Source organism: Impatiens glandulifera, chromosome 2, assembly GCF_907164915.1.
Source record: "Impatiens glandulifera chromosome 2, dImpGla2.1, whole genome shotgun sequence".
NCBI classification, from domain to species: Eukaryota; Viridiplantae; Streptophyta; class Magnoliopsida; order Ericales; family Balsaminaceae; genus Impatiens; species Impatiens glandulifera.
Genome location: NC_061863.1, coordinates 16,520,417 through 16,664,595, shown reverse-complemented (window position 1 = coordinate 16,664,595; position 144,179 = coordinate 16,520,417). Strand labels below are relative to the sequence as shown.

Below are 144,179 nucleotides of genomic sequence, written 5' to 3'. Positions count from 1 at the left end.
CTAGCAGAGCAATAATGCAAAAAAGTCATAAGATCATGTATATAAAGGGAAAATATACTTGTGCAATACACAGACAAAAGTGGAGGTACTAAATTCTCCATTTGAATTTAAATTGTCTAGAAAACTGTATAAAGGAATGGGAAAATGTAATTATGAGAAACTACATAGGGAAAAACAGAGTATCCTTCCCAATTAATAAAGATGCACTGTTGAAACAATGGAAAGGAAAAGGACTGGAGAAGATTTCAGCAAATGTTCATTATTTATATTTCCTTAAATTCAAGAATGAATCTAATCTAAAGGAAATTCTAGAAAATGGGCATACATATATAGGATTCAACTATATGAAGTTAGAAAAATGGTCCGAAGACTTGAACCTATTGAGTAAGCCAAAAGAAACTGCACAGATATGGTTCAAGCTCTGGAATATACCTGCACATATGTACAATTCTGAAGCCCTTATTCATTTTGCAGGGTTATTGGGTATATCATTATACATGGACTCAATTACTGACGGAGGAGAGTATCTATCATTTGCTAGAATTCGCATTGAGGTGTATCCTAGAAGCACACTACCTGAAAAGTATGACAATAGTAGACATAAAAAGAAAACCTACTGTCATGGAAATCACTTATGAGTGGAGGTCAGATAGATGCTCTTTCTGCAATATCTTCCAACATTCAAGCTCAAAATGTGATTTGGCTAAGAAAGAAGATCAAAAAATTCATAAAGGTCAAAAAGTAAAGATGCAGGAAAACAAAATTAGGGTGCCTATTTTCAAAGAGCAAAATGTGGTAAAAAACATTAAACAGAAGATAAAGAAAATGTGTACAAGAAGAAAGTAGTATGAAGAAGGAGGTGGAACCTCAACCTAATCATGTTGAAGAGATAATTGAGGATTCTCAATCAAATCAAGTTAAAGTAGTTGCTAATGAAAGCAAAGAGGAAAATACTCAGGCTAATCAAGATGAAGAAGAGAATTCTAAGGTTGATATGGAGGAACCAAAGTTGTTGAGGATTCCAAAGCTGAAGCTGGAGGAAATAAAGATAAAGATCTCGAAATTCAAGTTCAGAACAACAAGGTGAAGAGCCCGGAAATCCTGAACAATAATTTTTTATATCAAATCAGAACGGGTTCATATAAAGAAAGAAATCAAAATGAGAATAGACAATATTCATAAAATCTCTTCAATTCATACCCTTTCATTGCAAGAGGAAAGGGAAGGGGAAGGGGAAAGGATTAATAAGGGGAAGAGGAAGACAACTTGTTAAAACATAAGGTTAGTATGGAAATAAAAATTCTGATTGGGATAATTAGAATTTGATACAATTTATAATCTTTGTTTGAAATCTCCATTTCTTGTATGTTTAATTACTACTAATCATATTCTTTTAATCATAACTAAATTTTGTCTATCTTTGATTCTTGATTCTATCTTTGATTCTTGATTCTTCCACTTTTAAGATTTTAATGAAATGTTTTTTAATATATATATATATATATATAAATATTTTTTTTTTATTATATTCTAATTAATCTAATAATGAAACTAATATAATAATATTATTATAATATTTTATAAATATTTTATATTATATTGTTATCCCAATCAAACAGGATCCGCCTATCTCGAAAATAATATTTTATTTATTTATTTTTATTTTTTACGGTTAAAATTTGATAATACCTTCTAATGTTTTAATTTTTTTTAATATAATTCACTTTTTATTTATATAATTATTAAAAAAATAGTAAAACTTACTTTTATTCGATCGTTTTATTCAAAAAATTATCGTTATTTTTTTTTGGCTCATCATAAATTTATTTCAAGCACATCCTAACTCTAAATCTCTAAATGATTAATTCCTCCTTACAATCAAATAATATAGTATGTATATACTTTTATTTAATAAAATTTAATATATATTCAGAAAAATAGGAAAATTAATTCATAACCGAGAATGACAAATTATATAATGGAACTCTAGGGAAAAACCTTTTTCTTGAACCCCGGTCACGTTTTGCTACCTTCTTGGTTGCGTAAGCTAGCCTTAATCTGGAGAAGAAGATGAAGAATATATATGTCGTTTTCTTTTTTATTTATGTTTTGTTTCAAACTGGCCATTTATTTTTCTAATGTTAACTTATTTCCCAAATATTTCATTTGCCCATTAATTGTCCCAAATCCAAATTTGACCAGCTTTCTGCAATGGGTATTAATATTTTTGTTTCGGTAAACGTATGGAAACAGTTTATAAACATAATAAACGTACTAAAATTACAGCATAAAGTTGTTTCCAAAATAGATAAATTTGTGAATTATTGTTCTTAGGGCTTAGGGTTCATGATTTAGGGTTTATGGTTTTTGTCCCGAAATGGCCATTTCGAAACCTGAAATAAGCGTTTAGGGACATTTTGAAAACTTTTACTCTCCTACCCACCTGTCATGTCATGTCACGTTGATTCGTGAATGAGACGGAATTTGTCCAAACTTTTTATATATTATATATATTGAAATTTTATATTATTATAAATTAATAAATATAAAACTTTTTAAAATATAAATAAATATATATTTAATTGTGTTTAATAGCATTAATTAAGAAATTGAGACGAGATCCGTCAAATCGGAACGAGGACACAAATATAATTACGCCTCATCGAAAAACTATAAAAAAAAGGCATTTCAGATAGGAATCCACGAGAAAAATTATAACGATAAATCTTAAACATGAATTAGTGTGCTTACCATTTAGATATGAGTAAAATTTATATAATTAATCATTACAATCCTTTGTTCAGTTAAAAAAAATCATAATTTAGAAGTCTTATGTCTTCAATATTTCGAAGTGTATTGGTGCACGTTTTGAATTTCTTCTCAAATAGTTGCCTCAATTAATTTTTCTCAAATTCTTTTAAAGGAAACATTTCATATTTTTCATTTCACAGACATTAATATTTTATTACTATATTATTATAATTATATTTTATACTAACATTACGAGTAGGGTATGTCGGTACAGTATACCTTAATTTTTCATTCATACATTATATCTTACCAAAAGTTCAGTATAAAAAAATTCATACATTACCTTACCTTGATTTCGGTATACCTTAGTATGGTAACTATATTATAACTTTCATACCTACAAAACTTAATAACTTAAAAAAAATAAATCAATTTAATATAGTTATTACATAAACATTACAAAAATTAAAAGTAAAAATATTTATTATAAATAAAATATTCTTTTTAAATCTAATATTTTTAAAAACTAGCCAATGTTAAAAAATTAAATTTAGTTACAAAATTAAAATTATCAAAAATAAACATAAATATAGTTTTAAGTTAGACCATGGATATAAGAGACGGAGATTCAGAATGATCTTCAATCGTATTTGTAATTTTTTTTTTTTTATAAATTGATAATACAATTCATGTTAGAATAACAATAATAAATAGTTAATTTAGACTTAATTAATAAATATTTAACCCTCTTTTTAATTTATTCATTTTTATTAAACAATTCAAGTTCTCACAGTTATGATCTTTTCATAAGTTGAATTTATCTCTTTTTATAGCCAAGCATTTTAACACACCAAAACCTCCACCATTTTAAGACTCAAATTACTTTTAAAAATATCATATATCTTTTTATCTTAGCTAAAAGTAGACTTACTAGTAACGGTTGAGGATGAGATTACAAAAATATCCTGACAATAATTAAAATAATTATGTATTTAGCTTTACTCATTTCCATCATTCGAAGAGACTTAATGTTTGGTTGTATCTTTTTACAATCTTATCATGTAGATATGACATATATTGGACAATATTATATAATTAGATTTTTATTAGATTTTTAAAAACTATATTTTTATAATTAAATATATATTAAATTTATTTATTTCCTTATAAGTATATATAATATATATATTTTAATTTATATTTCGGTATTTCAGTATATCTCGATATATCAAAAATTTTAAAATATCATATCTTTACCGTACAAATAATTTCAGTATCGGTACCATACCTTACCATTTTTTCGATTACCTTAAAAATCAATATTTTCGATATATTGCGGTTCGATATTTTTGATATACCTATAATTTCGGTAAATTTTCACACCTTAATTACGAGTAATCTCTCATTATATCTCTATTAAATATATATTTTTAAAATTATATTTTATTTTAACTAACAATATAAGAATACTAATCTCAAATTTTGTTATATACATAAATTATAATATCTTTATTAATTCTATTAAATGTGCATAATTTTAGCCTAGCCTATACGTAGGATGAGTCAATGCGGGTTAGCTTATTTTTTTTATTTATACCTTATTCTTTATCGAAAGTTTCTGCATACAAAAATTCATCTTTTTACCTTACATTTATTTCGGTATATCTTGATTTCAGTATACCTTAATTTCGATACAATATATGTATTATATTAATTTCAGTATACCTTTCATACCTAAAAATATATTAATTTACACAAAAACAACCCTATTTAATATAGTTATAACATAATAGTTATAGAAAACTAAAATTTAAAAATATATATCATAAAATAAAATATTCTTTTTAAAATTCAATATTTTTAAAAACTAACAAATTTTAAAAATTAAATTTAGCTACGAAATTAGAGTTTACAAGAATAAACATAAGTATAGTTTTCAAGTTAGACTAAAGTGGAGACGAGAGATGGAGATTCAGATAACAGCCTTCAATTACATTTGTATGTAAACAAATTGATTATAAAATTCATTTTAAATAATAATAATAATAAATATTACATAATTTAGACTTAATTAATAAAAACAATTCTCATTCTCTTCAATTTGTTCATTTTCCTTGAAAAGTTCAAGTTTACTATTTGTACAATCTTTTTATTAGTTGAATTATTCTTATTTTAGTGAATCATTTGTGCACACTAATAACTTCCTCCATTTTTAGACTTAAATTGCTCCTAAAATGAATCACTATCCTTTTATCCAAATTGAAAATATACTCACTAGCGACCGCTGATGACGAGAATATAAACTATTATTGACAATAATTGAAAAGATTGGGTACCTAGTTTCACTTCATTTCCGCCACTCCAAGAAATTGAAAGTTTAATTGGATTTTTTTTAATCTTATCGACTAGGTAGAGACCAAAATGACATATATTAAATAATATTACAATATAATTATATTTTTATTTAATTTTCAAAAAATTATATTTTTATAATTAAATCTATTTATTTTCTTATATATATATATATATATATATTAATTTATATATATTATTTCTATATTTCTGTATATTCCGATATATCATAATTTTTAAAATATCATATCCTTACATAGTGTTTGGTATGTGGTATTAGTTATATAAATATAAGTTTTAAATTATAGAAAGGTATTAGAAGGACATATTATATAAGTTATTATATTTTGTTGGAAATATAATATATATAAATTATATAGGTTTTATTATTTTGTATTTGGTTGGTGGTATAAAAAAGTAATAATCGTAAAAGATTATTTTATATTTATATTTAGATATAGATATAAATATAAATATAAATATAAATATAAATATAGATAAATATCTATATAAATATAGATATATAGATATAAATATCTATATAAATATAGATATACATATAGATTATAGATATAGATATGTTTTACTTTCTCACTTTCTTTGATTTTTGTTTAATATATATATATATATATATATATATATATATATATATATATATATATATATATATATATATATATATATATATATATGTTTTTTACATTGAGTTATACTATCTCAAATATAAATAATTTATTCTTTAAAGATTGATCACTTAAAGATTGATCACATTTTAAGAGTACTATTTGAATTTATTTGAATTTATGTTGTTTATCTAATTTATATTAGGAAAATGGATTAAAATAAGTTTTTATTTTGGTTAATTTCAGGTATATTTACAAGACTGAAAACTTGTTGAAGAAGTATAATGAAAAACAAAAAATTAACCTTGGGCTTCATTTTTATCTTATTTTCTCTAATATCAGGTTGGTTAATTGTTATATATTTCTTCAAAACTCTAAAATTTTCAATAAATTGAAAAAAATATGCTAGTTTTTATTATTTAAAAATGCTTAACTATAACATATATACTTGTAGGGCGATCAATTGATGTTGATGATACTCTATATGATTATAAATTCCCATCGGAGGTAAGATTTCTCTATTCAGATTTTAGGAGTAAAATTTATTTACATTGGTCCTGTACAAATGATTTATTGTAATTTTATTTTAAAATAGATAACTTATTAAACAAATTATTGTATTTAAATATGGAAAACCTTAGCAAGTTTCGGATTTATTCAAATGAAAAATGATTTATAATGTTTAAGTCTATGTCTATAATTGGTTATTATTAATTTTATTTTCCAGTGTCTTGCAAAACCTCTAAAACCACAATATAGAGGTGGGATTGCAACAAACCCAGAACTGGATCGTGGTTTAGAAGGTTGGAACGGCTTTGGAGATTCTAAAATCGAATGCAGAGAATCCGATGACCACAACAACAAATTCATTGTAGCACATGAAAGAGTCCATGTTTTTCATAGTCCTTCACAAGCATTCTTTTTAGAAAAGGATAAAATCTACACCTTTTCTGGTATTAGTTAATTGGTGTTATACATCCCTTTTTTCAAAACCAAAATTCAAAATTCATAATGTTGCAACTTTAATTTGAATTTGAAAACAATTACCCAATCAAATCATGATAATATAATTGTGTTTTGGCATGGAATTAACATAATACTTCTAATGAGAATTGTCTTTGTTTTTAAAATGCAGCCTGGCTACAAGTAAGCAATGGGAATGAAAGCATATTTGCCATATTTAAATCACAATCTGCATTGCATAAAGCTGGTATTGTAGTGGCACATTCAGGGTGTTGGTCTATGCTTAAAGGCGGTATATCTGTTCATAAATCCGAGCGATTTGAACTATATTTTGAGGTAATAAACATGTTTTAGCGAATTTATGAATTCGATAATTTGTTGAGCTGGTGGGGTGTGTATTTGAATTTTTGTTCTTCTTTTTTTGTGATTTTTTTATCATTATGATTATGTAATGTATAAACTAACCTAATCATTTCTTTTATTATACATTAATTCCATTTAGCAATGTTTTTTAAATTTTATTATTTCATTAATATCATATACAATGAACTCATTTTAAATATATATTTTAAAGAAACTCCAAACATATCAATATCAAAACTCACTTATAATCATTTTCAAGCTAATTATGATTTTTTTTTTTAAATTGTTTTTTTTTTTAAGTTAAGCAATTATATATGGATCCTTTGTTTTGGTCAAATTCTTTCTCTAATCTTATACAAACTCAAACAAGAATTAATAAATTTATGTTCAATCAATATTTGTTAAGATTTTAACGATTGTAAACTTGTGCAGAGTAATAATACAAATATTGAGATATGGGTAGATAACATCTCGTTACAACCATTTACTTTACAACAATGGAGATCTCACATTGATCAAAGTGTTGAGAAGGTATTTATTCCACTAATTTCTCAAAAATAATTGTGACACTAAATCAAGTTCTAACAATTGACAATTATGATAGGTTCGTAAAAGCCATGTAAAATTGCAGTTGGTAGATGTTAATGGAAAACCTTTGGTGAATACACCCTTTAAGATAAGCCAAAGAAGTAACGGTTTCCAATTCGGATGCGCCTCAAATAGTAACATCCTATCAAACCTTGGTTATCAGAATTGGTTTACCTCTAGTCGATTCATAGTAACCACGTTTGAGAATGAGATGAAATGGTATAGCACAGAAGCGAAAAGAGGGGTAGAGGATTACTCGGTTGCTGATGGCATGCTCAAATGGGCCAAGGACCATAGTATCTCGGTACGTGGTCACAATATCCTATGGGATGATCCCAAGTACCAAGTTGGGTGGCTCAATTCCCTATCGAACAATGATTTCCAGCAAGCCGTCGATAGAAGGATAAACTCAATTGTGAGTAGATATGCGGGTCAACTGATTGCATGGGATGTCGTGAACGAGAACCTACACTTCAATTATTTTGAGAGTAGGCTTGGAAGTAATGTCAATTTTTATAGCATGACAAGTGAAAAGGACTCTAGGACAACATTGTTCTTGAATGATTATAATACAATTGAAGAGCCAAGTGATATGGTTAGCTCACCAGATAAATACATACAAAAGATTAATCAGATAAAGGCTACAGGATATAATGGGCCATTAGGGATTGGGCTTGAGGGTCATTTTAATACACCAAATTTAGCTTACATGAGAGCGTCTATTGATAAACTTGCCACTACAGGATTACCCATTTGGCTCACAGAAGTGGATGTTGGTGGCTCTGGACCTATTCAGGTAAAATCTATTATTATATTTTTAATGTGAAAGTGTGTTATTTTGTTAATTAAATATTATGATTTTTGAGTGGAGAACAGGCAACATATTTAGATCAAGTATTAAGAGAAGGGCATGGACACCCTGCGGTCCAAGGAATAGTGTTATGGGCGGCATGGTCGCCAAAGGGATGCAATAGGATGTGTTTGACCGACAATAATTTCAAAAATCTTCCAACAGGAGATGTCGTAGACAAGTTTCTCAGTGAGTCAAGGCTCATAGAGGACCTTTCTGTTATGACAGATGACATGGGTTATTTTGAGACAAAACTTTTTCACGGAGATTATACTTTGAGAATTAATTTTTCAAGTTTGAGAGTAAATCAGTTCGAAGGAGCTAAGGAATTTGGTTTTCAAGTAACAAATGTGTTGGATATAACCCAGCCAGTTCAAGTTATTACTATTTGATACCAATTGTAGACAATGAAAATCCAATAATATCTACAATAAAACACCTGCGACCTATTTTGATAGTATGGATCTTCTATTATAACGTACAAGTATTAATTGATTTCTTTTCATTATAACAAAAAAAAAAATACATGAATTTGGATGTCTTTCTCTTATTGACTGATATATGTATACATTGTCACATTTTAAAAACAATACTAAAAATAAGGAAATTTAGAGAGTCACATAGATACACGGGAGATTAATCAAATGGTACAAGGAGGGTAAACACGAACAAGACTGGTTGTAAACCATCCCAAATCATTGTCGAGTGATACATAGGGAAGATCTACAAAAGATTTTTTTTTCAACAAAGATGTGAATTAGGTTAGATTGACTTTCTGTTGCTACACAAAAAGGTAGAAATATTCATCTATCAGTATATTGTAGAAAAGGTAAATCCTTGATCATCCTTAAGAGAAGATACTTTATAATTAGCTTTAGACAACGACTTTCCTTTCCATGACCCGAATGGAAAGTGGATGCTCCGAATCTCGGAATGGAACCATGCTTCGAATGGAAAGTGGATGCTCTGGATCTCCATATGTTGTTATAAGAAAGAATATGACCGAACAAAAGACAAAGAAAAGAAAGAATAATAAACAAAAAAGAAGGTGTTACACCAAACACGAGTGATTCTTTCTCGTAAGAAGTGAATGCAACGAAAAAACATAGAAATAACGAATAATGAAACAATTCATATATTGACAGATTTTTGAATGAGAAATACATTTGTGGTGTTTATCATTTTTAAGAAATTTTTTTAGGTAGGAAAGTTCCTCATTCCAATCCTTACCCGCAAGATGGATAATCGTTTGCTCAACCAAAATGAAAACCTAGTATTTCATGGTTCAGAAATGTTACAATTATTTTTTTTGTAGCGTCAACCATGCTCCCTCATTTAGTCGAAGTTCTCTAAGAGAAATGGATCAAATCTTTAGTTGTAGTTTATATACGTTCATTACGCCCTCACCCGCAAGGAGATGGATTTAGCTAACATTACCGAAATGGGCGTTAACCCACATCCAATTTCCAAAAAATAATCATTGTTTCGACCTTTCTATTTTTTGAATGGAATATTTCTAAAATTTCCATGAACATCTCGTTGCAATTTATTCCCCATTCAATGGCATCAGTTTTGTCATATGCTCGTAGCGTAATGTCACGTCCCATTTGTATGGGGTGCAAACACCAAACCACGAGGTACATTTCCAGAACATTCCAGGATGCAAGTCTATGCATTCTGTGCTCAAGGGGCTTGTGCACAGATACGAGGGACCGTGTGGGGAATGTTTCAAGGAAGAGGTTGAAGAGTATCAGACCAAGGTCGAACCGAGGACGACCACGACTAAGGTGGGGGAGTATGTCACGGCCCATTAGAGTCACGACCCAAACCTGGGGATGTCGAGGCTCAGTAAAGTCTTGGCCTGATAGTGCACTAATCTTCTTAGCCCAAGGGGAGGCCCAATTGCCTACGTGGGCCCAGTGGATCTTCTAATCAAGGAAGAGATTGGAAGATATTCTAATTAAGGAAGGGATTGGAAGATATATTCTAATCAAGGAAGGGATTAGAATATATATTATAATTAAGGAAGAGATTACAAGAGATATTCTAAATTAGGTAGGGATATTCTTGCTATAGAACGAATATCCTAAATTAGTGTAATTAAATTGTAATTAGACGTAATTTCTAATTTAATACGTGTAAGTCCTATAAATACCCTGAAGGTATTCCATTGTAATTATCAAGCATTCTTTCAATACATTCTTATTCTCAAGCTTGTTTCTCTCTCTAAACTCCGTTGTTTTCTTCTTGCATCGTTTAGAAAGGCTTTCTAAGCTAGAATCAGGGTCAATTTAGCTTAGTGCCGCACGGGTCGAATTTTAGCCCGTGACAAGTGGTATCAGAGCAAGGTTGTACTTCCGCATTCAAGTTGCAAGAAATGGACTCACGTACCACCGTCACTAAGGTTCCGACCGGCCAACATAAGGACAAGGGATCCAAGAGGGATAAGTCCGTCGAGAGAGGTGCTGCCATGGAAGCGCGGATGACCCGCTTGAAGAAGGCATGAGTGATCACCAAGAAGCTCTCGAAGTGTTTATCACGGTGGCCGATAGAGTAACAACGATGGATGAGAAAGGTGAACAATTAGAGAATTAGTTAATGGGGATCATTAACGTTTCGAATCGTAGCATTCGTGACGAAGTGTTGGGATCGGTTCAAGGGGAGGTTAATGACATCTGCCAGAAGGTGCTTGATACAATCTGGGGAGAAGTCCATGCGATGGTCGAGACCCTCAAGAGGGAGATCTTTGGGAGGCTAGAATCGATGGAAAGGCGGATTGCAAGGAATGGAGGGGAACATAGGGGTGCGACACCTCAACGGATGAATGTTCCTAAACCAACTTCATTCAAAGGCTCTAGGAGTGCAAGGGAAGTGGAGGACTTCCTTTGGAACATGGAGATGTACTTTCGGGCATCAAGCATACTTGATGATCATGACAAGTTGGAGACGGCACATTTCTTCCTACAAGAGATGGCGTTGCTGTGGTGGAGGAGGAGAGAAGGAGATATTGAACGAGGGACCTTGAGGATGGAAATATGGGAAGACTTCAAGACCGAGTTCAAGCGCCAATTCTTCCTAGAGAATGCCGAGTACGAGGCAAGGAAAAGGTTAAGTCAACTTGTGCACAAAGGGACCATCAAGGAGTATGTGAAGGAATTCCAGGAGTTGATGCTCGAGTTACCCAGTCTAACGGAACAGGAGGCACTATTCGCGTTTATTAACGGCCTAAAGACTTGGGCACAGTTGGAGCTGCAAAGGGCCAAGGTGCGGGACGATTCTGAGGCAATAGCGGTTGTAGAAAGACTGATAGAGGTCAAAGTGTCTGTGGACATGCCGAAGTTCATTAGGGATGATGAGGAAAAAGGTGGGGGAGACCGCCCACAAGACCAGGAGAAAGGTGGGGGAGACCGTCCATCTAAGAAAGGGAATGCACATAAAAACTCAGGGAGGCAAGCCGACGACTCGAGTAAGCCAAGAACCTGTTATATTTGTGGTGCTCATAATCACATAAAGTTTATGTGCCCGTTTAAGGGGGAAAAAGTTGCAGTAGTTAAAGGAACTGAGTCCTCTGATGAGGAAGAAAAGACTCAAATAGGATCCTTAAGACTGCTCAATGTTGTGATGGCTAGTATTGCGAAGCCGAACAAGGGAACAATGAGGGGCTCTTTGTTTGTGGAAGCTTGGATCGGGGGAAAACGCATCAAGACACTAGTGGACACAGGGGCTACGCATAACTTCATGCGAGAAGGAGTATCCATGGCGTTGGGTCTGCGGATCAGCCCGACAAGAGGGAGGGTGAAGTCCTTCGATGTAGCCAAGCCGGTGAATGGGTAGACTAGGAGAGTGCACACCAGGATCGGAGGCTGGAATGGGACAGTCTCATTTACCTTGGTCCCAATGGAAGACTATGACGTAGTGTTGGGACTAGAATGGTGCGATCAGGTACGCACTTGCATAATGCCTTATTCCGATTCTTTAATCATTTTGGATCACGGGAAGACAAGCGTGATTCCAACAAGGGGAGAATTAGAGGGAATAAGCAGGTTCTCGGCGATGTGATTCGTTCGAGGTCGCAAACGTGATAAAGAGACATTTGCCACTTTTGCCAAGTTAGATGATGGGGACGGGTCCAAGGGAAAAGAAGAAGTACTCGAGGAAGTCCAAATAGCGTGTGTCAAAGCCTTCGAGGGGCTCAAGGCCAAAGACAACACAGAACCATCAGATCCACAAGGTTTGGCCACAGGCAACGTGGGCCAAAGTCATTATTCCTTCACTCGCACCAAGTCCGTGGGAAAGGAAGTAGGTCGTACTCGGGCATATTCAGAGGGAGACACAGAGAATATGAAGAGAGGGGCAGATCTAAGAGGGTGTGTAGTCATGAAAGAGGACGATGGAAAGGGGGAAGTTGCCCCGCAACTGTTGAAGTCTATGCGGTCTATGCTCAAGGGGCTTGTGCGCAGATTCAAGGGACCGTGTTCAATCGAGAGATGTGTGAGAAACGTCTTATATCGGTTAAGGCTGGCGACCATAAGTGCACCCGATGCCGTGACGTGCAAAGGGGGAGGAAGAGCGCTCAGGGGTCGCTAGAAAGAAGATCACCATGCACCGGTCTAGGGTCGTGCTGAGGACGGCCACGACTTAGGTGGGGGAGTATGTCATGTCCCATTTGTATGGGGTGAAAACACCAAGCCACGAGGTGCATTTCCAGAACATTCCAGGATGCAAGTCTATGTAATCTGTGCTCAAGGGGCTTGTGCACAGATACGGGGGACCGTGTGGGGAATGTTTCAAGGAAGAGGTTGAAGAGTATCAGGCCAAGGTCGAACCGAGGACGGCCACGGCTAAGGTGGGGGAGTATGTCATTGCCCATTAGAGTCACGACCCAAACCTGGGGATGTCGAGGTTCAGTAAAGTCTTGGCCTGATAGTGCACCAATCTTCTTAGCCCAAGGGGAGGCCCAGTTGCCTACGTGGGCCCAGTGGATCTCCTAATCAAGTAAGAGATTGGAAGATATTCTAATTAAGGAAGGGATTAGAAGATATATTCTAATCAAGGAAGGGATTAAAATATATATTCTAATTAAGGAAGAGATTACAAGAGATATTCTAAATTAGGTAGGGATATTCTTGTTATGGAAGGAATATCCTAAATTAGTGTAATTAAATTGTAATTAGATGTAATTCCTAATTTAATACGTGTAAGTTCTATAAATACCCTGAAAGTATTCCATTGTAATTATCAAACATTCTTTCAATACATTCTTATTCTCAAGCTTGTTTCTCTCTCTAAAGTCCGTTGTTTTCTTCCTGCATCGTTTAGAAAGGCTTTCTAAGCTAGAATCAGGGTCGATTTAGCTTAGTGTCGCACGGGTCGAATTTTAGCCCATGACAGTAAGGACACTTGCCACCAAAGGCCTCTCCCGCCTTCTATAAGAAGACAGAAAAATGCATTCATTTGCAAATTTCATCCAAAAAAAATGTATTTTTGATTGCGCTTCACCTATATCAATTGTACTTGAACACGTAAAAGAACTAAAACAACAACTCTTTCCATATGTCTCTACTAAAGCACTCGAGGAAGAAGTGTTATAAATTGACCTAACTTTGTACAATTCAGTAAGGTGTAATTTTTTTCAACAAGGACATCATTTTTTATATATTTCAAAAAAAGTTGATAAACTTGGTTAGTCTAAAAGTAGCTCAGTTATAGATGGGACATTTATTTCGTTTAGAGAAGCAGATTAACTAGACATAAAAAGGTCGCTCCATTAGGGGATTTCTTTTTTCTTTTTAAGGATTAGGAAAATGTTAAAAATATTGATCTAAATCACATCATTAATTAACCTAGTTAATATAATATAAAGTTAATCTAAATAAAACATATATTTATTGAGGTTCGCAAACAATCGTCCTTGAGAATATGATTTTAAGTAGTCAAAATCAAGATTTTGTTTAAATTAGTTCATCATTTATAAATTTGTAAAATGAAGATTTTATTGAAAATAGTAAGATTTATTTTATAAAATATTAATTATATATTTTTATTAATTATTTATATAAAGTTAAATATAAAATTAATTTTAAAAATAATAATAAACAAATGACCATAAAATAAGTTATAATTACAAAATTATATAGTTCATTAGCTCGAATAATTAATAAAACAAAATTGAATTTATAATGTCAAATTATAAAATTGAAATAATTTATAAACTCGTAAAATATTATAATTATAATTTAAAACACTAAAATTTTAACTAATTTAAGAGTTTATCTAAAAGCAGAATAGTTATGTTCATTTAGAATTATAAAATTGTAAAATTTTAATAGTTTAATCGAGATTTTATTAATGTAGAATATTAAAATTTATAACCACTTAAACAAAAATCTAACATAAATAATATTTGCAATCAACTAATTATTTTATTAAGAAGAAATTTTAATTCCGTTCCATGCATACATATATAAATAAAATAACAATGAAATGAATAGATTAGTCAGTTTCCCAATTGGCAATGTTTGTAAAATTGGACTTGCATATCCTAGAAACAACCCATCACCACTGGGAAATTTGATGGAATAACCCTCATAAGAGGGTTATTACCACTTTTAGCATGTCATTTATAATTTTATCATTTTTGACCTTTTGCCAAGGCAAAAGGTCAGTTTTACCCTTTATTAAAAAAAAAAAAAAAAATTTGATTTTCATTCTCCCCCGTCGTTTCCCTTTCCCCAGTTCTCCTTTCACTCCCTCTCTCTCGTTTCCAACTTCCCGAAGACGACTGATAAACCCCGAAGACGACGACGACGACGAAAATCCCCCGAAACATCGACGACGTCCTCTCCCTCGAACCCTCCCTCGAACCCCGACGAGCTCCGACGACAAACAAGAGCCCCCGACGAGAATCTCAACTCCAGAACGTCGAAGGTGAGTTTATCTTCCCCGTTTCTATCCGTTTCTATCTGTTTCTATCCTAGTTCTCCGTTTTATATCCATGCATGCTATAATGGAGGAATGGTTTAGGGTATTGTTTAGGTTTAGGTATGTGTTTAGGTTTAGGTAGTGTTTATTGTTTAGGTTTATTGTTTAGGTTTAGTTTTGGGTTTAAAATGCTTCTGTCGAAGGCTGTTGCAGGGTTTTGGGTTTATTGTCGATGGCGACGATGCATTTTCGCAGACGACAGTGCATCTGTCGCAGACGACGGTGCATCTGTCGCAGACGACGATGCATCTGTCGCAGGCAGAATATACTATTGCATAATATCTGTTGTAGGGTTTTGGGTTTATTGTTGATGAATAGGCTGTTGATGGTTTGGAGATCAACAAAGAAGAAGAGGAAGGTGGTTTTGGCCAAAAATAGGTTGCAGCAGTTGGGTAAGAAAATGAAGATGAATGAAGAGGCTGACATGGGAAAGATGAATGATGAAGAGGCTGACATGGGAAAGAAGAATGATGAAGAGGCTGACTTGGGAAAGAAGAATGATGAAGAGGCTGAGTTGGGAAAGAAGAATGATGATGTATTGGTATTGACTCCAACAAGATTTCAGGGACAGAGTTTTCGGAGAAAGAAGAGGTCCACACAATTGGGGAACTATACAGATCCTAATGGAAAATCCTTTAAACTCATTGATCCAGTAACTGTAAATCCTCTTTTAGATTATGATAGTGAACTGTTTGATGATTTGAAACAATGGCTGAAGCTGGAGGATGAAGACAAGATAATAATATAAAATAATTAAAATAAATTAATTTAAATATCTTACAAATGTAAATATTAAGTGAAGTTTGCTTCACTTCTATCAGCGCTGTAAATATTGAGCGAAGCAATCTTCACCTGTGGTAGTGCTTGTTTCACTCATTTGAGTGCTGTAAATCCTCAGGTGAAGCTTGCTTCACCTGGTAGTGCTTGTTTTTTTTTTTGCTGACTTACATGAAGGTATAAATGCTCTTACATTAACATATAAATGTTTTTACATAAATGTGTTAATGATTTTACATGAACATTTATATATATTTAATATATAATTATAGAAAATATAAAATAATTTAAATAATTTTTTTAAAATATCTTAAAAATAAATTTAAAAATATTTTGTTTTACAAATTTATTTAAATATATTGAAATTTTTTTTTAACATGTTGTTATATATATATTTAATATATAATAATATAAAATAATTAAAATAAATTAATTTAAATATCTTACAAATGTAAATATTAAGTGAAGTTTGCTTCACTTCTATCAGCGCGGTAAATATTGAGCGAAGCAATCTTCACCTGGTAGTGCTTGTTTCACTCATTTGAGTGCTGTAAATCCTCAGGTGAAGCTTGCTTCACCTGGTAGTGCTTGTTTTTTTTTTGCTTCACATTGTCTTGTCTCGTCAAAATTGAGCATGTGTGTTCTTTTACAAATTTTCTGATCTCAAACATCTCCGAGAATTTTTCTTTCATAGCACGCAATTTCCACTTGCAGTTCTCAGCCATGCATTTTACAAACCAAAGATTTTTTGTTGACTTCACCACTTTAAGGACAAAGTGATTAGACATCGCATGTCTATGCAACCTCAATTGTATTTCTTTTTTGTTATCAAAGAACGTACCCACTTCCAATGAATTTTCAATTAATGGAGCAGGAGTTTCGATCTCGAGTGGTTCATATGAGAAGTAGTGCTTGGTTCCCTCAGTATGGCTGAATGTATTCCTAACATGGGAAGTGCTTGGTTGACTTGGGAAGACATTTTCCGGCTGAAAAACATTTTGCTCCTCACATACATCTCTCTGCTCAAAAACATCTTGCTGCTCAAATATATCTCGCTGCTCAAACACATGCTTAGATACATCTTGTTGCCTTAGGAATACATCTTGTTGACTTGGGAATACATCTTACTGCTCAAACACATCCTGCTGCTCAGATACATCTTGTTGCCTTGGGAATACATCTTGTTGACTTGGGAATACATCTTGCTGCTCAAACACATCTCGATGCCTTGGTAAGATATCTTGCTGCTCAAATATGTCATTTTCTGGTCTTTCACTTTGTTCAGTTGAAGGTATTGACTTCTCTACTAAGGAGACACATAGCGGGGCGCGATGATTGGGCAGTGAAGACGAGAGTTCTTGTAAATAGAACGCCACATCGCTATCTCCAATGATTGTTGCAGGAGGAGAATTGATCATTAGCATATTATACTTTACCTTGAACACTAAGTCATATCTTAGTTTGTCCACACCAATAGAATTATAGACAATTGAAGCTAACTCTTCATATGTAGCATTTCGGGGTACATTCACACCACGACACGAACTTGAGACAAAAGAACTAACCCCACAATCATCAGTTTTCCAGTCTCCATCAAAGAGTAGAAAAACACCAACATTCATGTGATCTGCAATTGAAAAAAATTCAAAGAAGTCAGTGACAGTGACCAGTCAGTGTTAATTGCAAGGAGGAAAATGCAAGGAGGAAAATGCAAGGAGGAAAATGCATCTGTCGCAGACGACAGTGCATCTGTCGCAGGCGGGAAATGCATATGTCGTATGCGACAGATGCACTGTCGCCTGCGACAGATGCATTTCCCGCCTGCGATAGATGCACTGTCGTCTGCGACAGATGCACTGTCGTCTGCGACAGATGCACTGTCGCCTGCGACAGATGCACTGTCGCCTTCGTCACCTTCGTCGGATGTATATTTCACTGTAAAACAAATCAGCCAAGCTCTAAAACCATTATCCCATGACCTAACCTACATCCTAGACTCTAAACGACAAAACCCTAAAACGATGAAGGTCTAACCTGAATGTTGAAGACGTTCCAGTTTTGTTGATGATGAAGGAAGGATCCGTTGATGATGAAGGAAGCTTGATGATGAAGAACCTTGATGATGATGAAGGAAGGACGGGGAAAGGACGGTTGGTGGAGAGGAGGGAAAGGGGAGAAGAAAGTGACATTTCAGTAACTGAAAGACGCACTACTGATTTTATTTTTTTTTTATTTATTTTTTTTAAATAAAGGGTAAAACTGACCTTTTGCCTCGGCAAAAGGTCAAAAATGATAAAATTATAAATGACATGTTAAAAGTGGTAATAACCCTCTTATGAGGGTTATTCCATCAAATTTCCCTCACCACTCGCCTTTAGAAAAATGGAATTGTTTTTAGCATCCCTCTTGGGGTCATAAGCCTTCACGTCCCATTTGAACTTTTGGCCAACCATAAGTGAATGTCTATCCGCCACAACAAGACCCTCAAGGGTCTGGCAGTTTAGGATAACTGAGTTTTAGTCTACTTGAGCCGAGCTCGAGCTCGACTCGATTTAGTATTTATTAACTCGACTTGAACTCGAGCTTTTGCGAGTTTATAAATTTGAGTTTGAACTCAATTTGACTATTTACCTACAAACTCGATTTGACTCGAAAAGTTTGAACAAAAATTAAATTTTCAAACATAAGCTCGATCTCGAACGAGCTCGAAACAAATTTATTTACAAAATTAAAATATCAAACTTTCATACTTATTAAATATTTAAAACATGATATTTCAAAATTAAAATATGAAACAATCATAACTATTCAAAATTCCAAAACATGATAATACAAAATATTAAATCATCATTACTAATCAAAATTCTAAAACATAAAATTCAAAACTCAAAGTACAAAACTATATAAATTGTTTGAACATTCAATATATTAATATTTTAAACTCATGTTCTTCAATCATAGCACACATACAACACCTACATTCAATAATATGAAATGTTTAATCTTAAAAATAATAAATATAAAAAATAAATGTTAAACTAAAATTTAACTTATTTTAAAAGGTAGATACTGGTAACAAAATTTCTAAATTTCATAGTATGTCTATTAATTATATATATATATATATATATATTATAATATATATTATTAATCTTATAAATAATTATTTTCTCTCAACATATTATATACAATATATATACTTTTTTTCTCTCCATAATATATATAATAAATATATTAACATTTTTTTTATGTATTTTCTACAATTCAAAAAGGGAACGAACTTGAATGATATTCTGAAAATTGGGCATACTTATATTGGATCCAACTGTATGATGTTGGAGAGATGGTATAAAGAATTGAGCCTTCTAAGCAAGCCAAAGGAAATAGCCCAAATATGGTTCAAACTTAGGAATATCCCAACACACATGTATAATGCAGAAGCTATAAGTCACTTTGCTAGTCTATTGGGGAAACCATTATATATGGACCCAATTATAGAAGAAGGAGAGCACCTTACTTTTGCTAGAATAAGCATTGATTTGCATCCTCAAAGTACGCTGCCAAAAAACATGACAGTTGTTGATAGGAATGAAAATACCACAGTCATGGAAATCTCTTATGAATGGAGGCCAAATAGGTGTGCTTTCTGTAATACTTTCCAACATGTTTGTACTAAATGTGCAAAATCAATTGAGGAAGAACAGAAAATCATGAAAGCTTGGGAAGCAAAAAAGCAGGAAAATGAAACAGAAGAATCAAGAATGGGAGAGCATATTGTGGAAGTTAAGGATAGTGATAAAAAAGAAAAAAATAAGGAAAATATAGAGGAAGAAAGCAAGAAAGATTCTGAGAAAAAGGAAAACAACGAAAGAAAGAAAGTAAAGGGAATCAAGATGAAGAGGAAAAGAAAGTTTTCTGTAATGCGAAGGATCATGATGAAAAGGGAAGATGAACCTCAAGTTGTTGTTGAGGAAACTCAAGAGAAAACACCTAGAATTTTAAAGCTGAAATAGAGAATTCTAAAGCCGATGAAGAAGATTCCAAAACCGATGTGGAGTCTGAAGTCGAAGCTGAAGATAATGAAGATAAGAATACAAAAATTTAAGTTGAAGATAACAAAGGTAAAAGCCCTGAAATTCTCAGAAATAATTCTTTCTATCAAATCAAAACGGGCTCGTACAAAGAGATAATTCAAACTGAGAATCAACAATACTCATTATCCTCTTCAATACAATCTCCTTTTATCATTAGAGGAAGAGGAAGAGGAAGGGGAAGGGGAAGGGAAAGGGGAAGGGAAAGGGGAAGGGAAAGAGGAAGAATGCATCTCAATGAAAATAGATGGCATGCGAAAATCCCAGGCTGGGATGGTTAGGTTTGAATGTAGTCTTTTCTGTTTGTAATCTCTGTTTTTTAGAATGTATGAATACTGCTAATCAGTTTTTTTAGGGTCTTTTGATTGTTATCCTTATTAATAACTAGAGTTTGTCTAGTTTTGATTTCTGACCCTCCCACTTTTGGGATTTTAATGAAATGGTTTAACCGTTTTCCAAAAAAAATAATAATACTTTTATTATATAAAATATATTAATTTTTTTTATATTTTTCAATATTATATATAATAAAATTTTAATATATACAATAATTAACCATTTTTATTCGTAATATATTATATATTATAATATACTAATTATTATATCAATAATATTTATTTTTATTATATATAATATATTAACCTTTTTTTTATATCTTTCAATATTATATATAATATACTTTTATTATAAATAATATATTAACTATTTTTATTTCTTTCTATAATAAAACTAATTATTATATCCTTAATATTTACTTTTATTATATAAAATATATTAACCATTTTATTAATCTCTTTTAATAATATATATAATATACTTTTATTATATATATATTAAATTTGTTTTTTTATCTCTTTCGTCTTTTCTATAATAAATTAGTGTTATTATATATATTATATTTATTCTATATATTATATCCAACCCTATGTATATAATAAGTTTATCCTAATGCATGAAAAATGATATATAAACATTAGTTTCTCTTAATACATGAAAAAAGATGAACAAGACTTACCTTACCAATGTTAACCAATAAAATAATTTTTTTCTTTCTTTTTTGCTAGATTTTCCTTAAAATAAAAAGAAATCAACATTATCTAAAAGCAAAATTAATAATTATTATAAAAGTGAAAATAAATTTTAATTACCTGTAAGCTTCTTGTGAATAAATGAGATCGATGTGAAGACTGTAAAAGAAGAAAAGGAATAGATGAAGAACGAAAGAAATTGTAAAGACTAAAGAAGAAGAGATGAAGAGCTAAAGAAATGATATATAATGAGTGAATACAAGATGAAGAGTGAAAGAAATGGTGAAGAATGAGTGAAAGAAATAGTGAAGAATTGAGAGAAAATGAAGGAAAAATAAAGGAATTGAAAAAGAATCATGGGGGCACGTAGATTAAATTAGATTAAGATTATGTTAGATGAAGAATCACGTAGATATGTTGGGAATTAAGGTTTTACTTTAGGGATTGTGGGCCTTCATATGGACTTTGAAGAGAAAGAGAGGGAAGAAAAAAATTATTATTTGAATTTTGAGTTTTAATATTAAATAAAAAAAAATTATTATATATTATGAGGCTTGAATAAGCTCGACAAACCATCGAGCAAGAATTATATGAGCTCGAGCTCGACTCGAATATTTAACGAGTCGGCTCGAGCTCGGTCAAAGTCAAGCTCAAACCGAGCTTTTTCCGAACAACTTGCAAGTGGCTCACGATTAACTTCACTCAGTCATGATAATTAGAGAGAGTAGGGCAACCGAAGGGAGAAAAAACTAGTGAGGAAAGCATCTCGAGAAGAATTAATTTAATATTTTTGTGGTACTAATACTAGTATAAATACAAAGGGTTGAGGATTGAGTAGAGATAATTTATAATAGTTCAAAATGTTTAGCTTCATTCACTTTTGATAGTTGAAAAGGAAAAGATTTTATTGTGGTATGCCTATTTATACAAGTTTTATTGACTATACATTTTCTTAATCTAATTATGATTTGCTACTCTAGTTATTTTAATTAATATAAATTGCTTTATATTTTATTAAAACTTTTTAAAAATCTTATAAATGAAATTAAATTTAATTAAGAGTTACGTATATAAAATTAATTAGTAAATAATACAAAATAAAATTTATAAATTTAAAACAAATAATTGATGATTTAGATTTCAAAATTCATGAACAATTTACAAAAATATACTTCATAATGGAAAAGATTCAATAATCACGCCATTTTTTTAATGGTCACTACAAAGAGGAACTCATGTAAGTTTCTAAAAAATATGTGTTGAAGTAGAGCAAGTCAAATTAATTAATGAGAAAATGTCGAAATAATCTTTAGCAAATATTATAAACGGAATTTCAAACTATCTTTAGTTGATGGTTGATAAATAACATTGAAAAGTTTTTGCCAAATGATAATTAACCATCTACATATATATGATCGCAAATATGAAAAACGGAAACAAATCATGAGAGGATACATGTATGATTAGTTCAAATAATTTTTTATTGAAAAAAAAATAAAAAATAACTCCTCATTTGTTGAGAATTAACGAATACAAACTCGAGAAGAATCACAAACACAATTTGAGAGTATGAACAACAAATAGCGATCCACCAACAACATATATTATTAATAAGATTACAACTTTTAGAAGAAAATTTTGTTTTTACTAAACAGAATATTAAACTGAGCGAAACACAACACCAACTCATATCTGAGTGGTGAAAAGAGAAACAAGACACCCCTCTGATCAAAAAAAGTCGTTGGAAAACTAAGAGAAAATGAAGTTTTATCTTCTCTAAAAACCGTTGTTCGCTGACTTTCTAAGGTCTAGCCTTTCTTTCGCTCCCTTAATGAAAATGGGCAAAGATGCTTTGCACCATTAATAGTCAGACTACTTTTTATTCATATCGGATCAGATAGATATCCCTTCAACACAACATAGGTCATCGAAAGGATCTCAGAGACCTATCAAAGCACGAAAGCTAAATTCTTTCAAAAAATAAATTCCTATTCGAAGAGGAAGGAAAGGGAAAAGGGTGGTCTCAAGGAGTAGTTCGCTCTAAGACCCCACCCCTTCGACTATAGGATGCTGGACGAGATAAAGTTGAGAGCCTATACTTTCCCGGAGCCTACCTTGCCCCAACATTTAAATAAAGGGCGTGCGCCGAAAAGGAAGCAACTCAACCTATGAAAGAAAGCTTTGCTTGGTAGACCATGTCTACTCACTTGGACATGGCACGTACTGATTCATAAGGAAGTAGCACGACCCGATGATCTAATTCTTGGAGTTGGCTACTATCACAATAGAGTAGTGCCTTACCGCACCGTCGACGGACTCGCGGTAGCGTTCGTGGTGGTGCTTCAGGATTCCAATATGTTAGGATTGGTGTCAACTATAGAGAGGGGGTTCTTAGTATAGTTAACAACTTTCAACTTTTAATTCGATGTTAGTCATGTGAGGGATAAATATCTGTTTCTATTCTTCATAAATTTTCGCAAGCTCTTGAACGGATTCAAGTGCGGAACTGCTTGCTAGATTTAAAGCGTCAGGAATACGAATGCAAGGAGCGGAAAGGAAATAACACACGGAGTTTTATGGATGTTCGGAGATAAAACTCCTACATCATCCCTTATTCTATTTTTAGAAGGTTTTTCACTAGAAGCTTTGATTAATATAGAACACTACACAAATTCGATCAAATACACATGACTTAACTTTTAGCTAACTCTTTGTTGAACAAAACAACCTCTATTTAACTTACAATACTGAGATTTCACACGAAATGACAGTAGATTAATTACAGAATGATCACAAAGAAAGTAAGCAATTCGCGCTTGAGCTTAAGTTGGAGAATTCGAGAACCGAGCCAGAGAGAGATAGGAGATTCGTCGTTGTCCTTGGATCACCTTTTATTCTAGAGACTCAAAAACGGTCGAATCTACTTCTTTGATACATGTCAGCTATTCGTTGGATGTACGCCTTTTATTCTATGGGAAGGTACACAAGAATATATTTGTTGGATCGTGGCGTACCGAATTGTAAAGGAGAATATTCACTGGAACGTGATGTAAGGGAAGGTACAAAACAGACTGGAGTAGTATAGAGTACGTGGCACTTGAAAGGTTAAAACTTGATAAGAAGACAAGGCAGACGACTAATAGCAGACGCTGCTTATGGGCTAAGTAGAAAGGCGGATTGTTGGGTCAAATTATTTTGACTAAGTGTTGAAAATAGTTTGACTATTGGGATTTTGATAATGAAATGATTTATGCGTTTTGATGCAGGTGTATCGAAATTATATTTCATTAGACCAATTTGGCATTAGATGCACAGAGTTAGACGTGTAGTCTAACTAGCGAAATTAGACGTGCAGTCTAATGAATTCTGAATTAGACGTGCAGTCTAACTCGTGGAATTAGACGTGTAGTCTAATTAATTCGGAATTAGACGTGCAATCTAATGAATTCGGAATTAGACGTGCAGTCTAACTCGTGGAGTTAGACGTACAGTCTAATGAATTCGGAATTAAACGTGCAGTCTAACTCGTGGAGTTAGACGTGTAGTGTAATGAATTCGGAATTAGACGTGCAGTCTAACTCGTGGAGTTAAACGTGAAGTCTAATGAATTCGTAATTAGATATGCAGTCTAATATACTCGGTATTAGACGTGTAGTCTAATATATTGCGAAAGTTAGACGTCTAGTCTAACTCCTTCAGACAAGTCTAAAGTAGAAAACCGGAATTAGACGTGCAGTCTAACTCATGGGGTTAAACGTGCAGTCTAATAGTTTGTGAAAGATTAGATGTGAAGTCTAATTGGTGAAAGTTAGACGTGTAGTTTAACTCCTTCAGATTAGTCTAAAGTGATTGTAATAAGATGTAAGTCTAATCCCATTAGACAAGGCGGTCTAATGGATTCTGCTCTTAGATGGGGATGTTTGATTTAATTAGACGAGACCGTCTAACTGAAATACGTCTAATGCTATGCTTAAGCAGTATGTTTGAAGCTAGCACCCGCCTACCCACGTGCTATAGCTGTACTCTACTTCTGCTCCACTTTCCAGTGAAGATTAGTACGATAGCTATATGCAACCAACCAACGAATGCCAAGTAAGAGAATTTCCCTCATACTACTTATTTTGCAGGTAAATCTCTGATGGAATATTCGGCGCACTACCAGTTGGATTACGACCACGATCCTTATGCTCAGAACCTGCTGTGTACTAAGGAGGATTTCCAATGGAAGAGTGCCACGTATCATTCTAAAGTTTCGACCGTTAGTCTCTGTCTAGTATTTATCAAATCTCAAGGACAACGGACGAACTGACATTCGATCAACTAAGAAATACTATCTGAGAAGAACTACTGAGAAAAACTACTGAGAAATCAACCCTTTGAATATTCAAGCCGCAAGCTACTTTCCTGATTGTAATGTGTGTGAATCAAGAGAGAGCTAAAATCAAAAACACCGTTAGCTGAGTGATATTATTCATCTTGTAAATTGAACAGAGTGTGTTCTGTTCAATAGTGAGCTAAGTGTGTGCAAACTGTATTTGATTCGAATCATATTATAGAGAATCCTTCCGGTGGTTGGAAGAAGGGGTGACGTAGGAGAGTTTGCTCCGAACATCCATAAACAAACTACTGTGTCTTTTCATTTCTGTCATCTTCTCATTCTTCATCTTGAGCTTCAAACCTAAGTAAATAATTCTGCATTGATTCTGTTTCAAGTGTTTACAAGGGTTTGAGTAGAATAGAAAGTGAATTAAATCCCTAACAAGATTTCTTTCACACTTCGTCTACTCGCGCACTATTTCAGACTAACATGTCTGATGTAGTTCTGACTACGTTTGCTCGCGTACTACTTCAGACTAACACGTCTGATGTAGTTCAGACTTCGTCTTCTCGTGTACTACTTTATGATAGGATCGGCTTTATCAATAGAGACAAGGATCTGGCTATTGATGAAGACTTATGAAAAACGGTTTGAAAGAAATTCTGTTAGGGATTTAATTTGCTTTCTATTCTACGCAAACCCTTGTAAACACTTGAAACAGAATCAAGGCGGAATTGTTTACTTGGGTTTGAAGCTCAAGATGAAGAATGAAAAGATGACAGAAATGAAAGAACATAGCAATTTGTTTATGGATGTTCGGAGAAACTCTCTTACGTCACCCCTTCTTCCAACCACCAGAAAGATTCACTATAATATGATTAGAAACAAATACAGTTTACACACACTTAGCTCACTATTGAACATAACACACTCTGTTCAATTTACAAGATGAAGAATATCACTCAGCTAATGGTGTTTTTGATTTTAGCTATCTTTTGATTCACACACAGTACAATCAGGAAAGCAACTTCACGGTATGAATGTTCAAAGGCTTGATTTCTCAGAAGTTCTTCTCAGATAGAATTTCTCTAAGTTGATCGAATTGCTGGCTAGCAAGATGATCGAGTAAATTGTCAATCAGTAGTTTGTCCGTTGTCCTTGAGATTTGATAAATACAGGACAGAGACTAACGGTCGAATCTTTAGAATGATACGCGACACTCTCCCATTGGAAAGCCTCCATAGTACACAGAAGGTTCTGAGCACAAGGATTGTGGCCGTACAATAACTGGTAGTGCGCCGAATATTCCATCAGGGATGTACCTGCAAAACAAGTAATATAAGGAAAATTCTCTTACGTGGAATTCGTTGGTTGGTTGCATATAGCTATCGTATTAATCTTTACTAGAAAGTGGAGTAGGAGTAAAATACAGCTATAGCACGTGGGTAGGCGGATGCTAGCTTCAAGCATACTGATTGAACAAAGAATTAGACGTATTTCAGTTAAACGACCTCGTCTAATGAAATCAAACATCCCCGTTTAAGAGCAGAATCCATTAGACCGCCTGGTCTAATGGGATTAGACTTACGTCTAATTACAATCACTTTAGACTAATTTGAAGGAGTTAGACTAACTTCTAACTTTCACTAATTAGACTTCACGTCTAATCATTCACAAACCATTAGAGTGCACGTCTAACTCCACTGAGTTAGACTGCACGTCTAATTCTGGTTCTACTTCAGACTTGTCTGAAAAAGTTAGACTACACGTCTAACTTTCTCTTTCTATTAGACTGCACGTCTAACTCCACGAGTTAGACTGCACGTCTAATTACGGTTCAACTTCAGACTTGTCTAAAGGAGTTAGACGACCTTGTCTAACTTTTACAATCCAATAGACTGCACGTCTAAATCCACTGAGTTAGACTGCACGTCTAATTCTGAATACATTAGATTGCACGTCTAATTCTGTATATATTAGAATGCATGTCTAACTCCTCTGAGTTAGATTGCACGTCTAATTTCGTATACATTAGACCGTATGTCTAATTCCGTATACATTAGACTGCATGTCTAACTCCACTGAGTTAGACTGTACGTCTAATTTCGTATACATTAGACTGCACATCTAATTCCGTATACATTAGACTGCACGTCTAATTTCGTATACATTATACTGCACGTCTAACTCCACTGACTTAGACTGCACGTCTAATTCCGTATACATTAGACTGCACATCTAACTCCGCTGAGTTAGACTGCACGTCTAATTTCGTATACATTAGACTGCACGTCTAACTCCACTAAGTTAGACTGCACGTCTAATTTCGTATACATTAGACTGCACGTCTAATTCCGTATACATTAGACTACACGTCTAACTCCACTGAGTTAGAATGCACGTCTAATTCCGTATACATTAGACTGCACGTCTAACTCCACTAAGTTAGAATGCACGTCTAATTACGTATACATTAGACTGCACGTTTAATTCCGTATACAGTAGACTGCACGTCTAACTCTGCTGAGTTAGACTGCACGTCTAATTTCATATACATTGGACTGCACGTCTAATTCCGTATACATTAGACTGCACGTCTAACTCCACAAAGGTAGACTGCACATCTAATTCCGTATACATTAGACTGCACGTCTAACTCCGCATAGTTAGACTACACGTCTAATTCCGTATACATTAGACTGCACGTCTAACTCCGCTGAGTTAGACTGCACATCTAATTTCGTATACATTAAATTGCACGTCTAATTCCGTATACATTAGACTGCACATCTAACTCCATTGAGTTAGACTACACGTCTAATTCCATATACATTAGACTGCTTTTCTAACTCCGCTGAGTTAGACTGCACGTCTAATTCCGTATACATTAGATTGCACGTCTAATTCCGTATATATTAGAATGCATGTCTAACTCTACTGAGTTAGACTGCACGTCTAATTCCGTATACATTAGACTGCACGTCTAACTCCACTGAGTTAGACTGCACGTCTAATTCCGTATACATTAGACTGCACGTCTAACTACACTAAGTTAGACTGTACGTCTAATTCTGTGCATCTAATGCCAAATCGGTCTAATGAGTCTCATTAGAGCCAATTGTCATGAAATATGATTTCGATACACCTGCATCAAAGCGTATAAATCATTTCATCATCAAAATCCCAATAGTCAAACTATTTCAACACTTAGTCAAAATAATTTGACCGAACAATTTCCCCCTTTTTGATGATGAAATTGAAAACCTGCATATATATCCCAAAATACGCATTCATCATATAAATAAGCAAAACCCTGTTCACTTACAGCACACTTCACAAACTTCCAACACCAATATTCAATACATCATCAAAGAAACATTGTTTTTAGAAACTTAAACAGAGTAGGAGAAAACAATTTATTGTTCTTCCCTTTTACTCGAAGATCGGCTGGGCTCATGTCTTGACCGGTTAACATATTTAGAAAAGGAGGAAGACTGCGACCACCACGACCGCTTCCACTTGGTCTACCACCACGATCACTGCCACTGGAACTCCCTCTTTGATCAACGCCAGATTGCCTACCACGACCACCACCACTGCTTCGGCCTCCAAGATCACCACCGCTTCGACCTCCGCCCCTTTTAGTTGGCCTAGGATTTTCATCGTTGATTGTTTGCTTTGAAGGACCAATGAGACAAGTTTGATTATTTGCTTTGAAAAATCGAAAATAGAGACGGGAGGTTTGTGTGGCTATCATTTCTATCGGGTGTAGGGTAGAGTATTCATAAGGTGTTGTAAGAAAATAGGCCAAAAACCTAGCCGTTCACACATAATTGCAGTTTTATTCATTTTTTACCCAAACACATTTATTCCTTGATGGCGAATTATGGAGTGTTGATTTATTGAATGTGTTGGCAAATTTAAATTCTACACTATCATATGTTTCCACAACACTTGACCATGTCGAATTTAGAGTTAAAGCGAGTGAGAAAAATGTATTTGAAGAAATGAAAGATCTCACAACCCGGTTTGACCAAGTCTTTCGTGGTTTCAGTTGAAGAACTCTGTGTACATCCAAGAGAGTGCCTGGCTCCTTTTCCTGGTCGGACACTCAGTCTGGCTCTTGGTGGGGCACTTTGTTGGGGCGCTTTTTTTTCTTTCAATTCTCCATTTTCAAAAAAAATACTTACAAAACAAAAATAAATATATTAATAATAAACAAATTAATTTAATTAATTTATTTCTTAACATAACATTTATTTTATATATTTTAACCTATTATACTGGAAATTAATTTTTTTGGGTCTGATCATACCAAAATTTCTCCGAAACAAATTACTTGTTTAATAGACTCAAAATATATTAATAATAGATCAAATTTTCACAACACCTAGAATTAATTATTTCTAGAGTCCGATTGACACAATAATGATTTCAAAAATATTTATTTATTTAATAATGTATGCAATGAGTCCGTATATGGATTTTATATAATAATAAACTCAAGATTTATTAAAATATATAAACTATATAATTGAGGTTGAAAAATGAGTGTCTATGTGTAGCTATATATATATTAACATTTTTTACTATGAATAGGAAATATGTTATTTATTCCTAAACTAACATTAACATATGAATTTGATGCATGGTGGGTATATATTGAAGAAGACATAGTGTCCCATCATCATCACCGATTTCGATTGGATACTTTTTTCTCCCATGTCTGATTCTAAAGCTGATTTTAAATATTCGAACCGAGCAATAGGTATTTACGAATATCGAATATATGAATATTTATTGTCATTCTCAGTGCGACTAAACAACTATCAAAGAATCTTATATAATTTGATTAAGACTAATAAATAAAATTAACATTGACTACTAAGGCAACAAGTAAAAAAGAAATTCATAATATATGATATTAAAAAAATAAAATATAAAAAGTATTTAGAATAAAAGAATAAACAATAAAAATAATGAAAAATATAATAATAAATTTATTAGAGTAATTTACATGATTACATCTATGACTAAAGTATCTAAAAACAGTGGAAGACTAAAATTTTTTCTTCTTATCATGTTTTGAATATAAAGAAATTATATTAAATAATATTTACTTATAATTACATTATTTATGTTTAATATATACACATTATATTAATCTAATATAAAATAAGATATTATTAAAATATTAAAATATTATTATATTATATTAATTCTTTATAAGATAAATATAATATCTATATATTGCATCTAATCTATATTATTCAATATATAACCATTAAATATAATTTTTATTTTTATTCTAACAATCATAGTTTTTCATTACCTCTAATCATTGTTTAATATACTGATGGATGGAGGGCTCTTATAATTTTATTACTATATTTTTTTTCTTTCAATAATATCTATTTTTATCATTTCTTTTAGATTTTTTTTTATATATGTTCTTATTTTCTTCGATTATCATATTCTTGAGATTTTTTTTTCGGTTGTTGTTTTATCATAGTAGCCAATGTCCATATTTTGTTAGTCTTAATCCAATCATATGTGATTTTTCGCTGATGATTTAGTCAACATACTACAATCCCTTCATTTGATCGATCTCAACACTCATGAGTAACAACGGAGTTTTTCAGTTATTGTTTCACCCATCATGATATGTTCATAGGATTCTATCTTTTTTTTCTAGTTTATTAAGTCAACACAATGTCATCTTATTGTTGAATAGATCTCAACACACACGAAAATTTAAGAGTTCTTTCGGTTGTTGGTTCACTTAACATTTAATGCATATGAAATTCTATCTCTTCGCTGGTTTATCAGTTAACACACTGTCATCATGTTATTTGATAGATTTTAACACTCGCATGTTTATTAAGCTTGGAAACATATAATCAATATTTCATATTCTCGTCTTCAACTTCAAATTTTTTAAATCTTTTTCATTTTGAGTTTGAAAATATATGTTATAATATAATTAAATATATATTAAATCTATTTATTTCCTTATAAGTATTATATTATATATATATTTAATTTATAAATACTATTTCGGTATTTCAGTATATCTCGATATACCAAACATTTGAAAATCTAATATCTTTACTGTACAAATAATTCCAGTATCCGTATACCTTAAAAATCGATATTTTCGATATATTACGGTATAATATTTTTAATATACCTATAATATCAATAATTTTTCGCACCCTAATTATGAGTAATCTCTCATTATATCTCTATTAAATATATATTTTTAAAATTTTTATTTTATTTTAACTAAAAATATAAGAATACTAATCTCAAATTTGTTATATACATAAATTATAATATCTTTATTAATATATATATATAATAATACTTAATTTTTAAAGTGTCCGGATTGCCGGGTCGAGATCTGTGGTTAATTTGGATATATGTGAGAGTAAATGGATACTTGGGTCGGATTGTGGGTTGACCCTCCCATTAATTTAAAACGGTTAAAAATAAAATTTAAAATGCTATAGGTATGGTTCGAACTTGCAACCTAACAAAACAAGTAAAACCTTTTAACCAACTAGGCTAATAACACTTTATATTATAAATTCAATCCAAAATTTGATAAACGCGTGACATTTTAACAATATAAGTTCAACTTTTTAACTAACTAATATATATATATATATATATATATAATGAGGCTTAATTTTTAAAGTGTCCGGATTGCTGGGTCGAGAGATGTGGTTAATTTGGATATATGTGAGAGTAAATGGATACTTGGGTCGGATTGTGGGTTGACCCGCCCATAAATTTAAAACGATTAAAAATAAAATTAAAAATGCTATAGGTATTGTTCGAACTTGCAACCTAAAAAAACAAGTACAACTTTTTAAACAACTAGGCTAATAACACCTTTATATTTTAAATTCAACCCAAAATTTGATAAACGCGTGACATTTAAACAATATAAGTTCAGCTTTTTAACTAACTAATCTATATATATATATATATATAATAATGCTTAATTTTTAAAGTGTCCGGATTGCCGGGTCGAGAGCTGTGGTTAATTTGGATATATGTGAGAGTAAATGGATACTCTGGTCGGATTGTGGGTTGACCCGCCCATAAATTTAAAACGGTCAAAAATAAAATTAAAAATGCTATAAGTATGGTTCGAACTTGCAACCTAACAAAATAAGTACAACCTTTTAACCAACTAGGCTAACAACACTTTAAATTTTAAATTCAACCCAAAATTTGATAAACGCGTGACATTTTAACAATATAAATTCAACTTTTTAACTAACTAATCTATATATATGTATATATAATGATGTTTAATTTTTAAAGTGTCCGGATTGCCGGGTCGGGAGCTGTGGTTAATTTGGATATATGTGAGAGTAATGGATACTTGGGTCGGATTTTGGGTTGACCCGCCCATAAATTTAAAAAGGTTAAAAATTAAATTAAAAATGCTATAGGTATGGTTCGAACTTGCAAACCCTACAAAACAAATACAACCTTTTAACCAACTAGGCTAATAATATTTTATATTTTAAATTCAACCCAAAATTTGATAAACGCGTGACATATTAACAATATAAATTCAACTTTTTAACTAACTAATCTATATATATATATAATGATGTTTAATTTTTAAAGTGTCCGGATTGCCCGGTCGAGAGCTGTTGTTAATTTGGATATATGTGAGAGTAAATGGATACTTGGGTCAAATTGTGGGTTGAACCGCCCATAAATTTAAAACGGTTAAAAATAAAATTAAAAATGCTATAGGTATGGTTCGAACTTGCAAACCCTACAAAACAAATACAACCTTTTAACGATCTAGGCTAATAACACTTTATATTTTAAATACAACCTAAAATTTGATAAACGCGTGACATTTTAACAATATAAATTCAACTTTTTAACTAACTAATATATATATATAATGATGCTTAATTTTTAAAGTGTCTGGATTGCCGGGTTGAGAGTTGTGGTTAATTTGGATATATGTGAGAGTAAATGGATACTTGGGTCGGATTGTGGGTTGACCAACCCATAAATTTAAAACGGTTAAAAATAAAATTAAAAATGCTATAAATATGATTCGAACTTTCAACCTAATAAAACAAGTACAACCTTTAACCAACTAGGCTGATAACACTTTATATTTTAAATTCAACCCAAAATTTGATAAACGCGTGACATTTTAACAATATAAATTCAACTTTTTAACTAACTAATATATATATATATATATATATAATGATGCTTAATTTTTAAAGTGTCCGGATTGCCGGGTCGAGAGTTGTAGTTAATTTGGATATATGTGAGAGTAATTGGATACTTGGGTCGGATTGTGGGTTGACCCGCCCATAAATTTAAAACGGTTAAAAATAAAATTTAAAATGCTATAGGTATGGTTCGAACTTGCAACCTAACAAAACAAGTAAAACCTTTTAACCAACTAGACTAATAACACATTATATTTTAAATTCAATCCAAAATTTGATAAACGCGTGACATTTTAACAATATAAGTTCAACTTTTTAACTAACTAATATATATATATATATAATGATGCTTAATTGTTAAAGTGTCCAGATTGCCGGGTCGAGAGCTGTGGTTAATTTGGATATATGTGAGATTAAATGGATACTTGGGTCGGATTGTGGGTTGACCCGTCCATAAATTTAAAACGGTCAAAAATAAAATTAAAAATGCTATAAGTATGGTTCGAACTTGCAACCTAACAAAATAAGTATAACCTTTTAACCAACTAGGCTTATAACACTTTAAATTTTAAATTCAACACAAAATTTGATAAACGCGTGACATTTTAACAATATAAATTCAACTTTTTAACTAACTAATATATATATATATATATAATAATGTTTAATTTTTAAAGTGTCTGGATTGCCGTGTCGAGAGCTGTGGTTAATTTGGATATATGCGAGAGTAAATGGATACTTGGATCAGATTTTGGGTTGACCCGCCAATAAATTTAAAAAGGTTAAAAATTAAATTAAAAATGCTATAGGTATGGTTCGAACTTGCAAACCCTACAAAACAAATACAACCTTTTAACCAACTAGGCTAATAATATTTTATATTTTAAATTCAACCCAAAATTTGATAAACGCGTGACATATTAACAATATAAATTCAACTTTTTAACTAACTAATCTATATATATATAATGATGCTTAATTTTTAAAGTGTCCGGATAGCCGGGTCGAGAGTTGTGGTTAATTTGGATATATGTGAGAGTAAATGGATACTTGGGTCGGATTTTGGGTTGACCCGCCCATAAATTTTAAACGGTTAAAAATTAAATTAAAAATGTTATAGGTATAGTTCGAACTTGCAAACCCTAGAAAACAAAAACAACCTTTTAACCAACTAGGCTAATAACACTTTATATTTTAAATTCAACCCAAAATTTGATAAACGCGTGACATATTAACAATATAAATTCAACTTTTTAACTAACTAATCTATATATATATAATGATGATTAATTTTTAAAGTGTCCGGATTGCCGGATCGAGAGCTGTGGTTAATTTGGATATATATGTGAGAGTAAATGGATACTTGGGTCGGATTATGGGTTGACCCGCCCATAAATTTAAAACATTTAAAAATAAAATTAAAAATACTATAAGTATGGTTCGAACTTACAACTTAATAAAACAAGTACAACCTTTTAAACAACTAGGCTAATAACACTTTATATTTTAAATTCAACCCAAAATTTGATAAACGCGTGACATTTTAACAATATAAATTCAATTTTTTAACTAACTAATATATATATATATAATGATGCTTAATTTTTAAAGTGTCCGGATTGCCGGGTCGAGAGTTGAAGTTAATTTGGATATATGTGAAAGTAATTGGATACTTGGGTCGGATTTTGGGTTGACTCGCCCATAAATTTAAAACGGTTAAAAATAAAATTTAAAATGCTGTAGGTATGGTTCGAACTTACAACCTAACAAAACAAGTAAAACCATTTAACCAACTAGGCTAATAACACATTATATTTCAAATTCAATCCAAAATTTGATAAACACGTGACATTTTAACAATATAAGTTCAACTTTTTAACTAACTAATATATATATATATATATATATATATAATGATGCTTAATTTTTAAAGTGTCCGGATTGTCGGGTCGAGAGTTGTGGTTAATTTGGATATATGTGAGATTAAATGGATACTTGGGTCGGATTGTGGGTTGACCTGCCCATAAATTTAAAACGGTTAAAAATAAAATTAAAAATGCTATAGGTAAGGTTTGAACTTGCAACCTAAAAAAACAAGTACAATTTTTAACCAACTAGGCTAATAACACTTTATATTTTAAATTCAACCCAAAATTTGATAAACGCGTGACATTTTAACAATATAAGTTCTGTTTTTTAACTAACTAATCTATATATATATAATGGTGCTTAATTTTTAAAGAGTCCGGATTGTCGGGTCGAGAGTTGTGGTTAATTTAGATATATGTGAGAGAAAATGGATACTTGGGTCGGATTGTGGGTTGACCCGCCCATAATTTTAAAACGGTTAAAAATAAATTAAAAATGCTATAAGTATGGTTCGAACTTGCAACCTAACAAAACAAATACAACCTTTTAACCAACTAGGCTAATAACACTTTATATTTTAAATTCAACCCAAAATTTACTAAACGCATGACATTTAAACAATATAAATTCAACTTTTTAACTAACTAATATATATATATATATATATATATATATATATATATATATATTGATGTTTAATTTTTAAAGTGTCCGGATTGCCGGGTCGAGAGCTGTGGTTAATTTGGATATATGTGAGAGTAAATGGATACTATGGTTGGATTTTGGGTTGACCCGCCCATAAATTTAAAACGGTTAAAAATTAAATAAAAAAAGCTATAGGTATGGTTCGAACATGCAAACCCTAAAAAACAAGAACAACCTTTTAACCAACTAGGCTAATAACACTTTATATTTTAAATTTAACCCAAAATTTGATAAACGCGTGACATATTAACAATATAAATTCAAATTTTTAACTAACTAATCTATATATATATATAATGATGCTTAATTTTTAAAGTGTCCGGATAGCCGGGTCGAGAGTTGTGGTTAATTTGGATATATGTGAGAGTAAATGGATACTTGGGTCGGATTTTGGGTTGACCCGCCCATAAATTTAAATCGGTTAAAAATAAAATAAAAAATGCTATAGGTGTGGTTCGAACTTGCAAACCCTACAAAACAAGTATAACTTTTTAACCAACTAGGCTAATAACACTCTATATTTTAAATACAACCCAAAATTTGATAAACGCGTGACATTTTAACAATATAAATTCAGCTTTTTAACTAACTAATCTCTATATATATATATATAAAGATGTTTAAATTTTAAAGTGTCCGGATTGCCGGGTCGAGAGTTGTGGTTAATTTGGATATATGTGAGAGTAAATGGATACTTGGGTTGGATTTTGGGTTGACCCGCCCATAAATTTAAAACGGTTAAAAATTAAATAAAAAAGCTATAGGTATGGTTCGAACATGCAAACCCTAGAAAACAAGAACAACCTTTTAACCAACTAGGCTAATAATATTTTATATTTTAAATTCAACCCAAAATTTGATAAACACGTGACATATTAACAATATAAATTCAACTTTTTAACTAACTAATCTATAAATATATATATAATGATGCTTAATTTTTAAAGTGTCCGGATTGCCGGGTCGAGAGCTGTGGTTAATTTAGATATATGTGAGAGTAAATGGATATTTGGGTTGGATTGTGGGTTGACCCGCCCATAAATTTGAAACGGTTAAAAATTAAATTAAAAATGCTATAAGTATGGTTCGAACTTGCAAACCCTAGAAAACAAGTACAACCTTTTAACGATCTAGGATAATAACACTTTATATTTTAAATACAACCCAAAATTTAATAAACGCGTGACATTTAACAATATAAATTCAACTTTTTAACTAACTAATCTATATATATATATAATGATGATTAATTTTTAAAGTGTCCGGTTTGCCGGGTCGAGAGCTGTGGTTAATTTGGATATATATGTGAGAGTAAATGGATACTTGGGTCGGATTATGGGTTGACCCGCCCATAAATTTAAAACGGTTAAAAATAAAATTAAAAATGCTATAAGTATGGTTCGAACTTGCAACCTAATAAAACAAGTACAACCTTTAACCAACTAGGCTAATAACACTTTATATTTTAAATTCAACCCAAAATTTGATAAACGCGTGACATTTTAACAATATAAATTCAACTTTTTAACTAACTAATCTATATATATATAATGATGCTTAATTTTTAAAGTTTCCGGATTGTCGGGTCGAGAGCTGTGGTTAATTTGGATATATGTGAGAGTAAATGGATACTTGGGTCGGATTGTGGGTTGACCCGCCCATAAATTTAAAACGGTTAAAAATAAAATTAAAAATGTTATAAGTATGGTTCTAACTTGCAACCTAACAAAACAAGTACAACCTTTTAACCAACTAGGCTAATAACACTTTATACTTTAAATTCAACCCAAATTTTGATAAACACGTGACATTTTAACAATATAAATTCAACTTTTTAACTAACTAATCTATATATATAATGATGCTTAATTTTTAAAGTGTCCGGATAGCCGGGTCGAGAGTTGTGGTTAATTTGGATATATGTGAGAGTAAATGGATACTTGGGTCGAATTGTTGGTTGACCCGCCCATAAATTTAAAACGGTTAAAAATAAAAATAAAAATGCTATAGGTATGGTTCGAACTTGCAAACCCTACAAAAACAAGTACAACCTTTTAACGAACTAGGATAATAACACTTTATATTTTAAATACAACCCAAAATTTGATAAACGCGTGACATTTTAACAATATAAATTCAACTTTTTAACTAACTAATCTATATATATATATAATGATGCTTAATTTTTAAAGTGTCCGGATTGTCGGATCGAGAGCTGTGATTAATTTGGATATATGTGAGAGTAAATGAATACTTGGGTCGGATTGTGGGTTGACCCGCCCATAAATTTAAAACGGTTAAAAATAAAATTAAAAACGCTATAGGTATGGTTCGAACTTGCAACCTAACAAAACAAGTACAACCTTTTAACCAACTAGGCTAATAACACTTTATATTTTAAATTCAACCCAAAATTTGATAAACGCGTGACATTTTAATAATATAACTTCAACTTTTTAACTAACTAATCTATATATATAATGATGCTTAATTTTTAAAGTGTCCGGATTGTCGGATCGAGAGCTGTGGTTAATTTGGATATATGTGAGAGTGAATGGATACTTTGGTCGGATTGTGGGTTGACCCGCCCATAAAAATTTTACCGTAATATTTTTTCACGATTTTTTATATTATTATTACTCGTGCAAATGCACGGGATACATGCTAGTTCTATTAAATGTGCATAATTTTAGCCTAGTCTATAAGTAGGGTGAGTCAATGCGGTTTAACTTTTTTTTCTATACCTTATTCTTTTCCAAAAGTTCCGGTATAAAAATTCATATTTTTACCTTACCTCTATTTCGGTATACATTGATTTCAGTATACCTTAATTTTGGTACAATATAAGTATTATATCTTTTATACTTAAAAACATATTAACTTACACAAAAAAAAACTAATTTAATATAGTTATTACATAATAGTTATAAAAAATTAAAATTTAAAAATATTTATCATAAAATAAATATTCTTTTTAAAATCCAATACTTTTAAAAACTAGACAATGTTAAAAATTAAATTAAGTTAAAAAAACTGGAGTTCACAAGAATAAACATAAGTATAGTTTTTAAGTTACACTGAAGTGGAGATAGAATGAAGTGGAGACAGGAGAAAGAGATTCATATCCGCCTTCAATTACATTTGTATGTAAACAAATTTATTAAAAATTAATGTTAAATAATAATAATAATAAATATTAGTTAATTTAAACTTAATTAATAAAAACAATTCTCACTCTTTTTATTTTGTTCATTTTCCTGGAAAAATTCAAATTTATTATTTGCAGAATCTTTTTATAAGTTGAATTATTCTCATTTTAGTCAATCATTTGTGCACACTAATGAATTCTCCTTTTAGGATTTAAATTGCTCCTAAAACTAGCAACCTTTGATGATGTGAATATAAACTATCATTAAGAATAATTGAAAAGATTGGGTACCTAGTTTCACTTCATTTCCGCCGCTCCAAGAAATTAAAAGTTTAATTGGATTATTTAATCTTATCGACAAGGTCGAGACCAAAGATGACATATATTAAATAATATTACAATATAATTATATTTTGATTTGATTTTCAAAATTATGTTTTAATAATTAATTCTATTTATTTTCTTATAAGTAAATATTATATATATTTTTTTTAATTTATAAATATTATTTCGATATTTTGGTATATTCCGATATACCATAATTTTTTTAAAATCTCATATCTTTTAGAGGGGTATAAATTGTAGAAAGATAATAGGAGACAAATTATATAAGTTATTAGTGTTTTATTGGAAATATAAATTATGTATAAATTATATAGGTTTTATTATTTTGTATTTGGTTGGTGGTATAAAAAGGTAGTAAGTATAAAATATTATTTTATCCTTATATTTATATTTAGATATAGATATATAGATATATATAAAAATATATATAGATATAAATATATATATAGATATAGATATAAATATAAATATATTTTACTTTCTCACTTTCTTTGGTTTTTATTTAATATATATATATATAGATAAATGTTTTACATTGAGTTACACTATCTCAAATAAATAATTTGTTTTTTTAAAAGATTGATCACATTTTAAGAGTACTATTTGAATTGATGTTGTTTATCTAATTTATATTAAGAAAATGGAATAAATAAGTTTTTTATTTTGGTTAGTTTCAGGTATATTTACAAGACTGAAAACTTGTTGAAGTATAATGAAAAACAAAAAATTAACCTTGAGCTTCATTTTTATCTTATTTTCTCTAATATCAGGTTGGTTAATTGTTATACATTTCTTCAAAACTCTAAAATTTTCAGTAAATTGAAAAAAAAAATGCTAGTTTTTATTATTTAAAAATGCTTAACTATAACGTATATACTTGCAGGGCAATCAATTGATGATACTCTATATGATTATAATTTCACATCGGAGGTAAGACTTCTCTATTCGGATTTTAGGAGTAAAATTTATTTACATTGGTCATGTACAAATGATTTATTGTAATTTTATTTTAAAATAGAAAACTTATTAAACAAGTTATTGTATTTAAATATGGAAAAGCTTAGCAAGTTTGGGATTTATTCAAATGAAAAATTATTTATAAAGTTTAAGACTATGTCTAAAATTGGATATTATTATTTTTATTTTCCAGTGTCTTGCAAAACCTCTAAAACCACAATATAGAGGTGGGATTGCAACAAACCCAGAACTGGATCGTGGTTTAGAAGGTTGGAACGGCTTTGGAGATTCTAAAATCGAATGCAGAGAATCCGATGACCACAACAACAAATTCATTGTAGCACATGAAAGAGTCCATGTTTTTCATAGTCCTTCACAAGAATTCTTTTTAGAAAAGGATAAAATCTACACTTTTTCTGGTATTAATTAATTGGTGTTACATCCCTTTTGTTCAAAACCATTTTTTTTTACAACTGAGTAAATCCAAAATCCATAATGTTGCAACTTTAATTTGAATTTGAAAATAATTACCTAAACAGATCATGATAATATAATTGTTTTTTGGCATGAAATTAACATAATACTTCTAATGAGAATTGTCTTTGTTTTTAAAATGCAGCCTGGCTACAAGTAAGCAATGGGAATGAAAGCATATTTGCCATATTTAAATCACAGTCTGCATTGCATAAAGCTGGTATTGTAGTGGCACATTCAGGGTGTTGGTCTATGCTTAAAGGTGGTATATCTGTTCATAAATCCGAGCGATTTGAACTATATTTTGAGGTAATAAACATGTTTTAGCGAATTTATGAATTCGATAATTTGTTGAGCTGGTGTGGTGTGTATTTGAATTTTTGTTCTTCTTTTATTGTGATTTTTTTATCATCATGATTATGTAATGTATAAACTAACCTAATCATTTCTTTTATTATACATTAACCATTTAACAATGTTTTTTTAATTTTATTCTTTCATTAATATCTTATACAATGAACTCATTTTAAATATACATTTTAAAGAAATTCCAAACATATCAATATCAAAACACACTTATAATCATTTTCAAGCTAATTATGATTTTTTTTTTAAATTGTTTTTTTTAAGTTAAGCAATTATATATGGTTCCTTTGTTTTGGTCAAATTCTTTCTCTAATCTTATACAAACTCAAACAAGAATTAATAAATTTATGTTCAATCAATATTTGTTAAGATTTTAACCATTGTAAACTTTTGCAGAGTAATAATACAAATATTGAGATATGGGTAGATAACATCTCGTTACAACCATTTACTTTACAACAATGGAGATCTCACATTGATCAAAGTGTTGAGAAGGTATTTATTCCACTAATTTCTCAAAACTAATTGTGACACTAAATCAAGTTCTAACAATTGACAATTATGATAGGTTCGTAAGAAACATGTAAAATTGCAGTTGGTAGATGTTAATGGAAAACCTTTGGTGAATACACCCTTTAAGATAAGCCAAAGAAGTAACGGTTTCCAATTCGGATGCTCCTCAGATAGTAGCATCCTATCAAACCTTGGTTATCAGAATTGGTTTACCTCTCGTCGATTCACAGTAACCACATTTGAGAATGAGATGAAATGGTATTTCACAGAACCGAAAAGAGGGGTAGAGGACTACTCGGTTGCTGATGACATGCTCAAATGGGCCAAGGAACATAGGATCTCGGTACGTGGTCACAATATCCTATGGGATAATCCCAAGTACCAAGTTGAGTGGCTCAATTCCCTATCGAACAATGATTTCGAGCAAGCCGTCGATAAACGGATAAACTCAATTGTGAGTAGATATGCGGGTCAACTGATTGCATGGGATGTCGTGAACGAGAACCTACACTTCAATTATTTTGAGAGTAGGCTTGGAAGTAATGTCAATTTGTATAGCATGACAAGTGAAAAGGACCCTAGGACACCATTGTTCTTGAATGAATTTAATACAATTGAAGAGCCAACTGATATGGTTAGCTCACCAGATAAATACATACAAAAGATTCATCAGATAAGGGCTACAGGATATAATGGGCCATTAGGGATTGGACTTCAGGGTCATTTTAATACACCAAATTTAGCTTACATGAGAGCGTCTATTGATAAACTTGCCACTACAGGATTACCCATTTGGCTCACAGAAGTGGATGTTGGTGGCTCTGGACCTATTCAGGTAAAATCTATTTTTTTATTTTTAATGTGAAAGTGTGTTATTTTGTTAATTAAATATTATGATTTTTGAATGGAGAACAGGCAACATATTTAGATCAAGTATTAAAAGAAGGGCATGGACACCCTGCGGTCCAAGGAATAGTGATATGGGCGGGATGGTCGCCAAAGGGATGCAGTAGGATGTGTTTGACCGACAATAGTTTCAAAAATCTTCCAACAGGAGATGTGGTAGACAAGTTTTTCAGTGAGTCAAGGCTCATAGAGGACCTTTCTGTTATGACAGATGACATGGGTTATTTTGAGACCAAACTTTTTCACGGAGATTATACGTTGAGAATCAATTTTTCAAATTTGTCGTTAAATCATTTCAGTGGAGCTAAGGAATCTGATTTTCAAGTAACAAATGTGTTTGATATAACACAATCAGTTCAAGTTATTACTATTTGATACCAAGGTAGACAATGACAAGCCAATAATATCTACAATAAAACACCTGCTTGACCTATTTTGATAATTGATTTCTTTTCATTATAACAAAAAATACTTGAACTTGGATGTCTTTCTCTTATTGACTGACATATGTGTCTTGTATAACTAAGAGTATCACTATTTATCTTATATATATATATTTAAAATATCAATTAAAATATTATTTATTTTATAATAAAATTTATAAATATATACATTGTCACATTTTAAAACCAATAAAAGTAAGTAGACTTAAAGAGTCACATAAATAGACCGTAGAATAATCAAATGGTATAAGGAGGGTAAACACTAACGAGGTTGGTTGTAAACCATCCTAAATGAGCGTCGAGTAATACATAGGGTAAAGCTACAAAATAAATTTTTTAATAAAAATGTGGGCTGGATTGGTCGACGAAATATGAACCTAACATTTTAATTCATTTGAATTTACGTCAGGTCCCTCTCTATGACTTTCCGTTGTAGACAAGGTAAGGCCTTGATATTCATAAGAGAAGATACTTTATAATTAGCTATAGACAGCAACTTTCCTTTCCATGTCTTGAATGAAAATTGGATGCTCTGGATCTAGAAATAGAACCATGACTCAAATGGAAATTGGATGCTCTGGATCTCGAAATGGAAGGTATGCTGCTATACAAAGAATATGACCGAACAAAAGACCAAGGAAAGAAAGAAGAATAAACCAAAAAGAAGGTGTTGCACCAAACAAGGGTAGTTTTTTCTTTTTATAAGTGAATTCAATGAAAAGATTCGAAAATAACGAATAATGAAACGACGAATTTACAAATTATTGAAAGAGAAATACAATCTTTCAGTTCTAATTGTTAAAACACTAGTAACAGATACATTGTGGTCATTTCTATTTTTAAGAAATTGTTGAGGATAGTAAAGTTCCTCATTCCAATTATTACGCCGCAAGATGGATAATCATTTACTCAACTGAAATGGAAACCTAGTGTTTCATGTTCAAAAATTGTTGAATTGCTTTATTTTTGTAACGACAACCTTGCTCCCTCATCTAGTAAAGATTCTCTAAGAGAAACAGATCAAATCTTTAATTGTAGTTTATATAAGTTCCTTACGCCTTCACCCACAAAGGGATGGATTTAGCTAACATGCCCAAAAGGGGCGCTAACCTACGTCCAATTTCCAAAAAAAATCAATTATTTCGACCTTTCTATTTTTTGAATGGAATATTACAAAATCTCCATGAACTGCCCATTGCTACTCATTTCCCATTCAAGGAAATCAGTTATGTCATATTCTCGTGGTGCAAGGACATTTATCACCAAAAGCCTCCCGTACTATGTAAGAAGACTGAAAAGTGCATCCCATCACAAATTCCATCCCAAAAAACTATATTTTGATTGCGCTTCAACCATATCAATTGTACTTGAATAGAAGTGCACTAAAACAACACCTCTTTCCATATGCCCCTACTAAAGCACGGCACTCGAGGTAGAAGTGCTATAAATTGACCTAATCTTGTACACTTTTAGTAAGGGGTAATTTTTTTCGACAAGGACATCCTCTTTTCTATCATATCAAAAAATATCAATAAGTTTGGTGAGTCTAAAAGTAACTCGGTTATAGATGGAACATTTATTTCGTTTAGGAAAACGGATTAACAATACATAAAAAAATCGCTCTATTGGGAGATTTTTTTATTTCTAAGGATTGGGAAAATGTTAAAAAAATATTAATATGTGAAATAATTGCGGGAGGGAATTTAAGGGAGCGAATAGGAGAGAAAATAATGTTGTCCAAAAAAATAAAATAATTTATTTATCTTCTCTCTTTTTTCACACTTTTTTTCTAATCAATGAGGTGATGTCATTTCATTTCCTCTCTCAAATTCATCCCCAATTATTCCTTTATTATTATAAATCACATCATCAACTAACCTAGTTAATTAAATAAATAATATAAAGTTTATCTAAATAAAACTTAAATTTATTGAGGTTTGCAAAGCATTGTCCTTGAGAATATGGTTTTAAGCAGTCAACATCAAAATTTTGTTTTAAATTGTTGATCGTTTATGAATTCGTAAAATCGAGAGTTTATTTTATAAAATATTAATAATATATTTATATTATTTATATATATAATAAGATATAAAATTAATTTAAAAGGCAATAATAAACAAATGATCCTAAAATAAGTTATAATTACAAAATTATGAGTTCATCTATTTGAATAATTAATTAAAAAAATTGAATTTATAAATATAAATTCACTTTATTTTGTAAAATCATATAGAATTATAAAATTGAAATAATTTATAAACTCATAAAATCCTAAAATATTAAGATTATAAATTTAAAATTGTAAGATTATAACTAATTTAAGAGTTCATATGGTTATGTTCATTAACAATTAAAAAAACGTAAAATTATATTAGTTTAATCGAGATTTTAATAGTCTTGATTTTGAAAAATTACTCATTAAAGTAGAATATTAAAATTTTGAGATGAATTAATTTAATATTTTTGTGGTAATGACACAAGTATAAATACAAAAGGTTGAGGATTGAGTCGATCACTTCTAATAGTTAAAAAGGAAAAGCTTCATTCACTTTTGATAGTTGAAAAAGAAAAGCTTTTATTGTTGTATGTCTAATTTATACATTTTTATTGACCATACTTTTTCTGAATCTAATTCGGATTTGATCTATGTGGTTTAATTGATTTTACTTATAAGAGTAATTTATCAAATAGACTCTATTAGTTATTTGAATTGATATAAATTGCTTTATATTTTATTAAAACATTTTAGAAATGTTTCAAAAGAAATTAAATTTAATTAAGGGTTACATATATAAAAATGATTACTAAATAAGAAAAAAAACATTTATAAAAATAAAATAAACAATTAAAGATTTAGATGTCAAATTTAATGAAAAATTTACAAAAATATAAATTCATAATGAAAAAGATTTAATGATCACGCCATTTTTTTATTAATCACCATGTGGAGGAACATGTCATGAGTTTTTAAACGATGAGGTCGAAGGATATCAAGTTGAATAAATCAATGAAAAATGGTCGAAAAATTTTCTCACAAATATTCTAAACGACATTTCAAATTATATTTAGTCGATGGTTTGTAAATAATATCGGAAAATATTTTTTCAAATGATAATTAAACATTTACAAATATGATCGAAAATGTGAGAAACTCAAACAAATCAAATATACCAGTAAGATCAGTTCAAATAACTCTTTACTGAAAAAATGAAAAATAACTTAAATCTAATAATAAAGTCACATTTGTTGCTAAGAAGTGAAAGGACACAAAATCGAGAATGAATCACAAACAAATTTGGAGGGTATAAACAACCAATAACGATCCACCAAACGACACAAAATATTATTAAAATTACAAAAATTTGAGAAGAAAAATATGATCTAGCTAAAACAGAACAAAATAAAATATCATCTTATATCTTAATGGTGGAAAGAGAAATGAGATACCCTCTGATACTAAAAGAATCACTGAAAAAAATAAGAGAAAATGATTTTTTAACATCTCTCAAAAATATTATAGAGAGACAAAAATATTGAAATTATCTTGTTTCTAATATACCTGAGTTCGAGCCCGTCAGGCGGCAAGTTCTACGCTTGGTTAAATAATTAAGTGTGTTTACAGGCTATATACGTAATCCGTTATCCCATTTTATCCCCTCTTCTAGCCTAGCGGCAATAAGAGGTGGATACTATCCTTAAGTTCCTATGTTCGAGCCCGTCAGACGGAAAATTCCGTGCCTAGTTAAATGGTTAAGTGTGTTTGTGGACTACATAATTAATTTGTTGTCCCATTTTATCATCACGAATAACACAATCGACACGATATGCACGGTATCAAGGCAGTGGTTCGCTTATTGTGATCAAGTTGTTAGTTGCTTAGTGTTGCTTGTCAAATGTGCGCACGATCGACACAAACGACACGATATTGGCTCTAATTGCTAGGTTGGTCATTCATCTACAAAAATTGGTTGTTCTGTATAGTTAGGGTTTCTGGTGATTTTCATTAAAATGGGAAGAAAGAAAAGCAATAAGTATAAGGAAGTCAAAAAATTTGTGATGGAAAGTTTAAGAGAGGTAGCTAAAAAGAAAATTGATAGGATTGCTGAAAAATAATTCAGAAAAAATAGGAATACAGCAAAGGTAAGAAACCATTTGCTATTAAAAATTCTGAAAAAATGCAATAGGAAAATAGGAGAAGAAAAAAAGAATTTGAAAGGTTGGTTATAATGAAAGATCCAACATGTTTGGTCTTAAAAATCAGATTACCAAACTCCTAATGCATGCTAAGAAGGGAGAAATCACAATCAGTAAAGAGAAAACTCAGTATATAACAGTTCAATTCAATATTCATTATCTCTAGGACTGAAATTTACTAAATAAAATAGAATATGAGGAGGTAGTTAAATGGTCAGTTGATGCAATGAAGGAGCTGATGAAGGCTCCAAAAACCAAGACCTACACTATCAAGAGTAATTCAACATGGAAAGTTAACGAGGTATGGAAAAATATAAAGTAGAAAAGAAATTTGAAGATCATTCCCACAAAGAAAAAATCTATTTGGGATATCCAAATAAAAGTAAAGGTACTCAACTCTCTTTTTGAATTCAAATTGACTTCTAAAGTAGAGGAGAAATGTATTGAAGACTGTGAGTTTGTGGTGGTTGGAAAACTTCATTAGGAAAAATAGAGTATCATTCTCAACTATCAAAGAAGTTTTAATTAAATAATAGGGAGAAAAGGGGCTTGAAAAAGTTTCTACAAACATACATGACCTCTACCTCCTGTAGTTTAAAAAGGGCTCAAATCTGAAAGAAATCTTGGAGAATGGACATACTTACATAGGATCAAATTGCATGAAGCTGAAAAATGGATAGAAGAGATGAATATACATAACAGAACAAAGGAAACTTCCCATATTTGGTTCAAGATCTAGAACATTTCAGTCCACATTTACAATGCTGAAGCGATTAGTCACTTTGCATATACAATTGGAAAACCATTATATATGGACCAAATAACTGAAGGAGGAGAGCACTTGTCATTTGCTATAATTAGAATTGAAGTGTATCTAGGAGTGTTCTGCCAATGAAAATGACAGTTGTTGACAGAAAAGGAAATCACAATGTCATGGAGATCTTATGAATGGAAACCAAAAAGGTGTGCTTTCTATAACATTTTTCTGTACAATAAATGTGATAAAGCTAAAGAAAAAGATCAGAAAATAAGGAAACTGAACAGAAAAAGAAGGAAATAGAGGAGGCTAAACTCAAAGATCAAACATTTGTAAAAGAAAGTAAGAAGGATTATGAGAAAAAGGAAAGCAGTGAAAGAAAGAAAATAAAGGGAATCAAGGTGAAGAGGAAAAGAAAATTTACTATAATGCAAAGGATTAGGATGAAAATGGACGATGAACTTTAAGTTGTTGTTGAGGAAATTCAAGATGAAAACTTCCAGAATTTCAAAGCTAAAATAGAGAATTCTAAAGCCGATAAAGAAGATTACTAAACCGATGTGAAGTCTGAAGCTGAAGTTGAAGATAAGGAAGACAAGAATACATAAATTCAAGTTAAAGATAACAAAGGTAAAAGTCCTGAAATTCTCAAAAACAATTTTTTCTATCAAATCAGAACGGGCTCGTACAAAGAAAGAATTCAAAATAAGAAACAACAATACTCATCATCCTCTTCAATACAATCTCCTTTTATCGTTAGAGGAAGAGGAAAAGGAAGTGGAAGTGGAAGTGGAAGAAGGTTTCTCAATGAAAATAGATGGCATGCGAAAATACCAGGCTAGGATGGTTATGTTTGAATGTAGTCTTTTCTATTTGTAATCTTTGTTTTTTAGAATTTATGAATGCTACTAATTAGTTTTTTAGGGACTTTTGATTGTCATCCTTAATCATAGCTAGGATTTGTCTAGTTTTGATTTCTGACCCTCCCGCTTTGGGGATTTTTATGAAATGGTTTTAACCGTTTTCCCAAAAAAAACATAAAGATTAAAATTTTAAGTGAAATAATCCAACAATTATACAAATTCTTAGGATGACTCTAAAGATGAACTCATTTGAGTTCCATAATAATAAGCATTAAAGGAGATCAAGTCGGGAGAACTAATAAAGTAGTGTGAAAAAATTTTAACCAAAATTTATTTTTACCTGAAGAATGATAAGAAATACCGAAAAAATTAAACCGAATAATTATTGATCATCTACAAATATGATTAAAATATTGAAAAACTCATATAAATTATTAAATGATACATCTAAAAGGGCCTTCAAATAAAAGATGAATTCCAAAATATTCTTTTAGAAAAAAAATAAAAAAAAATTTAGATCTAGTAGTATTATCTCTTTTGTTATAAAGAAGAAACCAATATAGACTCAATAAAATGGTCACCAACATGATTTGAGGTTTTCAGCAACACAATTCACAAAAAAATTGAGAATATTATTCGAATTACAAAAATTTAAAACAAAAAATCTGATCCGACTAAAAAGAATATACATCGAACAACATCAACTAAAATCCGAATCCACATCCTCCAATACTCAAAAAAATCAGATTGAACAATTAACGTAATTAATTATATATATATATATAATTACGTTAAATCATCATCAAATAATATATGATTGATAGAAAGAAAAATAAGACATCCTCCGATATTAAAAAAATCAGAATAAACAATTAACATGTAATTATATATATATATATATATAATTTAAATCATCATATATATTTATTTTTCCCTCGTATCATTAATATTTATATATATAAAAAAATTACATATATTTTTTTTCCTTTCTAAATTATTTCTATAAAAATGTATATTATATATATAAATATAATAATTTCAAAATGTTTATTAATTGATTTTATTTATAAATTCTTTATTAACTCACTATATACATAAATATATAACTTATCTTCTTATTTATTTATTATATATATTATCATATATATATATATATATATATATATATATATATATATATAATAATTTAAAGAAATGTAATATTTATATATATAATATAGAAAAAAAATTTTAAAAAAATATTATTCATATTAAATTATTTATATATATATAAATGAATTATATGAGAATTAATATAACCTATCTTTTTTTATTTTTTTATTAGTAAAATAAGATAAAATATGAAATAATTTATAAAAATATGAGAATAATGATGTGAGAATTTTTCTTTTTTTATATTTTTTATTATCATTATGTCCTCTTGAAGAATTTTATAACTAGTTGAACAAGAGGGGCAATTAGAAATTTAACCATACAACGATAAAGAAATGTATTCAGTAGTATAAAAGGTAAATAACGACCATCTCTAGCGATTAGTTATAATACCAATCGGTATTATTAGCTTAATATCGATAGGTTATAATATCAATCGATTTTAGCCTAGGAAAAATATCGATTGATATTATAACCAATATGTATAGACCCTAAACATATCTAAGAAAAATGGGCGGGCATCTTACCGATAGGTAGAAATACCAATCGATATTGCTCAATTAATTAAAAAAACCCGAGAGCTCCTCTTCTTTTCCCATTTACGAAATTCCTTTATGAAACCTCTTGCAACTGTCGACCCCTACTGCTGCGACAATTGTCGTCCCTACTATTGTGACTAAGTTTTTCGATCACTCGTCGTCATCGTCGTCTGACTTTATTTCGTTCATTCTAGCGATCTTCCTCTAGGTAAGATCATACAACCTCTTTCGTTGATGTAGTAGAGCCCTAAATTGATATATATGTTTAGGTTTATGTTTAGGTTTTGATATTGCTTTTTGATATGGATTAGGTTTATGTTTTGATATGGATTTTTTTATATGAATTAGGTTTAGGTTTTTATAGGGATTAGGTTTAGGTTTATGTTTTAATATAGATTTTGATTATAGAAGTGAACCTAGATATTGTATTAGATTGTCATTATAGATCTTGTATTTTTTTCAATAGATATAATTGATATCCCTGATAAAAAAAAATGATGATCTATACTGAAAAATATTGACATCTTTCGGAATATATTCAAGGTGTCGATTATTTTCTTAGTTTTGCTGTGAGTTCTGGCCGAATTTTAAACATTGCATTTTCATGTGTTAAATGTGGTAACAGAGAATATTTTGACAAAAAATGCGAAAGAAAATTTTAATTTTGTGTGGAATAAGGAAAAGTTATACATTTTAGATTTGTCATGGGGAAAAATGATGACGCAATGATAGTATTGATGTACAAATTGAAACTAGTACTATATACAAACTGAAGAAGATAATTGGGACAACTGAATACTGATGCTATAGTGGATATAAAGTCGTAGCGCAATGATTTTGATGAGGATGATTGTATGAGAAATATCATAAATTATTTATATCTACATTGTGTTGATGCATCAAATGTGGGTCTTACGGGTAATATTGATTCGAATGAGGATGAGGCAAATGAGGATGCTAAAAAATTATATAGGCTATTAAATGAATCTAATGAAGCGTTATATGAAGGCTCTAAATTTCAAAGGCATCAACATTATTAAAATTACTCCACTTCGATAATATTGGGCAGTGGAGAACCTAAGAAGAAATCAAATGGAAAACTATCACCAATAAGGTGCTACATTACTTTCCACTAATACCGAGATTGCAAAGATTATATATGTGTTCTAAAACTGATCATTTAATGATGTGACACAAAGATACAAGGGTTGACGATGAAGACGAGAAAGCAACAAGAACTTTGAATTGTCCAAATTCACGTCTAGTGGAGAAAAGGTGCGGGACACATTTGATCCAATTGAATGGAAGTTGTGCTGCAAGAATAGGGATTTATGGAGTTGGCATTTGGGGGACACTATTCGAGAGAATATTATTATTCTCTATTGCACAGTCCATTGCCACCACCTCACCCCACCACCTTAAATCATTTATGGCAGTCCATAATCATAAGTTAATCATTTTTAATATAAATTTCCGTTTGAAATTAATCATTTGTTTCTTATAAATCGTTTATATTTCAGGATAAATTTGATTAAGAGTATATTGAGAGTTATCAAGAAGATACTTTTAAACACATGAAGACAAGGTGGAAGGATTAGATATATGAAATAAATGCCAACAAGATAAGGCCTCATAAAAGAAATGTGGACGCAATTAGGGCGGATAGGCCGATTAAAATGACCTAACAAGTTTGGCTTAAGAACCATTATTTTACCGATAAATTTTAGGTTCCTTCTTTCAAATTTTGTAATTAATATAAAATTTTTAATCTAACATTATATTAATTGTAGAAACGAAGCACTACCAAAATAAATAAAAAAATATGTACCTCGGTCTGGTAGCAAAGCATTCACACAGCTGTAACGAAAAAGATAAGACTTATTTTTTGACTTTGTTTTCAAATAAATTAAAATTGAACTTTCAATCTTAAAAAGTGAAAGAAGGAGCAGCTCCAAGGGATGAAGATTTCTGTTTGGCGACTAAGACCAAAGAGGATAAAATTGTTTATTAGGACGTATGGGAGAATTTGGTAAGTATAAAATATGTTTACTTTATTTTTATCTATTATTGACATTAACATGTTTTGTTGTACGATGAGCTGAAATATATGCGAGTTGAATGTCTCGGCATTTCTAAAGTGGATTTGGTTTAAGGAGTTTTGACCCTTAAGACAATGGAACAATTCTTGGGATGGGATCAATTTTAGCTTCCCAAGTTTAAGTGTCAGCGCAATCCAAAAACCAACTCCGTCAGGATAATTTGACAATGCCACGAAGGCTCGGTGATTTAAAAGACATGATGAGTGATCAGAAAAGGACGTCATAAATAAACCAGTAGAGGGCAAAAATGAAAGAAATGATGAAGAAAGAATGGGTAGATATGGAAGACAAGATGAGGGAGGAGAATGTCAAGATAATACGAATTATGTCACAGTTTATGTGTGGCGGTTCATCAATCCTACAGTGTGTGCAAAGTCTACTAATGTCGATCAATCATCGAGCCAATGTTCATCCACGGTAGTTCCACCCGTGCAGTCCCAACAACAATGAGACGACGGTGATTCTAGGGAAGAAGACGCAGATTAAATAAAGGAATTATGATTATTATTTTGTATTTGTTTAAGAAAATTTGTTATGTATAATTATAATTTAAATTTTGGTGTAGTACCGAACAATTATTTTTATAAGATTTTTAATATGTTTTAATTTTGGTTTAATTACATATTTAATTTTGGTTTATAATATACTTATATTTCTATTTAAAATATATATATATTGATTGGTTAAAGTCCAATCGATGTTTCTTTTTTCCCTATACCTATTGGTTAAAGTCCAATTTGTGTTTTCCTATATCGATTGGTTAAATTCCAATCGACATACCTTGAATTCATATTACTGAGAGAGCATCTAGAGACCAGTGACGACCATATTAAATCCAATCGGTGTTTTCCTATATCATTTGTAAATCAAGATATTACTGTGCGGAAAACCAGATGGTATTGAGACTTTTTTTACTAGTGTTTGTGGATAAATAAGTATGCAATAAATGATATCTCGGTACTAACAAAATGAGAGTTGACACACTCTATTGAATGGAAAACTTATTTTAGTCTCGATAAAAATTCCAATTGTGTTCTCTATTAGCATGAGTTGATACCTCAATGGCCACTCGAATGTGAGACAAAAAATAGAAACGCTAAATTCATTAATAGGTGTTTCAAGCTCAAACCAAGTTACACGAGATCATTGGTAAATGTCACATCCTCATGCCAAATAGAAAAGCTTCATCCATGCAACCCGAGGTTCCTTAAGGGTAGATGAGAAGAAAAAGTCTGAGGCGGTTGGAGCATTTTAGATATTTCTACCTCCACAATCTCTCGGCGAAGAAGAAATAAAACAGATGACGTCTTTAGCGTTGTTGTTAAAAAATATCTTTTGTGTTTGGCATCATTTTTTATCAATTTTGTTTTGTTTCTAAAATGTTTTTCAAATTAAAAGATATTAAGAAAAGATAAATAAAAAAATTAACTTTTCATGACAATGAACTACGTATGTAGTATATTCACTAGGCTCGATCATATTCATTCATTCTTCTTTAAATATAAAAAATAATAAGACAATATTTTTGAAAGACAAAAAATTCATATATCAAACTAGGGGCATTTTTCAAAAAATATGAATAAAATGATTTATCATAAAAAATAATATAAAAAAAGAAACAACAAAGAAAGATTGGGTTGAGATGAAACTTTTCTAATATTCTGATAAACCTTAAGATTTCTTTTTCATACAAAGAACCTAGAATTCATTTACGAAAGGTTTCTATACGCAAAGAGATTCGCCATCATTCTTTGACTCCAAACAAAAACATTCCCATAAGAGGTTCCTATCTCCGACTATTTAGAGTCCAATACGTGTCTAACTAAAAAGTGTCATTCATCCTCAAATGTATTCACGCGCAATCGGTCAAATGGTGGACAATGTTCAATGCATTGAATAAAAAATAAAGACAATCCAAAGCATTTTTAGAAAACTCTTGGATTTGTGAAACCAAGTGAAAAGAACTACGAGTCCAATTTTTGGACGGGGAAATTGGAAAATGTAAAATCTTCAGATCTAACACTTCAAAGTTAAAAAAACAAAATTGAAAGGAGTTGTCATCTTCCTATTTCAAGAAATAACGTGTATAAGATGTCTATTATCAATGACGTGTCGTAAATCATCCAAATAACAATGCGATATAAGATGTCTATCCTTGATAACGCATTCTAAGTGATCTAAAAAAAATATATTACATAAAATCAATAAACAATATAAGTCGTCTATCCGCGATAGCGCAACACGGAACCATCAAATCCTAGCAGAAGTCAAAGGTTACACAGTAATTACACTAAAAGATAAAATCGCTTGTCCAACAAACTATATTAATAGATGTAAAATCCTTAAATGCAACCCTCCTAGAATGGAAGAGAATAAAACAAAAAGGAGGGGTTGTCTCTTATATGCATATTACTTTGATCCGGATGCAATGTAAGAGGCATATCACCAATGGCAAAAAAAGAAAAAAAAAAGATACGATGTAAGACGTATATTCTCGATAACATGTCGTAAAATATCTAAACTGAAAAATCAATGATGTTGTCTAAAATAAGTAGCGCATTCTAATCCATTCGGAAAAAAAACAAAAAAAAGAACATAGTTCACACTGGGGCATTTCAAAAAATAAAGAAAATAAGTAGCGCATTCCAAACCATTCGTAGAAAACATCAAATTCTAAGCTCAAACCACATGAATGAAGAAAATTGTTCCGCTTCTTTAAAAAAAAATATGTTTTAAAAAATGGGAGATGACTCGAAACTCGAGGCTTGAAAAATCAAATGAGTTAAAGTAGTCATCGAGATCTAGACATTGAAATCACTATTGTGTGTACATCTAGATTCTTGTCTTTATTGCCCAAAGACAAGAATGCGGGTGTATCGATTTTGTCATATATACTCATGTTACTAAAAAATGGAGTTTCCCTCAATGTTGTGATATTGAAATCACCACATATTATTCATCTAGACTCTCGTTCTGATTTCTAAAAGCAAAAGTATACGTGTATTAATTCTATCAGATATATTGGGTCTCCATAAAATAAAATAAAAATATATAATAATACTTAAAGTGGATGAGACATTGAAATCAACACTCGATGTTATTGAGACTCACGTCTTGATTTGATTTAAAAGCAACATGAGTGTACTTATTTTATTAGATATTACATCGAGTACAATGGGAGATCTATCAAGCCAAGAATAACGAAAAATATCTCCAAAATGTTTTTAAAGGAAGCGGGAAAAATTCCAAAGTACATGACGCAAGGCGGTAGTTTGTATTAAGACGTTAGAAATGATGATTTGACAGTAAATTTTCTTTTAAAAAAAATATTTCAAAATAGTTGAGAGAACACAAATTCGAGTGCGTCAAAAAAAGGGAAATCGGCCTTTTTTTTGAGATGGTCCAAAAGTGACATTCAAGTGACACTCCGAAAAAGTATTGATCCAAGATTCGTTCTGAAATAGAGAGATCGAGGCACATATTAACTCGCAATTAAAAAAACAAGTCAAACACTATGGGCATTTTCCGAAAAATGCACGAAGTGTCAAAATGTTCAAACAAAAAAATTCAAGACATGAACTAGGGGCATTTCAGAAAAATAAAAATAAATAAATAAAGTATCGAAATTTTCAAAGAAAAAATAGAAACCCCCAAGTCATTCAATAGGAGCATTTTACAAAACTGAACGAATCGTCAAATTCTTTAAAAAAGAGAGAAAATCCCTCAAGTTATGCATTAAGGGAATTTTCATAAGATAAATGAAGTGTTGAAGCCTTCAAATAAAGAGAAAACCCCCAAGTCATGTACTGTGTGCATTTCCCAAAAATATGATGAAGCGTCGAAGTCTTCAAAACAAGAAAAAAAAACTCAAGTCATGCACTATGGGCATTTTCCAAAAAAAATGAAGCGTCAAAGTTTTCAAACAAAATATTCAAACAGAATAGAAACTTAAAATCATGATAAATAGGGCTTTCTCACAAAACAAAAACAAAAGTGGTCACAACCCGAAAATTGAAGAATTCAAAAATAAAATGAAGAAACAATCTAAGACGATCTCATTAGAATTATATCATATGAATTCCCTATTTTTAAGCCTTTGTAAGATCTGTACGCAAAACAAGCATTGAAACATGCATTTGCACAAAAGTGTCACACTGAGGCATGAAGTAGTTGCAAAGATTAAGTAGTAAGTCGCTCATTGTGTAAATGACGCAACTCAAACCATCCTTATGTGATTAAACACTCGTCTCTTCTAACTATGAAATTACAAGACTAGTAAATTGTTTAGATGTCAATCCACCAAGTAGACGCAAACCTCTAGTTATCTTACGGATTTTGTCACGCAACTTAAACTAGTTAGACACGTACAATCGGACTAATTAGATTCACAACTCAAGACTAGGATCGTGAGGTTAAGATGATGCAGTCGTCTATTTGAGGAAGGGAACCAACCCTCTAGATATGTATGTATTTGATCTATGGACTATAATGGTGTAAGATTAATATATTTTTTTTCAATCGATTTGAAAGACGGTGAAAACCCCCTTGGCTATTTCACGCAACTAGTTTATAGACTATAGTGGTATAAAATTAATATATATGTAAGACATTCACCCGCACAAGGATGCAATACTATTCGGTTATCTAACATAACTGGTTTTCGAACCATAATATATTGAGATCAATACACGTGTTCATGAATCCGCAGAATAATAAAACCTATTGGTTATCTCACACAACTGGTCTTCGCACTAAAATAGCATGAGATTAAAATATCGTTTTCCATTTTTTCCATTTTTTGAACGTCGCGCGTCCACCCTCAGCTTGCATTTCAAGACGATCGGCACAATCAGCACAATCTGCACGAACGGCGTGATATCAACTCTAATAACTAGGTCGTTTATTCATCTGCAAAGCTTTGTTGGAAGGTTAGGGTTTTTAGTTTACCCTATTCTATAATAGTTAGAGTTTCTAGTGTATCATATTTTGTTGTTGTATTCTTCTATTCATCAAAATTGGAAGAAAGAAAAGTAATAAGAATAAGGAAGTCATATAATTTTTGATGGAAGGAGTAAGGGAGGTAGCTGAAAAAGAAATCGATATGATTGCTGAAGAAATTATCCATGAAAAGCATGAATGTAGCAAAGGTAAAGAACCAATTACTGATATAAATTCTGAAGAAAGTGTAGTAGGAAAATAGGGGGAAAATTAAGGAACATGGAAGGTTGGGTATAATGAAAGAGAAAACCTCTTTGGACTTAAAAATCAAATCACAAAGCTACTGATGCATGCGAAGAAATGAGAGATTGTTCTCAACAAAGAGAAAATACAACAAACAACCGTCCAATTGAATATACATTATCTTCAAGATTGGAACCTACTGAAGAAGGAAAAATACGAAAAAATAGTAAACTGGTCAGTGGAAACAATGAGGGAGCTAATGAAGTCCGCCAAATCAAAGACCTATAATATCAGGAGCACTTCCAACTGGAAGGTAAATGAAGTCTGGAAAAAGAATGCAGAAAAAAAAGCAGAAGATCATGCATATAAAGGTTAAATCTACTTGGGTGAGTTTAAAACAAAAGTTGATATTCTCAACTCTCCTTTTGAATTTAAATTTCCCACTGAAGTGGATGAGAAATGCGTCAAAGAATGGGAAAATATAGTTGTTAGGAACTACATAGGAAAGAACCGTGTATCTTTCCCAACACTAAGGAATCACTAATAAAACAATGGGAGCAAAAAGGACTAGAGAAGGTTTCTGCAAACACCCATTATCTCTATTTTCTACAATTCAAAAATGGAAATAACTTTGATGATATTCTAAAAAATGGGCATACTTATATTAAATTCAACTGTATGAAGTTTGAGAGATGGTCTAAAGAATTGAGCATTCTAAGCAAGCCAAAGGAAACAGCCCAAATATAGTTCAAACTTAGGAACATCCCAGCACACATGTATAATGCAGAAGCTCTAAGTCACTTTATTAGTATATTGGGGAAATTATTATATATAGACCCAATTACAGTTGGAGGAGAGCACCTTACTTTTTCTAGAATAAGCATTGAAGTGCATCATCAAAGTACACTACCAAAGAACATGACAGTTGTTGATATGAAGGGAAAGCCCACAGTAATGGAAATCTCATATGAATGAAGGTCAAACAAGTGTACTTTCTTCAATACTTTCTAACATGTTAGTACTAAATGTGCAAAAGCAATTGAGGAAGAACATAAAATCACGAAAGCCCATGAAGCAAAAAAGCAAGAAAATGAAACGGAAGAATCAAGAATGGAAGACCATATTGTGGAAGTCAAGGATAGTGATGAAAAAGATAAAAATGAGGAAAATGCAGAGGAGGAAAGTAAGAAGGATTCTGGAAAAAAGAAAATCAGTGAAGGAAAGAAAGTAAATGGAATCAAGGTGAAGAGGAAAAGAAATTTTTCTATAATGCGAATGATCGAAATGGAAATGGAAGATGAACCGCGAGTTGTTGTTCAGGAAACTCAAAAGGAAGATACCCAAAATTTAAAAGCTGAAATAGAGAATTCTAAAGCCGATAAAGAAGATTCCAAAATCAATGTAGAGTCTAAAGTTGAAGCCGAAGATAATGAATACAAGGACACATAAATTCAAGTTGAAGATAACAAAGATAAAAGCCCAAAAATTCTCAGAAACAATTCTTTCTATAAAATCAAAACGGGCTCGTACAAAGAGAGAATTTAAAATGAGAAACAACAATACTCATCATCATCTTCAATACAACCTCCTTTCTTCGTTAGAGGAACGGGAAAAGGAAGAGGAAAAGGAAGGGGAAGAGGGCCTCTCAATGAAAACGGATGGCATGAGAAAATGCTAGGCTAGGATAGTTAAGTTTGAATATAGTTTTTTCTGTTTGTAATCTCTGTTTTTTTTAGAATGTATGAATGTTACCAATTAGTTTTTTTAGGGTCTTTTGATTGTCATCCTTAATAATAGCTAGGGTTTGTCTAGCTTTGATTTCTAACCCTTTCACTTTTAGGATTTTAATGAAATGGTTCTAACCATTTTCTCAAAAAAAAAACATATCATTTTCATTAGTTCGAAAGATGACGCAAACCTTGTACAGCGTTTTGTAATGTCTCAATTCCCATACCTAGATGAGACACTTGTGTCACCATCAACACATTGGCCATAGTTAAAAGTCAATCGTACCATAGTTCACGGATGAAGCAAGGCAAACACCTTTCAAGATCTAAAATTTCCGATGAGGCGCTCAATGAGCACCGAAATCGGGGTATCATCGATCATGTGATCGTCAAGTTTTATCTCTCCATCCTTTAAATGCTTTTCAAATAAATAAAACAAGTCCAAGTAAAACTATATTTTAGTTGTTTTCGAATGTGGTGTCTATTTTGTAAAACTTGGATATGTGCTTTCCAAAACTCGTTTGTTATTTTCAAACTTTGTCCAAGAGGGGAGTTATGTATACACTCACATTTTACCCCCTAATTTAATAATTTTAATTTCCAAAATAATTAAAATTAGGACCGTTTTCAAATAATATAAAATTAATTAATTAAATTAAATAAGCTAGATTGGAATGAAATTTATAAATTTTCTTAATTTTTATTCGCTATCTTGTAACATTTAAAATTATATTGATTTTAATGTTCCACCTTAATTAAAAAATATTCTTGAATTTTTATTTGTAAATCACCTTAATCTAATTTGTTTTCCAACAGGATTTAAAAAATGTTGGGCCCATATTGTTAAAAAATAGAAGGGAAGAAAAACAAAACAAAAATAAAACTAATTGAAGAAAATAAAACTAGTTGAAGATTTTTTTTTTCTTCGGTCTTCTTTCTTAGTATCCAAGAATCTTCCAATTCATCGTAAGGAATCCTAGTTCAATTTCTTGGTTTATCATCTTTGATTTCAATAAATTTTACTTTATTTTTGAGCTTTGACTTGTATGATTATGAAACTTGTAAATTAGTTGAAGATTAACCAGATTACATAAATTTAAAAGTTTTTGCATTCACATAATTTGATAATTCAGTCTAAGACAAAAACGCCCAACTTGATTAAAATGATTTAATTTAGTAAATTCATGTTCTTGAGTCTTTGTCATAAGGAAAGAGCTCAAGAACATGTGTAATGTTGTATATTAATTAAATGAGGTGTCCGTAACCTCTAAAAAATGTCATTTGATTGGCAAAAAATAAAATAAAAACCTCCCATGTTAATATTCGATTTCTATGATTTATTGATGTTGTAGATGTGAATTTAACGTTGTAATTTCGAGTTTGGTCTATTTTGGTCTACTGTGTGTTCTTGGCGTGTGTTATTGGCATGATTTTTGACTAGTGATTGGAACATTTGGCTTGATTTTCAACCGAGGAAACAACCGAGAATCATCCATGATCAAAATTTTCAGCCATCGACCGTGAATCATCCTCGTATATGACCCTGGCTTCGTCCAAAATTTCTCCATTGACTGAGAGTCCGAAAAAAGAATTCTTACGCGACAGAGAACTTACACATATTTATACATACATGTTTTTATTTTGTGATGGTATGTATGCATGTATATTTTATTTATGTATATTTTATTTATGTATAATGTATAAAAATACAAATGAGCATTTTAACACTAGGGTCAATATGACGAAGATAAATTAAATAAAACGTAAAGTGTAATAATAATTTTTAAAAACACCAATATTTTAAAGTAGAGACCTACGGAGTATTTTGGGACGCTTTTAGCCCTTTTCCACACGTAACCAAGAACCGAACTTATAAAAATATCTCTAATTATGTCGTGTATACGCCTAAATTGTTTTCCAAATTTAAAAAAAAATAGATAGCGACTTTTCAGTCATGAGATTTATTCTTAAAATCAAAAAAGTTAAGTGACTTATGTCAAACTACCATTAAAATCTTTATATTCTTACAGCAGTAAGCGAAAGACCGCATCCAACCAAGTTTTTGACTAGGGAACGGTAAAATTCTCACAACCACTAGCAGGCCAGCCGAGATAATCTCATTGAGATTCGATGAAAAGATAAATTATGGAGTTACTCTAAAGACTAGCTTTAATTATCTTATTTTTATATCACTAAAATATAAATTGTTTAATAAATAAATAAATAAATAAATAGCAGTTGAAATAGTGTAAAATTCAGATCCAAACTACCATTTTTATAGTATATAATAAATTTATTTATTCTAAAAGATAAATTATATAAAGCGTTTTATTGTATAATATAACATATTTTATTTATAAAAAAATGAAAATAAGTATGAATTAATTTATCCATTCTTTAATATTATTTTATTTATACATAAAACGAAAATAAGTATGAATTAATTTATCCATTCTTTAATATTATTTTATTTATACATAAAACTTTATAGACACGTGGTCACAATCTTAATTATAAGGAATATAATAACTATATCATATTTATTATAACAATTTTTTCTTTCATCTCTCTCACTCTTTTAGGAATTTGGTAACACATCATATTCTCGAAAGCGTATGGTCTACAAATGTCAGGGGATCTAACATGTACAGAGTTTTTAAGAAGCTTAAACTCTTGAAGAATCATCTCCAAAGCTTTGACAAAAAGAAGTTCATCAATATCTCCAATAGAGTTCTGGCTGCTAGAGAAGTATTGGAAAAAGTTCAGAAAAGGTTATTAAGGGATGATAATGATGAACAACTCAATGAAATAGAAAGGGATGCGCTTGAAAATTTCAGGAAGCTGAGTCTTCTTGAAGAGAATTTTATTAGACAGAAATCAAGACAGAGTTGGCTCACGTTGGGTGACAAAACATAGCTTTCTTTTACAGAAAATGCAAGGCTAGAAACATGAGAAACAATGTATACAGGCTGAAGAATGATGATGGTGAATATGTTCAGGGTCAAAAGGTGTACAAGATTTGGTTATCGATTTCTAAAAGCAGCTTATGGGTACAAGAAAGCAGTATCAAAGTCACCTGAATACCTTGTATCAGATTATTGATAGGAAAATTTCTGCATAAGATAGTCGCGAGTTGATAAGGGTGGTCACGAGGGTTGAGGTTAAAGAAGCTCTGTTTAGTATTGTTGGGAATAAAAGTCGGGGTCCTAATGGGCTTAATGCACAGTTCTTCAAAGACAATTGGTCGGTTGTGGGTAAAGACGTTACTGATGGGGTTCTGGAGTTTTTCAAGAACAGAAAGATGTTAAAGCAATGGAATACAGCGGTCATAACTTTGATCCCCAAAATTGCGATACCCGAGAAAGTACAAGATTTCAGACAAATTTCGTATTGCAATGTGATTTATAAAATAATTTCAAAAATCATTTCTAAACGATTTAAAAATGTCATAGGAAAAAATATAAATCTTAACCAATCTGCATTCATCTCTGGTAGGACAATCTCTCATAATATTCTTCTCATGCAGAGCCTTTTAAAAGGCTACGGGAATAAGAAAATATCCCCGAGAGTGGCTTTCAAAATAGATATCAAGAAAGCTTTCGACTCTATTAGATGGGAATTCATTCGAGACTTTCTGGTTGTATCTGTTTTTCCTATGATTTTTATTGATTGGATTATGTAGTGCGTTTCATCATCTTACTTTGTTGTTAGTGTCAATAGAGTCCACCGAGGCTATTTCAAGGGTGAAAACGGGGTAAGGCAATTCTTACCTTTTCGTAGCTATCATGGCGATCTTTGAGAGCATCTTCGCGATGTTTCGAGAATCGTCCATACATCTTTCACCCATTCTTTGAGGTAGAGGAGGTAACTCATTTGTGCTTTGCTGACGATTTGTTCATTCTAGCGCACGCAGACATTGATTCCATTAAAACTATTAGGGCTGCACTAACGTTCTTTTCTGAGGTTATAGGTTTAACTATTAATGAAAGAAAAAGTGTGGCATTTTATGGAGGCGTGAATGACGAAACGAAGCAGGACATCTTCAACATCATGGGCATCAAGGAAGGCAGTTTTCCCGTAAGGTACTTAGGAATTCCATTAACCGTGAAGCAGATCGAGATCTCACACTACAAGCCGTTGATTGTAAAGGTAAAAACACGATATCTGGCTGGGCAACGAAAAAACTTTCTTATGCAGGGAGGATCGAACTTATCAAAACTGTGGTCATGGGCATAGTTGGCTACTGGGCGCAGCAAATGGTCATTCCGAAGAAGGTAATGAAGGAGCTCGATACACTGATGAGGAACTTTATCTGGGGCAGTAGTAGAAGAGGAGGAAAAAAAGTCAAATGGACCGCTCTCTGCAAACCGAAGGACGAGGGAAGCATCGGCTTGAAGAACTGTATCGAGTGGAACAAGGCTCTCACCTTCAAGCATCTGTGGGCTTTAGAGCGCAATCAGGAGTCACTATGGATCAAATGGGTGCATACGAGGTTTATGAAATAAGAAACCAGCATCTAGACCTGCAAAATTCATGAAGGTATGAGCTGGTCTCTAAAAAAGATTCTTAAACTAAGAAGCGATATTGCAAATCTTTATGACATCCGGCTAGGGGACGGGGAATGTGCTCTATTCTGGCACGACCCTTGGTTCAAAAATCAGCCTATCATCCATAAGGAGGAGTTTCAAAATACCCGCATCAGAAGGGACTGCACAAAAGCGAAAATCAGAGACATTAAAGACGAGAATGGGACTCACTCCTGAGTAGAAATTCAGAAGGACAGAGGATACTTGATCATATAAGTAACATACAACTACACGATAGACCGGATATTCATGAATGGAAAACTGAGGACAATGGGAAGTTGGTATCGAAGAAAATATAGGAAGTAACCCGGGAAAAAGCACAGAAAGTAGAATGGGCTCCTCTTGTATGGTCAACGAAGATTATCCCTAGACACCAGTTCATCATATGGCTCGCCTTCTAGGAAAGACTCAACACTTGTGATCGTATCAGCAAGTATATGAGCATCCCGGACACGAACTGTCTTCTATGTAGAGGAAATGAAGAAACCATAGATCACCTATTCGGGAGTTGATGCATTGCTTCAGAGCTTTGGGACAGATTCTATAAAAGCCTGGAGCTGGTCAGTTTCCCGAGCGAATGGAATGAAATCAAAGATGCAGCACTACTCAAAGCCAAGGGAAATAGATTCGCAACAAGCGTGTTCAAGTGCGGCTTTGGAGCAATGGTGTATAACATTTGGCAAGAACGGAATGCAAGGGTATATGACAAAACCCGCAGGAGCGTTGAAGAGTTATGGAAAGATATTGTATCGGATTGCAGCGCCCTCGCAGGAACGTGGACAAGAATTCCAAGCACAGAGCAGAACTGGAATATTTGTAGGAACGGGAATTTACCGTTTTTTAAACTCATTAGAATTGAAATCATTGTAATCAGATAATTCATTTACGTTTTTAGCTTTTTAGCTTTTATTCAGAATGTTACGACTTCTAAATTATTCTAGGCCTGTCTAGAATGATCTCTTGATCTCGTGGTTTTTTTTCCCATTTTTAGAAAATTTTAATAAAATGACGCTAAGTCGTTTTAAAAAAAAAAACATCGTATTCTTTATCACTCCTCTATAATATATTTCTTTTATATTATTTATATTAGCACATAAACACATTCTATTTCTTAAACAATATTATAATAAGTTATAAATTTTATTTTTATATTATATGTATTTGTATTATTAAAAATTTAATAAATGAAGATAGTAACAATTAAAAATATTATATTTGTTATAATTTCATTGTCAATATTACTCTATTTTGTTATTTTATTGGTTAATGTAAACTTATTTATCTAAATATAAATTTTATAATATTTATTTAAATTATATAATATCATATATTTTATTTATATGAAAATTAAAAATAAGTATGAATTAAATTTATAATATCATATATTTTTTATTTATTTAAATTATATAATATATTTTATTTATTTATATTAACCCATTAACCCTAATATTTCTTAGGCAATATTATAATAATTTATAAATTTTATTTTTATATTATATATATATATATATATATGAAATAAATAAATTAAAATAGTAATAATTAAAAAAATAAATATTTATTATAATTATTATTACTCTTATTTTATTATTTTATTTATATGAAAGCGTTATAAACCTGTTCTTGTTTGAAAGATTGGTCGAAATTTAAGTGGTATCACCCACCCTAACCTAACACCTAACATGGGAGATGTCATCAGCCATTTCGTAAGCCACCCTAAAAGGAACTATAATGATCTTAATAAGAATCTTACATTAGCATAAGGTACCAATCATAAATCAAGGAACTATAATGATCTTAATAAGAATCTTACATTAGCATAAGGTACCAACTGTAATGATCTTAATAAGAATCTTACATTAGCATAAGGTACCAATCATAAATCATTATTGTATGAGGCAGTGTCTTATCATGTCCTTTCTTAAATACATACAGAAAAAATCTCGAATTATATACTAATTTTGGATTTGTTCATGTTTGCATGTAAAAATATCTTTGTACAATAAATCTTTTTCAGGTTCCAAATCGTGACCTTGTTGAGAATTAATTTTCAAGTTCCAAATCGAGACCTTGTTGAGAATTAATTTTCAAGTTCCAAATCGTGACCTTGTTGAGAAATAATTAGTTTCTCTGTACTCTATTTAAGTTAAAATATAACATGCCTTTATTCTATAGGTGTTCTCAAATTTAGATGTATCTACACATTTCAAGAAATGACTGAACTTAGGACCTTCCTTGGTATAAATAAGGATTGTATTGAGGGGTGCATTTATCAAATCAGATGCCCTCATTTTTTTACTTCTTGAAAAAGTGATTTCAGGCCTATTATTAAAATTAAGTATGAATTAAATTTATTTATCCTCTTTTTAATAGAGTGAATTAAGTAATATTATCTAAGAAAAAAGTTGTAAAAATATATAAATAAAAACTACAATTAAATTAACTTTATTTATTTTATATATAAATGTGTAAAAATACATGAATACATAATTATTTATTCTATAATTAGATATAAATTTATTTATCTAAAATAAATTTTATAATGTATTTATTTTAATTATATAATATCATATATAGTTATAAAATTGGATGAGAATCAACTTGCTATAAAAATTAACAAGCCAATCAAATTAATTAGAGAATTCAATTATTTAATAATGTATTACCATGTAGAATAAAAGTTGTGTATACTATTTATTTATTATGGCTTAATCTTTTGAGAAAATATCTCAACAAAGTTATTCAAGATTGATAATTTACCTAAAATAGGTAGTTATTGTAAATTGAAACTTTATTTTAAATTGTATGTTTAATTATTTTAAGAAAATATTAATTATATGTATATATAATTAAGTATAAAATCAGTCTAAAAACAATAAAAAAAAATTACAAATCAATTATCTGAGTTCATTTATTTATTATTTGAATAAGTAATAATATTTTTTAAATTTTAAATTCAATCTATTTGTGTAAAATGTATAAAATCATAAAATCAAAATAATTTATAAACTCAAAAATCATAAAATCTTGGTAAATTTAATATTTTAAAATTTTAAGAAACCTAAAAATTTATATAAATCTAACTTTGTTCTTAGATTAAAAGTGATTTAATTGAACTATATAAACCTGAGTTTGAAAACAAAATGTTATTAAACTTATTAATATATATATATATATATATATATATATATATATATATATATATATATATATATATATATATATATATATATATATATATATATATTATTTTATCATTACTTAATTAAAATTATATTTTTTCTTAAATTAAATTTACTTGAATGAATAATTTTGTAAATACAAATGGGCTTTGTTATTTTATTTTGTACCTTCCAAAAGAAAAAAAAAAACTAGTTCTCTAATAAGTCTAATTTAGGGCTGAAAATGAGACGAGCTGCACGTGAGCTGCTCGCGAGTAGCTCGGTCAAAGCTCGACTCGAGCTCGGTCAAACTCGAGCTTGAGCATGCTCGAGGTCGACTCGTTATATAATCGAGCCGAGTTCGAGTAGTTATATACTCGGCTCGAGTACTCGACGAGCTACTCGAATATATATAATTTATATTAATCTATTTTATATTTAATTTATATTTTATATTTTATATTTTATATATATTTTTTAATTTATATTTTATATTTTATATTTTATATTTTATATTTTATATTTTATATTTACTTTTTATAATATAAAAAATTGTAATACTTTAATTAAATATAAAATATGAGTATTAAAATATAAAATATAAATTTATACCCTAAATGGCTAAATCCCTAACGGGCACCCTCCCTCTTCATTCTTCTCCAGTTCTCCTCCAAAGTCCAAAATCCCTAACCCTAACCTTTCTCCTCCAAAATCCCTAACCTTTTCTCCTCCATAGTTCATTCGGACAGCCGCCAACAAAGAACTAGGTTTTCATCAAACGAGAAAGCAAACGTCACCAAGGAGCTCAATGCAAAACACCGAAAGGTTTTCATCGTTTTCCCCTTTTTTATTTTCATTTTAATTTCTTTTTTATTCTCTTTCGATCTTGCATAGATTCGATATGTTATACTTCCGATCTGTCAACAAAGAATTAGATTCTCTTCAATTTAATATCTGCATTTAGGAATCTTGCTAATATGAATACTGTAATACTGCATTTAAGTCTGTACTCTGTAATACCTAAATCCCTAAAGACCACTTCTGTAATACTGTAATACTGTCCCAAATCAAAGGTCTGTAATACTGCATTTAATGAAATTTTCTAATATTACGCAGATAAGAATCTTTACACCATTCGTGAGGTTCCTTTTACAGATATTCGGTCTTTCAACAGGTAATCTTTCATGCTGCTTCGTTTATATTTACAGTTAGAAAGTATGTTTTTGCATTACGTCCTTGTCATATAATATAATTCTAACTCATCATATATTATGAATTTTTTGGTGGCTTTTAGATCAATTATGTCCGTAGATGGTGTAGCAGCTGTAGATGAAATTGAGAGCAATGAAATTGGTGATGAACTTCAACAAGATGAAACAATTGTTTCACATGCTGGGGAAGAATCACAAAAAAATCAAGATCTAGAAGAACTTTGGAGTTTTGATTAAGTAAGTTTGGTTGTTCTATGTTGGACTAATTTAATATATTGTATGTTTGGACTTTGGATTTTAGATATTTTTAGTTAGAATGGTTATGTTTTAAGTTGAATGTTTTAATGTGTAATGTTGTGTGTTCTATTTGATTTTGATGGAATGTTTATGTTTTAGGTGAAATGAATAATTCTATATGTTTATTCATTTTGTTGTAATCTTTTGATATATTGAAAGTGTGAAACTATTTAGTTGATATGTTTTAATTTTGTATGTTTCGAGTCGAGTTCGAGCTATGAATCGAACTAATCGAGTCGAGCTGAGCTCTTGAGCTCGGTAAAATTCAAGCTAATCGAGTCGAGTTCGAGTCGAGCTCGAGTACTTGTTTTGAGTTCGAGCTCGAGCTTTAATTTTGATACTCGATCGAGTTCGAGCCGTTGAAATTTTTTCGAGCTCGAGCTCGAGTAGACCTCTACTCGAGCTCGACTCGACTCGTTTTTAGCCCTAGTCTAATTGCTAAACCTCAAAACTTGTCAGCCAAGCCACAAGCTTATAGAATATAAATAATAACCAAAAACACAAAACCTTCTATAGCCAAAAAAAAAATTAAAAGTCAAATGAAATAGTGTTATATTGTGATCATTTATTACAAATTATATTTTGCAAACATGGAGATTGGATAAAATTGACTATGGAACTCATTAGAGTCCACATCCATTCTTATGATGCTATCAAACCCAAAATAAAAGCAGGAATTTTAATCATATAATCCTCCACTGTCTTGTTTTAAAGATACCATCATGTATATAAATTTAAGAAAATAAAAACAGAAATCTGTATACCTTCCTTTTCACTTTCTCTCTTCACTCATATATTTGTCTAATACAAACTGTAAAGTTTCAGCAATCCTTCTTCTTTCTTGAGAAAATTTCAGGGACATTATATACTTTCTCCATGTGGGTATACTTTATATACGTTAATTGCAAAAAGCCAAGCAATTGTCAATCAATAAATATACTTTTCACAGATTTCTAATCACGCGGCTCATTCTCGTCAGCTGAGGATTCGTCTGAAGATGACACTTCAAAATTGACCATCTCTCCCGTTGGTGATGATTGCTCCGAGGAATCTGATCATGTAAGAATAAAACAATTTATGTGTTAGCAAACTATTTGATTAATGGTTCAATAAGCCATTTTATAGGGACCCCAAAAGGAAAGATCATAAGAAATTATTTGTTGTCAGCATGTTGGAATGCTTTTAGGCCATCATGTTTGTTTCTCAATGTGAATCCAAATGAGATTACATAGAGGTTTTTTATCCTAAAAAGATATTACTTTTAATAAATATGGATTCTCAGAAAGTTAATCTTGAATAAACTCTCTCTCACAAGCAATCTCACAAGCAACCGTTATTCCTATTTTTTTTTTTTTAATTAAAGGAGAACTAGAATGACACCCCACATGCATGGTCCCCTCCTTAAACTCAAAACGCTCAGACCTTTTGGTCTCTTAAGCCGACTCTTACGACTGACTACCTTGGTGGGGTTACCCCTATTTGCATTTGACACTTATGATTTTGGTTATTTGATATTTTCAAGTAATCCGTTATCCAATTTACCATCATATCATTCCAAGCATCAATCAAAATACCCTGTTTTTTTGGAACTATATGTTCATTATATATTTATACCCTCCAACAAACAATCTCTTTATGTCACTAGTGCCTTTTCCCTTATATAACCAAGTTATTTATACCCTTTTATTTTCAAATACCCCAAAAACAATCAAGGCCTTGAAAGCATAAGTTAGTGTGGGGATATTTAGACATTGTTCATCTGAATACAAATACACAAGTGTTTCCAACTAGAAATTAAAAAAAAAATTATAACAAAAGCTTCAGGTCTTAGAATAGATTAAGGCCATGTTTGTTGTGAGTTATATTAGATTATATCCAAATAACCCACCATCTAATCTATATATATCACATCATTCAAATCTTCAACCAAAATAACTTCTATTTTATATTTTCTTTTCTTTTATCCATTATATATTTATACCATGATTTCATTTTTACTCAAATAACCCTAAAAGCAGGGTTATTTATAAAATAACCCTAAATCAAACAATGCCTAAGAACAACCCAATTGCAGGGCAGTTGACCATAAATTCTAAAATCAAACAGCATTTCCAGCAAATTAACTGAATTTATGAAATGTTGCAGAGTAATAAACAAACCTTTCTGTCCTTTAGCATCGAACTTCTTCGTATGTCGTCGAATGAGTTTCTTAGCTTTAGATATGGTTAGTTGACGTGCAAAGGGAGAAAACTCCGCATCTCCATCACTCCAATCCCCAGCAAACTCGTTCTCAGCCTCACCCCTCATTGTACGAAGAACAAACTTTTTGGCTTTTTTCCTATGGGTACTGAAAAGTCCTTTTACTGACGTCACAAATCCATCCCCAGCTCCATCAACCGAACGCTGAGCAGCCAAAGCTAGCAGGTTTTGACTAGATTTATCAGCTGAAGATCCATCAGTGATGCTGAGAGTATTTTCACTATCTGGAACAGCTGTACTCGGGGTCTCCTTTTGGCTGTTTGACGCAGCTTTAAATTTCTTACCCTACAACAGTAAACAGAAGAATAAACATCATTTGACTTACTTAAATACCCTTGTTTTATATATTCTATTAACATTTTAAAATATGAAATACTAAATATATTTTTATCATTTAACCCAAATAATCCAGCTTTTCATCAATCAATGGAATTCTATAATTATGTGGAAGACGCGTCTGCAAGAGACTAGGATGTGATCAATATCAATGACGATTTCAAGATATTTTGGATTCTAAAACTTGAAATAGTTCTTGGTTATTTATATAAAAAAAAAGTGCAAAATTATTAGAGGTCAAAACATAAAAATCATTTCTGTAATTGCTCCATGTGACTTTAGAACTGAATATCTCTTAGAATAGACCAAATTAGATGAAATGTGTCTAAGACTTAAAACATTCGATATTGTCCTAATCAACATGGTAAAAATTGGCAAGACTTATCAAGTAATCTTTTGCTAGAACTGTCTTCGCAAATATATGGATTAATGAAAATGGTTAGTTTCTTATAAAAAAATATTGTGCTAGAACTATGAGATTGTTTTGTTTGTTTGTTTGCATCCCATCGTTATGACCCCCACATTATTCAAAGTGTTCTTAGTTAGAATTGAACCTATGACCGCCTATTAGTTCAAGAAACTTATCACTTGAGCTACCATGAGTGGGTAACTATGAACTTATTTGAGGTGGGTTATTTGGGGATTATTTCCAAATAAAACAATTGACTTATAATCATTTCATTCAAACCCATAATTATTTTTTTACTTATTCATATATAGTTATACCCTTAATATCTTTTTACTCAAATAACCCCATATAACATGGTTTTTCAAAACCTACATCAAACGGAGTTATTTGAAAATAACCATCTTGTTATTCAAGGTCTACCAGATCAAACAAGGGCTATATCTGCATCATTATTCCACACATTATGAAACGCAGTAGGTGTGCAAAGAACATCTATGGCTATATCCTTGTTGGAAAGGACAAAGCAGTTAATGAGCAAGAAAAGACAAAATCATCTTCACTTAATGGCATGAAAAAAAGGTATGACAATAATATCTTATACCTGCATTCCTGTAACAGACTTTAGGACACCCCAAATGACATGCTTTTTGACCCGTGAGAATAACCGGCTCCATGTTCCAGTAAAATCAACACGTTGAAATGTATCCATGAGCAACCTTAGCTCAGTAAAAGACAATGGCGGTCCTTCGTATGTTACTAAGAGTTCAACCTATTCCACATTCCGAATCAGATGTTTAACAAAGAGAATAAGAAAGAAAAAACTAAAATGGAAAAGTTTCAGTAGTTTCTAGCGAAAAAAATTACGGACCTGACTTATCTTGACATTGCGAAACTCGCGCAGTCTTCGAGGTCTAGTTTTTTTATCGTCTTGTTGTTTTACCGCTTTCTTTTCTTCTTGGGATGCTGCTTTACCCGTTTTACTAGTCTTGTTATCTTTTTGCTTATTTTTACCAGGTTCATCTTGCAGTTCAATACCAATGGATCCCATTTTTGAAGATTGAGCCTGCATTACTAGTTCATCTGCCACAGACTCTGCTACGTTTTCTTCCCATGTTCTATCGAAAGAAGCTGTTCGCCTAAGCTCACTGTTTGAACCACGAGTTGCATTTGCTTTATTCTTTGTTGCCTGTAATAGTCAAGAGAGTGAAGGGACTCAGAATTGGACTGCAGAGGCCAAATAAGGAGCTATAATGCACCATGTGTTTAGAATTTGGTTTTTGCATCCACCCGTTATAACATTGCTTGATTCCTTCTGCATCCACTTTTACTAAAATATTAAGCAAATCAAAAAGTTGGGCTTTGTTTGATGAAAGGGTTATTTGGATTCAGTCTAAGTCACCCCGATAAACAATCACTTCATTGATCAAATCATTCAAATTATCAACTCAAATGATAAACTAGCATTACTTTATTTTTGTATAACATTTTAAAATATTAACTGCAAAGAATATTTTGGTCATTTAACCAAAATAACCCCAAATTATCCACTTTTAATCAAACAACGTTTTTTTCTCCAAAAAATCAGATTATTTAAAAAATTAAAAAGTAGATCTAACAAGATCTTGGTGAACAGGCTACATTGCCAATATATTATTTCTAAATACCAGGTTTTGGCTACAATACAAAAAAAAAAATTAACCACAACCCTGCTACATAAAATCATTGACAGCTAAATAAACCAAACATATAAAAGTTGGACCTTTTCCAAATAAAAGAATAAAAAATTATCCACTTAACCGTGTTGAGAAAAAGAAAAAAAAAAAGTCACGGTTTACACATGCAGACAACAATCAATTTATTGATATAGGTGATGTGTGCCAGATATCCATTTGATAATAAATGGAACAAAAAAAAACTCACTTGGGCAGAATCCGCCTTGTTGCTACCAGAAGAAGGATTTGTCTTGGAGGAAACTTCGAGATCTTTTGAAAGGTTACCCATTGAAGAAGCATCAGACACAGATGAACCTTTCTTTGCACGTTTTGTACCAGCAGTAGTTGAAACTTTCCAAACTTCCTGGACATCACAAGTTATTGGAAGATTATTAGCTTCAAATAAATGATGAAATACTAATAAGCTAGTTCATATATTTTCTAACCTGCCGTCTCTGGGAGTCTTGTTCTTCTTCAGGGAACAAATACCCCCATACCACATGGTACAAATGTTCAGTCAAATGTATTTTCAAGGGGTAAATCTCAACCTGAAGAATAAACGTAATTTCTTATATCATGCAGATTATGAATATAGCTTGTGGAGGCTACATTTACAAAATAAAAAATAACCAGAAAAATAGATATAAAAATCTTTCTTTATTTTAGATTCAGCTTATATGCTTGTGGTATTAGAATTAGAGGCGTGATATACTAGTAAGATATCATTGCTTAATATTTCGTCTCCATGATTTGAACTAGTTCTACTGTTAATGCATATTTCACCATAAAATTATCATTTAATATGTTGTTATCTGTTTCTTGAATGAAACAATCTATTGGAAGCACAAAATATAGGTTTTCACTTAATAGGAATCTAACCTGTTTGATTTCATTTTTTTCCGACAGTTTCTCTTTTTTGTCTTCGCTTTTTTTTTTTGTAGAAAGTGAACACTCTTCATGTTCACGACTTTTTCTCTATGTCATAAAAGTTGACCCCTTTACCAAGAAACCAAAAAATAAAGGTCCTCACTTCATACGTTCTCATAAATCCTTTTTTATGTATATTCCATAGAAGTTTAACAATTGATCCCCTTAACAAATCTATAGAGACATACATATCCTTTCAGGAATGATGAAGGATCGTGATAATTCAAAGTTCAAATAGATAATATACCAACCAAATTAACAGTCAATTACCTGGAAGTTTTCAATGGGACAATTGCCACCATCCTTTGGAGCTCCCTGCTTCACGTCAACTCGAAGCATTACCTTTCTACAAAGAATTGGAGAATGAAATAGAATTCATTGAGTTGAAGAAAATGAATAAAAAACATGAATCAGTGAAAAAAGCAAATGATATTTAATTTTATATTTTTAATATATTGCCTAACTTATTTGTCAGCATTTCCGCATGTTATACCAATGTGATGTTCACTTATTTGTGAGAAATGTAGCAAAATAAAAGTATGTTTATTGTTGTCTTATGCTTGCAAGTTATTGTCTAAGGTAACTTTGACCGATAAGAACCCTCTCCTTTTCCACTTATATCATAATAGAGATTCTTAAACTCCTAAGTTCATTCAATATATGGAATCACTGTCAGTCTCTCTATGTTACTAAGATGATATTGCCCTTGTAATATATTTTTGTGCCTTCTTCTCCCCCTTCCCCCTGTTTGTAAATTCTGAACAGTCCTCGTGTTCTTTCTATTTTTAATGAAAAGTTTGACCTTAAAAAAAACTAAGATGATAATGCAACAAAGAGCATAGATAGGTGGCATACACATATATCTTTCCATGGACCATGTCTCAGGTTATCTAAGCTCCTTAGCATCCTTTAGTCCCTAAAATGACTAGGTCTGAGAAACATTCATTAGGCTGTATCATGCTTCCAACACAAAAGTAATCTGGAAGAAGATGATGAATGCTATCTTAAGCATCTTATGCACTTTGGAGCTAATATACATTATGTATTCCTGCAAGCCCCATAGAGCCCTTTCCATGAAATCTTCTTGTAACAAGTTGGCCTCTATACTGGAAGAACCCGTTTTCTTTGGATCATCAGCAGTGCAGAGTCATTGTATGGAGCACCTTCCTAAGAAGCTTCTAATATAGCCAACTTAGCATGAAACTTTGGTGTGTTCTCTCTTCTCTTTAGTTGGATCAGGTCTAGACTAGAGAGATGTCAAATGATGCCACCACTTGTCTAAAACCTAATTCTTGTGAGCTTCAAAGATCATCAAGGTCTCCTAGTCCCAGCCTAAGGTCACGATGCTGTCCCCTGCTAGGTTCTCACTTAACTTTGTAAAGTATAATAAGCTTCTCATAACTAGTTTTGTTATATAGAAAAAAAGAAGCTACATAAGTTACTCAGAATGTTTGAAGGCAAGAAGCCTTATAAGAAATGGTAGACCACATTCTGATTCTGTTCCAATGTGATCTTTCCAGGGACATGTGATGCCTCCTGTGATCTTGTAAGGGACATGTGGGTCCACATGCAGAATATTCTCAATTTCCAATGGGTCGTGCCGCTCAAAGTCACCAATTTCCGGGATAATTGGATTAGTAGGGGATCATGAAATAAAATTAGTGATGACTTGAAGCCTATGACTCTCATGTGGTGGACAATTTGAAAAGAAAGATTTATGAATTTTCCAAGGTGATTTTGCATAGGATGAGAATTTTTTGATCTTATTGATATTTAGTCTTTTAGTGCCATTGTTTTCACTTGTTCCACTTCTTTTTTTATTTTGTTTTTCTTCTCCCTTCACCACTTTATATTGTTTGAACGCATTTTGCGTTCCTTTTTATTCTAATGAAGAAGTTGATCTCTTTCAAAATGAATTTTCAAGGAAAAAGCTTTGACGTCAAAAAATCAAAGGCTTTATGCTTCACGCTTTCACTTCAATTCGGAAAAGGGGGTTTTGTACAGGATTAAAAAATATTTATCTTATTAGAAATTTAAGCTTTTTGTACTCTTGTTTCCTTGTTTTTTCCCTTCTCCGTCTCCCTATTTATAATGCTTGATCGAGCATTCCCTTTTAATGAAAAATTGACTTTCAAAATAAAAGAAATGATTTAGTCAGTCAATAATCAATCAGAGTAGCTGTCTCTCTGATGAGGCTTGGCTAGGGATTTGTGTTCCTGAGCCTTTAGGCAGAAGACAGTATTGTCTTCCTTAGCTTTAGGCAATCAACTATAGAAGAGAATTAAAAGAAAACTTCATGCTGATTACTTCTTGAAACTGATATCTAGAAGTAAACGTCTTCCTCAGGATTAACTTTCCAGGATTGACAGCCATGTGTTTATAAAAGCTATAGATACAAATATTATCTCAATATGAATTTCGACTAGAACACTCCTGCTATTCTGGTCACATATGACAGTATGATTTGACAGCACCAGGGATCAGGTAAGACAAAGGAATCAAGCATCACAGTGAACATAAATTAAGACCTCTGGGAACGTAATGGCAATAAGAAAAGGATATGTGACATCAACGGATGTAGCAAGTACAATATATTAGAGACAAAACTCAGTTATCAGCAAATAGCATGGAATAATACATACTTGCCCCAGTCAGCAGGAGGATTCCATGGAGACAACACCATATCAAATTTTGCATTAGGCAAGCAATTTCTCGCGACAAAGTACTTTGTTGTGAATTTAGCCACACCAAAATCTTTGTAGTCCCTATCAAAATCATATATCTGGAAACAGACATGATAATATAGCAAATAGTGACTCAGTACGAGATAAAATTCAAAAGATGGAAATAATTAACATTATCATAGAATAATCAAATATTAACTTGTTGAAAGAGTTGATTTGTCTCAAGAACCAAGAAGAATTATGTAATAAAATACCCGATCAGCCTAATACAATAACAGTTTCATAGACTCATGTGGTTAAGAAAATTGAAGTTTCAGTGATACCATTTAGAAATAATAAAAGAGCATCTCTTATCAAGTGGCTCGAGGTTTAATAGATATTACATGCTTCTAAATTAGAAAAATCTTCCAATTCTTATTTATGCCCTTTCAAATAATATTAACTTCAAAAAGCTGTTCTCAAACTCACCATATCACTAATCTCAGCTTCAGCAAATGTTTTTCCATCTGCAAGCAGAGTCCAAACAACTTTATTAATTTGCACCGAAATACGCATAGCACATGATGGAGTTCTGTTCTTCTCTTTCTCAACAAGTCTTAGCTGTGCTGCTTTTTGCAAAGCTTCTCTTAGTGAAGCTGATGAAGCCTTTCTCATTTTTTTTGCATTACCAAGCTCATTTTTCATTTTTTGAACCTGCATAAATGTTTAATTGTGCCAAAATCAGACACAAAAATGGATTACATGATTCCAAGCCTAGAAGGATCTAACAATAGTATTTTCCTGTATAATTGGACTAAAGCCTGATAAAAATGGTAAGCAGATAGCATGAAGCCAATAATGCATGCCAAATCTGAAGAATATTTGAGCAAAATGCAAGAACTATTCTTTTCAATTCTTTGACTCAACCCTGTAGGTTGAGCATTTGATATGCCAACCTTTATAAATAACCTTTAGTCAATATTAAGGTCAGTGGCATCTAAGTTTGTGTAACAAACAATCAGGGGATGAGATAAAAGATCCCAGAGCTATAATAAGTATACATACGATTTTGTGATAAAGAATTTCTACATCTATTTAAGAATTGGTTTCTATTAAGTTATATATATTTTTTTTATCCAGCTGTAGAACGATGTGATTTTCTTATTGGGTTCCTTTCAGATAAGAACAAGGATTAGTCAGGAGGACTTTGGGGAAGAAGACGGTATATATTTAGACTAGCCGTAAGGAAGTTTAACTCTCTATTTTGTATTACTATAGATGTATAGAGAGTGCAAATAGGAAAATATAGTTTTTGTAAGAATGTGATGTCATCATCTATTTTGAACTAATGTTGAAATGGCAAAAGAATTATGTAAGTTTGAAAACTTTTGATGATGAATGAAGGTCTTAGTCTATTATGTTAATGCTTAAAGATTTTTGTTAGCCTGGAATGTTATGTATGGAAATGACATGCGGCGACTACATGCCTCATTTGTTTGGTTCGGGGCGTGACAGAAAAGAAACATATTAGATAGGAAACGCCAATGAATGTATAGTAACTTAACCAGAAAAATAAATAGGGCTTGCAAGTATCTCACCAATACTGGTCTTCTACCTTCTATCATCCATAAATTGCCTTCCTTCTCAAGGTTCATTTGAGTAGAAAAATCATCATTACTAGACATCATCCTGATGTCAAAAAGGATCATATTTTGTTCTCTCTCTTTTTGTTCAAGACTGATTCTCGCTAGCTCTACCTCTTCAACACCATCAGGAACTACCTCATCAGCTTCCTCTTCCATGTCTTCTCCCTCTTCAGTTAATAGACTACTTTTTCGTGGTCTAAATCACAGGAAAAAGCCAATTAGTTCATAAAGAAACATAATTTCATCATGCAGAGTTGTATAGACTTTTTAATATTTCAAAGTAAATTGTATGTGCTGTAATTGAAAGATCTATTCAGAAGAATTCTGATAATAAGCCATATGTATTATTCATGTGAGAAAACATCTACTTAATAAGGAAAACAGAAGCATATAGCAAAAGAAAAAATAACATCCTATACATCAGAGCTACTTTACAAGCCCCTGAAACACTAAAAAGAAGTTATATCATAGAGAATGTGTTAGCTTGCATGATAGATCTAATCATGACAATTATTCTCTGCCCATCTGCTGCAACTTTGGTTCATACAAGTAATCCAACAACATATGTTTCTACATCTCACAATTGGGTGTTACTCATCACATGGGGGATACATTAGGTATTCTCTCTATAAAGGAAGTCCTTAGATATTTCAGTCTTAATGAATGCTAGAAATTGTTAAGCATTCAAGGACCCCCAACTATAATTAAATTTTACTAGCTAAAAGAACCCTTATGAACTACTTAAAGTCATATGAATCTTGTGATGCTAGCGATCACCACCCAAACCAGAATCAATTTTATACAGCCGAGAGAAGGCTCTTATATTATCGTCTTTATGCAAGAAAAGCAACTAAACAATCAAGTTAGATTTTAAAGCCTCAGCAAATATAAAACAAATTCAGAAGATTAGGTTTTTTATTGCTAGAAGGTAACTTTTGTTACTTCATGAAACTCAATTGAGAAAATCTACTAATATTTATCACCTGTGAACTCCATATTAAACAAATTACATTTTTTTAACATGTCTTACTTTGGTACTCTCGCGAAAAGAAGATTAGTCAGCACATCTAGCATAACCTGAAACTGCCTTGATGTCATAGTTGCTGTAATATTCTGACAATTGAAAGACAGCTCCTTCAAGGGTTTAATCTGTAAGAGATAAAACCTTTTTATCAAAGAATTCCATGAATTCGCAGGGGAACTGATAACAGCGACCGCATGATGTTGATAAAATAATTATTAAGGTATGAAGAAGCAAATTAATAAATAGAATTAACTGAAACAGAATCTCACTTGGACAACATAATGCAATCAAGAATGAAATATCCAGAAATACCTTCATATCAGTGGTCCCCCCATTGTGTCTTGTGAAACGGAAGAACATATCACAGGGTGTAAATACGTTTTCAAGTAAAGCACCAGTACGCTTCACTTTTGGGGAGCTCTTACGGATTTTTGGTAGCCACTGTAATCCAGCACCTGGATCAACATCAGTTGGAGCAACATGGGCTTGCACATGTTCCAACATCACTGAGAATTCCATGCGGTTCCATGCCATTTCAGGCTGAATTTCAGGAATTTGCATGCTTCCACCAGTGCCAAGTGCTTGTTCGAGCATTTCAGATCCAACTTGGACGACTGCATGAAATGAACGAGTCAAAACACGCCCACTGGCAGCTGCAAGAAGAAATCTACCCTGTACATGTAAAGACCAAGTAAAAGAATAAGTGAAATTGTTCCAGAATGGCAATCCTTCTTATAGTGTACCAGTTAATGCTTCCTTATTTAGTAATGAAAATAGAACCTAGACTCACCAATGTTCTAACAATATGAAGTTAACTTCTCCTTACATGGTTAACTACTTGCATGTAAAACATGAATACCTAGAAAAGAAAACAAACTATGATAGGAATTGGAAATATGGATCTACAACTATATCAATACCTAGGAACTTTTTAGTCAAAGTCTCCCATAGGGCCACAAGTTGTTTTAGAGATGAATCATTTATTACAATTATTTGATGTAAAAGCACATTAAGTGGTGTCCAACATCAAATTGATGCCATCTTAGCTCATTTGAGGGAAATAGTAGTGCTTGATAAGCACCATGGTGTGAAGAACAATTTCTTCACTTAATAAGACCTAGTTCGCATCAATCCGAAAAAGAGGGGCTTGTACGGGAAGGGAATTTTTTTATTTTATTGGCATTTAATATTCTTATGTTGTTTTCTTATTTATTGTTTTGTTTTTTACTTCCCTTTTGTAACGGTTGAACGCATCTTGCGTTCTTTTTAATAAAAGTTGACCTTTTTCAAAAAAAGACCTAGTTATCTGATCCGAAAATAGTAGTGCTTGATAACCATCACTCGCTCAAGAAGATTCTGATCCTTTTCAAGCGTGCTCGGGACGGTTGAAGCGTGTTCGGGGCTTAAGATCAACAAGGATAAGTAGGAGCTTTTCTTTATCGGCGAAGTACCAAACACATATAGGTTAGCTGATATTTTGGGGTTCAGAATCGGCTCACACTCCCCTTCAAGTACTTGGCTTCCCTTTTGGAGCCAGGATAAATAGTAAGGACATTTGAAACTCTATCATCGACAAAAATAGGGTCTAGACTGGCCCTTTGGAAGACCAAACTCCTTTCAAAAGGAGTAGGTTGGTACTTCTCATCAGGAACTCCAATGCAACAATTCAAATTTTAACTTTGTCCATCTTCCCAATTCTGATGTCGATGGCCAAATGGATTCCATCATGAAAAAAAACTCATTGGGGCAACACGAATCATCAAGTTTTTCTCATTTGGCATGGTGGAATGTTGTTACAAAGCTTAATAAGCTTGATGGTGGGATCGAGATCAAGAACCTCTCCCTGTTCAAATACATCCCTCATTTGCAAATGGTGGTGGAGATTTATTCAAGTGGGAACCTATGGAAGAATTTTATCATCGCCAAATATGGACTTCACGACAATAAATCGATTCCACATGCTGGAAGATCTTACCGGGGTAAAAGTCTCTAGGGTGAATCACTAAATTAGGCAGGCCCTTCACCCCTTCTATTCTTCACACTGGAAATGCAAGAAGATCAATTTCTAGAATAATACATGGCCACCCAAGCGGGATTTTGATGGACTCTTTCCGGGATCTTTATGACGTTACAAACAAGAATGATGCTAAAGTGGCAGACATTTTTATAGCCTCGTCGACTGGAGGATCACTTTTCCCAACAGTCTCTCTCTCATTGAGGAGGGTAGATTTGCCAGACTTGTGGAAACCATATTGCAAGTTACTATCCAACCCGAGACAGACGATTCGTTCAACCAGATCAGCTCCCCAGATTGCAAGATCAGAGTTATCTATCAGGCGACCCTTTAGAAGTCCACTTCACGGATACCTTGGAAGAAAGTGTTGCCTTCGCATGAAGAGTGAATAAACGATATAAAGTGTTGCCTTGGCAATAACTTCTGATATTGCCAAGAACATGCAGGCCCTCCTGCAGACCATCATCAGTTTTTATTGGGTTATGCCGCTCAAAGTTAACGATTTTTGGGATTAATGGATTGGATGGGATTCGGGGCACAATTACTGATGACCGGAAGTACATCCCCTCATCGTGTGGTGGATAATTTGGAAAGAAGCGAACACCAAAACATTCCAAGGGAGAAGCTTCGGCATCAAAAGAATCAAGGACTTCCTTCTTCATGTGTTTACTACAATCCAGAAAAGAGCAACTTGCATGGATGAGAATTTTGTTATCTTATTGGAATCTACCTTTTTTGTATTTTTGTCTTGCTTTTCCCCAAAACCCCCTTTGTAAAATTTGAACACCCCCTCGCATTCTTTGCTTTTAACAAAAGAAAGTTGACATTTTTAAAAAAAATTAGACCTAGTTATCTATCTATGGTTATTACTATTTGTTTTTTGGAAAGATAAAATGCAACTTTGTTAACTTTTTTAAAACAAAAAAAGCAAGTCCATTCAAATCACTTCATAAGTTCATATCTAGAGGACTTATCATTTCTAACTATTTAATCTCTGTTTATGAGTCTTTTGTCTTACTTAAGCATTGTGTCTTGTGAGAGCTCGAAAAGGTCTCTTTAGTGTGTCCTCATTGAACTTGGACTTGGTGTAGAAAAAGGAAGTGTGACCAGGGGGAAGAGTGATGTCCTACTTTCCTACGTCCTAACCTCAGTGAGCAGACTATTATCATATTCAAGAATACTTATTTAGCTTTTAACTATTCCCACCCTCCTAAACAAGGCACAACAACTCAAAAACAAATATCTATAACCTATAGAAAGTGTGAATACCATAGGGGGAAGGTTGCATTTTGTTGTTTACTTAAAATGTCTAAGTTAGGTTTGGGTATAGCAGGACTTGAATATTCCAAGTGAGGCTTTCATCTTATCCTTGAATTCCATCAACTACACCTTCATACGTTTAAATCTCTCTCCCTTATCAAATAGATATTAGTTTGGAACAGACCATCCATTTACAAAGCAACCTCCATAGATTCAATTAAAGCACCTTTTTTAATTATAATAATCATATCCAAAATGTAATTTAATATATAACCCTATTAACATAAAATCATGATATTGTATTCGGCGATACAAGGATAATAGTAAAGTCCCACTTAACATTTTAGATCATTCATGTTAAGATTGATCTGGGTGGAAACCTTTAGCATCTTTTTTAGGCATTATCATGCTTTTATGTTTGATGTCTCAATCTTTGCAATAAATTATTTTCTACAAGGATGAATTTCAAAAAAGAGAAAAAGAGCCCCATTTGGCATATTTTATAGACAATAATAGAAGAAAAAGTAAATAAATGATGAAACAACTTCCTAAATAGACATAAATGAACATTTGTTGGGAAGACACAAAGCTCCCACACTTTCTTGAAAAGGTAAAAGTGTGCTTTAGAATAGGCCTTGTTTGATAATTCCACATAGTCAAAACACCTTCATATAAGGGATAGTTTATTTATCAATTAAAAATATATTTTGTGTTGATTATGGATTGCTTCTTTTTTATGCCGGATAGAATCAATAACTTCTGAATATTGATATTGTTTTGTTGGCTGATGAGTTTAGGACAACTACTATAGAAAGCTTATGCACTATGTTTTTGAAGTGAGATTAGAGCCAATGATCTGTAGCTGTCGATGTATTCTGTGATCATTTTCTACAGTTAGAGAGATGCTTGAAGGGGAAGTTGAAGTATCAATATAGTTTTGTGGTATTTGAATATTTTACTTATCTCTTGGAGCATATATAAGGCATTCAAGATTCTCTTGTAATTTACCTATGCTGCAATTCATATTAGTCTTGTATGTTTAAAATAAACTCATGGAATGAATTGTTAAGGAACATGTCATGTAGATAAAGAAACAAGGAATGTTCTAATTAGTAAAGAAATTGGCAACAAGATGCATGCACTCAACAAGTTCAGAAAGGTTAAAGAAAGAAATGTTTAAAACAAAACCATTAGAGCTTCCTGTTTACATCCACAACTTACATTTGCATCTTCTGAATGAAGATTGAACTGTGGCTCTATAATATTCACCATGAAATGACTAGTTCCCTCTTCCTCGGTGTCATTGTTTCCTGTCCTGACTGATAGAAAAGAAGAATATGTTATTGCTAACAGAGATGCATATAATATAAGCTGTTAGCAAAGAAGAATATGTTTTTATAAATTTTATGATATGACCTACTATAATCTGGGGTTCACTATGCATAGAACTTTTAACAAGCTATGAAAACCCCCAGATCAGCTTTAAGTGGTCAGCTTATAACTTACCAGCTGCAGCTGGCAATACGTTTTCAGCCTCAACTGTGTCAACTATAGATGGAGGTGCTTCTGAATCTGAAGACTGAACAACATCGGTTGCAGGTGATTCTGAAATCTCATCTTGAGATTTTTCAGGTTTCTGCGACAAATTGTACTCAAGCAATTTCCTCTGTGCATATTGTCGAGAAGGAGAAGGCTTTGATTGAATTGCTTTACCTATCCCACGAATCCATGAGAAAACAGCATCTCTGTTCTCAATTGTCCATAACAGCTTCAAACCATAAACAAAAACTCGCTGACAACTGTCAGCTACTACTACGTTATAGTCATCTTCATCACTTGGATCAGAGTGTGTGTGCTCACCACCATCACTCCTAATTTCAAACTCCGACTTCACATGTACCATATCCTTATTTCTTCTCCCAGCTTCTTGCCAAGCTACTAGCCTTGCAGAGTCAGCCTTGGGCGAATGCTTTCGGATTGTAAAGTAATCAGAGTAAAATATAAAACCATCATCACGATGCTTCTCATTACTACCATTAGTAGAGATATTTTTATCATCTTTGTCCATGGAAGGAGATTTTGAAATTTTCCTCTTTGCCATTTGAATAACTTTTGAAACACTCACGCACGCTTCTTTATCCAGGTAAGCTTTAGGCATATGAAAGTCAACTCCCTGGTAAACGAGATCAAGTGTGTCACGCTTGCAATCAAATGTAAAAATTTGCTTACCTCGACCAAAATACATTTCATATTTCAGCTTTTCCATCTTAAAAGTTAGCCCTTTAGCTGGATCTTCGTCATCTAGAGGCACGTGTCTTATACAAGTCGGAGTTATATCTATGCGCAGCATAAATTCTGTCATCACCTTGTCCATTGGAAGATTGCCTGATCTGACAATTCTTGGAACTCCATAACGAGGCCAACGCGAAAAGGTTCGCAGCTTGACAGGAGGAAGGTACATAATGGTACAGAACTTCGCTAGCCATGTTAGATCAAAAGTGCCCACAGATATTGTTGGTGAATTCATTTTACAATTATCAGAAACTGTAGCCACACCAGCTTCTTCTCCAACAGGGGGAGCCTGTGATTGAGTTGTAGAAGGAGATGATCTAAGCGAGATATCGAAACGCAAGGACAGGGATGTAGATCTAAAAGGATCGAAAATTATTTCCCGAGCCACACCTTCACTTGGAAGTGCAAACAAATAATGATTCATTGGATTTCCAGAATCACATCCCCATTCCATTATCACTTCAACAGTAAGGTATGGTATGTCTAGGGTAGGTCCAACACCCCTCTTTGGAAAGTTTAAGTTTGAATCTCTCAACAAAGTATCCAAACTACTAGCGAAAACCTTAAAATCCGCTGAAGAAACATAAATTCGTCCATCTGACTGATGAATTTCCATATGCCCAGTGAAAATTTGAAGTGTATCGTTCTTTTCATATGGATCTGGTGTAGCAAAAATATTCAAACTTGTCTCTGACAAAAACAAGCTAATATTCCCATGAATATAGTTCCTCATATCATCCCACCAAGGCAAGTTTTTTTCTTTTTTCGGTGGCTGGATGTCTACAAAATTGGGGTTCCTAACACTCAGATTTGCCCGCCGAAGTGCTACCGTAAAAGCATAGCTAATATCAGTAAAAGAAGGTTCAAAACCCACACCAAATGCAGCTTCTGCTTTCTGAAAATGTAAGGGGAAATCAAAGTATGTCTTCATGGGAGGAGTGGTACCACTGGCTGAACGAAACATGCAGACCTTTCTCCACCTTCCAACGAAGACATTCTGTTGGATCTGGGGTTGGAAACTTGTTGCCTGTCATGTAAACACTGTTTGTGTGATATTTCTGAATATGGACCCACATTTATTTTTGACAGGGTAAACTTTTCATTAAAGATAAATTTCTGTGAACGCGAGAAGCATTCAGTTAGTACAAAACGAGCAGAAAGAGAAATGGTACAAAATCAAAGAAAAACTAGATTCTAATAAGATGAATATGGCCCCACATTAATCCATAAAGAAATGGAAAAAATCCCAAAGTATTGAAATCAACAGAAAATGTTGGATAAATTAACTTCAATGCAAGTAATGTCAACCACATGGAGATTTTTATAAATTTAGAGTTTATAATAGATTCTCACAATTTGAAAGACAAGCCACTAAAACACGAAAACAATGATAGCAATACTAAACTAACAAGCTTAACTAAGTGTGCAACATATCAAAAGAGGTAAGTTGTTTTTATCCATCTAAAACGATTCAATCAAGAAGCATAACATTCCAACAGAACAAGCATCGTGCAAAAATTGAAGGCTAACATGTGTTTCTGTACCTGGCCAGTTTCAACTAGACTAACTCATTCAAGAAAAAGTCAAAATTCAAGTGGGAAAGCAGAAAAACAATAATTTAGAGAGCCAAGCTCTAGAAGTTCTGACCAGATTATTGTCATGTTGAGCAAGCCTAACCTATGAGTACAGAATACACATAACTGGGTGAAACCTACAGAGAGGTCTTCTTCTTGTGTTGTATTAATTTGGCAATTAAAGAATGAAATGTTTTGACCAGAAAACTATGCACACACAATAGTAAAGTTTCTCTTTTTGTGAAAGGAAGGACTTTACTTAGTAAGGGTAGAACACACTATCTAAGTTCACTCCGTGCATTTGAAGGCAAGTCAATGGATTTCTTCAGATCTAGAAGATAATGCAGATGCTCTAAAAGAAACCAGAGTATATCACAAAGATCAGTAAAAAAATAAAAATGGTTTATAAGGTACAAAAAAGGTATCATGTGAACCTGACCTGCTGAGCTAACACAATACGACCTTCACATCTACCAGAAGTTCCAAAAAATAGAGGATATGTGTAATCTCTCAACTTTACAGCAAGAGAACCTGCGCGCAAGAGAATGTTACTCCCATAAAGACGAGAAAAGGGTATATTGTCTTCTTTACTGGTAGGATCAAGCTTCTGTACAACCTCTACCATCCCAGAATCACCACCACCTATCTTTGTCAAGCTTACATCTAATTCTGTGGCCACGATGGAAATAAGAAAACTCCTGTTTTTGCTGAGTTTAAAGCCAGACTGAAATCCTATTTTATAAGCACCTGACCCTTCTGTAGGCACAATATTATTACATGCCTGATAATATGATTTGAATGATTCTTTGTAAATATCATCTCGCATGCTCTGAAGAACAGAAGCATCATGAATGTCAATCTCCTCCCCCTTGTAAAGAATTTTACCTTCATGTGAAGGATCATTTATATCAGCAGTTTCAGGAGGTTCCATAGCCCTTGAAGCAAGTTCATCCAGATATTTCAACCTGACAGCTAATTCCCAAGCTTCATTCTTCATGAGATGATAGTGTTCATCCAGCCAACCCTGTAATGGTTCTTCCTCAATCTCAGCTGTTAATTTGCGTATGCAAAATCTTACAGATCCAAATTTTGTGGAGCTAGGTTTTTTAGGTTTTGCACTCTCTTTCTTCCAAGGAAATATAAGCATGGTTTTAGCTGCAGTGACAAGCTTCAAAGCTCTTAACATATCCTCAACAGAATCATCAATAGCGCGCAGCTGCAATCTATATGGCAAGCAAACATGGACATCCAGGCCTTGAATGACCCAATCCCATGTGGTGACACCATCTGATTGTCCTTCAGACGAAACCCTGGAAACATTAGGAATACGAGAAATTTGCATCCGACTACTCTTAAACACTCTCGCTTCATTAAAAGTTAGTACGAGTCCTTCAAGGAGAACTCCTATAGAAGCATTCTCGGAAAAAATAGATTGAACCTGTACTGTGGCTTCAACTCCATCTCCTGCATCAGCAGATATGTTCAGAAATTCAACATCAACCGCAAAAAGTGAATCCTTTTTCTTCTGTTGTTTTTCGTATGGTGCAGGTTCAATTGAGGGTTCCTCCTGTCCATGACCTACAATAGTTGTGGTTTCCGTGGAACTATTTTCAGCTTCCTGTGCCTTAATATTATGTACAAGTAACTTCATTCGCAGCATAAGTTCAAAAAGAGCTATATGAACATCAGGTTCCCACCGGACTGAAATTTCGACAGCACTGAAAAGAGAGCAATTAGCAGCATCTTTGAGACCACCAGATCGCCGAACAAACTTCAGATTCTGAATGTCAAGTAGTGAAACTTTTGTTCCAGGCTCATTGTGTTCCAAATATTCCTGATATATAGACTTTGCATTTTCAACCTCTGTCTGCATAGATTGCTTCTCTTTATTCACAGTTAGACTGAAGTGAAAGATGTCAATAGATGTCATGTACTTTAAAATTTTGCACTCTTCAGAGACAGTGGACATCACATTGGCAGTACGTGGTGTCCCATCAGCTAAAACACTAATTAACACTCTGCCTCCTTGAGATCCATAGTTAACACGCTTAGGGTCTGGAACAACGACATTGTCCAATCCAAAATCACCATTATAACTGACTGAGCATCTTTCAAGATTGAAGTTTATGAGCTGAACCCCCTTGCCTGATGAGGTTACTGATTTTCCTTGGTTCTGGGATGATTTTTTGTTTGAACTAGAAAGACCTTTCAGCAAAGACTTTAAGGACAGTCCAATTGTAACTAATGATTCAACTCGCTTAAGGGTAAAGTGAAGGCCCATACCACTCACATCAACAGAAAGAACCAATTTACTTTTTGAACCATCCTCAGACGACTCAATATCTTTTCTGCCCCAATCTAGGCTAACTTTCGCAATATGAAACAAGGTGGCTGTGTTAGTAACCACACCAAACAAGCCTTCTTTTACGAATTCATGATATTCATCATCCATGAGTAAATTTAGTTCACCAAGTGACATATGTGCTGAAACACCGGTACTGGATGTATTATTAGCAAGAAAACGGGATGATTTCACGCAACCCTGCAGTAGAAACCCATAACAGATTAGCTTTACTACATGTTAAAATACACAGTTCAATAAGTGTATACTGGGCATCACAAGAACAAGCAAAAATGTTCACTTGGATTCACTTGACTGAATAAAATTCTGGATTTCATAAGTATCATCAATTCATCATCTTTATTCAAAGTAGTGATTCTGCATTAGTTCTTACCCTAAAACTTGTAGATATTTATTATAGCATGCCTACTAGCCACCCTAGTTTACTTTTTTTATAGGTGTTTGCTTGTTGTTTCCATTGTTTCTTCCAGTGTGACCTTTAAGTTTCCAGCAATGTTTTTTCCTCTATATTTTCCATTTCATTAATTTGCACAAAATATTACATAACAAATTAGGACTCTCTCTTCTTGAAACTCTATGGTAAGAATACTTCCAGAAGAAAAAAAAAAATAGAGAGATCACGTACATGGTATAACGGGGACCCACTCAGATCATACAACATGATAGCCATCTCCGGTGCAGAGACGGAACAAGTCCAAATAATGGCTTTAGATTCAGTTGAGTGTTGTCTCTTAGGATTAGGCGTTCCTTCTTGAAGTACCATTTTCTTAGGTTTAGAAGATTTAAGGAGCAACAACGGCTTGAGTCTGCTCAAGACAAGGTTAAATTGGCTATCCCCAAGCTTAACATCAATATCTGATCTGATAGGCAAAGTAGGCTGAAAATAAATAACCCTGACGAGTCAATAGAATGATGGGGAACGGAAAGATACTGTAAAAGTGTCAATCAAAGGATTTTTTATAAAAACAAAATTAACATAGCTCCATTAACCATTTGACAATCAAATAAACCAATAGCCTTACCAGTCTAGGCTACCAAAAAAATACCATGTGATCCAATAGAAAGTGTTTATAGTGACGTATCAAGAAAGTTCCAATGAGTAGACTATGCATAATGGTCCAAAAAAAATTATATGTAAATCATACCTCTAAAGGAATGTGAGATGAGCAGAGAACATCAAGTTTTAGTATCTCCACAATAGAAACGCCATCTTCTCTGAAAAGCTACAGTTAGATTATGGAAAATAAATGTCACTTAAAAGAAGCACTAAATGCCATTTGAATAAACTGAAGCTTTTAAAATATGGTTATAACCTTACATGAATCTCACTGAAATCCAGTTGAATATCAAAGTGTGTACTTTCACCCCCATCTTGAATAGACTTGGATTTGACGCTTTTCAGTTGCATACCCATTATGTTATTATCAATAACAAGATTGTGTCCCTTATGTACACACTTGACATTGAAGGTAGGCAGACTGAAAGAGAACTATTGGAAGACAAAAAGTGAGTTCAAGAACTCTACGACTATGAACTTTTCAACTCTTAGAACAGTTGAAAAATGACCAAATATTATTCCGTCAACATCATATGAGATAAAGATCAATGTAAGTACACATAGAAATGAATGAGATTGCATGCCTTCAGCTCAAGTGCAATTTGTGAAGAATAAATTGGTAGATAGTGTCAAATTTACATGGGAGTTAAAAAATCTACACAAAGAGACGCGTAAACCTACACCAATTGTAAACTCGGAAATTGCATTCGTCTTTAACAGATGAATCATAGGAAAATGAACTATTCGATTAAGGAATAATCACCTAGGCATTCCATATGGAATCAAACAACTAAATGGCTTTAAGCAAAAACAGGAGCAGCATGCAAAGCAACCATAACCCTTTTCAACCACACCATCCTACACATACAGGACATATGGGGATAAGGGAGAGGAGAAAGAGAGAAAGCAACAAGAACAACATCTGGAGTCCAAACAATGACTAAAGTGAGATATTTAATGTGTTAATGATCAAATCAAATGCATCGATAACAAGATTCAACTGAGTTACATGTGCACAATCTAAGCGCTAAGCAGCTAAACACCAGTACAGGTGACTTGTGACAATATTTTGACCATGACAGTTCTGAAGCATATTCTTAGATGCTAAACAAGATCTACATGGTTTCTCTACTATTAAAGCCATTAAAAGATTTAACTGAATAACATGAAAACTAAAAAGAAGAAAATCGTAGTGCATAACATGACCTGGGGATTAAACTACTGACCTTCTCTGGAATTAAAGAAGCATGCTTGGTCAATGCTGAAAGTTTAGATGGTTTTTTCGTAGCAATAGAATCTGAGTTGGATTCCAATATCTCAGTCTCATTAGCCAAAACTTGAGAGGAAGTCTTCTTTTTAACAAGGATTTCCTCATTTAAGTTTATAGCAATCTCCCCAGTTGAAATGTCCACTGTCCGAACTGAAATTCCATCTTCCCTGCAGAAAAAGTAATACTAAACAAACTGTCTTGAATCATGATTCCGTTAATGATGGTCAATTTTGATTTAATCACTTTTCTGTATTTTATGTTCTAACTTAATAGAAGTGCCAGAATTTCTATATCAGTCAATCTTATTCCCACTCCATGTAGGGACACGATGGTTTTTTTATGTTCTCTCAAAAATAAAAGTCTTCTGCCTAGTTGGGTCTGGAGAGGAAGCGTCATTCGGGATGAGAGAAAGTAACAAACTATATTTCATACCTGAATCACAACCTACTTTTAGGACATAAAGTAAAACTCCTCTTATACAAGATCGGCCTCAGAAGGTCAGAAGGCTTGCATGGGAAATCTCTACAAGAGTTCCCCCTCACTCCCTCAACATTTGTGGAGAAGTTCAAACCTCACTACATGAAACCTTCATTTAAACCGTTATCTCATCAATTTATTTCAAACTTTCAAACTGCAAGCCTCTCCTGTATTTTCTCATCATTGAAGTGTTCTGTTGCCTTTTTTTTCTCTCTGAAAGAAAAACTAGTGCCTCAAATATTTGATTTAACCCAGAATATTTTTGTAGCTGTTGAAACTATCAATAAAATCAATGTTACCCTTCCAACCATGATTCTTTATGTTACTCAATGACATGGTTGTATGTATGACAGCCTAATTTTCCTTTTTGTTCCTCGCAACATTATTTTTTAACATTGTTCAAGCATCCATCAAAGGCCAAGTCCATAAGTAAATGGACATCACATGCTTAATGGATGAAAGTCCTACTATATAGCATGGTGACCTCTAGTCAAGTACTATCCCTAGGAGATCTAGCAAGTACACTAGAAGTTCAACCCATATGATAACTTATCTTACCCACTCAAAGGTTATTCTACCATATGTGCTCCTTAATTGAGGCATGCCTTGAACTGCCTCTGTGGATAGTTCAAAGATGATAAAATTCCCATTAAATAATGTGTTCACTTTACATGACTTAAACTACAAACAAGCATCTTCTGTTATTGCATGCAAAACCACACAAGTCACTTCAAGATTTTTTTCTCATAAATGGCAAAACACCTTGTTTGAAACCATCAAGTTGAGGACAAAAGTAATATACTCTATAAAGAACAAGATTCAACAGAGTCAAAGATAAATAATGTTGAGGCATCAATGCAATCAAAGAGGCATAAACATATAACCTACCTATTAGGACCAAATTCACATGACAATGAGAATTCTTCACAGTGGAAAGGAGTGGTCCTTTCTGTTACAACCAATGGTGTTTTCCTGGAGATGTATCCACCATGGTTAAAATTGGAGGATCGGTCAGAACTAGCTTGTGGATCAACCAAGTGGAGTGAAATCAGGAGAAGATGCAACTTGACTAATACATCTAAGGACCCTTCATCCTTAGATATGTTAACTCCTAGCTCTTTGACTTCAGCAATAGCTTTGGGGGTCTGCAACAGGTTTGACAGTTCAAGGTGAGCTAGAATAGACTGCATATTGGAACTTCAAGCATACCCGATAACTTCAAGTAAATTATTGACTCTTCTTACAGTCAGCAAATATGAACTCACATATAAAGTTCTATGTTTAATGAAGAAACTCAATTTTGTTAGTTGTAAATTATAGAGCTGAGATTCACTAATTATTTGAATGAATATTATGATTGAAGATATGACAGATACATTATTTGAAAGTAAAACAAGATAATAAGTACAATGAGCAATGCCACTACTACAGTACCATGTCCAACTAAACAACTAAGAAAACATGCTTACCAAGCAATACATGTGCTCATCATGCAAGAACATAAAGATCTTCATGCACTATCTATCTGCAAATAACTAGGCCTATTGGGAAAAAGTATAAATAACCATAACCATGAGTTAAAAGCTAATGTATTGACATAAATAACATCACAAACTCAATCAAATCAATGGAAAAGCTCCCAACCAATGAGTATAAATCCAATATCAATAAAATGTCATAACAGAAGACAAATCATAAAAATTGTGTATAGCTCCTTGCACGTTTTGAATACCTTAACCACCAATTCTGTTATAGAAACAGACAAAAACCTTGCAGCATTAGCTGCAGCCATCAACTTTCCACTTCCTGAAGAACGAGATCTTCCAGACCTGGTTTTCGGTGAGCTTTTCGTTGGAGGTCTCATCACCACTTCCAAGTTGTGTATTAACAATCTCACCTTCGGTTCAAGTTTGATCAACGATTGCCTAAAACTGAGTTTGATCTCACCAACAGATACAGATTCAATAGCACCCTGTGAATGAAAGAGTTCGCGTGAAGACATTATCTTAACAATTAGTCAAAATTTCACTTACAAAAAAATTGTTATTCCAGAAAAGAAAGAAAAAATGAAGAAGAAATAACTTAGAGCAGAAGCACCCAAAAACAAGAATTATCACTCAAATTATAAGAGAAATGTTATGTACATTATAGTTGATTCAGGGAAGACTCGTTTAGCTCAGTGGTAGACCGCAAGAACTCATATCATAAAAGGTGGTTAGGCAAGATATAACATTGATGAGGGCACTTTCCATAAATTGATTAGGCTACTTTGTAAATATAGAAGATGGCATGTGAAAATAGTTGATATATATATATATAGAGAGAGAGAGAGCATCTACACTTCAATAAAATTACAAGACTGTATGTTTTTCTCACTCCTTGGCAGAATCCTCGTGGTACTGACTCCTCTCTCTGTCAAGAACAACAAGTTTTCCTTGACGCACTACATACTCCAGGCATATTTTATCTCTATGCTTTTGAAGAATTAGTATAGTTTGGCTTTCCAAGAATGAGCTTATTGTCTTCCCAATGGATCAATGTCTCTATTATCCTTGGAACTCCTCATTGTGTATATTGCTAATTCTTTCTTCGTGCATAAATGGTCTATTGCATTGTAATGTATTTTCATTTGGAATATGGCGAATACAATGAGTGACCATTCCTTCTTCAATAGATTACTCAATCTCTTTGTGGCATCAAATCCAACCTTCAAAGATTTGACCTCATCTTAGAGCATCAACTAGCGACACTCCGACAAAATCTTTGTTACTCGCTGAATCACCATCCGTTGTGTCAACCTCAAACTCAAGCAGGAATCACCGAGAAGCATTCCTCTCATGAGTGCCAAGTCCAATGACGAAAATCTCTTGTGCTTTGTCAATTGTTAATATATCTTGGCAAGCCTTTCTTGAGTGCCAAGTCCACAGACAAAATTCTCTTGAGCGTTGTCAATTGTTGATATATCTTGGCAAGTTTCATTAATTCGACCTTACAATCATACTCAAACAACACCTACACCACCGATCATCAATCCTCACATCCCTCCAACACTACCTACACAACCCATCATCGCTCCTCACATACCTCCAATTGAACCTACACCCCCCCTCCTTAAACCGAGCTCCAATTCTACAAAGAACACATTCAACACTTGTTCATGAAATGACCCTTGATGTGAATCCCAACGGAAATTCTATTGGGTGTGACACCACATCGTGGATGATACACTTGACATACTGATTGCTTTCATGAAAGGAGTAAGATCATGCACCATGCATCTTATATCTAACTTTTTTCATAGTTGATAGTTGTTCAAACTTCCCAAAGATCTAAGGTCATCATATGCAAGTGGATCTTCAAACTCAAACACAAAGCGGATGAACTATTGAAAGATTCAAAGCTCGTGTTGTTTCCAAAGGCTTCTCCAACAGAAATTCCATTGTGTGTGACACCAAATCGTGAATTTATCATGATACTCTTGACTTACCAATTGCTTTTAAGAAAGAAGATCATGTACCATGCATCTTATATCTGACATTGTTCATACAAAGGTCTATGTATTGCTGATATGACAAAATTATATTCAAGAGGCTCTTGAACATCTTGAATGGAAAAAATTGTAAATGAAAAAATGCCGACTCTTATGAAAAAACACATTTGGTCCATGTGCAAACTACCCAAAAATCAGTCATTCACAACCACTGATGAAGGATTCCTCGAAAAGTTAAGGATTAGTAATCCTTTTTAGAAATCGAAGGGATTCGGTCTTATACATACGCGAGGAAGGTAATCAAAAAAGAAAGAAGATGAGTTCTTCTTGCTTATCACTTAGTAGCCGTGTGAGATGAAAGTCTCATGCACGGTTTTGAATGAGAGAAAGAAGTGAGGAATCCTCTTTTCGACTCTGACTCTCCCACTCCAGTCGTTGCTTTTCTTTCTGTTACTTCGAAAGTAGTTGCTTCAGCTTCAGCCACTCGAATTTTCAAAATCTAACAAAAAGCAGAAAGGATTGTTGAAAGATTCAAAACTTGTCTTTTTGCCAAAGGCTTCTCCCAAGCTTATGTGATCAGTTATCATGAAACATTTGCACCATGTTGCAAAGTTGAACACCATCAAAATTCTTCTTTTTCTAAAAGGTCAACTTTTTATTAGACAAGAAGCGTTCAAGAATTACAAAGAGGGGGTGGGAAGGGAAAGAAAAAACAAACAAACAAAAAACAGAAAAAAAGAACACAATAAGGTTAGATGCCAATAAGATTAAAAAAAAAAGAAGTTATCGTGTACAAAAAACCATTTTTCCGAATTGATGCAAATGCATGAAGCATAAGGCTTTTGGCTCTTTTGGCGTCGTAGCTTTTTCTACGTACCAGATCTATAACACATAATTTTTGGGGAGAGATTGAAGTGAGAAATAGAATGGTTTCCTTAGATGACAAAGCATAGAGATCCCAAATACTACAAGAGGCCATTCCGTTCAATAATTAACATAAACCCTAATATAAAATATTCTAATTATTTATATCTACTCTAAACTACAATTTACACTAATTTCATTTAGTACATTTACAAGGCGAGACCCTACCCTACTATATAGAGCTATAACATTACTACCCTTTGAAAGTCTTTGTTCTCAAAGATTGGGTGGAGTAACACAATCCATTCGTTTTCCCTCTGTTGTATACAAAACATGTAGCAGCTTGAATCTTTCCTTTAAGTAGATGTTCATAGAGGAAGAAGATTTGTCATATTGAGTACATAAACAACCCATATCATCCATGGTTTCCTCATAAAGATAGGTAACTAACCGCAGAAACACCATGTTCATAGAAAAAATCATAATCAAAATAAGGATCGAGTATCAGCTCATGGTGTGGCATAAACATAATGTCAATGAGAGGCTCATCCATATCCAACTGATATTGTTGAATAAAAGTGTGTGGAACGACAACAATCATGGACTGTAATAGTTGAAGTATGGTTCATGTCTGTGTCCAAGTTCAAAAACTAATTTTTCATTCCATTCAATATTCAACATATTCCCCTAGTACAAAACTTCTAACTATTTATATATATTATCTACTAGAATTTACAATAATATGATTTAGTATATTTACAAGAAGGTCTAACCCCACAGTACTATTTACAATCGTAACATGATCTCAACAAAGATTCTTAGCATTTGGATATGTGAATGTATTTTTTTTTTGTAAATGGTCCAGGTGTGGAGACTCAAACTGAAGGTATTTGGAATTAAAGGTTAATTAATGAGCTTGACTAGGAGTGTAGAAACTACCATATATATTGAATAAAGAGATTAGTTAGATACCATATCCTATGTCTTTCCAATATGAGGGAATTCCTATATATTTGAGGATTCTTTCTTATCTCTTAATTCAATTTTGTAGTGATTAGAGTTTTTCGGGTGGACTGGTATATCAGCCACAAGACTATAGTTGTTTCCTGCTTTCTTTCATTTTGAATACACGAGAATAGTTTTTCCCCTATCTCTCTTTCTCAAATTATACATCATAACCAAACTGAGAAATATATGCAAACCTTTTTGAACTGCACATTTATATTCCTTAAACTTTTCAATCCACCAACACTGAAATGGACAGATGCTCCCATCACACGGCTTAGAATTTGAGCCAGCAATTGAGCAGCAAACCTGAAACAAAAGTTGTAGTAACTAATTCCGATATTGAAGGAACACTTGTTGAAAAAATATAATCTTAGCGTGACTAAAAAAGTAACGGTAGCAATGCAAATTCAAATTCAAATTCGTGAAATTTTATAAACTATTTGACGAGACAATGAAATGGCAAATCATATAGACTGTTTGATAGTTGGAACTGTATGAGTTTGAAGAAAGACATTACACCAACACTATTTCAATTCTACATGCCACATATAACAATCTACCCTTTTCACATGTAGACATTTCAGCCATTGCAGAAGTCCAAAATATTCATGATGATAGAGCTCTCTACAGCAATTGCCTTAACCTGACAGTTTCTCTCATGTTTACTATGCTATGAATGTATGTTATCTTAAACATGAACGAGATTTGAAAGAGAGAAAGTGAAACAGCCTATTGATCATTTGGTTTTTGTCCTACATGGCTAACTGGGGGGCCTTCTTCGTGGTTATTCATGTGAACCCTTAACATCATTGAAGATATGTCAACAAAAATATAGGCATTAAAATTTAACAGGCGTATGCATGCCATAAAAATGAGATGGAACTTATCATGGATTTTGTTAGTATTGGTTGTTCTAGCACATTTACTTATTCTTAATGCTTGCTCAACGGGACAAAATTGAATAAAATATAATCTAAATATGTATTCATTGCCTAGTTGTGTGATAAACGACTACACATAGCATCTCATGTTAGTATTGTTAAGTCTTGTCATGATTACTTGGTCCAGTTAATGTTGGCTAATTTGGCGACATAAACTCACTTGACACTATCTAATTCATCATTTTATTTCAACTATTATTACTGTTCAGGTTACCCCTACTTTCTGCGTTTCATCCTTTAAAAGAAAATTGTTCCAGTTGCAATTGAACTTGTATTTAACTTTATTTGTTATTGTCCTAAAGTATTGTAAAAAAAACTAACAGTATAAAATATCTATGAACTTACCAGAAATCAAGATAGAAAAGGTCTTCCTAAATTGGAAAAGGGGGAAATCAAAGTAAAAGCCAGATAAACGCAGAGTAAGTCAGATAACAACTACTTCAGCCATCCAAAATTCTAAGTGATAATTGTTTCCAGTGTGTGTTTAAATTCACAGCCCTATTTTCTGAAAGGTTTCAACTTTAAGGTCGTTTCACTTGTTCTATGAAATACAAATGCAAAAACCACCAATTATTCCAGTTGGGTCTATCAAACTCATATAACCTAGATAACATAAATCAAATATGCATACAAAAAGGACAGCAAGAACCTCCCTTGATTCCCATACTAACTCCTAGACATTTCATGCAACAAAATGCATCCATCCAGCGTTGAATACGAATAATGAAAATTGAATAAATAGTGACTTACGTTATAAGAATCCATAAGATGGTGGAGACTACTAGAAACGCGAAGAAGAAGCTGAATGGACCCATCTGTAAGAAAAAAGTGTATCCTATTCTAAACGCATTGTTAAGAACCGGTAAAATTGAAGCAAAATACAGTCACGGAGTGCATCCTGGTATCAGAAACAATACCCTAACGTATGTAATCGGCAGAAATCGGTTGAAGAACGTCCATTCCAAGAAAGGAAAATAAACTGTAACGGGAGAAAGAAGCGGTCGTTGACGCGTGAAGTTCGAAGGGTGGGCGTATAATAGTCGCGAGTGACAGAGAATAAGGTTTGATCCGGTATATATGCATGGAGTGGGGAAGCTCGACGGGGGGAGAGAGAGATTTGAGAGAGATAGACAAAGAGGGAACTACGTGATTTCTCTTTCATTTTATATATATTGGTTTCGGCAACGTGCAAATGCGTTGCAGAAAAAACATAATATATATATGTTCTTATTAGAAAAAATATGCATGTTATTACTTTTTAATTCAAATTTATATACAAATATTCAAAATGATATGATATTAAAAAAAAATAGCAAGTTGTATCATTGACCAATTAAGTCATTAGCATGTGAAAACAAGGTCAAAATGAAGATTTTTATCTTTTACTACAAATTATTGAATGTTCAAAAGATGATTTATTCTTCATAAGTCTTTGAATATAACTTTACTCTTATTATAGCATGTCATAAAAAAATTGATTGCAATAAGTTAGATATAAAAAAATTGTACTTTAAATAAACAATAGTTATATGGTCTAATAATGTATCTCATAGTTTTAGGTTTAAATAGACTATTAGTGTCAAACTTGAAATTTGGAATACCTAAGTTGTGCAGAATGTAAGAAAATGATGAACAATGAAGTGTGAAAAAATAGATGAAGAGAAATTTCTTATTGTCAAAGATGAAGATGAAAAGATTACAGCAAAATAAAAAGGATTACGTATAACTGTACAATAAATGTGATGTAACTGAAATTAATATAAATCACAAACAATTAATGGTTGATATTAATTCTTATATTAAAGGCAAAACGTTACAAATCTCCACATTGCCTTAGTATCACCCAACAAGAAAACCTTATCAGGTTACTTCCAACTGTCAACATTTAGCAAATTCAAACAATAAGTGAATTTGTTAAGTGGATCGGCTTCGTGAACATGTCAGCAGGATTATGATGTGTGCTGATCTTCTTCAACTTGATTCTCCTCTCACTACGAAGAAAATGATAGCGAACATCAATATGTTTGGTTCTATCATGATGTACTTAATCTTTCTCCAAACAGATAGCACTTAAGCTATCACAAAAAACAATTGAATGATCATGATGGATACCAAGGTCACTGATTAATCTTTTCAACCATATACCCTCTTTGGTTGCTTCAGTTAGCGTCATATACTCAGCCTCGGTAGTGGACAACATCACAATCGACTGTAATGTTTCCTTCCAACTAACCATAGAGTCACCAAGGGTGTAAACATAATCAGTCATTGATCTTCTACCATCGATATCTTCAGCATAATTTGAGTCTGAATAACTAGTTACGAGACACTGGTTATTACTCTCATAAATGAGACCAACATTAGATGTGCCTCTCAGATAGCAAAATATTTGTTTTACTGCTTGTCAGTGTTCCTTACCAGGTTGAGACATAAACATGCTAACAACACTAACTGAATACGCAATATCAGGTCTAGTGCATACCATGACATACATTAAACTACCCACTGCACTAGCATACGGTACATGAGACATTAATAACTTCTCAGCTTCAGACTGGGATGCGAATACAGACAATCAGTAACAACTGCAAGAGTATTGAGAGTCTTTACTGTACTCATCCCAAAACGAGATAACATTTTCAAAATACAACTCTTCTGCGAAAGAAATAGCTTCTTTTGAACTCGATCTCTTACTATTTCCATGCCCAAAATTTTTTGTTCTTCACCTAGATCTTTCATATCAAACTCGAAACTGAGAAGGTCTTTCAGCTTTTGAATCTCCGACATTTTCTTGGCTGCGATTAACATATCGTCTACATACATGAGTAAATAAATCAAAGAACCATCACTGATTTTGTTGTGATAGACACAACAATCATATGCACTCCTATTATAACCATGTTCAATCATGAAATTGTCGAACCGCTTATACCAATATCGAGGAGACTGTTTAAGTCCATACAAAGACTCTTCAGACTACAAACATGTGTTTCCTTACCAGGAATAAGAAACCCTTCAGGCTGACTCACCGATATATCCTCTTTAATCTCACCATGTAAGAAAATCGTCTTCACGTCTAATTGTTCGAGTTCCAGATCCTAATGTGTTACTATAGCTAGTAGTACCCTAATAGAAGTGTATCGGACTACAGGTGAGAATATCTCATTGTAGTCTACGCCTTCCTTTTGACTGAATCCCTTTACAACTAATCGTGCTTTACATCTGGTCCCTTCAGCACTAGAGGTTCCATCTTTTCTTTTGAAAATCTATTTTCACCCAATGACTCTTCTCCCCTTAGGTAAAGTAACTAGCTCCCATGTATTATTTTTGTGAAGTGATTTCATTTCCTCACACATGGCCGTAATCCATTGCGCATAATTACCACCATTAACAGCTTCACTATAAGAAGATGGCTCATTATGTATGACATCTTTAGCTACCTTAAGTGCATAACTTACCATTTCTTTAGTATCATTCATAGAGGGACTGATTGTCCTACATTCAGGACCAGTTGAGATCTTTCTTCCCTCGATTGAATGAATTAACTTGTCAGGAGCTTTAATTTGCCTTCTACATTGTGTTGAAATGTCAGATATACTTTCAGGTACTCCAAATTGATCAACTTCCTCAAATGGTTTATCAGTATTGTGTGTCATGTCAGTTGTCCCTTGAACTAGAGTCACCTCAAGCTCCACTTGTTTCTCGGTATTATCATTTTCTCTAGAAAGTGATGACTTGATAGAGGAGTTAAGTATAAAATTTTCATTAAATGTGACATCTCTACTGAGGATTACTCTACCTTCAGAAGATGACCAGATTCTATATCCCTTGACTCCATCTCCATAGCCCATGAAAATACCCTATTTTACCCTTGGTTTCAACTTCCCTTCATTAACATGATAGTAAAATGTGCACCCAAAGACTTTCAAATGAGAATAATCAACGATATTACCAGACCATACCTCATAAGGGATTCTACAATCAATCCCAGTATGCGGTGCACGATTTATCAGATAGCAAGTCGTTAAGACAACCTCGCTCTAGTACTTTCTAGCCAATCCAGCATTAGAGAGCATGCTTCTAACTCTCTTTAGCAGTTTGATTCACCATTTCTGCTACACCATTCTACTATGGTGTACCTTGGACAGTGTGATGTCTTGCAATCCCCATATCCCTGCAGAACTCATTAAACTCAGATGAACATAATTCAAGTTCATTATCTGTTCACAGCCTTTTAACATTTTTTCCAGTTTGATTCTCCACCAGTGTCTTTCAATGTTTGAAGGTCTTAAATACCTCGCTCTTATGTCTCAAAAGATACAACCAGGTCATCATTGAGTAATCATCTATGAATGTTACAAAATAGTTATAACCTACTATACCTTTCAACTTGAGCAAGACCCCAACAATCATAGTGGATATAATCCAGTGTGCCCTTAGTTTTGTGAACTCACTTACTGAACTTACTACGATGCTTTTTCCCGAAAATGCAGTATTCACACAACTCAAGGCTGGTAACATTGTGGCTAGATAGAAGATCTCATTTGGACAGAATTTGCATCCCCCTCTCCCTCATATGTCCAAGTCGCATATGCCACAACTTGGTTACATCAGGGTGTTGATTCACAGATTTGGATGCGACCGCAGCGGAACCTGTCAGCATCTTACCTTGTAGTATATACAATGTATTTTGTTTGATACCTTTCAGTATTATTTTTGAACCTTTACTAATGCACAATGTTCCTTCTTTACCGCTAAACTTGAAACCTTTAGCATCTAAAATGCCTAAAGATATTAAGTTCTTTTTCAGTTGAGGACATGATGAACGCCAGTTAGGGTCCGTATCTTACCATCATCAATCATAATCTTGATAGTTCCAATACCCACCGTTCTACATATAGCATCATTTACCGTGACAACGTTTCCACCATCATAATCTTCATAGGTATCGAACAATTCTTTGTTCGGACTCATATGATATGAACACCCTAAATCCAACACCCACGTATCAATAAGGTATAGAGAAGTGTTAGCTACAAGGGAAATGTCCTCCTTCGAGTTGGTGTCTTTGTCTTTATGTGCTATAGCAGCCGTAGAATATTTGCCCATTTTCTTAGGACAATTATTCTTCCAATAACTAGGTTCTTTACATTAATTGTAGATGTCTTTAGCATTAGGGCTCTTAACTTTGTATTTTTTATCCTTCTTCTTTCTAGACCCTTTGTAGTTGACTGTAGCAACCCAGATGCTTGAATGTCTACAATTTCACCGCTCGCCTTATGACGCAGTTCTCTAGTATGAAGCGCTGACCGAACTTCCTCTAAAGTTACAAAGTTTTTACCCACAACGAACAATTGAACAAAATTTTCAAACGAGTTGGGTAAAGATACCAACAGAATTAATGCAACATCTTCATCTTTGATCTTAACATCTATATTTCTCAATTCAAGTAATATAGTGTTTAACTTATCAAGATGTTCACGAAGAGACTTACCTTCAAGCATACGAAGACTGAACAAATGTTTCTTCAATAACAACTTGTTAGTTAGTGACTTTGTCATGTACAAATCTCTAACTTCAACCACAAACCGATTGCAGTATCTTTATCTGATACCTCAGTAATCACTTCATTAGCTAGACAGAGTAAAATCGTTGAGTGTGCCTTCTGTTCCAAGACCTCAAACTTAGTAGTGATTTTACCAGAGGTAGACTCCTTTGCAGGATCTGCAACTATCTTCGCATTTTCCTTCAACAATGGTGCCTAGACGCCTTGTTATTTAAGCAATGCTCGCATTTTGATCTTCCATAGACCAAAACTGTTTTGCCCTGTGAATTTTTCGATTTTCAGATTCATTGAAGACATCTTCTTGCCAGAAAACAAATAGTGATAATCTGATCGGATCTAACCTGCTCTGATACCAATTATTGTGCGGAATGTAAGAAAGTGATGAACAATGAAGTGTGGAAAAATAGATGAAGAGAGATTTCTTATTGTCAAATATGAAGATGAAAAGATTACAGCAAAATGAAAAGGATTACATCTATCTAAATTCAGAAAAAAAAAAAAACATAAAACACCTAACCTAATAAGTATTAACTGTAGAATAAATGTGATGTAACTGAAATTAATATAAACCACAAAAAATTGATGGTTGATATTAATGTCTATACTAAAAACAAAACGTTACACCTTAGTCAAATAAATTAATTTGTTCTTATTTGCAAATTTTATATTATATTGAAATTTGAAATACCATAGTCAAATAAAATAAATGTGTTCTTATTTGCAAGGTTATGAGAACATACTTTAATGTTTTATCTTAGTTGGTTATATTTAATGTTTATTAAACAAAAACAATTAAATATACATAATGGGAATAAGTTTTTTATTTTATATTTTAAAATCATTTTATATTTCTAAATTTTTCACATTTTTAGGCTTTTTATATTTTTAGACTTTTTATTATCCCATTATATATCTTTCTATATTTTTCAGAACTTTTGATTAGCTTCTTTTTTATCCTAGTAATAACAGGGAGGAAAAATATCCATCTACAAATTTCTTCTTTTCTCCCGCTTATTAATGTATCCTAGTCATTTAATTTTAGCAAATTCAATTCAACAAACTTTTTTTTTTTTTAACTCTAGACAGCTGAATTTCATCTGCATCAACCACCATAGAATGTCTTTTCTTTTTTAATGGCAATTTTTAACGTTTGCAGCTTTAGTTTTAGTTTTTTTTCTACGTCTTAAATGAAAGTGAAAGTCATGATAGTGGGGGTATTATGTTAAATTCCTACATTCTTTTTTGTATTAATTTTTTTTAAATAAGTCAATTTAGCATTTTTTTGTCTTGACGAATCATGTCGAACAAAACCCTTTTTCGGCGATAGAAAAAAATCTTTCTATATAGCTTGAAGAAGAAGTGAATGAAAATGTAATATTGTTATTTAAGATTTTAACAGAGAAATTGTCTCCAAGATTAAAACTATTATGATACCATGTTAAAAAAAATTTAAAAAAATATAATTGAATTAAAAATTTTAGAATCCAAGAACAACGATATCCTCTCTAATTTGGATTCGATTTGCAACGAAGTAACAACTAACGAATCTTCCTTCCATCCTGTAACGCCCAAAAATCCCTTATTTTAGGAAATCTTAAATTGTGTTGGTCTCGATTTGTGTGTTGGGAATTTTTTATTTTAAATATTATTTAAAGATTCATACAAATATGTTATTTGGTATTTCAAAATTAATTATATAAATAATTAAATTTATGATAAATTTAAATAATATTTAAATTTAAAATAATCAAATTATAATTTGATTAAGAAAAATCTTTATTTTAAATTAATTTAAAATAATTAATTTAAAAAATTATTTATTTGAATATAGTTGTCAATTAATTTTGATTTTAAAATCAATATAATATTTGTATACGTGTATAAACCTAATTTATTAGAGATTTTATTTAGTTCGATATTTGGTAATTTTTTGAAAATTTGGTTTTATTATATTTTATTTAAACCAATTATTCTTCAAATACTAGACATGTATTATTTATTTCGCATTTTAAAATTATAGAATAATATTTAAATGCTAACCTTGCTATTGATGTTAATAATTGTAAAGGAAAGTACCTGGAAAATATTCGTTTAGGGTATTATAATTTAAAAATAAATTCAAACACACGTTCGTTAATATCATCGAGAGGTAATTCATCCATTGAATTTCTAGGCGAAAGGTTTATCATCTCTATGGGATCAAATCCCGAGTTATTGTGAAGTGAAGAGCCGTAGATTCCTCGTGCTGATCAAAAATGATTACGATATCGGGTAAACCTGTCATATATTTAATCCCGCCCAGATATGTTTGCAAATGAGATAATTGTCTTTTCAATATAGCCGCATCTCTTTTTGGATCCTCCTTTATGTGCATAATAAGACTGCATAGAATCAAAAAATATGCTCATTATAAACTCAGCAGGGCTAGTGTTTTTACAAGAAATTTCTAGCCAACCTTACTGCAAGAGATCTTTTCTTACCATCCAGTGTGTTGGTACTAGATAGAAATGAAAACTCGACCAAAGCCTGATCAGATACTAAGAAGGCTGTCGTTTCTATTCACGTTTTGTTTTGAACAAAATGTTCAGGGTCTCGATGCCCGCTACGGTTAGGTTCGCACGTGATGCTAAGTAAGGACTTCTCCCTCCTGTGGAAATAAAGGCCCTCGAGCCGCATTTCTATACCAAGTGCCCTCTCGCTGCTAGAAAATTCAAATATAAAAGTGAATTCAATCAATTAATTTAAGATTCGGTCAGTAAAAAGTCCATTACATTAGTAGTAGAAATAGTTGTAGGAGGTTCTCCCCGAAATGCGTTGAGGCGCAGTAGTTGACTGGACATCTAGGGGTAAAGCACTGTTTCGGTACGGGCCGCGAGAGCGGTACCAAATCGAGGCAAACTCTGAATACTAGATAAGACCTTCGAACTATTCTTTGGTGTCAAGGTAATAGCTATGAACAGTCATCGACTCCCGGGAAAGGGTAGAAGAATGGGACTTATTATGGGATATATTTTTTTTATAAAAATATTCTAAAAATATTTCAGTATCGTTTTCTATTTTACAGATTTTTGAAAAATAGTTTAGGGCTTCTAATTGTTTGGATTCGACTCGGGGTTAGTGGGTTTGGGCACCCAGTCAACGCAAAAGGAATTCTCGGTCGCCTTGTGGAATTCTTTGGTCAGACATAAGGTCAGATGGTTTTCTTGGTCGAAAATCAAGTTAGGGTATGATTTCTCGGTTAGGTGTGAATTTGCTCGGTCGAATGTAGGGCCTAATTAGTTTTCTCGGTCGAAAACTAAGTTAGAATAGGATTTCTCGGTCAGACATCAAGAACACATGTGTAGACTTTGGGATTTCACCACACAACTCCATTCATTGATCCAAGGACATAAGGAACTTCATTTCTTGAGACATCATTCGATAGGAAATGGTCAAATCATATTTGAATCGTTTGTGAGTTGGAGAACACTCCTGAACTCTTTAGAAATCTTTGTGATGATTTAGAAACGAGCCTTAGAGCTTTACATAAAAAAAATTATGGCGAATTTTGTAGAAGTTAGATTGGATGCTTGTGATTCTGATCCTTACCTTCATCTTGTGCATGAGATCCTACTTATAGGCTGCTAAGGTTGGTTGAGGGAATAAGTTAATCGAATTTGAAACAAAAAGTCATTAATGACTTTTGTTTATTTTCGATCAACTTCATCCATTTATGCCATAATTGGTCATATGATCGTGGGTGAAATGATCACTAGGTTAAGGTAATTATTTTAGCTTTTGAATCAACCAATTTGGTTGAGTATTCGCAAAGTTCAATCATTGAAAAATCAAAGATGGTTGTGGATGTGTATCTTATTCGTCGCGAGGAAGAAGACAAGTTCGAGTGAAAGTGTGAACACGCTTTTGGGTGAGGCGTTCCTTAGTGTTCCATCAGCATCTAGCGTTCCATCCGCGTTTAGGCTAACGACATTGGCCTAAGTGTTAACTAATTTAGTTTTATGCGAAAGCGCCTAGCTTCCGTTACATCAGGCGACGCAGCTGATTTTCATCCGTTGGATGAGGTCAACGTTGCATTACATGACTATGTGATCATGTCCTAACTTGGTTTGATGAGGTTGAGGCTTTAATTGATGCCCTCTAAGAGTTATCTTGTAATCCATTATGGAAAATATACTATGAATTTAAGAACAATTAAATGGGTCAACTACGTAAGATGTTAATGCGTAAGATTCTCAATTTCAATAAAGAAGTCACTACTCACATTGAATAAAAAATAAAAAATCTTAGAGACAAATACAATCCCATTTCGAAGAATTGTATGTGAAATAGTTGTGAGTGATGAGATTGAGCATATGATTAAATGTGAAAATAGTGGTATGAGCATATCGTTCTAAACTCTCATCGATTATTTATTGAGCATTTACTTTGGTAATTCTTTCTATTTATCTTTACATATTCTGAATGTTATATAATTTTCTTTTGTATAGACTCACCCCAATGCCATGGGTTTGCTCATATTTGTGCAAACTAGTCATAGTGCGGGGTAAAGATAGAACGACGTGACTCTAAGTTGAAGATAAAACTGACATAAGCATGGATCATAGTTGATAGAAGAGTGTGATTGTGAGTTCTTCATCGAACGGTGAAGATGGACTTTTTGTTGTCTATCACTCACAAGGCTCACGTACAACTTTATCAAATAACAAATCATTCAAGAAATGAAAAAAAACTTTTACCGAGAATGGAAAGATTTCATAAGAAAATATTTAGAAACCCTTCAACAAATGATTGACTCAAGGTTGATCAACTTTAGTTCCAAATTTGAGTTTATTTGTGATCAAATGGCATCACACTATACTTGCACACGATAAAAACAACTTAGTTTTCCTAGGTTGTGTCGCTTAAGAGATTTTTTAATAAAAAAATTAAATTGAAATCAAAATTCTCGTACAATAATAAAATTGAAAATCCCTTAACTAACATTTTTGTCAAATACCATCCAAGATTAAAAATAAATGATAGATTTGACATAAGTCTCCTTTTTTAGTTTTTTCGATTTAAGAATAATCTTACGACAAAGACTTGTCACTTTATTTTTTTCGCAAAATTAGGAAAAGTATATTTGGTTAAAGACACCAATAGTTAGAGATTCTATAAAGTGGGTTTGGTGATCGGTGCTTGGTTACGTGTGGAAAATTACATCGGCGTTATGTCCCATACGTCTATCTAGTTAGACGGTCTTTACTATTACGATTTTGGCCTTTTTAGAATATATTTTTATACTTTACTTTATATTTGATTTTAAACATTGTCCTACTGTGTTAATCTTAGTGATATTAGTGATTTCTACATGGGCTAATTCTGTAATACATTAACAAATGGATGTAACAAATGGATTACATCCATATGTCTCTTGTGACGAGCAATATATATATAAACAAAATATACAACCATCTATGAAAATATACAAATATACATAAAAAAAAGTATCATGGGATAAAGGCCAGAATGGAATAAAAATCATGGATACCGAATTTTATCGTGGAAAATGCAAAAATAAAATATAGTTCATATGAGCATGTATAAGCATTTATTTAATACTACAAACAAGCATACAGGTATGTCACAAAATGATAAAAACGTTAAAATAGTTGAAAAATATATGGAGTCGATATCAGGATTTAAAAAAAGATTTGTGAGTGCAAATAAATCAACTTCATATTTTTTGGTCAAATATTGAAGAAGTTATACCTCATGAAAGTTGATATAATGTTAAATTTTAAGCCAAATTGGCCCTTACTAGAAAATTATTTTTTATTTTGGTTAAAAATAATATTTTTTATGCATTTTATATTTTTTTATATTTTTAATAATTAATTAAAGTAGTAAATAAGATAAAACACCAAAACACAAGCAAGCATGCCCTATGAATTAAACTAGATACCCGACCGGGTTTAGAAGGCCGACTAGGCAAAAATCAGTCACTATGTTGATTCTCGGTTGAAACGAGCAATGACTAGTTTTCTCGGTCGAAAACTAGTTCATGGCTACAAAAATACGATTAGATGCCAAGCGTGGTTGAAAACACGCTCAGATGGCTAGTCTATCTAGTTTTTTGGGTCGAAAATTTAGTTTGGCTAGTTATCTCGGTCTCCTCTCCAAAACTCGGTCAAAAAAGAGGCCATGACCAGTTTTCTCAATCAAAAACTAGGACATGGCCAAAATCTTCAATCGTTGGCTATGTGTGGTTAGTTTTCTAGTCCGAAATTTATTATTTTTGGAGCCTGATAGACACGACAATGTCTCCAAAACTAATTATTTGTTTAAGGAAATAATATATATATATATATATTAATAATAGATTAAATTATTCAAATCTAACTTATTTACTACCTTGTCATTTATTTTATTGTCCAAAATTAATTATTTTTAGAGTCCGATCGACACAGTGATGTCTCCAAAAATATTTATTTATTAATTCGTGCAATAAATCCGTATATGAATTTTATATAATAATAGATCTCATGATTTATTAAAAAAAATATAAACTATAAAATTAGGGAGTGAAAAATGAATGTCTATATTACTAGTTTTACAAATGCTTTGATTGCTAAATCTAAATATGAATCTTTAAGTGCTGCAAAAATGCATGATTGTGGCCCCAAGAGTACCTTAGCACATGTCTGGATGACACATGGCAATACAGGGAATGTCATAGGGCGCCTCAAGGTTCGATGCGTTTTAACATTGGTTTGCGTATCGAACAATTTTTATTTTAAAATAAAATATTATTTTAAAAGGTTTTTTGAAAATATCTGGGAGCTTTTAGAAATTAATTATAAAAACAATTAACTTTATTCAAATTTTAATGATTTGGGGACCAAATAACAATTTGGTGAAAATCTAGTTTAAATTAATTAAACATAATTAATTTAAAAGATTATTTATTTAAAAATAGAGTCGTCAAATGATTTTAGAAAAATCATTAAAAGGGTACGTGTATAAACGCATTTTATACTAGAGTCTCTATAAAGGGTTCGATTTTTGGTTACGCTCGAGAAAGGGTTTTCGCATTATGTCCTATGTGTCTGTCAAATGACGGTTTTATTTTATTAAAACAAAGTCTGGCTATGATAAGATTTACTTATAAAATTTATTTTTTTAATTAGTAGTTTGGGGTCCTAAATAAGGATATTTTTAAATTACGTAAATAATTATACAAAATTAATTAAAAGGGCGTACCTGAGTGCGTTATATAAAATTGAGTAAAACCTTGAAAAATATTAGAAAAAGAGTGTTATAATTTAAAAATAAATTTTAAATGGGGCCTTGGCCAAAATATTTGTTTAGGAAATATCTCGAAAATATTTAAATATCATTTTCTGACCTTTTAGGATTATTTGAAAATTGATTGACGTTCTAAAAATATAAAAATGTTTTAGGATTTTGAAAAGTGGAACCAAATAGGTCTTAGAACCGGAGTACTAGGGCTTGGGTCCACCAATTTGGGCTCGGACGAGCTCGGTCTAGACTAAGGAGGTCTGGATCGGGGTTGGGAGCATGGGTCCATGGACCTGGAAAGCTCGGTCCTAAGTTCGGGAGGCTGGAATTCAAATTTTTGTTTTTTGAGATTAAGGTTTATTTGATCAAATCTCTTTCAATAGAAAATTCATATAACAGCTTGGGCTTGATTCTAAATAAAGAAATCATACAATTGAACCCTAGAACAGGTCAAACAGATCAAACTTAGAAAAATCTAATTTTCAATCACAAATCAATTTACAAAGGTTATGGATGCTTAATATCGATTGGAGAACACTCCAAGGATGTATTATAAGCTTTTCTAGAGCTTAGATCAAAGTTTTGATCGCTAGAGATGGTTTTCACAAAACCTAGTTTGGCCGGAATCTTTAAATATTTGATTCAATGTGTAATATGTGATGTTTGTTTGATGACTTGGTAGAAGGATAGTTGGGGAGTATTTGTATCCCATCTAGGTCGATCGAGGTGATCAAATTCAACTTCAATTCGTCGATTTGAAGTTCTATCCCTAATTCTATCATATTCATGGCAGCCTAGTTCTAGGCTAAGGTGTCGATCATAGGTATAGGGTTATTGAAGGCGAGGATAAGGTGATCACTTGGGTGAAAAAAAATCAAAGGATAAAATCAAGAGATGAAGAAGCTAGAGCTTCTAGAAGAATCGCCATAGAACGTCGCGATTCCAGCGAGCTCCCTGCATCGGCCGAAGAATACGTCTAAAACGATGTCGTTTTGATTTAATGAACGTGTCGTTAGGCGTTCTGTTGGATCTTCGTCCGCATTTGGGCGATCGGGCTAACGGGGTTAGCGACCCGTATGTCGATCTTGTGTGGACTAGACATGCGCGTGTTCCGTACAATAGGAAAGGGTGGCTGATTCCTGGGCGCTAGATGAAAATCTAGCGTTGATTCGAAGGCTGATATCCTGGCTGTAACAATTAAACATAATTTAGACTACACCAAATTATCAGTTTATATTTTTAATAAAATGGTTGTTTGAAAACGATTTTTAACCCTTTCTTGCTTTTTTCTTCATAAAAAATTCCACAAAAAATATTTTTAGAAACATAATAAAAATTATATTCATTATTGGGTATTTTGAAAAATTTTGGGGTATTTATTTAAGAGGAATGATACAAAGCGCGATTTGGGGACAACGACTGGCCCAACGATGCCTACGTGGAGTTACGTGGATGACAGCGTGAAAAAAAAAACTAAAAACCCTAGCAGCTTTCATTCCGTGTTCATTCTGCTTCCTTCCCTCTCACTAAAAATCAGGATTCTTATACTTTTTTACTTTCTTCTTCTTCATCCTCATCATCTCTTCTTCTGCAACTGCATGTCATCGATGCCTACATAACTCGAAGGTCACCTACTTCTCCAACGCATCTGCCATTTTTCGTAAGATTCATCTTCTTCATCATCATAAACTTCACAGCGGTCTGATGCTTTCCCCATTTCCACCATTCGCGGGTTAGATTTCACTCTGAACGGCTATGCTGAAAACGGATCACATTTCTGAATAATACAAGTTAAAGTCATATAAAGATTTCTTTTTTGGTTATGAATTTGAAAAACAAAAAAACAGGGTATCTTAATCATCTTACAGAACATATGGATGATCTAAGGAGAGAAGCACAGGCGGGATCGGAGATGTTCATTGATTCGAATTGGTTCTTCAAGAGTAAATCACCGGCGCCGTTGCCATCACAACAGATGGTGCCATTGTAGGGACAGAATGTTAGAGAAACATTTGGCGTAAAAGGGGCAGCTTCAAGGAGAAGAAAAACATGCTTTTTTAACACATCTCATGATTCATAATCTAAGAATAAAGAAAACTTACTTGAATTTGTACATAGAGGAAGTGAGAACGAAGAAGAAACAAGTAAGAATAGCATGAAAATGGATAACACGACCAAAAGACAAGTACTGGACATTTGCTTCACTAGAGATGGTTTCCGATCTCTTCTCTTCTATCTCTACTCCATGAAAAATATAGATTCAGATGCTTCAGACGGTGAAATGGAGCTTACTTTCGTTTGCGATGGAGAAAACGAAGCTTCAAATGTTTTAAATGGTTTAAGCGTGGAACGAAGCACAGAGCTTTCCGACGACGGAGAAACCAGAATAGAGCATGGAGTTTGCGGTCGACGGAGAAAACGAAACTTGCTGATGGAGAAAAGGGAGCAGATCTACGATGATGAAAATTGGCGAGCTTGATGGAGAGTGCCTCTTTTTGAGGAAGTTGCCCTATTATTCTAAAAAAAATCCACAATGTCGCTCCACGTAGGCATCGTTGGGCCATTCGTTGTCCTAAGTCGCACTATGTATCATTTTTCTTTATTTAATTGTTTTAAACTATAAAAATTTATGTTTAAAATCATAATTAAATAACTAGCATTTAACCCGTGCATTTGCACGATTAATAATATAAAAACCGTGAAAAAAAATTAAGGATAACATTTTTAATTTTATTTTTAACCGTTTTAAGTTTATGGGTAGGTCCGCCCACAATCCGACTCAAATATCTATTTACTCAACATCATTATATATATATATATATTAGTTAGTTAAAAATTGAATTTATATTAATGTTAAAACGTTTCGCGTTAATCAAATTTGATGTTGAATTTAAAATATAAAGTCTTAGTAGCCTAGTTGGTAAAAGGTTGTACTTGTTTTTGTTAGGTTGCAAGTTCGAAACATACCTCTAGCATTTTTTATTTTATTTTTTAAATTTAAGGCGGGTCAACCCACAATCCGACCCAAGTATCCAAATTAGCCACAACTATCGACCCGGCAATCCAGACACTTTAAAAATTAAGCATCATTATATATATATATATATATATATATATATATATATATATATATATATATATTTCAATCCTTTCTTGGGTTTAATTTGGGTAAAATAAATACAATATTTTAACCTTAAATTATTTTTAGATTTTTATTTTATTTTCTTAATTAATGTTTAATTATCATAATAATTAACTCTAATTTTATTTTTAATTCTTTTTGGGTTATTTCGAATTTAAAAATTTAAAATATTATTTTAATATTATTATAAAATAATAATATTATTTGAAAATTATGATAAGTCAAATTTTTATGCCTACAATGATGTTATTTATGAATTAATTAACATGGTATATATTTCAAATAAATATGGTCGCTATAAGGACTTATGAAAGTGAAAGTTATGTTCACGTTGCTAAGACGTTTGAGACGGTTATATGTGCTTGTGTTTGTTCATCATTCGTGAATTATGTATGACATTTTTTATTTATGTTAGTTTTCTTTGTTCTTTGGTGCATAATTTATTTTGAAAAAAATAACATTTGATAGTATTTAGGTTAAATTCTAGCTTTAATATTGTAATTAGGTATTTTCAATACCTTTGGTACATTTAGGGAGATAAAAGAAAGAACATTTGATATACTAGTTGCAAAGTTGAAATATAGTCTGACTGGAATTTTATTGATGTATTTTACTGAACTTTTACTATGCGATATAAATTAACAATGATATAAATTAACTTCATTCAAATGAACACATTATAATTTATAAATTATAAGCAAAGCAAACGCCATTAATAAAGATAATAATTCTCTTTCACCCAACCAAACAATATTAATATTAGGAGTGTAAGCAAAATAAAAAAATTTAACGAATCGATAAAAAACGAACCGAGTTCTGACTGGTTCATAATTTCTATACCGATCTTGGTCGGTTCGGTTGACGACTTATATAATAAAAATCAATGATTTAATATATATATATATATATATATATATATATATATATATTTTGATATATTTTTAAACTTATCTTCTCCTAGCCTAGTGGTAAAAGATGAACCTGTTTTTATTTTCTTCAAATTTAGGCGCACACATGTTTATTATTTTGTATATTTGATGTTTCTTTTTCTTTTACGCTTATTTTTATTTAATTAATATTATAATATATTTTTTAAAAATTAAATAGTTATTTTTATTATCTAATTTATTAAAAAAGTTTATAAGACTCAATTAATTTTTCAATTTTAAGTTTATTATAATTTATATTTGTTATTTTTCACCGATTAAACTGATAAATTCACCGAATCGATTTTATAACCGATCAAATCGAACCGACATTTAACCGTCAACCGACGAGTAAAAATTTTAAAAAATCAATATCAACATTAAAATGATTTTTTCGATAAAAAACTGACCAAACCGAACCACTTAACCCGGATAGATATAATAAGAATTATTAGATATTATTGAATATATCATTCTCATAAATATGCTCTCACCATCATTCTTTCTATTTATTTATCAAGCTTTCTTTTAAATCATTTATAATCCAATAAACCAGACTGCAAATACAGGTGTTAGAGCTGATCTTTGTATTTTTTTTTGTTTATCTAAGTTTTTTCTTTTAAAAAAAAGTTAGTTTTTTTATGATTTAAAGATAAAAGTATTCTTTAATTTTTTTTTCTTTAAATTGAATGATAAATTAATTTTAAATAATTAAATAAAATGTATTTTTAATATTTTAATAGATAAAAAGAATAATTAAATGAATGAATTAATAGTTGAGTTTTAACTAAAAATATTTTAAAAAAAAACCCAAAAAATCCAAAGATCAAACAAGGCCTCTATTCATCCTTACCAGTTCCAAGTTCCAGGCGTCACTCAATTCCCAAATGCCTCTCTTTCCAAAATAAAAATAAAAATAAAATAAAAATAAATATTCCTCTGTATCAATCTCTCCGATCAGTCCGATGGGATGTTCATCTCTTCCGGCAAGTTACGCCGTTTGCTCCAACTTCCACATCAATGCTCCTTCTCTACCAATTCTCTCAACAATGTCATTACACCCGAGATCCAGACACCGTTCCTTTCATCTTTCTCCTTCTCTGTTCAATAATGGTCTCAAGAATCGAATTCTCTTGCTGAAGGACATCAATAAGTCCTCTTCGCACACGAACCAGAAATTCAGCATCCGTTCTTCGTCAACAAGTTCAGGAGAAGCCTCTTTGAACATAAAACTCGTCATAGTTTGCTCCTCTATTACCGTTATGTTAGCTGTCGCGAACCGCGTACTCTATAAGCTCGCGCTTGTACCATTGAAGCAGTATCCGTTCTTCCTGGCTCAACTCAATACGTTCGGGTAATGTAGGTCTTTCTGGCTGTGCTCAATAATTAAACTACTTCTGGCTTGTTCATGAGAATATATTAATTGAAATTGATGTATCGATCATAGATAAAATGTGCTTCAATAGTGTATAATCTTGATTTAAGAAAATAAGATTAACACAAAAGAAATATCTAGAAAAATATTGGAATAATATTTTGGAGATTCTTTCCTAAGATATTAGTGTTTACTGTTTACTAGTTGAATCTTATTTAAAGGTGAAGTCAGATACTTTAGAAAGCTGAAGTCTTTGAAGTGAGAGTATTGTTTCCCTACTCAATTCTGTATCTATTAGGGTATAGAGAGAATGAGTATTATATAAACTCGTGTTATAATCCTAATCTATTATGATGTAATCTCTATTGTGTTCTCCTTAATAACTTTCTCTCTCCGGTGGACGTAGTAAAGTTTTATCTCGGTGAACCACGTTAAAATCTGTGTCATTTTTATTGTTTACAACGTATGAACAACCATCAATCAGTCCATGGAGTCTATCTAGGTTTAAACTTGTCCTGAGGAATGCAAATGCAATGTTCATATTCAGATGACATTAGGATGATTGTGAAAACAAAATGGCTACTCATGCTGCAATTAGGCTTTTGTTTGCTCTCTTGTTACTTGATACCTCCATGAAGAGTAGTTCATTTGATCTTGCTTGATACTGTAATTATGGAATATACAGGTATGTGGCGATTTATTTTGTAATCTTATACATAAGATATCGCAAGGGGATTGTAACGGATGAAATGCTGTCCATCCCAAAAGGAACGTTTATTATAATTGGTATTCTAGAAGCTCTTGGAGTTGCTGCTGGGATGTCTTCTGGAGGTATTTTTTGAATGTTTCTTCACCAAAGGTTTGAATAACTAATTAACTTAAGAAAACAACCTTTGATATCTGACTGAATTCAATGCTCATTTTACCACAAAAAATAACATTGAAACACCTTTAGTATCAGGGCCAACAAATAGATAAAAATAAGCATTAGTTAGTTTAGTTTCTCTCCTTTCTACTGAATGATTTACATGTTTTACAGCGATGCTTCCTGGACCAACGATTCCTATTCTTAACCAGGTAAATAAAAAATTATAATATACTGTGATTGAAGTCCTGAAGTAAGATGCTGATGCTTCCATTTCCATTTTCATTTCCATACCTCTCTATCTGAGGTGTTCTAATGTGCTTAGACAGACTTGTCAAATGACAACCGATTCTGGACATGGTCATTGATTTCATCCAGAGTTAGTCTGTGGTAGCCCATGACTTCCCATTAGCCCTTTCAGTAGGATTGTGCCACTCAAAACAATAAACAATCTTGTTTCTGAATGGTGATATTTTAGACTTCCTGTTAACAGTAATGATTTCAATCTGCCATTATGAGTGAAAGAATCCAATTATGCACTTTGAAAAGATAAGTATCCATTCCATTCCCTAGAGAATCCCTCACTGCTAGTTATGTACAATCGTCTCAACTCCGTTATCTGTAATTCAATGCTAGCTTCCAAGGTACTAGGTAAGAGACATTTCCCCATTACTCTTTTATTATTTTCTGTGTCAACTCTAGTCTATAATGGAATGTGTGAGGTTCTAGTTCATATTTCATGCAAATCAGGAGTTTCTTTTCCCTCTTTGGCATACTCCATTTGCATAGTTTAATCTATTTGTTTATATATCACCATCCTTCTTTATATAATACAATGTAGAGTCAAACAAAAACAAACGGTGTATTGAAGAGACAAACTTTGTGTGTTTGATTGTATTGAATGAAAATATACATAGTATCATCTCTTTTATAAATCCAACATATTAACCCAATAGGGTAGTTCAAACGACAAGAGTCTTGCCTAAGAGATCAAAGGTCTCCGGTTCGATTCCTACTAAGAACGCTTTATGTTAGAGTGGGGGTCCATGATTGTGGGAGGTCGTGATAGCTCCCTAAATTCAAATAAAAAAGTCTAAAATATTACTTAAAAAAACATAAGCTCCTGAACATGACCAACATTTAGATATGCTCTCCTCTACATAGGTCCTCGAGGAGATCCAGGATACAAATATTTTGTTTCTTTATTACATATACAGAGAAATGCATCTTGTTTTTCAATTTAGCTAATTTGTGAGCCACTTCAGTGTCTTGCTTGGGTTATGTTCAATTGTTTGGTAACCTTCATGCTTATACACATGCTATGCTTCATATGAACTATTCTTGCAGACATTCCTAGTCTGGCAATTGGCCTTCTCTAGCCTTCTTCTAGGGAGAACATACTCATGGAACAAAATTGCTGGGTGTTTGCTTGTAATTGCAGGTATAGTTGTGGCAGTTGCAAGGTATATTTGTCTTCCCCTCTAAATGTTTAGATATTTGTACTTAATATAACATACAATCTTATAGGAAGAATGCGTAGACTAGATAAAGAAGTACTTAATCATATGATCTAAGATCTGAATAAACATAAACTAGCAATATGCTTTCCTATGAAAGAATACAATTATTGAAATTTTCTTGAATATCTTGTTTACGTTTCTTAATGAAACTTTAAGGAGTTTGTCTCAAATGAAATTGGCATATATATGTTTTAGTCCAAAATTACAAAATCATAGATAGAAGTTGCATCAATAAGCTTGTACCAAAATGTGTTTTTTTACAATATTTGCCAATCTCTCTATCATCCCTCATTACACTAAAATTAACCAAATATGCTCTAATGGTTCCGTTTTATATTGCATTAAAGATTTAAAACCTACTAAGGTAGTTCAAGTTGCAAGAGTAGTTCTTAAGAGATCAAATGTTACAGGTTTGATTCCCATTTAGAACACATTCAGTCGTGGTGACCTAGATAGATTGTATAAGGTTGTTTGTGAATGGAATCATGTAATTTGTTGGAAGCCGGGTTTAATGACTGTTTGGTCGTGCTAATTTCCTAGACTAAGAAAAAAGATAAAACAAGAATGGGTGAAGCATGACAATTGCTTCATTATAGCATAACATTCAACAATACAAAATTTTAACAGCTTGTGCATTAAAGGTCTCTTGTATTTGACTTCGACTTACTTTTGCATGTACTATTGTGGTTTCCAATATTTGTCCAATCTATTTTTTCAGGTCGATTTCCCTTTGTTGTTAAAAATCAATTTTCTCCTGTTTTTCTAATTATCCTTGTTTTTCTTCTCATATTAGTCCTCTGGAACATTCTTTTTTAATTACTAAACCTACAGTGGTGATGGCCAAATGTTATCTGGCATTGAGTTGGTTTGGCCTATCCTAATGGTTGCATCAAGTTCTTTTCAAGCTGGTGCATCTATTCTCAAGGTCTAGAATTGTTCCAGTTTTTTTATTCTATCATATCAGCTATTCATTACTGAATTTTATATGATATGAAAACCATTATATTGCTATTTTAACCACTATATGTATGTCCAGGAATCAATATTTGTCAATGCAACATCTCGCCTCAAGGTATGCCCAATTTTTTCTGCTTTTAATTTTTTGCTAAGAATTTATGCGTTTTTCATTTGCTTAGAGACTAATTCCCAAGCATCTCCCGTGCAGGGAAAGTCGCTTGATATCTTTGTCGTCAATTCTTTTGGTTCTGGCTTCCAGGTAATCAAACTTATTTCAGCTAGCAGCTTACTATTGATAAATATGAAACACATTTTAGCTTTGTGGGACATTAGGCAATCTTCAGTTTTGGCCTTCTTTATAAATGAAAGAGTTCAAAACTCTATGGTTTAAATCCAAAGAAGGAAGATGTGACTATAGAAAATAGAGAGATTCTTGAATCCAATAAAATTGATAATCAAATAAATCAAGAAAAATTTATGGCATAACAAATGGATGAGATGTAAGTACTTAAATATCGTTCCAAAAAACACCTGCTGCAAAATTTCGTAGTTGTTGGCTTATACTGGGACATCTTTTGAACATTTTTTGTGGTTTGAAGAACCAATTGATGTGTGTCATTTTAAAGGGTTGTTGTACCTTCCTTGGAGTTTCAGTTGAATCCTTGTTAACTTTGTTTGATGTCGTTCACAGTTGAATGAACTGAAAGGAGGATAATGTTATAAGAGAATAACTAAGCTATTTCGGTTTGGATTGAGATTGGATTGGATTATTCAAACAAAATATATTTTCCCACAATTTTTTATTAGATTGTATTTCAGCAAAATAAATTGACTTTCACTACTTTTTTTCTGATCAATTAAGCCGCAACCAGTTTTTATTTTTTATTTTATATCCAGTAACCATCACATTTCTATTTAGTCAATTAAGAAATTTGAATTAAAAACACTTCATTAATTGCGTTACATATTAGAAAAGTAGCATTACAAACATAACAAAATTAAAATATATATATTAAGCAATTAGATAAAAAGAATGTTAAATTGGATTATCCAAACCATACCTAATCCAATCCAAATTCAATCCGTATTAATCAATATAATGGTTTGAATTACGGATTGAATAAATATAATTTGGACTTAATATGAATCAGGTAAAACTGATCGATTTTTACCCATTTGCTCACCCTACTTAGAGGAGATCTTAGTGGGGGTAAAATTCCGTAAAAGTCTTTGGGGTTGAGTTACTAAAAACAGGAGACTCTCCACCCACATCTTGTGAATTTTGAAGGTTCCCTCGAGTTCTTATTTTTCGGATGGAAAAGTTGACCCTTTTAAAATATGGCATTACTTTCTCATAATAATAAAGTTTTCTTAATACATTTCTGTTTCATATGGCAATCAATTAATCAATTTAGAGAACTTTCATCATCTAAAAAAACTGATAAATTTTTTATTTCTTTTTCAGGCTCTTTTTGTATTCCTCCTCCTGCCTTTTTTGTCGAGCTTAAAAGGCATACCTTTCTCTGAACTCCCCACCTATATTATGAATGGTGCTGGTTGCTTTCTGAATGTGGGAGGTAATACAGTAGGTAAGCTCAAACAACTTTTTCTCTCCATCTCAAGAAACATTATTCTAAACCAAATTGAGAGAAAAATATGTCAAGAACAGGGCTTTAATTGCACCTCTGTTATTTATTATTTTCGTTAACTTACATCAATGTCATCTTGTCCATATTTATAGTAGTATAGATTTAAGATAAGATAATTAAACAAACTAACATAATTATCTCTAATGAAAAGTAATTAACTCTAATTGATTTTATCTCTAATTGTCTATTGAGTTCTTAATAGACTGACAATGTGATTTCGGTTATATAGTGAGAAGAATGTTCTTGGTTGAAATTCTTAACTGAGTTCTTTTGATCTTATTCCAGTAACAAGAAAGGATAAATAGATTTTAGACGATAACTCAAGTTTTTTCAAAAGGGGTTATAATAGTGGGAGTTGTGCATGCCACCCCCGAGAATAAACCCTCAAAATATTGCGAATTCTCGTGGCATTTTTATATTTTGATTACTAGTATTCTATTTGATGATTAGGTTGCAATGGAGCTCCTCTATTACCTTTGCTTTACATAGTTACCAATATAGCTTTCAACATATCATTGCTCAATCTCCTAAAGATCTCCTCAGCAGTTGTTTCTTCTCTTGCATCAATGACATCAGGTTCCTCTCTATCTCGCACAATCTACATACAAACTAGGTTGTTATTTTGATTTTATATATCGTTGTTATTTTTGTCATGTTTTCAGTTCCAATATCGATTTACATATTGTCTCGTCCATTACCTTACCTTCAAGATGGTGCGAGTTTGAGCCGCTTCTTCCTGTTAGGCATTATAATACTCTTGATTGGTCTTCTTCTCTACAACATGCCTCCTCTTAGAACCAAAAAGGATCCTTAAATTCATGTAAAAAAAGAAGCAATATGATATTAATTCTACTAGGATTTTTTTTTTATATAAATTGTATACTATTATTTAATGGTAATGCTTCACCCATCAATTCATGTTGGTGAATTGCTTAGAACTTGCTTGATGGATCTTGAATTACTTGAAAAAAAAATCTATATTGTTTGAAAAAAGTCATGATCTTATGACTGTTTTTAAAAGAATTCTGATTATTTAGCTTCATTTATCATTTTATCATCAATCAATTATGTTTTGAAAAATTTAAAGATATTTTAGTTGTTGAAATGGATGATGATATTAAAAAATTGATGTTGGATGGTAGGCCAAATAATTCATATCAAACAAGCTCAAATTATATAATAAAGAAGTTTGAATTTTCTTAAGGAATGTACCTTCCATACATAAGAAATATAAATTATAATTTAAAGTTAATAATAATCTTTTTCAATTTGCTCACTATTATTTCCCCAAAATCTCAGTGGCATATGTTATAAATTTATAATGTTTTTTTTATTGGAGGGATATGTTATAATGGGTTTTGTAGCTCACCCAAGTGGTGATTTTGAGTTGCTGCCCTATTTTTTATTATTTTTTATTTCTTTTAATATATATTTTTTGTAATGTTCCAAGCTTCTTTTCTTTTCTCTCAAGTTTAAGATATCCCATGTTCATTATGGTATATAAAATTTATTTTGAGAATATTTTATTTATTCATATCTAATTTATAATTTATTTTATTAATTACAAGAAAATATTGTTGATATGGACTATGGAGTAAAAAATAGATCAAGTTATTTCAATTTAGAAAAACCCACTTATTTAAAACGCATGAGTTCTTTTGCTTTTGCACTACTTTCCTATACCACTACTGTCACAACTTACCAATCTTAAATTTTATAAAGATTTTGATTTCAAATAAAACAATTTAAAAATTCCAAAAAATCATCATTAATAGGACTATAAATTCATTATATATATAGGCATACTTGTCATAATTGCAAGTCCTCAGACAAGTGAAATAAGTAAAAATATAGTAAGTGTAGATATGATCAAACAAGTGATTTTAAAGCTATTATGCTATTTATTAGTAGTCTTTGATTGATCAATTCTCACACTTATCATCTTCTTCATAATCATCATCATCATCAAGCCATTACAGCCAACCCCCTTCATTCTCAACCAATCCATACTGTGCTTCTTCTTCCTCCCTAAAACCCTAATTCAATTACCAACAATAAACATACATTCAGACTCTTCTACATATATATATATATAGACACAATTTACAGACTTACAAATTGCTGGAGTAAGTTTCTATGAGTCTGTTCCACATTCCTCAGCTGTCAAAACAGATAGACAAAGAGAATCACCCAATTTGCTAATTGCTACATCAAAACTATGCATATATTCAACTCACCTTCTTCTTGTGAATCTCAATCTGGTTTCCAAGCACCTTAAACTGTCATCAACATTCAAATTCTTAAAACAAAAAAAACATATATGATCTTCTATCTTATCAAATTAACAGTTCATAGCAGAGCTCAACCTTACGATCTCGGATTTGCTGCAATGAACTGTCCACATCTTGTTCGAGTTTCGTCACTTCTTCATAACAAAGCTGACCCAGATTCTCACCCATCCTCTGGCTACCAAAGCAATCTACTTTAATGAATACTATAGAAAATGAAAGGACCCTTTAATTAATTTTACCTAATCTCCATTCTAAGAAGTCTATTCACTTCTTTTAGTTTCTTCAAGTGCTCTTGCATTCTCTGCACAGTATCAATCACCCATCTTTAATTAAATTAATCTAGAGAAACAAGATCTATCTATTGGTGTATGTATGTATGTACCTGATACTTTGAGCTCCAAAGATCAACCGCCAGTGTGTTCTGGTAATGATCAAACAACTGTTTTGTCCTGAAAGATTTTAGTTCCATTTAGATCTCTGTGTGTATGTATGTATGTATGTATGTATGTTGAGAATTAATGCTTACGAAATGGAGGAGCTGATGTATTCATGGAGTTTTCCAGTGCTTGAGAGCATGATGATGGAGACCTTAGCATCACATAGAACAGTAAGTTCACCTGCCTTCTTGAAGAGCCCATTACGGCGCTTAGAGTAGGTTACTTGTCTGTTAGTATCATTGTCGATTCTCTTGATCTGGATCTTTCCTCTGGCCATTGTTAGTTAGGTGTGGAATTTGATTGAGAAAGAGTGAATGAAGGAAGGTGATGAAATGAAGTAGAAGTGAAGATTGATGATGGAGAAGGCAAGGGGAAGTCCATTGGAGAATGCTTTTGCTAAATTGGTGAAAAGGGGACAGTAATGTGGAGAAAGAATTTGAATCACTATCCATTTTTGTGTTCGAGAAGACCCCACCACCGTCCATTCAATGAACATAATTATAACATCTAAAATTTTGAATTAGCTATCATCACTTTATCTAGTATAAAATTTATTGAAAGTAAAAATAGTTGATGTGATGTGATTTGAATTTGTTTACTTGGGATTTAATTGGATTAAAAATTTTAAGCAAAATTGATAAAAAAATTAAAATTTAATAAATTTTCAAATCATATTGAAAATATTATGGTTCATAACATATACTGAAATGGATATATGCAGGCAGGGGCGGAGCCAGGATAAAAAATTACCTGGGGCTGACTTCAACTTTCATCTCAGATTTAATTTTCTATACTTCGCTTTTCTTCAATAAAATTTTCACAATTATTCGAAGATGGAGACTCGTCATACCCTCTCAATGCACACGTTTGCAAAGTGAGTTACCGAGTGTTTTCAATAGTTGATGTAAGCCGTAATTTGTTATTTTGTTTTTAATCTGAATATTATGCATTCAGTACTTTGTCAATATGACAAAGATATTCATTAGATTATCAAGATATTCAACTGCCCTATTATTTGGTGAAATATTACATCCTATATGCATAACAAAATAGCATTTATCCCTATCATTAACTCGCTTTCAATATTTGAATTAATCTATTGTAAATGTAGGTTTTTAGGGTTGCTTATGTTCAAAAAAGAAACATGGGAAACAAAAAGCAGCATCTTTCAAATGAGAGTATTCTAACCAAGTAAATTTCTTAAACCAATGACTTTGGAACCGTCGATTTTGATTTCCAAATTTGGTCGGCGGGTACTCATCCTTAATAGGTTGATATGACCCCATCTTATATAAGCTCGACTAATTTTATCCATTTGATTAAAATGATATTTCTATATCAGAATACGTAATGCTGGATCAAGTTTAAAAGAATTTACATCAACATCAATTCTAGGAGATTGGTTAGGTTTTTGAGTAGGGATATCAAATTCTTTATTTAAATATTGAATAAAACCAATGTAACTATTTTAACTTGTTTATTAATATTAATTTATATTTTCTTATAAATTTAAAAAATAATGTATAATTATTATATAAATATAATTTTAAAATAAATAATATTATTATATGATTTATATTATTTAATATATAATTTTTTATACTTTATTTATATAAATAATTTTTATTTATATATTAATTAAAATTTATGGATTATTATAAATATTTGTATATTAAAAAATATTATTAGTATAAAATAAAATAGTTATGAATTAATTTATAGATAAAAATTATATTTTAAAATATAATAAATTAAAATTATTTATATAAATAAATCTTATTTATATATTAGAAAATATTGTTGGCATAAAATAAAATAATTATAAATTAAATTTTAGATAAAAATAATATTTTAAAATTAAAGGTGAGGCCAGAGTTTGATTACCTCACCTCGTCTTCACAATTTAATTATCAAACCAACTAGGCTAAGGAGGATCATATGTCAAATGCATATATAAAATATTTTGTTTTAAGATTTTAATTTAGGTAAGCTAGTTCCCCCTCCGCACCTGTATGCAGGGTTACGGTAGGTTGAAGTTCACCTTAAATTTTTTTTTTTCAGGGTATAATTTATAAATGTGATATTATATTTTAATTTTAATTTTTTTAAATTTAATTCATTATTTTATTTTTTTTATCTAACTTAAAAAAAATAAAATAAAACTTACATTTATCTATTCATATTTTATCCATAATTCTTTTTTTACTTTTTTAAATCTATCTCAAATTTTCTTCAAACCCAACTCGTATTTATTTATTTATTTATTTATTTATTTATTTATTTATTTATTTATTTATTTATTTATTTATTTATATATATATATATATTTTTTTTTTATCTAACTTAAAAAAAATAAAATAAAACTTACAATTATCTATTCTTATTTTATCTATAATTTTTTTTTTTACTTTTTTAAATATATCTCAAATTTTCTTCAAACCCAACTCGTATTTATTTATTTATTTATTTATTTATTTATTTATATATATATATATATATATTTTGTCAAATAATTATTTTTTTGACTTTTTTTACCCATGATAAAAATGTGATTTCTCTTCAAATTCTTACTCTTTTATTTTTTTACTTTGAATTATTCTTATGCAACTTTTTAATTTTTAAAATAAAGAATTCACTAATAATTAAATACTTGTTTTTTTTTTTTGTTATAAATATGGGTGAATATATAATATTTGTAGGAGACCAAATCTCACCATTTTTAAATGAGGGTGAAAACCTTATGTAAGTAGTTGTAGTTTAATGTTTTGTTTGAATATTTATACATTCCTTTCAAATTAGTAAATTTCAGACTAAATAAAAAATAAAACATTAAACTTTTATACAACTAAAAAATAATAATTTTAAAGACCATTATCAAAATATATAATTTATATTTAATTTTTTATACAACTAAAAATAATAATTTTAAAGACTATTGTCAAAGTATATAATTTATATGGATATTCCCGCAGAGTGGCGTAGTAAACAGTACGAATTATTAATAAATTAGAGAGATTGTATTATTTTCTTCTATTAAAAATGAAATGTAATAAAATGTTAATAGACAATTATCACTAATAGTCAACTTTACAACTTCATACATAATTTACTTCAACAATTTTTACCTCTTCAATTCAGATTCCCTTTCCTCAAACGGTTGGTAAATTCAAACCTAAACTCAAGGTTGGAAATGGTAGTGGTCAATCGATGACGTATTCATTCACAAACTCAAGATAAGATTAAAAAAGTGTGAACAAAATTTTATTTAAGTTCATTTTCTATTTTACAATTGCAACTATTCTATTTATACAAATTTTCTTTTATAAACTTCTAAAACCTTTATGACTCTTAATGTTAATTAAGACACCTATTAAACAAAAGATAATAACGTTTAATATTTAACTAGACCTTTAATGCTAATTAAGACACCTATTAAACAAAATATAATAACATCTAAGTTTCAATTTCTTAATTAATTTTATTTTAAATACTCGCCCGTAAAATTAAATCTTCTTCGTGATTCCAAACATATCATTTTGCCGAAAAACTCCACTCCAAGAGGATTCATAAAAATATCTGCAACTTAATCAACAAATTTCACATATTCAAGTATGATCTATTTTTTTCGCAATACTCTCTCGGATGAAGCGATAACGCGTATTGATGTGTTTACTTCGATAATGAAAAACATGATTCTTTGCTAGAGTTTGAGCAGACTTGTTGTCGACAACAGTTGTGGTCGCTTCATTCTCTAACAAACCTATCTCTTTTCAACATTTTTCTAAGGTAAATTGCGTGACAAACACATGTTTTCATTGCGACATATTCAACTTCACAAGATGATAGTGAGACTATCGCTTGTTTCTTAGAACTCCACGAAATTGCATTAGACCCCATAAAAAACACAAATCAATTTGTGATCTTTCGATCATCTATATCTACGGAAAAATCACTATCGGAATATCCAACAAGTTGAAACTCCTTAGACGATAAATAAAGTAGTTCAAAATCAATAACACCTTTTAAATATCTCAAAATCCTTTTTTCCGCCTTCATGTGCTCCGTCGTGGGTGCCTCCATGAATCGACTAATAATTCCCACACTAAAAAGAATATCCGACTGAGTACATGTCAAATACCTTAGACATACAACGAGACTCTTGAATAGTGTGGGATCCACCTATTTTCCCCTTTCGTTCTTGCTCAATTTAGCTCCAACCTTTATAGGGGTAGTCACCGGTTTGCTATTCGACATATTGAATCTATCCAGAATTTCCTTCAAATATGCTTATTGCCCAACAAAAATTCTATCATCCGATTGACGCACTTCTTGAAACGTCCCTACTCATATAATATACATACTACTCAACATATATATCTATTTATCATTAAGAACACTAGCTAAAGCCATATACAACTTGTTCTGTTCAAAAGATACACTTTATATATAAAAGTTGCATCTAACAGCTACAAGAAGCTACAACAAGATTACATATACTCCATCATACTAACATGTTTCTGTACAAGTCTTATATACATGCACATTAGACAGTAAGAAAGGACCCAACATAAAAGTCAAGTGTTTATACAAAAAGACAAGTAATCCAGCAGCATCAGTCCCTCCTCCCACACTCTCCCCCCCATCAGCTGGCTCCTCTCTAAGCCTTATTCCTCCAAGTGTACAAAAGTTAGGGTTGAGTACCTACACCACACACAAGCATAGTGAGTCAAATAACTCAGCAAATAATTAAGTATTTTAAAACCTGCTGGAATGATTTGCTTTTAAAAAGGAACATGTATGCATAAAATGTTCATACTTTAAAAAGAGATGATCAGTCCATAAAAACTATTGACATGTTTAGAAAATATGAGTTCATGGGGCCTGTACAGTAACATCTTGAGCCATATTTGACCCTACACCATTCACAGCTGATCCTGAAGGCAGGAAATCCGTTTGAGCCGTATTTGGAAAAGGCACAATTAGGAGTCCATCCCTAAATGCCCTTAACCTGGTTTGGACAGTCTTTTAGTTGGGCAGTAGTAAATAGAGCTCATGCTAGATACTCCGGTCCCCATAAATAATCAGCCAGTACATTTGGAATTAGCTGACTAGAGCTCATGCCAGCCAACCTCTTCCCGTTTCCGTCAATACTCATTCATCAGTAATATGCGCCCATGTATGCATAAATCATAGTTCTGCTGCATATCATGTTTTACTTCCCAGGTGACTTCTTCTATAGAACTATTGTGCCAAAGCACCTTGACCATACTTACTTCCTTATTTCTTAACTTCCTGGTTTGCCTGGCCAGGATCTGAGTTGGTCTCTCTTCATATGATAAATCCTTTGCTAACTGTACTTCTTCATAATGAATTACATGGTTGGCATTAGGAATGTACTTCCTCAAATTGGCCACATGAAAAACATTGTGAACAGCAGCAAGGCTGGGAGGTAATGCTAATCTATACGCGACCTCACCAACTGCCTCTAGAATTTCAAAAGACCCTATATATCTTGGATTCAACTTTCCCTTCTTTACAAACCTAATGATACCTTTCCTTGAGAAACACATGGTCTCCTTTGTTGAATATTATATCCCAACGCTTCTTATCTGCATAGCTCTTTTGCCTGCTTTGAGCCGTTAGCAACCTTTCTTTGATCTTGCTAACTAAGGAAACTGTGCTGGTGATGATCTCTGGCCCAATTAACATTCTTTCCCCAACTTCATTCCAATGTAGGGGAGTTCTATATTTCTTCCCATAAAGAGCTTCAAAGGGTGTCATGCCAATAGAAGATTGATAACTATTATTGTAGGCAAACTCTACTAAGGGCAGCCTTGATTCCCAATCACCTCCAAAATCTATAAGGCATGCTCTTAGCAGATCTTCTAGGATTTGGATCACTCTTTCTGATTGGCCATCTGTTTGGGGTGAAATGCAGTACTGAACGCTAACTTCGTCCCCAAACCCTTGTGCAAGCTTTCCCAAAAGTGCGAGGTGAAACGAGGATCTCGGTCGGACACGATTCTGGTTGGGATTTCGTGGAGTCTAACGATCTTTTGCAAGTACAACTCCGAGTATTGATTCATTGAAAAAGTTGTTTTTACCGGTAGAAAATGTGCTGACTTAGTAAGACGATCTACTATTACCCAGATGTCATTTTTCTCAAGGTCAGAGGTAATCCAACAACAAAGTCCATAGCAATATTGTCCCATTTCGAAACAGGTATGGGCAGTGGGTAGAGAAGTCCAGTAGGTCTTTAACGTTCAACCTTAACTTGTTGGCAAGTTAAGCACTCACTAACATACTTAATGATATTCTTCTTCATACCAGGCCACCAATACAACATCTGCATATCTTTGAATATTTTGGTGCTTCCTGGATGAATAGAATATGGAGTAGTATGTGCCTTAACCAATAATTCTTGCCTTAAAGAACCTATTGAAGGTACCCATAGCCGATTCTTATGATACACCAGATTATTCCTAGTGCTATACAAAAGTGTCTCCCTCTTCTCATCTCTTTGCTTCCATAAGGTGAGTTGTGGGTCATCAGCTTATCCCAACATAATTCTTTCTACAAGATCATGAACAATGGTTAGAGTTGCAAGAATGCACTCCTGCCTTGGCTTAATCACAACCAGATCTAATCTTTCAAACTCTTGAATCAGGTCATATTGGGCAGTGACTTGATTAAGGGTACCAGACTTACAGCTTAAGGCATCAACTACAACATTGACCCTCCCCGGTTGATAAACAATTTCATAGTCATAATCTTTCACCAGCTCCAACCAACGCCGCTGCCTCATATTCAACTCCTTTTGAGTAAATAGATATTTCAGACTTTGATGATCAATAAATATTTGAGACTTCTCACCATAAAGACAATGCCTCCAGATTTTAAGAGCAAAGACTACAACATCTAATTCCAAGTCATGGGTGGGATAATTCCTTTCATGAATCTTCAGTTTCCTTGAAGCATAAGCCACTATATTCCCGTTTTGCATAAGAACAACTCCTAGTCCACTCTTTGAAGCATCTGTGCAAACCACAAAGTTGCCTACTCCTGCTGGAATGGTAAGCACTAGGGCAGAGATCAGACACGGCTTTAACTCATTAAAACTTGTCTTGCATTGATTAGACCACACAAATTTCACATTATTGCGCGTTAGAGTTGTAAGAGGTAGTGCTATCTTGGAGAATCCCTTGATGAACCTCCTATAATATCCTGCTAATCCAAGAAAGCTCCTCACCTCAGTCATGTTCTTTGGCGTCGCCCACTCCTTAACTATTTCCACCTTTGATGGATCAACTTCTACCCCCCTTTCTGAAATGATATGCTCCAAGAAAGCAATCTGTTTGAGCCAGAATTTACACTTACTTAGCTTTGCAAACAACTGATTTTTTTTCAAGACTTGCAAAACTACAACCAAGTGTTGTCTATTCTCTTCCTCCGAACGCGAATAGATTAATATATCATGTAAGAAAACTACCACAAACTGATCCAAATACGAATGGAATACCCTATACATCAGCTCCATGAATACAGCTGATGCATTGGTTAGTCCAAACGGAAGAACTAAGAACTCATAATGCCCATAGCGGGTTCAGAAGGCTGTTATCTTTATATCCTCTTCCTTGATTCGCAATTGATGATAACCAGATCGTAGATCAATCTTGGAAAACACCGAAGCACCTTGAAGTTGATCAAACAGGTCATCAATTCTTGGCAATGGGTACTTATTCTGAATTGTCACCTTGTTCAAATCCTATAATCAATACACAACCTTTTGGACCCATCTTTCTTATTCACAAGAAGGACTGGTGTACCCCAAGGAGACACACTTGGGCAGATGAAGCCTTTATCCAGATAATATTGCAATTAATCTTTTAGCTCTTTCATTTCTGTAGGTGCTAAACGATAAGGCGCCTTTGAGATTGATAGTCTCCTTGACTTCAACGTTATAGAGAACTCCACATCACGCTTTGGCGGCAAACTTGAAATATCATTAGGGAATACACTAGGGTAATCCCTTACTACTTCAATATCTTTTAACTTGAGTTTCTGCCCAACTATCATAGCATAATTATTAGACATCACCATGGGGGCTCCTTTCAAAAACAGCTGCTTCCCTTTAAATGCAAGAATCGCACGAAATAGAAAGGTCTTCCCATACTGATCTGTTAGCACCACCGTCTTCTTATTACAATTAATCTGCGCCTCATATCGGAATAGCCAGTCCATACCTAGGATCACATCAATTCCTACCATATCTACTACCACAAGATCTACTAACATCTTATGGTTATGATTATAAACTGGGCAGACTTTAATAATCTTATTAGAATTCAGGTGAGATCCTGAAGGAAGTGATATGCTATATGTCATCAGAGATTCCTCAGGTTTTAAACCAGCTTTTTGAAAAAAACATGCAATAATAAAGGAATGTGTTTCTCCAGTGGCTATCAAAGTGTTGGCTAAAATATTTTCTATAAGAAGATTACCTGTGATGATCGTGGTCTTAGGGTCGGTCTCCTCCCTTGTCATCGAAAAAACTCTCCCTGGCGCAACCTCATTCTTCTTAGGACAGTCCCTTTGGATGTGTCCTCGCTGCTTACATATAAAACAATCATTGGACCCTTGAAAACAGTTCCCTATATGATTCTTCCCACAGATGGTACATAATGGAAGTGGAGCATTGGAAGATTTGGCTGAGGATACTGATCCAGCTGGTTGAACCCTCTTTGATTGTTGTGACTATTGAGGCCATTGATAAAATCTTTGGTTGTTGTTGTTTTGGTAGAAGTTCCTTGGTTGCTGAGAATGTTGGGAGGTAGAAGCCTGATTATAAGATGACTGGGCAAAGCATTTCGATTGAAGGACCGATTAAAAGGCCTCTTCATTGTTGGACCATGAAACTCCCTCCCTTGATAACTGGCCCTCTTAGTCTGAGCCTCTTTAATGATATCTTGGCTGTCCTTCTCAGCCATTAGAGCTCGATCAACCGTTTCCCTCATGGAAGAATAATTTCTAAGCCTCACATCCCGACGAATTGTAGCATTGAATCCCTCAAGAAAATGATTAAGCACCATGGAAGCGTCGCCGATAATCATTGGAGCAAAATACTTGCCTCTCTCAAACCTTTTCACATAATCTGCAATACTAGAATCCCCTTGCTTAATTTCCAGAAATTCTCGTGCTAGCTTGTTTCTGGTGCTCAAATTAAAATATTTCCCATAGAAGACCTCCTTGAACTCCCTCCAGGATATGCTGTTAAGATCAAGTGTTGCCTTAGTCCCTTGCCACCAAATTCTCGCATCATCCTTCAACATAAAAGTGGCACACCTGACCCTTTCCACTTCTGTAATCTGCATAAACTCAAAGATTGTTTCCATTGATTGAACCCACTCTTAAGAAATAATAGGATCTGTGCTACCCTTGAACTCAGCTGGCTTAAAGGTCATGAACTGATTGTAAACAGGGCTTGCCCTCCTTCATGGTTGTTGTGATTACTATTATTATTATTATGAAACATTGCCCTCATTTGATCCCCTTGAAGATGATTCTGATCTTTCAAGGCCTCAATTAACCCTGTCAAAAGTGTATTCTGATCTGGCTCCGTTGCTACAGAAGATGATGAAGACTAGACTTTTGCAGCTTTCCTCATTGTCTTAAATCTAAAATCATATATAGACCCTAAGAACATCTTAGCATATTTTCAACCCATATAAGCTGAATTCTTATTTCCTATCATCAGTCCTAATATCACATTTAATCATATAAAACTTACAAACATTGAAGGCGAGATCTTGGAGATGCAACTGTAGGAGCTTGAGTGTGGAAGTGCTAAGGATCGGGACCATTACTCTGATACCAACTGAAACATCCCTACTCATATAATATAAATACTACTCAACATATATATCTATTTATCATTAAGAACGCTAGCTGAAGCCATATACAACTTGTTCTGTTCAAAAGATATACTTTATATATAAAAGCTGCATTAAACAACTATAAGAAGCTACAACAAGATAACCTATACTCCATCATACTAATATGTTTCTGTACAAGTCTTATATACATGCACATTAGATAGTAAGAAAGGACCCAACATAAAAATCAAGTGTTTATACAAAAAGACAAGTAAATCCAGCAGCATCGGTCCCTCCTTCCACACTCTTCCCCCCATCAGCTGGCTCCTCTCCAAGCCTCATTCCTCCAAGTGTACAAAAGCTAGGTTTGAGTAACTACACCACACACAAGCATAGTGAGTCAAATGACTCAGTAAGCAATTAAGTATTTTAAAACCTGCTGGAATGATTTGTTTTTAAAAAGGAACATGTATGCATAAAATGTTCATACTTTAAAAAGAGATGATCAGTCCATAAAAACCATTGGCATGTTTAGAAAATATGAGTTCATGGGGCTTGTATAGTATCATCTTGAGCCATATTTGACCCTACACCATTCACAGCTGATTCTGAAGGCAAGGAATCCGTTTGAGCCATATTTGGAAAAGGAACAATTATGAGTCCATCCCTAAAACCCTTAGCCTAGTTTGGACCGTCTTTTAATTGGGAAGTAGTAAATAGAGCTCATGCTAGATACTCTGGTCCCATAAATAATGAGCCAGTACATTTGGAATTAGCTGACTAGAGCTCATGCCAGCCAGCCTCTTCCCGTTTCCGTCAATACTCATTCATCAGTAATATGCGCCCATGTATGCATAAATCATAAGGGTTTCTGTTTTATAAAAATATATACTTAACAAATCATGGAAACCCTATCATTTTTGGAAAACATGAAGACCCTTGTCTTACTTTAGAAAAAGTTTATAATCCAAGTTTGTCAATAAAACAATATTATGCCATAAAAACATGTATTTCAAACATATATGAAATTTAGGCAGAAAATACTTGTGATACATAACTATGTGTGACTTAAAGAGTGAGTTTAGGCTTGCCTTAATTTCGAAATTGGATAAAGAAGATGGTCTTGGATAGGATTTGCTCTTGCTTTGAAGAAAAGCTCCTAAGTCTTGCTTAAAGAGAGAGAAATGAATTTCCAAATGAATTAAGGGAATGAGGGTAAGGTGAGCTAATGGCTTCTATGCTAAGTGTGAAGCATGCAGCTGGGGCAAGTGGGAAGCATGCAAGTGGTTAGGGTGGAATGTTATTAAACTTCCAAGTTTTCAAATTAAATGATAAGAAAGTGGGTTTAATTAATGACTAAAGAGAAAATTAAATTAGGATAATACTTATTCTAATTTTTCTGGCGGGTCCCCTACATGGGTCCCTTCAACTTGCAACTTGATGTTTTATGAAAAATTGTCTAAGTATAAATTGTGTACCTTCTACAAAATGTCCCACAATATAATTAACACAGCCTTTTTATATTTCAGCCCCTAATAATACTACTAACAAGTCTATTCCTAATATGACTTGTAAGTGAATACATAAGGGTGAACATTCCAGCAATGCACACTTGACCCTACTAGAATTTCTTAACAGATAAGATGAGCTTGGGCATAACACTTCTAATCCGTGATAAAATGAAATTAAGCCAATAACTATCATCTCAAATTCTCGGGCCATATCATTCTTGAAATCTTCAAAAAGACTCAGATTATTTCCTGTGAAAATAAGATCATCCACATAGAGGCAAACGAATAAATAATCTTCATTTTATCCATTTTCACATAAAGTGCATACTCATGTGGACATATTTTAAATCATTTCTCATGAAAATAAGCATCAATCCGACTATACCATGCTCGAGGCACTTGTTTGAGACCGTACAAAGCCCTTTTCAACTTTAATACATTTCCTTATTATCCTTTCATCACATAGCCTTCTGGTTGCTCCACAAAAACATCATACTCAAGGAAACTGTTAAGAGAGAGTGATTTCACGTCCAATTGGAATATTTTTCAATTTTTTGTGCTGCCAATAAAATAAAAAATCTAATTGTTTCTAGATGAGAAACTTAAGTAAATACTTCATCATAGCCCATTCTGTGTCATTGTACACAATGGTGGATCCAATGGGGTGCAAGAAGGGGCTTAAGAACCCCCTGAATTTTGTGAAAAGTTTGGATATATTTTATACAAATTAATTATGATTTATATATTTTTCTCTATATATAATTAACAACGGCATGTGGTACAAAGGGGTGGTGATGCAGTTGACTAGTGCGTAGGTCTCATAGCTTTTACGAGTAATCCTGAGGTCGATAGTTCGAGCCTCTCTCACCCCATTTTTATTGAATAATGTGTTTTTCCCCATTTTTTTAAATAATGTGTTTTGTCTGGTTTATTTTGATAGTGGGGAGCACTTCTCTATGTATGACTGACTATATGTTTTTTAGGGCTAGTTCCCTGAAAGTATGGATTGATTTTAAAATATACCCTTAAAATATGTTTTTGTGATAAATACCTTTAATATACTACATTTGGATGTTCAACTTTACTATTAAAACTATTGTATTAATTTATAATTGCATGTTTCTGTAAGAAAGTTTGTACTATACTATATAGTGTATAGGAAAAAATATCTTTTATTGTTTTCTAAAAGCAATTTTTATTCGTTTTTTTATAATAATAAGTTTTGATACGATGATTCGAGAGATGAACAATCGTTTTTCGGAATCAACTACGGAGGTACTTACTTGCATTGCTTGTTTAGATCCAATGGAATTATTTTCTTAATTTGATATTGGTAAGATACTCTACATTGCTGAACTTTATTTGGAGGATTTTTTGTTAGCTGACCGTATAGTACTTGAGAACTAGCTTCATATTTACATTCAAAATATACGAAATGAATTTTCTAAGATTCAAGATTTAGGAAGTCTTGCTAAGTAGATGGTTGAAACTGAGAAACATAGAGTTTTTACATTGGTATATCGGTTGATTGAGTTAGCATTGGTTTTACTTGTTACAACTGCTTTTGTTGAAATGGTCTTTTCTGCGATGAAAATTATCAAGACCGATTTACGTAATAGAATGGGTGGTTAGTGGATGAACTACATTTTGATAGTATACATTTAGAAAGAGATTTTTGCTACAATTAAAAATAAACAAATTTTACAACATTTTCAACAAATGAACACCCAAAGAACTTAATTATCTCTATTTGTTTGTACGTCTAGTAATAGTTGAATTGTAAAAGGATAAATATTTTATTTAGTATCAGTGTGATTTTGTATATTTATTATTATCATTATTAATTATAATTTTATTTTTGATATAAGTGTTGTATAATAAAAAAATTATACTTGATAAATTTTGGAGCAACCGTTGAAATCTGGTTTTGAATTCGCCACTGGTTGTGCATAACCTTTGACGACTAATCTCGCTTTATATTTTTTCCACAAAACATTTGGAATTCTTTTTCTCTTTGAATATTCAAACACCAATGATGCCATAAATATCTATTTCTTTAGACACATGGAAGCTAATGTTTGATGGAGCTTTGTCCAAACATTGTCATGGAATCGAAATTCTCCTGATAGATTCAAAGGGAACCTACAATTCCATCTATATTAAGTTAGAGTATTCTATTACCAACAACGAGGTTGAGTATAAAGCATGTCTCTCAGGTCTCAAAATCGCATACGAAAGAGGATCAACCAAACAAGACTTAGTTGGTGACTCTAACTTGGTTATATCTCAAGTCAAAAGAACATGGAAAGTACGAGGGGAAAATCTTAAACCCTAACACACTTTCCTACTTTGATTTATCGACAAGTTCGATCACATGTCTTTTGTACATGCGCCAAGAAGCTAAAATCGCTTTGCCGATGCTTTAGCTACGTTAGCAACCATGACCCAAATTCATGTTGGAATTAAGGTTAAACCTCTAAAGATCCATCATAAATGAAAATTTGATTTCGAAGTCGGAGTGGTAGCCTCCCTTCAAGTGCCCACCAAACCATGGTTTGATATTCTTCAAAGCTACATCATGTATGGAGAATATTCGTCCAATTTCCGAGCTAAGGAACGAAGAGTCATGGGACAGTATTCCACCAACTATGCTTGGATAGTTAACAAGCTATACAGACGATCTTTTGATATTCAAAACATGCTCTACGCCGATGGTCCCGAAGCACGATAAATCATAGAGGAAGTACACGTAGGTGTGTGTGGTCCACACATGAATGTACTATCCCTTTCTAAGAAAATACTTCGTCTCGAATATTATTGGTAGAATATCAAACAAGAGTGTGTCATATATGTGAAAAGTTGTCACCAATGTCAAATCTATGATAATATAAAGCATACTCCAACATCGTTGATGTACTGCATGACATCACCATGTCCCTTTTTGACACGGGGCATGAATGTTATAGGGAAAATCTATCCCCATGTGACAAATGAACATGAGTTCATACTCGTAGCTATCGACTATTTCTCCAAGTGGGTTAAGGCATCATCCTACAAGGTTCTGAAATCTACTCAAGTTGCAAAGTTCATCCATGTCAACATCATCGCCAGATACAGAGTACCTCACACCATTATTTCTAATAATGGAAGACACTTCCAAGGAAATGTTTTATCCTTGCTCAGAGAGTTCAAGATTGAACATCACAAATCTGTGCCCTATCGACCCCAAACTAATGGCATGGTCAAAGTATTTTCCTTATGAGGATATCGTACGACTACTCGAGCATCGACAAACGAAACTCCCCACACTATCGAGATTGAAATCCCCACACTAAGAGTCCTATTGGAATCTCACATCATTGAAGAAGATTGGGTAAAATCTCGATATGACCATTTCATGTTGATGGAAGACCATAAGTTGGATACGTTATGCAAAACTCATACTTGCTAGAAATGAATGGTCGATACCTTTAATAGAAAGATCAAGCCCATGAACTTAAAAGAAGGTGACTTGGTGCTCAAGGTAACCCGATAATTGTTATACCCTAAGGGCAAGTCCCGACCACGATGGGAAGGTTCCCTGCTCATCAAGAAAATCATCTCTGGAGGCGCAATTCGCCTCTCTACAATAGAAGGTGAAGAGTTTATTGCTCTAAACAATCTAGACACCCTAAAATGATATTATGTGTAATATCGTTTCACGCAAAATCATGGCTCTAATCCATCCTTAGCAGGATTATCATGGCTCCAATCTAGCCCTTAGTAGGATTATCACAACTCTAATCCAGCCTTAACATGATTATCACGACTCTAATCCAGCCTTACCAATATTATAATGGTTCTCAATCCAGCCTTATCAAGATAAAAACAAGATCATTTTTCAACCAAAAATGAATACCTCAACCACTAGAATTGAATGGATATGTCGCAATTCCTAAAAGTTAGTTAGTCCCCAGCTAGGAATGGACTAAATGATCTCTAGTATTGTATTACTACATCATTCCCAAGCTAGTCCTCAACTTTGAATGAACTAATTGAACCACTAGTCTTGTAGGACCATTTTAAAATTCTCCAATAGTTAGTCCCTAGCTCAAAGTGGACTAATCGACCTCTAGTATTGTAATATTACATTAGAAAATCCCCAGCTAGTCATCATCTTTGAATTGGACTAGTCGACCTCTAGTTTTATATAACTACGTCACATGAAGATCGAGAGAACTACGTGAGACCTGATTCTTCCAAAAAAATACAAAGAGTATACCAAGGACAAAAGGAAGATACGTAGGCAACCTTTATATATGTCTGATCACAAACTCAAAAAATAAATAAATAAATAAAGGAATAACTATTCCTAGTTCTGTCTAACACAAAATAAAAAAAGATAACAAGAACCTTGATTCTTTCCACCAACTAGTGATAAGAATTTTAGGAAATAAGTAAGGGAAAAATTAAAGGGCATCTCCATTAAATGGTTGATCTCACAAACAAAACCCCACCCCGTGTTTCCGGAAAACTCCAATCAACGAATATCCTTAATAAGCTCATTTTCGTGCCACGCGATTATCTAAAAAATTAACCATCTTGGGAAGGCTTTTGAAAAAAGAACTGAAATAAACCTCCAAAAACCAAGCCAAAGTCGCAATCTAAGAAAGGATGTCTCATTCCCCTTTATACAAGAGAACAAAGAGAGTTAAACTGAAAGTTTCTAAAAACAATATCTACAAAATCCCTCTAGGTTGAGGTGAAGTCATCGTTCATGCTCACTTGGGTGGCTGTCCCGGTGACTATCGCAAGAATAGAATGTATTGATTCCTCCCAATACACCCTGGGGACCAAAAAATAGAAAACACTCCCGTGTATGTTGAGGTGTTGAAATCACTATTTATGCTCCCTCAGGCGGTTGTCCCGATGACTATCGCAAGTAGGGGTGTTCAATATTTGGTCTGAACTAAATATCCGACCAAATTCGATTAAATCGAATTGGAATTTCATTTTCGGTTTTCTAATCGAATTTCAAACCAGTTAGAATTTAAATACGATTTTTGAATTGGTTTTCGAGTTTGGGTTTCAACTCGAAAACCAAACCGAAAACCGAATTCATTGTTTATTATTTATTCTTCCAAACTTAGTTTGAGAAAAAGTTTAACATAATCAAATTAGAATATTTTAAATTCAAGATTTAATAATAAAAAAAAAGCACTAGTGGTCTAGTGGTAGAATAGTACCCTACCACGATACAGACTCAGGTTTAATTCCTGGCTGGTGTAATTGATTTTGAGTTTATGAGGGGAGACATGGCTATTCCTGGCTGGTGAAATTGATTTTAAGTTTATGAGGGGAGACATGGCTATGAGGTGTTATGCTATTTCTCATTCATTCCAAAAAAATAAAAGAAATTTGAATTTTGAATTTGAATTATTCGAAATTTGAATTCGGTTCGGTTTAATTTGAATTTATTCGAATTCAGTTTGATTTTCGAATTAGCTAAATTTTTTGTTGAATAAATTGAATTGAGAAACTTGAATAACCTGAAACCAAACCGATGAACACCCCTAATTGCAAGACCAAAATGTACCGATTTCTCTAGATACACCCCGAAAGTCTAAAAAAAAGAAAAAAGAGGAAAATTCCCCAAGCAGGAAAGTTGAAACTCTCTCTATGACTATTGTAAAGTTAAGTTTTAATTTAAAAAAAGGAAGTGGTTGAAAATGGGCCACGTAGGTGGCAGGTATATTAATTATAAAATGGATGTATTGATCAACAGTCCATCTCTCTCTGTCTTCCTTATTCCAGAAACCCAGCAAACTTCCTTACCTTATCTTCAGTCGATCCTCTTCGTCAGTTCAACTCATCCTCATCTTCAGCAGATCTTCATTAGTTCAACAACCAGTTCTTCTTTATCTGCTCAGAAGACCCATCATTATCACCGTCAACAAATCATCTTCATTATCAACATTTCATTTGATTTAAAGGTAAATAAAGGATATTTGATAATGTTATGGATGAATTAGGGTTATAAATGAAATGGAGTTTGCTGGTAGAAATAATGAAGTTGATTTGTTTGATATGGTTGAATGATTTAAGGTTGTTTATTGTTTAGGAAGGCAGAAGAGAAAACAAAGAATGAAGGAATATGGATTATTTGGTTTTGGATAAACTTGAAGATGAGAAAAGGTATTTAGGGTTTATGTATAAATTTGAATGTTTATTGGAAGAGAATGAAAAAGATTGTTGGATTTAAGGAAGTAAATGATATGGATTATTAATAGGTGGAAATATAAAAATTGATTTGAGTTTAATTTGATAATTGAAGGAAGAATGTGTCAAAGGCCCATTTGAAAATAGCAAAGGATATTTGGTAGAGCTTAAAAGTTGAAATAACTAGATATTGGGGGGAGGGGGAGGGGGGGGGGGGGGGGGGGGGGGGGGGGGTTAGGTAAGAATTCACACCCATTTACAATTTATTTTACTAAAATGTGATTATGTTGATAAAATGGTTTTATTAAAATGTGTTTCTAAACTTAGGGGGGGGGGGGGGGGGTTAGGTAAGAATTCACACCCATTTACAATTTATTTTACTAAAATGTGATTATGTTGATAAAATGGTTTTATTAAAATGTGTTTCTAAACTTATGGATCAAGTTGACATGAAATGTTTTGATAAAATGTTTGATAAAAGGATTTGATAAAATGTTTGACAGTAGTGACTTGATAATGTGATTTATAAAATGATTTGCGAAACTAGTTGATAAAGTAATTTTGATAAGCCTATGCTAAATGCTTTGTGAAAGACTGATACATATGTATGGATTTGATTATGTGAATAATACAAGAATGATTTTATTACTCTGGATAGGATTCTGTCCTTATTTATTTGATAATGGTTATTAATGCCTCGAGTGCTTATACCGATAATGAGTCAACGCGTGACAGTCACGTCCGATTGATGGTTAATGAGTTAATGCAGGACCCCCAAATCCTCATTGATGGTTAATGAGTCAACGCAGGACATTAAAGTCCTGGTTGATAGTAATGAGTTATCACAATAATGTAGTCATTATCACTATCCCAGAGTTATATAGAAAAAGTATGTTGATTATTAACAATATGTATTATATTTTTAATAAAGGTTTGATCTTTCTATACTTATATTAAATGTCTCTTGATCCAACTGTAATGAGATTATGATTTTCTTACTGGGCAAGTTTAGCTCACCCATTTTTATGGGTCACAGAGAAGGATCCAAATCAAGTAACAGAAGCTACTGGACAATGATGACTTGGATATCAATCTACTTTTGGTAAGAAAAGTTAGCCCTCTCCTTAGAGTAGTGTATTAAGGGAGAGTTAGAACGATGTATTTTGTAAACCTAAGATTTTAGTAAGGCACCATATATTTTGGACTCTTAGTGTGGTGACTAACATTTTGTACTTGGAAAAAATGGGTTGTTTTTGGTTAATGAAAGAAGGGTGATATTTTGATTAAGAAAGTTAGAAAAGAATTATGTTATCCTTGCATGTTATACTTAAGTGTATTTCAAGGAGATGACATGCGGCGACTGGTCACGATTGGGTTCGGGGCATGACAACTATACCCGGAATAATCGAACTTTTGAAGGATTGTGGCCCATGGCGAAGGCAATCAAAAATATAACTGAACATGATATTATTTTTATGGTCACCTTCCCCGTAAGTTGATGATTTGGATAATCATCTACACGAGATGAAATTTATCATCTATATCTTAACATAAGAGAAAAAGGAACTCGTGATTTTTCAAAACGAGACAATCTTTACTTAATT

General features: G+C 32.4%; 7 protein-coding genes across 9 annotated transcripts in view; 3 read left to right on the top strand and 4 right to left on the bottom strand.

Moving 5' to 3' along the window:
• Positions 1–8,882, top strand: part of LOC124924418 (endo-1,4-beta-xylanase 5-like) — a 20,429-nt gene extending 11,547 nt beyond the window's left edge. The window contains exons 2-6 of the mRNA XM_047464461.1: positions 6,454–6,679; positions 6,862–7,025; positions 7,485–7,583; positions 7,657–8,436; positions 8,517–8,882. Of these exons, the coding sequence (XP_047320417.1) occupies positions 6,454–6,679; positions 6,862–7,025; positions 7,485–7,583; positions 7,657–8,436; positions 8,517–8,882 (1,635 nt within the window). The remainder of the gene's footprint in view (positions 1–6,453; positions 6,680–6,861; positions 7,026–7,484; positions 7,584–7,656; positions 8,437–8,516) is intronic.
• A 20,763-nt stretch (positions 8,883–29,645) lies between these two features.
• On the top strand, positions 29,646–43,603 carry LOC124924417 (endo-1,4-beta-xylanase 5-like). The gene is made up of 6 exons (XM_047464460.1): positions 29,646–29,669; positions 41,125–41,350; positions 41,551–41,714; positions 42,168–42,266; positions 42,340–43,119; positions 43,200–43,603. The coding sequence occupies exons 1-6, from the start codon at positions 29,646–29,648 to the stop codon at positions 43,563–43,565; spliced, it is 1,659 nt and encodes a 552-aa protein (XP_047320416.1). The 3' UTR covers positions 43,566–43,603.
• Positions 43,604–69,986: 26,383 nt separating this feature from the next.
• On the bottom strand, positions 69,987–100,105 carry LOC124924036 (protein SABRE-like). Of its 2 annotated transcripts, none has more exons than XM_047464076.1 (24): positions 99,903–100,105; positions 99,736–99,820; positions 98,239–98,350; positions 94,415–94,654; positions 93,571–93,827; positions 92,162–92,372; positions 91,197–91,367; positions 91,024–91,101; positions 90,504–90,755; positions 87,956–90,058; positions 85,157–86,969; positions 84,872–84,969; positions 80,689–81,048; positions 80,383–80,501; positions 79,305–79,548; positions 78,196–78,420; positions 77,686–77,825; positions 75,314–75,389; positions 74,563–74,664; positions 74,325–74,480; positions 73,273–73,590; positions 73,006–73,173; positions 71,560–71,944; positions 69,987–70,451 (listed from the first exon to the last, which is right to left on the bottom strand). In XM_047464076.1, exons 2-24 carry the CDS (start codon positions 99,798–99,800, stop codon positions 70,354–70,356), a joined length of 7,791 nt encoding a protein of 2,596 aa, XP_047320032.1. In that variant the 5' UTR covers positions 99,801–99,820; positions 99,903–100,105; the 3' UTR covers positions 69,987–70,353. The 2 variants fall into 2 exon arrangements, with proteins under 2 accessions (XP_047320032.1, XP_047320033.1); XM_047464077.1 differs by having other exon boundaries at positions 99,736–99,800.
• Positions 100,106–113,270: 13,165 nt separating this feature from the next.
• Positions 113,271–114,219, bottom strand: LOC124923958 (HIPL1 protein-like). Its single transcript, XM_047463969.1, has 3 exons — positions 113,935–114,219; positions 113,699–113,862; positions 113,271–113,609 (listed from the first exon to the last, which is right to left on the bottom strand). Exons 1-3 carry the CDS (start codon positions 114,026–114,028, stop codon positions 113,586–113,588), a joined length of 282 nt encoding a protein of 93 aa, XP_047319925.1. The 5' UTR covers positions 114,029–114,219; the 3' UTR covers positions 113,271–113,585.
• Positions 114,220–116,768: 2,549 nt separating this feature from the next.
• LOC124928169 (protein CLT2, chloroplastic) lies at positions 116,769–123,197 on the top strand. Of its 2 annotated transcripts, none has more exons than XM_047468695.1 (10): positions 116,769–117,254; positions 117,961–118,106; positions 118,315–118,352; positions 119,488–119,603; positions 120,492–120,585; positions 120,697–120,732; positions 120,826–120,876; positions 122,083–122,206; positions 122,717–122,842; positions 122,929–123,197. In XM_047468695.1, exons 1-10 carry the CDS (start codon positions 116,866–116,868, stop codon positions 123,078–123,080), a joined length of 1,272 nt encoding a protein of 423 aa, XP_047324651.1. In that variant the 5' UTR covers positions 116,769–116,865; the 3' UTR covers positions 123,081–123,197. The 2 variants fall into 2 exon arrangements, with proteins under 2 accessions (XP_047324651.1, XP_047324652.1); XM_047468696.1 differs by having other exon boundaries at positions 117,126–117,259.
• Positions 123,198–124,033: 836 nt separating this feature from the next.
• Positions 124,034–125,332, bottom strand: LOC124926343 (floral homeotic protein PMADS 1-like). The gene is made up of 7 exons (XM_047466547.1): positions 125,084–125,332; positions 124,940–125,006; positions 124,797–124,858; positions 124,633–124,732; positions 124,504–124,545; positions 124,382–124,426; positions 124,034–124,302 (listed from the first exon to the last, which is right to left on the bottom strand). Exons 1-7 carry the CDS (start codon positions 125,269–125,271, stop codon positions 124,240–124,242), a joined length of 567 nt encoding a protein of 188 aa, XP_047322503.1. The 5' UTR covers positions 125,272–125,332; the 3' UTR covers positions 124,034–124,239.
• A 7,540-nt stretch (positions 125,333–132,872) lies between these two features.
• Positions 132,873–133,538, bottom strand: LOC124924416. Its single transcript, XM_047464458.1, has one exon. The coding sequence runs from the start codon at positions 133,536–133,538 to the stop codon at positions 132,873–132,875; it is 666 nt and encodes a 221-aa protein (XP_047320414.1).
• Between the last annotated feature and the right edge of the window lie 10,641 nt (positions 133,539–144,179).

Bases quoted from the DNA above. Each gene is read 5' to 3' on its own strand.
- LOC124924417 (XM_047464460.1), top strand. From the start codon at position 29,646: ATGTCGAATTTAGAGTTAAAGCGA. The intron at 29,670-41,124 runs GTGAGAAAAATG...TTTATTTTCCAG, and splicing joins CGAATTTAGAGTTAAAGCGA to TGTCTTGCAAAACCTCTAAA. The intron at 43,120-43,199 runs GTAAAATCTATT...AATGGAGAACAG, and splicing joins GTGGCTCTGGACCTATTCAG to GCAACATATTTAGATCAAGT.
- LOC124924036 (XM_047464076.1), bottom strand. From the start codon at position 99,800: ATGGGTCCATTCAGCTTCTTCTTCGCGTTTCTAGTAGTCTCCACCATC. The intron at 93,828-94,414 runs GTATTCAAAACG...AACCTGTTGCAG, and splicing joins TAACAGAATTGGTGGTTAAG to ACCCCCAAAGCTATTGCTGA. The intron at 86,970-87,955 runs GTCAGGTTCACA...TTTACATGACAG, and splicing joins GTATTGTGTTAGCTCAGCAG to GCAACAAGTTTCCAACCCCA.
- LOC124923958 (XM_047463969.1), bottom strand. From the start codon at position 114,028: ATGTCCAGTACTTGTCTTTTGGTCGTGTTATCCATTTTCATGCTATTC. The intron at 113,863-113,934 runs GTAAGTTTTCTT...TTCTCCTTGAAG, and splicing joins TCCTCTATGTACAAATTCAA to CTGCCCCTTTTACGCCAAAT. The intron at 113,610-113,698 runs GTAAGATGATTA...TGTATTATTCAG, and splicing joins TTAGATCATCCATATGTTCT to AAATGTGATCCGTTTTCAGC.
- LOC124928169 (XM_047468695.1), top strand. From the start codon at position 116,866: ATGGGATGTTCATCTCTTCCGGCAAGTTACGCCGTTTGCTCCAACTTC. The intron at 120,733-120,825 runs GTATGCCCAATT...TCTCCCGTGCAG, and splicing joins ATGCAACATCTCGCCTCAAG to GGAAAGTCGCTTGATATCTT. The intron at 120,877-122,082 runs GTAATCAAACTT...TTTCTTTTTCAG, and splicing joins CTTTTGGTTCTGGCTTCCAG to GCTCTTTTTGTATTCCTCCT.
- LOC124926343 (XM_047466547.1), bottom strand. From the start codon at position 125,271: ATGGCCAGAGGAAAGATCCAGATCAAGAGAATCGACAATGATACTAAC. The intron at 124,733-124,796 runs GTAAAATTAATT...TTGCTTTGGTAG, and splicing joins CTTCTTAGAATGGAGATTAG to CCAGAGGATGGGTGAGAATC. The intron at 124,303-124,381 runs GTAAGTCTGTAA...TAATTGAATTAG, and splicing joins GAAACTTACTCCAGCAATTT to GGTTTTAGGGAGGAAGAAGA.
- LOC124924416 (XM_047464458.1), bottom strand. From the start codon at position 133,538: ATGACAAGGGAGGAGACCGACCCTAAGACCACGATCATCACAGGTAAT.